At 58.0% G+C, this 136,295-nt stretch overlaps 4 protein-coding genes across 10 annotated transcripts in view; all 4 read left to right on the forward strand.

Moving 5' to 3' along the window:
- The first annotated feature begins 13,012 nt into the window (after window positions 1-13,012).
- On the forward strand, window positions 13,013-81,473 carry SCN4A (sodium voltage-gated channel alpha subunit 4). Of its 3 annotated transcripts, XM_064174671.1 has the most exons (26): window positions 13,013-13,280; window positions 15,461-15,579; window positions 17,375-17,464; window positions 18,494-18,622; window positions 18,729-18,820; window positions 22,736-22,918; window positions 23,036-23,101; window positions 26,174-26,237; window positions 27,294-27,435; window positions 29,233-29,445; window positions 32,730-32,885; window positions 33,168-33,291; window positions 35,329-35,567; window positions 39,391-39,564; window positions 41,914-42,270; window positions 52,181-52,609; window positions 63,218-63,347; window positions 64,250-64,404; window positions 66,023-66,196; window positions 67,216-67,338; window positions 68,388-68,666; window positions 70,879-70,932; window positions 73,002-73,139; window positions 75,094-75,198; window positions 76,212-76,482; window positions 79,953-81,473. In XM_064174671.1, the coding sequence occupies exons 1-26, from the start codon at window positions 13,014-13,016 to the stop codon at window positions 81,119-81,121; spliced, it is 5,442 nt and encodes a 1,813-aa protein (XP_064030741.1). In that variant the 5' UTR covers window position 13,013; the 3' UTR covers window positions 81,122-81,473. The 3 variants fall into 3 exon arrangements, with proteins under 3 accessions (XP_064030741.1, XP_064030739.1, XP_064030740.1); XM_064174669.1 differs by having other exon boundaries at window positions 17,369-17,464; window positions 22,736-23,101; XM_064174670.1 differs by having other exon boundaries at window positions 22,736-23,101.
- A 5,875-nt stretch (window positions 81,474-87,348) lies between these two features.
- On the forward strand, window positions 87,349-98,575 carry CD79B (CD79b molecule). Its single transcript, XM_064174216.1, has 6 exons — window positions 87,349-87,415; window positions 92,597-92,644; window positions 94,537-94,842; window positions 97,109-97,227; window positions 97,493-97,534; window positions 98,477-98,575. Exons 1-6 carry the CDS (start codon window positions 87,349-87,351, stop codon window positions 98,573-98,575), a joined length of 681 nt encoding a protein of 226 aa, XP_064030286.1.
- A 14,701-nt stretch (window positions 98,576-113,276) lies between these two features.
- On the forward strand, window positions 113,277-118,565 carry GH1 (growth hormone 1). The gene is made up of 4 exons (XM_064174377.1): window positions 113,277-113,360; window positions 114,320-114,436; window positions 115,035-115,196; window positions 118,365-118,565. The coding sequence occupies exons 1-4, from the start codon at window positions 113,277-113,279 to the stop codon at window positions 118,563-118,565; spliced, it is 564 nt and encodes a 187-aa protein (XP_064030447.1).
- Window positions 118,566-121,927: 3,362 nt separating this feature from the next.
- RDM1 (RAD52 motif containing 1) overlaps window positions 121,928-136,295 on the forward strand; it is a 15,955-nt gene continuing 1,587 nt past the window's right edge. The window contains exons 1-6 of one of the 5 annotated variants that reach the window (XM_064174596.1): window positions 121,928-122,062; window positions 124,422-124,601; window positions 125,380-125,502; window positions 129,214-129,376; window positions 130,653-130,751; window positions 132,752-132,840. In XM_064174596.1, the coding sequence (XP_064030666.1) occupies window positions 121,976-122,062; window positions 124,422-124,601; window positions 125,380-125,502; window positions 129,214-129,376; window positions 130,653-130,751; window positions 132,752-132,840 (741 nt within the window). In that variant the 5' untranslated portion in view covers window positions 121,928-121,975. Of the gene's footprint in view, window positions 122,063-122,911; window positions 122,948-124,421; window positions 124,602-125,379; window positions 125,503-129,213; window positions 129,377-130,652; window positions 130,752-132,751; window positions 132,841-136,295 lie in introns of those variants that run through there. The other 4 variants (XM_064174597.1, XM_064174598.1, XM_064174599.1 and 1 more) reach the window with 4 other exon arrangements.

A 136,295-nucleotide genomic window follows, 5' to 3' on the forward strand; every position in this document is an offset into this window, starting at 1 on the left:
GAGGAGAAACTTGTTTGGTGTGAGGCTGCTGGAGGCCTGGAGCAGGCTGCCCAGAGAGGTTGTGCAGTCTCCTCCTCTGCAGAGCTTCCAAACCCTCCTGGCCATTGTGCCCCTGGGCAAGCTGCTGTGGGTGCCCTGCTTTAGCAGGAGGGTTGGACTGGATGAGCTCCAGAGGTCCCTTCCAGCCCTCACCATGCTGGGATTCAGTGTCTGTGCTTCGGCTCTCCAAAGGAAGCAGTGAGAAAGGCTGAGCTGCATCTTTGCAAGGAGCTGTGTTGAGGGAGCAGCCTGGTTTGGTGCAGAGCACCCAGCCCAGAGCACCCAGCCCAGCTGGGTGCTGCTGCAAGATGCCATTAAGAGGGGACTGTGGATCACATCCTTCTCCTGCTCCGTGCAAACCCTCTGAGTCCCAGCACAGCCTTTGGCCTTGTGCCAGAGTGCAGCCCAAGGCAGGAGTTGAGGTTGGCTGCTGCCACGGAGGGGATTGGAGAGCGTTTGGAGACCTGCCCTTGGTCTGCCTGAGACAGGCAGCATCCAGCAGGCAGAAAGCAGCAGAGCACAGCACTGAGCTCAAAACCCAGCACTTGGCCCACGCAGCCCCAGCCTGGGGTGACCAGTGGGGAATGCAGGGAGTGACCTTGGGATGGCCTTGACCAACCTTGCACTGCAAGCTCCTGCAGCTGGGTCAGGGCAATCCCAAGCACTGATCCAGGCTGGGCAGTGCCAGGCTGGAGAGCAGCCCTGAGGAGAGGCACTTGGGGCTGCTGGTGGAGGAGAAGCTCAGCAGGAGCCAGCAGTGTGCAGTGGCAGCACAGAGAGCAGGCAGAGCCTGGGCTGCAGCAGCAGCAGTGTGGGCAGCAGGAACAGGGAGGGAATTTTCCCCTTCTGCTCTGCACTACTGAGAGCACTCCTGGAGTCCTGCACCCAGCTCTGGAGCCCCTGGGACAAGAGTGATGTGGAGTTGCTGGAAGGTGTCCAGAGCAGGGCCAGGAGGATGATCCTCTGATCATCCTGGAGCTGCTCTGCTGTGGGGACAGGCTAAGAGAATTGAGGCTGTTCAGTTTGGAGAGAAGGCTCCAAGGAGACCTTGTTGTGGCCTTCCAGTATCTGAAGTGAGGTGCAGGAGAGCTGGGGAGGGACTTTCAGGTAGTGATAGGACTGGGGGGAATGGAACAAAGCTGGAGGTGGGGAGAGTCAGACTGGATGTGAGGAAAAAGTTCTTCAGCATGAGGGTGGTGAGAGCCTGGCACAGGTTGCCCAGGGAGGGGGTGGAAGTCTCATCTGAGTGGAGGTGTTTCAGGCCAGGCTGGGTGTGGCTCTGAGCATCCTGATCTAGTGTGAGGTGTCCCTGCCCATAGCAGGGGGTTGGAGCTGAATGATCCTTGGGGTCCCTTCCAGCCCTGGCAGTTCTGTGGGTCTGTGTGTCTGTGAGACTCCACACAGCTCCCCACGATGCTGCCACCAGCAGATGTGGACAAAGCCTCACCCTGGCCCTCACACCCCAGTCTGGGAGGTCCACGTGGCACAGGTTGCCCAGGGAGGTGCTGGAAGCCTCATCCCTGGAGGTGTTTAAGGCCAGGCTGGATGGGCTGTGGGCAACCTCTCTAGTGTGAGCTTCCTCTGCCCATGGCAGGGGGGTTGGGGCTGGATGATCCTTGAGTTCCTCTCTAGCCCTGACAGTTCTGTGATTCATCTCCTGTTAGAAGAATGAATCTTGAGGGCAGCCTTGTGGATGGCCAAGGAGAGTGTGAGCCTCCTCTGCCCATGGCAGGGGAATTGGAACTGAATCATCCCTGGGGTCCCTTCCAGCCCTGACAATTCTGTGATTCTATGAATCTTAGACCAAAGGTTGGACCCCATTGGCCTTGAGGTCCCTTCCAACCTGGTGTTCTGTGAACCTGAGGGACCCTGATGGCACCTGAAGGGCATGAATTTGCTGTAGCATCTCAGAGCCCACCTGGTCTGGCTGGGGGGAGGCACCCAACAGTGCAGGGCTGGCCCAAGGATTGCCCTGCAGGAGCCTTCCCTTTAGGTGGGAACTGCAGGCAGCAGAGCTTCCCCCAGCTCATCAGAGTGATGGATGCAGCTTGGAAGCATCCCACATTCCTGCTGGAGCTGTTGGCTTGGGCCACATTTCAGCCAAAGGAGCAAAACACACCCAGAGGAGGGGCAAAAGCTGTGGTGGGGACAGGAGCCAGCAGGGCAGGAAGTGTCATTAGCAGGAGCCAGAGATGCTCACCAGGCTTGGAGTGCCAGAAGCTGGCACCTGAGCCACAGTGCCCATGGGGCTGCCCAGCTGAGCACTTGGAAAACTCAGGAATTCAAAGGTGGAGAATGAACTGGGAGGGGATGGAGCAACAGATGGAAGCTGCAGCACAGGAGGTTCCAGCTCAGCACAAGGGGCAACTTCTTGACTGGAAGGGTCCCAGAGCCTGGCACAGGCTGCCCAGAGAGGTTGTGGAGTCTCCTTCTGTGGAGCCTTTCCAGGCCTTTCTAGGGCAGGCTGTGGATGTAGTCTACATGGACTTCAGCAAAGCCTTTGCCACTGTCTGCCACAAGAAGCTCCTGGCCAAGCTGGCAGCTCATGGTTTGGACAGATTCACTCTGTGCTGGATCAAGAACTGGCTGGATGGCAGAGCTCAGAGAGTGGTGGTGAATGGTGCCACAGCCAGTTGGCAGCTGGCACTGGTGGTGTGCCCCAGGGATCAGTGCTGGGCACAGTCCTGTTCAATGTTTTTATTGATGACCTGGATGAGGGCATTGAGTCCAGCATCAGTAAGTTTGCAGATGACACCAAGCTAGGAGCAGGTGTTGATCTGTTGGAAGGTAGCAGAGCCCTGCAGAGGGACTTGACCAGGCTGCATGGGTGGGCAGAGGCCAAGGGGATGAGATTGAACAAGGCCAAGGGCAGGGTTCTGCACTTTGGCCACAACAACCCCAAGCAGCACTACAGGCTGGGGACAGAGTGGCTGAGAGCAGCCAGGAGGAAAGGGACCTGGGGGTACTGATAGAGAATAGCTGAAGATGAGGCAGCAGTGCCCAGGTGGGCAGCAGAGCCAATGGCATCCTGGGCTGGCTCAGGAGCAGTGTGGGCAGCAGGACAAGGGAGGTTCTTGTGCCCCTGTGCTCAGCACTGCTCAGGCCACACCTTGAGTGCTGTGTCCAGTTCTGGGCCCCTCAATTCAAGAGAGATGTTGAGGTGCTGGAAGGTGTCCAGAGAAGGGCAACAAAGCTGGTGAGGGGCCTGGAGCACAAACCCTATGAGGAGAGGCTGAGGGAGCTGGGGGTGTGCAGCCTGCAGCAGAGGAGGCTCAGGGGTGATCTTATTACTGTCTACAACTACCTGAAGGGACATTGTAGCCAGGTGGGGGTTGGGCTCTTCTGCCAGGCAACCAGCAATAGAACAAGGGGACACAGCCTCAAGTTGTGCCAGGGTAGGTCTAGGCTGGATGTTAGGAAGAAGTTCTTCCCAGAGAGAGTGATTGGCATTGGAATGGGCTGCCCAGGGAGGTGGTGGAGGCACCGTGCCTGGGGGTCTTCAAGAAAAGCCTGGATGAGGCACTCAGTGCCATGGTCTGGTTGGTTGGATAGGGCTGGGTGCTAGGTTGGACTGGATGATGTTGGAGGTCTCTTCCAACCTGCTTGATTCTATGATTCTATGATTCTATGATTCTATGATTCTATGATTCTATGATGTGTTCCTGTGTGCCCTGAGCTAGGCTTGATGGTCTGCTCTGGCAGGAGGGTTGGACTGGATGAACCCTTAGGGTCCCTTCCAACCCCTGACATCTGTCATCCTGTGATCCATGTTTCTGTGGTCCCTCTAACAGCTTTCCTAACATCCCAGGTCCCCTGTGGTCTCCACAGGTCCCACCCATCATGGCTGGTGGGATGTGGATCTGCTCCAGCCTCATGGTTTAAGCTCCTGGAGCCTTTATTCCCCACCTCTGAAGCTGAGCTGGATGATGCTGAGAGGCAGTGAGCCCAGACACAGCCACCCCAGCTGGGCAGAGCTGGCCTGAGGGAGGGGTCCCAGAATCCTGGAATGGATTGGGTTGGAAGGGACCTCAAAGCTCAGCCAGTTCCACACCAGCACAGGCCACTCAAAGCCTCATCCAGCCTGGTCCTGAGCACTTCCAGGGAGGTGGTGGAGCACAGAAGCACCCAATGTGATCTTTGATCACATTGGGTGCTTCTGTGCTCCACCACCTCCCTGGGAAACCTGTGCCAGGGTCTCAGCACTCTCAACCTGTGCCACTCTCTCCCCACCCTCCCTCTCAACAATTCCTTCCTCACCTCCACTCTCCCTCTCCCCTCTCCCAGCTCAAAGCACAGATGTGCTCTAGCAGGGAGGGTTGCACACAATGAGCTCTTTGGGTCTCTTCCAGCCCCTGGCACCCTGTGAGCCTGTGAAAAGTAGACTGAATGTTAGGAAGAAGTTCTTCAGCATCAGGGTGCTGAGAGGTTGTGGTGGAAGCCTCATCCCTGGGTGTTTTTAAGGCCAGGCTGGATGTGGCTCTGAACAACTTGATGTGATGTGAAGTGTCCCTGCCCATGGCAGAGGGGTTGGAGCTGGATGATCCTTGGGGTCCCTTCCAGCCCTGGCAATTCTCTGCTTCTGTGATTCTGACTCTGAGAATGACTTTTTATTTTCTCTTGGTCTTCTTTTTTTCTGAGTCCACCACTCTGCAAAGGGCTGGGCTGGGCAAAGGGATGGGCAAGGGGATGGGATGGGCAAAGGGATGGACTGGGCAAAGGGCTGGGCTGGGCAAAGGGATGGGCAAAGGGATGGGCTGGGCAAAGGGCTAGGCTGGGCAAAGGGATGGGCAAGGGGATGGGATGGGCAAAGGGATGGAGTGGGCAAAGGGCTGGGCTGGGCAAAGGGATGGGCAAAGGGATGGGCTGGGCAAAGGGCTAGGCTGGGCAAAGGGATGGGCAAGGGGATGGGATGGGCAAAGGGATGGACTGGGCAAAGGGATGGCATGGGCAAAGGGATGGAGTGGGCAAAGGGGTGAGCTGGGCAAAAGGATGGGATGGGCAAAGGGATGCCATGGGCAAGGGGATAGCATGGGTAAAGGGATGGGATGGGCAAAGGGTTGGGATGGGCAAAGGGATGGGATGGGCAAAAGGTGGACTGGGCAAAAGGGTGGGATGGGCAAAGGGATGGTATGGGCAAAGGGTGGACTGGGCAAAAGGGTGGGATGGGCAAAGGGATGGAGTGGGCAAAGGGATGGCATGGGCAAGGGGATGGCATGGGCAAAGGGATGGGATGGGCAAAGGGATGAGATGGGCAAAGGGCTGGGATGGGCAAAGAGATGGAGTGGGGAAAGGGATGGGCTGTGCAAAGGGATAGACTGAGCAAAGGACTGTGCAAAGGGATGGGATGTGCAAAGGGCTGGGCTGTACAAAGGGCTGGGATGTGCAAAGGGCTGGGATGTGCAAAGGGATGGGATGTGCAAAGGGCTGGGATGTGCAAAGGGCTGGGATGTGCAAAGGGATAGGATGTGCAAAGGGCTGGGATGTGCAAAGGGATGAGATGTGCAAAGGGCTGGGATGTGCAAAGGGCTGGGATGTGCAAAGGGATGAGATGTGCAAAGGGATGGGATGTGCAAAGGGCTGGGATGTGCAAAGGGATGGGATGTGCAAAGGGCTGGGATGTGCAAAGGGATGAGATGTGCAAAGGGCTGGGATGTGCAAAGGGCTGGGATGTGCAAAGGGATGAGATGTGCAAAGGGCTGGGATGTGCAAAGGGCTGAGATGTGCAAAGGGATGGGATGTGCAAAGGGATGGGATGTGCAAAGGGATGAGATGTGCAAAGGGGTAGGATGTGCAAAGGGCTGGGATGTGCAAAGGGATGAGATGTGCAAAGGGCTGGGATGTGCAAAGGGCTGAGATGTGCAAAGGGATGGGATGTGCAAAGGGCTGGGATGTGCAAAGGGATGAGATGTGCAAAGGGCTGGGATGTGCAAAGGGCTGGGATGTGCAAAGGGCTGGGATGTGCAAAGGGATGAGATGTGCAAAGGGCTGGGATGTGCAAAGGGCTGAGATGTGCAAAGGGATGGGATGTGCAAAGGGATGGGATGTGCAAAGGGATGAGATGTGCAAAGGGCTGGGATGTGCAAAGGGATGAGATGTGCAAAGGGCTGGGATGTGCAAAGGGATGAGATGTGCAAAGGGCTGGGATGTGCAAAGGGATGAGATGTGCAAAGGGCTGGGCTGGGCAAAGGGCTGGGCTGACTCTCCCTGCTTTTAATGATGTTATCCTTTTCTGATGCCAGCTTCCATCGAACCACAGAATGGTTTGGGTTGGAAAGGACCTTAAAGATCATCCAGCTCCAACCCCCCTGCCATGGGCAGGGACACCTCCAGCTAGATTATAACATCAGAGAAGCACAACCTTGGTTAGACTGGAAAAGACCTTTGAGATCTTTTAGGTTTGGGACCTTTGAGATCCTTTAGCCTGCAGCAGAGGAGGCTCAGGGCAGAGCTTGTTGCTGTCTGCAGCTGACTGCAGGGAGGCTGTAACCAGGTGGATCTGGGCAGCCAGGGACAGAACAAGCCTCAAGTTGTGCCAGGGCAGGTTGAGGCTGGATGTTAGGAGGAAGTTGTTGTCAGAGAGAGTGATTGGCATTGGAATGGGCTGCCCAGGGAGGTAGTGGAGTGGCTGTGGCTGGAGGTGTTGCAGCCAAGCCTGGCTGGGTCACTTAGTGCCATGGTCTGGTTGGTTGGGCAGGGCTGGGTGCTAGGTTGTGCTGCCTGAGCTTGGAGCTCTCTTCCAACCTGCTTCATTCTGTGATCATCCAGCCCAGCTATTGCCCCAGCACTGCCAGGGCACCACTAACCCATGGCCCTCAGCACCACATCTCCATTGTTTTGAGACCCTTCCAGGGATGGTGACTCCAGCACTGCCCTGGGCAGCCTGGGCCAGGATTTGGCTACACCTTTGGAGAAGAAATTGTTCCTCATGTCCAACCAAAGCCTCCCCTGGCACAACTTGAGGCTGTTTTCCTGTGATCTTGTCACTTGCTCCTTGGGAGAAGAGCCCAACCCCCACCTGCCCCCAGCCTCCCTTCACAGGGAGCTGTAGGGAGCAATGAGGTCTTTCCTCATCTCCAGGCTGAACCCCCCCAAGCTCCCTCAGCTGCTCCTCCCCAATCCCTTCACCAGCATCATTATCCTTCTCTGGACCCACCCCAGCCCCTCCACGTGGCCCAGAGCTGAGGCAGCACTTGAGGTGCAGGATGGATGCTTTGCAGCAGCACTTGAGATGCCTGTAACAGAGCCCAGCACTGAGCTGTGACTCATCCCCAAAGCCTTCAGGCCCAGCTGGTCCCTATTGCACCATCCTGCCCCACCCTGGGAGATAAATAAAGGAGGGATGGAGAGGGTTGGGTTGTTCTGTGTGCCTCTGGTGCTGCTTAGGGGGGGGAGTTGTGTTCCAGGAGGACTTGGGGTGCAGAGGGGTTGGCACAATGGGTTTGGGCCATAATGGGCTTGGGCTGTGGGTCACAGAGTCTGGTTCTCAGAGCTCCTGAGCTGGTAGGTGCTGCTTTATCTCTCCCACTGTGATCTTCTCATAGCTGCAAGCACATTAGGTCAGCTCTGGGCTCCTTGGGTTCTCCCAAACCTGGCTGCTCACTGCTTTTGGTCCATGAGATCTTTGTTTCTGAGTTAACCCCTACTGAAGGGAGCCCTCTTGGGCTAAGCACTGGGTTCTGCTGTACCTTGGTGAGATACCACTCTGCCTGTATCCTGTCTTGGACTTCTGTCCATATTGGTCTCTTCTGGGGTCATTCCAGAGCTTCTGGAGACACTGGCACAGGTTGCCCAGAGAGGTGGAGGAAGCTCCATCCCTGGAGGTGTTTAAGGCCAGGCTGGATGTGGCTCTGAGCAGTCTGATGTAGTGTGAGCTGCCTCTGCCCATGGCAGGGGGGTTGGAGCTGGATGTTCCTTGAGTTCCCCTCTAGCCCTGACAGTTCTGTGATTCATCTCCTGTTAGAAGAATGAATCTTGAGGGCAGCCTTGTGGATGGCTAAGGAGAGCTCCTCGAGTTGACTTTGGTCTTGCTGCAGTGCTGTAGATGTTCAGAGGGTCATAGAATCAACCAGGTTGGAAGAGACCTCCAAGATCCTCCAGTCCCACCTAGCACCCAGCCCTAGCCAGTCCAGCTGCTGTGTCTCATCTCCTGGGTACCTGCAGAGCTGGGATCTCTCAGAGCCACAGGTCCTCACCCAAGACACCTCAGTCATGCCTGTCTTTGGTACCCCAGCCCTGAGCGTGGTGGGGCAAAGGGTTCATCTCCCTGGGCTTTCCAGGCTGGGCTTAACCAAAGGGTTGGAGGACTCTGGAGGGTTTTGTAGATGTTTTGGAGGGGTAGCAGCAGAGCCCTGGGGGCTGGGGGATGAGCTGAGCCCAGTACCTGCATGGGTTGGCAGGATGGGGGAGGCCCAGAGCCACCCTGTGTCCCCTACAGGGGTGACCTCATTGCTGCCTGCAGCTGCCTGCAGGGAGGCTGTAGCCAGGTGGGGTTGGGCTCTGCTGCCAGGCAGCCAGGGACAGAAGAAGGGGACACAGCCTGAAGCTGTGCCAGGTCTGGGCTGGATGTGAGGAGGAAGTTGTTGGCAGAGAGAGTGATTGGCACTGGAATGGGCTGCCCAGGGAGGTGGTGGAGTGGCTGTGGCTGGAGGTGTTGCAGCCAAGCCTGGCTGGGGCACTTAGTGCCATGGTCTGGTTGGTTGGGCAGGGCTGGGTGCTAGGTTGGGCTGCCTGAGCTTGGAGCTCTCTTCCAACCTGCTTCATTCTATTCTATGATTCATGTTGGCACACAGCAGATGAGAAAGTCTCTTCCTCAGCCTCAGGGAAGTTATTTTCTGTGCAGGGATGAAGTTTCAGTTCTGGATGAGGTTGTTGTCCATGACAGACTCAGAGAGGATCCTGCCAACCTTCTGTCTGTCCTGGTTATGCACAACCTATTGCACAGCATCTCTGGTAGCTTCCACCCCCACCCCTGTTCTGTTGGAGGCTGATTCAGAGCAGCAAATGTCTGAGAGGGAAGGGAGTTTCCCCGAGGGAAGGCCACATGCTGCTGAGCGTGGAGCTGCTGCCAGCTGCCTGCTGATGCCAACCTGGGGGAGCTGAGATGCTGGTCCGTGGCGTGGTGTTGGGGATGTGCTTCTAAAGCACCAGCTCATGTTCCCCCTGGGAAGGAGCTGTTCATAGATTCAACTCACAGAATGGTTTGGGCTGGAAGAGACCTCAGAGATCATCCAGCAGCAACCCCCAGCCATGGGCAGGGACACCTCCCACTAGAGCAAGCTGCTCACAGCCTCATCCATCCTAGTCCTTACTTCCAGGGATGAGGCATCCAAAGCCTCTCTGAGCAACCCATCCCAGCCTCTCTGGGCCAAGGCAGCACCAAAGTATGGCACTCAGCACCACTTCTGGATAGGGCTGGGTGGATAGGTTGGACTGGATGATCTTGGAGGTCTCTTCCAACCTGGTTGATTCTATGATTCAATTCTCCAGGGCTTTGAGTGCCTTCCAGAGACGGGGACCCCACCAGGTCACCCTGGGGACCCCACCAGATCACCCTGGGGATTTCCCCTCCACCCTGGGGACTCCACCAGGTCACCCTGGGGACTCCCCTTCCACCCTTGGGACTCCACCAGGTCACCACCAACCCATAGCCCTCAGCTTCACCCTCTCTGTAAGGAACCTCTCCAGCTTAGCTGAAGTCCAAAGTTGAAGGCATCAAACAGCTTCGTGGGGCCAATTCCAGTAGCAGGAAAACAAATGGGCAGAGTTTGGACTCTAGTGGGCCCCAGGAGCTGGGGAGAGCTGGGGCAGAGCCCAGGGGTGACTCGTGCCCAGGGCAGCACATGTTGCTGTGCCCCAACTGCCTTTGCCTCCCTGGAGGTGCGAGGAGCCTGATCTGGGTTATTTATAGTGGCTGCTGCAGGCTTGCCAGGCTGTGCCCAGGCTGCCCACCCCTGTCCCTGTGGGTCACTGGTCCCAGTGTGAGCTGCTTCAGTTTGATGGTGGCACTTAGGTGTCTACTGCCATGCTGTCCCTCACACAGACTGGTGTCAGACTGGGCCCGCTGGGGAGCAGAGAGATGCTGAGCCAAGCCCCCTGCAGAGCCTGCTCTTGGCTCCTTCTCCTTTGGGAAATGCTGATGGATGGACCAGAGGTGCTGATGGCTCCTGGGCTGTGCTGTCCAGGAGCTGGACATCAAGGTTCAGGATGGATGAGGCCTTGAGCAACCTGGTTTAGTAGGAGGTGTCCCTACCATGGCAGGAGGTTTGGAACTGGATGATCTTTAAGGTCCTTTCCAACCCAAACTGTTCTATGACAGAGGCTTAAATCCTGATCCTGCTCCCTTGGTGGCCAGGAAGAGGTCAGAGCAGGACCAGATGCTGCAGAAGCCCCCAAAAAGCCACAAAGCATTTCCATACCCAGGACAAAGTCCCCTTTGAGGAACCTCTGCTTAGCCTTGAGTGCTGCTGCCAACCCCCAGCATCTCCTCATGGGACTGCAAGCTCCGTGCCTGGTGCTGCCAGGGGCTGCTCCATCAGCAGCTGGATCAGTGAGGCACAGCATGATGGCTTCAGCCCGAGGAGAGGAAGAGGAGGCACTGACAGCAAAGCTGCTGCTGCTGCTTACTCCAGCTCCCCTCCTGTGGGGGGGGAGGAATGAGCAGAGTCATGGAGCTGCAGAAACCTGAGCCCTGTGGTGATCGCTGGTGGCAGCTGGAGGCAAAGCCACCTCCACGGGGACCCAAGGCTGGGGACAAGGCATTGGTGGGGGGTTGGAGGGGCAGCACCCAGGGAGAGGCTCCAGGGAGGATGTGGACCATGCAGCATCCTGTGCACCAAAGCCTTGGAGAGCAGTGAGCTGCTGAAGGGGCTGGAGCCCTGCAGAGCATGGGCATGGGCTAGAGCTCAGGAAACCTGATTGCCAAGGACATGCATGGCACCATGGAGTGATCACCTTGGGTGCTTCTGTGCTCCACAACCTCCCTGGCAACCTGTGCCTGGGTCTCACCACCCTCAACCTGTGCCAGTCTCTCCCCACACTCCCTCTCAACAATCTCTTCCTCATCTCCATTCTCACTCTCCCCTCTCCCAGCTCAAAGCCGTTGTACCTCATCCTGCCACTCCTAGCCCTTGGCACAAGTCCCTCCCCAGCTCTCCTGCAGCCCCTTCAGGCACTGGAAGGTTTCTCTAAGGTCTCCCTGAAGCCTTCTCTTCTCCAGGCTCAACAGCCCCAACTCTCCCAGCCTGAACAAGGAGGTTCTGCAACCCTCTGAGCATCTTTGTGGCCTTCTCTGGACCCTCTCCAGCAGCTCCAGGTCTTTGTGCTGGGTTCCCCAGAGCTGGAGGCAGTGCTGCAGGTGAGGGCTGAGCAGAGCAGAGGGGCAGAATCCCCTCCCTGTGCTGCTGCTCTCCCTGCTCTGGCTGCAGCCAGCACACAGCTGGCTCTGGGCTGTGACCAGTGCTGGCTCCTGCGCACTTTGGCACCAACTGACATCCCCAAGGGCTTCTCCTCCAGACTGCTCTGGAGCTACTCCTTGCCCACCAGATTATCAAGAAGCTGAGGGAAGGTGATTCAAAGCAAGAACCCTTCTGGTCTGTAGGAAGCCTTTCTCAGGCTCATCAGCAGCCTCACTCAGGACCATGCAGCCTGCTCCTCTGCGTGCAGCCACCTGCCTGGTCCCTCCTTTGCTCCCTCCAACCCTTTTAGATGTTCAGCTGCTCAGTGGAGCCATCCTTATCTCTCCCAATGGCTCATCTATTCCTGTCTGGGGAGACATCCTGATCTCTGTAACATTAGAAAGTGCCATTATTGCCTTGCTTTTTGGTTGAAGATAAGACTTTAACCCTTTCCTCTCAGGAGCACAGCCATCCAGCACTGGCAGACTCATTCCCTACAGAGCTCTGCTGTGAAATGGCCTTTCAGCTCCTCTGGCTGAGGAATCTCTTGCACTGAGCAGCTCATGCTGCTTGCTCAAGGTGCTGGGGGAGAGCTGTCCATGCCTGGCAGCCCATTGCGACAGAGAGACAGCTGGAGAGGTGCTGCTGGTGCCAGAGGTGTTCTGGTTTGTTGACCAATGCTGTCCAGGTTGTGAAATCACACCTCTAGCAACAGCCAGCTGCTGCCAGGGACACAGCTCAGCTGGTGCTGAGCCTTACAGTGCTTTTTGATCCAAGGTTGAGTGGGAGCCTAGAAGGAGAAGGAAGACATGGGGGTGCTCTGTCTGCAAATGATCCATGCACGATGGTTGGATGCACAATTGATGGGTGGTGCTGCCAGCCCAGAGACAACCTTGTCCTAGGCTGATCCCCAGCAGTGTGGGCAGCAGGGGCAGGGAGGAGATTCTGCCCTGCTCTGCTCTGCTCTGCTGAGAGCCCTCCTGTAGAGCTGGGGCAGCTCTGGAGTGCTCAGCACAGGCAGGGAGCTGCTGCAGCAGGGCCAGAGGAGGCCACAGCAGTGCTGGCAGGGCTGGCAGGGCTCTGCTGTGAGGCCAGGCTGGGAGAGTTGGGCTTGGGCAGGCTGGAGGAGAGAAGGCTGCAGGGAGACCTTCTGGTGGCCTTGGAGTGCTGGAAGGGCCCAGCAGAGAGCTGGGGACAGAGCTGTGAGCAGGAGCTGTGAGCAGGAGCTGTTGGGCCAGGCCAAGGGGGGATGGTTGGAAGGTGAGAGAGGAGCTTGAGAGTGGAGAGAAGGGAGAAATGTTTGGCAGTGAGGGTGGGGAGAGCCTGTGCCAGGCTGCCCAGAGAGCTGGGAGCTGCCCATGGCTGGCAGCAGTGCAGGGGAGGTTGTTTGGTGCTGGATGAAGCCTTGAGCAACGTGGGCTGGTGGGAAGCATCCCACGGCCACGGCAGGAGCTGGACCAGCTCTGAGATTCCCCTTCCACCCCGAGCCAGTCTGCGCGAAGGGGCAGAGCTGGCAGCAGGTGCTGAGGGGCTGTGTCGCCAGCAGGCTGGGCAGAGGCCCCCCGGGAGCAGAATGAGAGGATGGCTGCTGGCCTGCCCTGCATCCCAGGCCCCCAGAACCTGCGCCCCTTCACGCCAGCCTCCCTGGAGGCCATCGAGCGGCGCATGGCCGAGGCCGAGGCGCTGCGCATAAAGAGGCAGCAGGTGGAGATGCCCGAGGAGGAGGAGATCAAACCCAGCAGCGACCTAGAGGCTGGCAAGAACCTGCCCCTCATCTACGGTGATCCACCCCTGGAGCTCATCGGGACCCCCCTGGAGGACCTGGACCCTTTCTACAAGGATAAGAAGGTGAGGGGCAGAGCCCAGCCCGTGGGCAGGGTGGGCGTTGGGTGCGAATGCCAAGGGGAAAAGCAAACAACCAAGCGTGGATCTTTTGTCTCTTTTGGTGGTTGTGGTGGTTTGGGGAAGTCACCTGCCCCACCCCAGACGCTGTGAAGTCACCCAGGCTGGACTCAAGCCAAACTGGAGGTTAAGGAATGAAGCTGCCTTTGCAGCTTAGCACAGCTTGCACACAATAGTCACAGCTGGATGCAAGTGAGTCGTAGAATCAAGCAGGGTGGAAGACAGCTCCAAGACCATCCAGCCCAACCTAGCACCCAGCCCTGCCCAACCAACCAGACCATGGCACTAAGTGCCCCAGCCAGGCTTGGCTGCAACACCTCCAGCCACAGCCACTCCACCACCTCTCTGGGCAGCCCATTCCAATGCCAATCACTCTCTCTGACAACAACTTCCTCCTAACATCCAGCCTAGACTTCCCCTGGCACAGCTTGAGACTGTGTCCCCTTGTTCTATTGCTGGTTGCCTGGGAGAAGAGACCAACCCCCACCTGGCTACAACCTCAAAACACAATCCCCCTCCCACAACAATCAGACTGCCAGGAGGGCTCCCAACCCACACCTCCTCCCCCCACTCCCTTTTTCACTCCCTTCAGAAATAACCACATCAGTCCCTCTGTTATCTCACCTGATAAATCTGGAGGTGAGATGTCCAAAAAGACAAGGAGGAGGTTAGAGGAGAAAAGGTTAGGTCAGATCAGAGAGTTAAGGTAGATGCAGTCACAGAGACCAGACTGCCAGAAAGCAGGAGCAGCCAGAAGTGAGAGCTGATGGAGCAGTGTGTGAGCAGTCAGTGTCCTGTCTGTGCTGCCACTGGTTGTGCTTCTCAGCAGAAGAATCAGGGGTCTAAGTTACTGGTAGTTGGGTCTTTTCTTTCTTCTCACAACTAAGGGTTTAAGTTCTCTCTGTGCAATATTCCAATTAGCCTCAAACCAGCACAGTGCTCAGCAGCAAGGAGCCAAGGAGCAGTGGACACAAACTGGAACACAGAAGGGTTTGCCTCAACATGAGGTATCAGGACCAGGGAGGTTCTGCTGCCCCTGTGCTCAGCACTGCTCAGGCCACCCCTGCAGTGCTGTGTCCAGTTCTGGGCTCCTCAATCCAAGAGAGATGTTGAGGTGCTGGGAGGTGTTGAGAGAAGGGCAGCAAGGCTGAGGAGGGGCCTGGAGCACAGCCCTGTGAGGAGAGGCTGAGGGAGCTGGGGGGGTGCAGCCTGCAGCAGAGGAGGCTCAGGGCAGAGCTGACTGCTGCCTGCAGCTGCCTGCAGGGAGGCTGTAGCCAGGTGGGGTTGGGCTCTGCTGCCAGGCAGCCAGGGCCAGAAGAAGGGGACAGAGGCTGAAGCTGTGGCAGGGCAGGTCTAGGCTGGATGTTGTTAGGAAGTTGTTGTCAGAGAGAGTGATTGGCACTGGAATGGGCTGCCCAGGGAGGTGGTGGAGTGGCTGTGGCTGGAGGTGTTGCAGCCAAGCCTGGCTGGGGCACTTAGTGCCATGGTCTGGTTGGTTGGGCAGGGCTGGGTGCTAGGTTGGGCTGTTTGAGCTTGGAGCTCTCTTCCAGCCTGCCTGATTCTATGATTTTATGAGGAGAAACTCATTTACAGTGAGGGTGGCAGTGCCCTGGAGCAGGCTGCCCAGAGATGTGGAGTCTCCTTCTCTGAAGGCTTTCCAAACCCACCTGCATGCATTCCTGTGTGAACTACCCTAGGGTGATGCTGCTTTGGCAGGGGGGGTTGGACTGGATGATCTCTGGAGGTCCCTTCCAACCCCTGAAGTTCAGTGATTCTCTGCTCCTGTGACCTCCTCCTCTTTCTGCCACGCCTCAGGGTCTCAGCTGGCCACATCGTGGTGATCTACAGCCCCAGCCTGCTGTGGCTGCTTCTCCCTCAGTGTGTTGGTTTGAGGTTAATTGGAAGATCTTAATGAGTGAAATTAGATCTTTGGCTGTGAGCAGAAGATCAGAGTGGTGTCTGCATCATCACTCAGTGGACAACTGCTCCTTGGCCAAGCCCCAAGCCTTTGGAGAGCTGAAGCACGCACAGAGGTCTCACCCCTCCCGGGAGCAGCCGACTCAGGAGGTGTCTGGGGGTGTGCAGAGGGACTTAAAACCTATCTCCCTCCTCTCTTCTCTCTGCAGACCTTCATAGTGCTCAACAAAGGCAAGGCCATCTTCCGCTTCTCGGCCACCCCTGCCCTCTACCTGCTGGGCCCCTTCCACCCCATCCGCAGAGGAGCCATCAAAGTGCTGATCCATTCATATCCTTCTGCTCACTGCTGCTGCTGCTCCACTGCCAGCCCAAGCCCTGCTGCTCAGAGTGCCAGCAGCCCTGGCAGATGGCTGAGGGATTTGTCTCATGATGGTGTGGTGAGCGAAATCTCCTGGGCTGGTCCTTGCCATGGTCAGGACTCACCGTCCTGCTGAGCAGGTGTGCTGGTCCCTTCCCAAGGAGAGGGTTCTGGAAGGCTTTGGGTAACTTGGTGCCATCAAGAGCTCAGTTTTGGTTGGAGAAGGGGAGAACTCCAAGGGATGGAGCTTCCTAGAGAGAGGTTCAAGGTCTCTGAGGTCTGGAGAGGCTTGGAAAGGAAGGAAAATGCTTACAGGAGCAGCTGTGGAGCTGTTGGACGGTAGGAGAGCCATGCAGAAGGACCTGGCCAGGCTGGATGGGTGGGCAGAGGCCAAGGGGATGAGATTGAACAAGGCCAAGGGCAGGGTTCTGCACTTTGGCCACAGCAATCCCAAGCAGCACTGCAGGCTGGGGACTGAGTGGCTGAGAGCAGGCAGGCAGAGAGGGAGCTGGGGGTGGTGGGAGAGAGGAGCTGAAGAGGAGGCAGCAGTGCCCAGGTGGGCAGCAGAGCCAATGGCATCCTGGGCTGGCTCAGGAGCAGTGTGGGCAGCAGGACAAGGGAGGTTCTTCTGCCCCTGTGCTCAGCACTGCTCAGGCCACCCCTGCAGTGCTGTGTCCAGTTCTGGGCTCCTGAATTGCAGAGAGATGTTGAGGTGCTGGAAGGTGTTTGGAGAAGGGCAGCAAGGCTGGGGAGGGGCCTGGAGCACAGCCCTGTGAGGAGAGGCTGAGGGAGCTGGGGGATGCAGCCTGCAGCAGAGGAGGCTCAGGGCAGAGCTCATTGCTGCCTGCAGCTGCCTGCAGGGAGGCTGTAGCCAGCTGGGGTTGGGCTCTGCTGCCAGGCAGCCAGGCACAGAAGAAAGGGACCCAGGCTGAAGCTGTGGCAGGGCAGGCTGAGGCTGGATGTTGTTAGGAAGTTGCTGGCAGAGAGAGTGATTGGCATTGGAATGGGCTGCCCAGGGAGGTGGTGGAGTGGCTGTGGCTGGAGGTGTTGCAGCCAAGCCTGGCTGGGGCACTTAGTGCCATGGTCTGGCTGGTTGGGCAGGGCTGGGTGCTAGGTTGGGCTGCAGGAGCTTGGAGCTCTCTGCCAACCAGGATGATTCTATGATTCCCCTTCCCCATGTGGGAAGTGGGTGAGCTGGGAAGCTCAAAGCATGCTTTGGGAGAGAGAAGGCAGAGGAATCAGGGGTTTGGAGCACAGGGAAGGAGTCAACTTGAGCTGTGCTGAGGCTTTTGATGTGAGACAAGATGGACAGGCAGAAAAGGAGCTCCAGAGCAAGAGGGATGCCAGGATGGGTGGGAGGTGTTCCCAGCAGAGCTGTGGTGGCAGCAGGGGTTGGTGGCCAGGAGGTGGGAGGGAAATGAAGAGCCGCTTGTGGCAGAGGGGTCAGACAAGTGGGGAAAGATGTGTCCCGAGTTGATGGAGAGGAAGGAGCCCAGAGGACAAGAAGGGAGGCAGAGCCAGCACCATGGGGATGAAGAGGGGAGCAGAAAAGAAGGGGAAGAGCCAGGACCATGCAAGGGAGCAGGAGGACTAATAGCAAAGTGTGAGCACAGAACTGAGCCGAGAGGGAGCTGCAGGAAGAGCAGGGCAGGGCACGGGAGCAGGGTGGGAGCCAGGACAAGAGGAGGAGAGTGCTTGGCTTCTTCAGCACGTGGAGGGGGGAGCCTGGGCAGCAGCCAGAGCATTTCTCCTTGACCAGGTTTAAATTATTCAGCATGTTCATCATGATCACCATCCTCACCAACTGCGTGTTCATGACGCTCAGCAACCCCCCAGCGTGGTCCAAGAACGTGGAGTAAGTCCCTGCCACCCCCTCCTCCCCCCCCAGCCATGGCTTCACCCCAGCCTGGCCATCCTCAGGAGGAGGAAGGACCATGCTGGAATGCAGACAACCCTCAGGTGCCATTAGGAGATGCCCTCTTGATGCCAGAAGCCATGCCCATGTTCTCCAGTAAGCACTGCAGAGAGTGGGAGGCTTTCAGAGCTGCCCAATATCTGGTGGAGGTCTCCATGACAGGACACCACTACAGAGCAGGTTGGGTTAGCTGAGTGCTGATAGTCTGGAGAAGGCTGAGCAGATCCACCAGTCCTAGGAGCGTGGAGAAGCAGCCCCAGGTGAGAAGGGGGAAAATCCAGCACTTCCTGCTGTGCTTCTGCACAACCAGGTCTCAGCAGGGTTTCACAGAGCCTGGTGGTGAGGAGACATCAGCTGGGATCAGAGGGGTGGCAGAAGTCACCAAAGGGACCTCAGGATGCCCCAGCTTGATTTACAAGGTGAGGTGGAAACCTCTCTTGGTGCTGAAGCTTGGCTCCTCCAAGCTGCAAGAAGCTAGTTTCTTATCTGGAGAAGAGAAGCCTCCCAGGAGACCTTCTTGTGGCTTTCTAGCATCTGAAAGAGGCTGCAGAAAAGCTGGGGAGGGACTTTTGAGGCTGCCAGGGAGTGGCAGGAGTGGGGGGAATAGAACCAAGCTGGGAATGAGGAGATTCAGACTGGATGTGAGGAAGAAGTTGTTCAGCACGAGGCTGGTGAGAGCCTGGTACAGGCTGCCCAGGAAGGTGGTGGAAGCCTCATCCCTGGAAGTGTTTAAGGCCAGGCTGAAGGTGGCTCTGAGCAACCTCATCTAATGTGAGGTGTCCCTGGGCATGGCAGGGGGGTTGGAACTGGCTGATCCTTTGGGGGTCCCTTCCAGTGATGCTCTGTGTCCATGAGGCTTCAAACTCAGGTCCCCACAGTGGTGCCACCAGCAGATACAGACAAAGCCTCAGCCTGAGCTGACCCTTGGACACAGCTGAGCCCAGTCCTGAGTGGCCATTCCCATTCCAGATACACCTTCACTGGGATCTACACCTTTGAGTCCCTCATCAAGGTGCTGTCAAGAGGCTTCTGCATCGACGACTTCACATTCCTGCGCGACCCGTGGAACTGGCTGGACTTCATGGTCATCTCCATGGCGTGAGTTTGGTGGGATGGGGTGGAGAGGGATCCCTGAAGGAGGCTGAGAAACAGGCTCAGGGGCTTTGGCACACCTCTTGAAGCCCTCTCTCCTCCTGCCCTGCAGCTACATCACTGAGTTCGTGGACCTGGGGAACATCTCTGCTCTCAGGACCTTCCGCGTCCTCCGCGCCTTGAAAACCATCACCGTGATACCAGGTGGGACTGGGGGGGTCTCCTCTCTGTGCCTTCCCCTGGCTTGAGCTGAGGCTTCCCCACAGTTCACAGCAATTCCCTGTGCTCTTGTCAGCTCCAGGAGAAAACAGAGGCCAAAAGGTGTTGGACACTTAGCAGTAATCTTCCACCTCCACCAGCCTTTGGATCACAGAGTCAGGGTGGGAAGGGACCACAAATCTCATCCAGTTCCAGACCCTTTGCCATGGTCAGGAACACCTCCCTCTAGACCACACTGCTCATCCAACCTGGCTTTGAACACCTCCAGGCATGGGGCTTCCTGGGCACCACCTCCCTGGGCTATCCTAGAATAGGTTGGGTTGGAAAGGATCTTAAAGCTCATCCAGTTCCAATCCCCTGCATGGGCAGGGACATCTCCCTCTAGACCACACTGCTCATCCAACCTGGCTTTGAACACCTTCAGGCATGGGGCTTCCTGGGCACCACCTCCCTGGGCTATCCTAGAATAGGTTGGGTTGGAAGGGATCTTAAAGCTCATCCAGGTGATGTTGTGATGATTTTCCATCTGGAAGTCAGCTACTCCCACCCAGTTGGGCAGGGAAAGTCCCCAAGGAGCTGGACATGATGTTTTATGGGCTCCTTGGAGATGCCTTAAATGCTCACCTTGTGTTTATGGGCTTGGTTAACACAAGCTTTGCTTGGCCCTTAGAGGTGGAGACTCAGCCTTGTCCCCACTGCTGACCTCTCTGGTGTTGGGTTGGGATGCCACAGGGTGAGTGCCTGACATCACCTCAGCTGCCCAGCCTGTGCTGTTGGGGTCACATTCCCAAGCCCCTCTGAGGGCTGTTGGCCAAACTTGGTGCCATGGAAGTTCTGGAAGAAGCATGAGACTGAACTTCAAGTGATCATTTCTGGTGGAGAACAAATTCTTGTGGCCCTGCAGTTTCCAGATCTTCTGGGTTCAGATCTTTTGAGAGAGAGAGAGAGAGAGAGTGTGTCCTTCCCTCCATCCAACAGGCTAAAAATTGCTTTTAGCTGCTGCTTTCTGGAATAAGATGACCCCAAGAGGCTCTGCAGAAATAGCAGCTGCAAAAATAAGCTGCTGTAGAAAGCTTCTCCTCAGTGGTTGCCCATCATGGACAACCTCAGGCACAAATCCAGGCTGGGTGCAGAGTGGGTTGAGAGCAGCTCTGAGGAAACAGACTTGGGGGTGTTGGGTGCTGAGCAGCTCCCCAGGAGCCAGCAGTGCCCTCATGGAGCCCAGCAGGCAGCTGTGTGCTGGGCTGCAGCCTTAGGAGTGTGGGCAGGAGAGGGGATTGTGTTCCTTGGCTCTGCTGTGCTCAGACTTCACCTCCAACCTCCAGTTCTGGTGTCCTCAGCAGAAGGGCACAGAGCTGCTGGAGAGAGACCAGAGGAAGCCACAAAGATGATCCAAAGGCTGGAACAGCTCTGCAGTGAGGACAGGCTGAAGGAGCTGGGGATGTTCAGCATGGAGAAGACTCCAGAGGGACCTTAGAGCTGCCTGCCAGTGCCTGAAGGGTCCTGCAGGAAGGCTGCAGAGAGACTTTTCCTGAGGGTGTTTAGAGAGAGGAGAAGGGAAAATGGTTTGAAGCTGAGGGAGAGCAGAGTTAGGCTGGAGCTGAGGAAGAAGTTCTTCAGTACCAGGGTGGTGAGACTCTGGAACAGGCTGCCCAGGGAGGCTGTGGCTGCTTTCTCCCTTCAGGTGTACAAGACCAGGTTGGATGAGGCCTGGAGCAGCTCAGTCTAGTTGAGAGGTGTCCCTGCCCATGGCAGGGAGGTTGCAGTAGATGAGTCCTGAGATCCCTTCCAACCTAACCCATTCCATGCTGACCAAAGGCAAGCCCTTGGAGAGCAGATGTTCACCCTAAATACTTTGGAGATGGAGAGAGCTGGGATGGTGCCAGGGCTCCAAATGGGCTGTCTCTGGAGGATGCCTCCACGTGTGGAAGCTCAGCATCAGCATCCACGGGTGGTGGGAACATCCTCTGTGTCTAAAGCCTGCCAGGGAGCTCTGGATCAGCCTCCCCTGTAGAAGAAATGCCTGTGCTGGGGGTAGCAGAGGAGTTATTCCCAGTAGCTCATGCAGATGTCACTCTGTCACCTTCACTGGGACACTTTGGGGGTGCTTCAGATTGAAGGGATCAGGCTGGAGGGACCAGCAAGGCTCTGCACCACTCGTGGGACAGCACCTTGAATGTCTCCAGGGGTGAGGTCTCAACCACCTCTGGACAGCTTGTGCCAGTGTCTCCCCACCCTCACTGTGCACAGCTTCCTCCTGCTGTCCAACCTGAATCCCCACTGCTCCAGTTTCAAACCACTGCCTTCATCCCATCCTCACAGGCCCTTCTGAATGGTCCCTCTTCAGCCTGCCTGTAGGTTCCACTCAGATCCTGAACCTCCCTAAGAAGGAAGGAGCTGGAGGCTGATCATGGAGTCACAGAATCAGGCAGGGTTGGAAGGGACCACAAGGAGCAGGCAGTTCCAACCCCCCTGCCATGCCCAGGGACACCCTACCCTAGAGCAGCCTGCACACAGCCTCAGCCAGCCTGGCCTCAAACACCTCCAGCCATGGGGCCTCAACCACCTCCCTGGGCAACCCATTCCAGCCTCTCACCACGCTCCTGCTCAACAACTTCCTCCTCACCTCCAGCCTCACTCTCCCCACCTCCACCTTTGCTCCATTCCCCCCACTCCTGCCACTCCCTCACAGCCTCAAAAGTCCCTCCCCAGCTTTTTTGGAGCCCCCTTCAGATGCTGGCAGGCCACAAGAAGGTCCCCTGGGAGCCTCCTCTGCTCCAGCCTGCACAGCCCCAACTCTTTCAGTCTGTGCTCACAGCAGAGCTGCTGCAGCCTCTCAGCATCCTCCTGGCCCTGCTCTGGACACTCTCCAGCATCTCCACAGCCCTCTTGTCCCAGGGGCTCCAGAGCTGGATGCAGCATTCCAGATGCACAGAGGTTTTTGTAGAGCTCAGAGCAGTGCCCAGCACCTTCTAGCTGGGCTGGCAAATGTCTCCTCCATGTGCCACAGCAAATGGGTCTGCTCTGGTGGCTTGGGCCAAAAAAAGGTCAGATGTGAGAAAAGGACAGGATGGCACCATCATGGGGTGGGCTCTGATTTCTAGCCTGGAGAAAAGAAGGCTTCCAGGAGACTTTGGAGTGGCCTTCCAGGATCTGAAGGGGACCTACAGGATGGCTGAGGAGGGACTGTTGGCAAGGTCTTGTCATGCCAGGACAAGGAGGAATGGCTTTAGACTGGCAGAGGGGAGATTGAAACTGGGTGTTAGGAAAGGGTTCTTGAGAGTGAGGGTGGGGAGAGACTGGCACAGGTTGAGGGAGGTGAGACACTGGCACAGGTTTCCCAGGGGGGCTGTGGAGCACAGAAGCACCCAATGTGATCAAAGATCACATTGGGTGCTTCTGTGCTCCACAACCCCCCTGGAGGTGTTCAGGACCAGGCTGGAGCTGGGAGAGGGGAGAGGGAGAGTGGAGGTGAGGAAGGGATTGTTGAGAGGGAGGGTGGGGAGAGACTGGCACAGGTTGAGGGTGCTGAGACTCTGGCACAGGTTGAGGGTGGTGAGACCCTGGCACAGGTTTCCCAGGGGGGTTGTGGAGCACAGAAGCACCCAATGTGATCAAAGATCACATTGGGTGCTTCTGTGCTCCACAACCCCCCTGGAGATGTTCAGGACCAGGCTGGATGAGGCCCTTGAGCAACCTGTTCTAGTGAGAGCTGTCCCTGCCTCTAGCAGGAGTGTTGGAACTGACTGAGCTTTGAGGTCCCTTCCAACCCAACCCCTTCTATCATTCTCATACCCAGGCTCGGGGAGGCTTGACTGACACCGCTCTAAGGGTGCCAACACCTGGGGTGAACTCCATGACCCTCCTCCCTCAGATCCAGCAGTGCCTCTTGTCCCTTAGGGCTGAAGACCATCGTGGGGGCTCTGATCCAGTCGGTGAAGAAGCTCTCTGATGTGATGATCCTCACCGTCTTCTGCCTGAGCGTCTTCGCCCTCATCGGGCTGCAGCTCTTCATGGGCAACCTGAGGCAGAAGTGTGTGAGGTGGCCTCCTTTCAACGACAGCCTGCTGGGGCTGGACAACAGCTCCTGGCCCAACACAACCTTCCTGCTGGGGCTGGGCAACGGCTCCTGGCCCAACGCAACCTCCTACGGCAGCTTCGCCGGCGGCAGCGGTGCCAACTTCACCGAGGACGTGGCAGGCAACTTCACCAGCAACTTCACCAGCAACAGCACCTTTGACTTCGAGGCCTACATCAATGATGAAGGTGAACTCTCTTAGGTCTGCTCCTCTGCTAACACCTCCCCCTGCGCTGCTCCTCGGTTTCCTTGCTCTTGCTCGCTGGCACACAGAGAGGGTTGCCTTGCGCGGACCTTCCTGCCAAGGGGCTTTGCAGGGAGGAGCAGTGAGGAGGTTGTGTCTGCTGTGGTGAGTGAGGTGTGCCCGCTGTGGTGAGTGGGGTGTGCCCGCTGTGGTGAGTGGGGTGTGCCCGCTGTGGTGAGTGGGGTGTGCCCGCTGTGGTGAGTGGGGTGTGTCTGCTGTGGTGAGTGGGGTGTGTCTGCTGTGGTGAGTGGGGTGTGCCCGCTGTGGTGAGTGAGGTGTGCCAGCTGTGGTGAGTGGGGTGTGTCTGCTGTGGTGAGTGGGGTGTGCCAGCTGTGGTGAGTGGGGTGTGTCTGCTGTGGTGAGTGGGGTGTGTCTGCTGTGGTGAGTGGGGTGTGCCCGCTGTGGTGAGTGGGGTGTGCCTGCTGTGGTGAGTGGGGTGTGCCTGCTGTGGTGAGTGGGGTGTGCCTGCTGTGGTGAGTGAGGTGTGCCCGCCGTGGTGAGTGGGGTGTGCCCGCCGTGGTGAGTGGGGTGTGCCCGCCGTGGTGAGTGGGGTGTGCCCGCTGTGGTGAGTGGGGTGTGCCCGCTGTGCTCACTGGGTTGTGCCCGCTGTGCTCACTGGGTTGTGTCTGCCGCACTCAGTAGGTTGTGCCTGCTGTGGCCACTGGGTTGTGCCTGTCGTGGTCACTGGGGTGTGCCTGCTGTGCTCACTGGGTTGTGCCTGCTCACAGGATGGAGAGATGGCATCAAATCCTCCTTGCCAGGGAAAACGCAGCCACCTGGGCAAGCTAAACTCCTCCTGAAAGGTTTCCTCATGGCAAGTCCTGGTCAAAGCTGTGTCCCCATCTCTCCCACTTGCTAGTTGGGGCACAATGTCCTCACGGTGGTGGGCACTGGCAAAGGGCTGCTTCAGCTGGATGCCCTTGAAGGTGTTCAATAAATGTATGGGCTTAGCACCTGGGGACATGGCTTAGTGGCCATGGTGGTCTTAGGCTGATAGTTGGACCTGCTGATCTTGGAGGTCTTTTCCAACCTATGATCCTAGCAGGGAGACCAAACTCTCCAGAGCTGGTGGGACTTTGGGTGGAAAACTGAAGAGGGAAAGATGCAGGAATGAAGTTTCTCACTCCCCACAGCTGTATCACAGCTGGGTCCTTCTGCCAGTACTGCTGTGAGCATTGTAGATTCAACTTCACAACAGCCAACAGGAGGGGAAGGAGGGAGAAGTGGGATCAAGCACAGGTCCTCTGACAGATCCCCATAGAATCACAGAATGAAGCAGGTTGGAAGAGAGCTCCAAGCTCAGCCAGCCCAACCTAGCACCCAGCCCTGCCCAACCAACCAGACCATGGCACTAAGTGCCCCAGCCAGGCTTGGCTGCAACACCTCCTGCCACAGCCACTCCACCACCTCCCTGGGCAGCCCATTCCAGTGCCAATCACTCTCTCTGACAACAACTTCCTAACAACATCCAGCCTAGACCTGCCCTGCCACAGCTTCAGCCTGGGTCCCCTTCTTCTGGCCCTGGCTGCCTGGCAGCAGAGCCCAACCCCACCTGGCTACAGCCTCCCTGCAGGCAGCTGCAGGCAGCAATGAGCTCTGCCCTGAGCCCCCTCTGCTGCAGGCTGCACCCCCCCAGCTCCCTCAGCCTCTCCTCACAGGGCTCTGCTCCAGGCCCTAAGTTTGCTTCTTTCCTACCTGGCTTCTTTCAAACAAGCTCAGCCCAAAGAGGCTGTTTTGTCCTTTGGTTTGGGAGTTTAAACTCCAGCAACATGCTTAAACCCTCAGACAATCTGCCTGGCAGGGCTGGCTGGTGGCTGATGCTCCTCAGGGATAGCTGCTCTCTCCTTGAGGGCTCTCAGCAGAAGGTTGGGTTTTGTCTCAACTGAGCTGCTTTGCCCAGCAGTTACTGCAGGGCTCTCAGCTGGGGATGCAAAGTCGACCTGCAGGATCTAAGCAGTGCAGAGCCAAGAGCAGCAGCACCCCGAGGCCAGGTGTTGAGGCTGACAGCTCTTGGGCCTGGGCCAGGGAGAAGGCTGCTGGAGATTCCCAAGCAGGACAAATCCTCCTAGGTTCAACCAAAGCCTGCTGGCAAAGAGCCAGGCAGAGCTGCAGGTGCTCTGGGCAAGGGCTCCTGCAAGGGCTCTGCAGCTGGCACCTGCCTGCCCCATGCTGGAGTGTCTCCAGGTGCTGATCTACGTCTCCCTGGGGGCACTTGAGATGTGGTGGCACTGGTTGGCAGCTGCTGTGGCTCTGGGGTTGTGCCCAGGAGGAGCTTTAAGGACACCTGGTCTGTGTGCAGGGTGGGTTTTCCCAGCAGGTTAGGGTTGGTTGAGGTGGAAGCAGCAGGAGGAAGATGATGGCCATGGAGCAAGAGGCTCTCTGGGGGCTCCTGCAGTCCCCATCCTTGGTATTTCCTGGGATTGCTCTGCTGGTTTGGATGTTTTCCCAACAAACCAGCCCAGCCCTGGCCACACTTTAACCACACTTGCCCAAGAGGCCTGACCCTGGCTGTTTCCAGAGGTCTTTATGGACTACAGCTGAGGGAAAGAGCACAGTGAGTGTCAGGCTCCTCTCCCAAGGAGCAAGTGACAGGACAAGAAGAAATGGCCTCAGCTTCCTCCAGGAGAGGTTGAGATTGGGCATGAGGAACAATTTCTTCCCCCAAAGGTGTAGCCCAGGCTGCTCAGGGCAGTGGTGGAGTCCCCAACCCTGGAGGAGTTTCAAAGGCACAGAGCTGTGGTTTAGTGATGCTCTGGCAGTGCTGGGTTAGTGAGTGGACAGGATGACCTGAAAGGTCTCTTCCAACCAAAACAGGTCTATGGTTCAGTACCAAAATCACTCTGGGCTGGTGCCAACCAGATCCATGCAAACAACAAAGTCAGCAGAGAGGAGGTGACCCAGTGCCCACCACTGATGCTGAGGAGCTGCTGAGGACTCAAAAAATCAATGTTGTGGTGATTGATTGGTTGATTGATTGCTGATTGATTCCTGTCTTGCTCTTTCCCCAACTGTGAAGCCAACTTCTACTTCCTGGATGGAGCTCTTGATGCCCTGCTCTGTGGGAACAGCAGTGATGCTGGGTGAGTGCAGCTCAGGCAGGTGGCTGAGGTCCCCTCTGTCTCCCTGGGACAGGGTGAGCCACCCAGTGCAGGCTGTGGGACTGTGATGGGTGAGGTGGGACCACAGTGGGGCTGGGAATGTTGCTCTGCAGGTCAGTGGTGGAAGAATCTCAGCTGTACCATGTTGGGGGGGATGGACTGGTTCAGCTGTGGGGAAGGTGGGACTGTGATGGTTGAGATGGGACCACACTGGGACTGGGAATGTGGCTCTGCAGGTGAGTGGTGGAGGAATCCCAGTTGTGTCCTGCTGGGGGGGAGGAGGGATGGATCTGGGCATCAGGACTGGTTCAGCTGTGGGGAAGGAGGGACCATGATGGTTGAGATGGGACCACACTGGGGCTGGGAGTGTGGCCCTGCAGCTGGGTGGTGGAGGAATCCCAGCTGTGTCCTGCTTGGGGGGAGGGATGGATCTCATCCTGACTGGTTCAGCTGTGGGGAAGGTGGGACCATGATGGTTGAGATGGGACCACACTGGGGCTGGGAGTGTGACCCTAAAGGTAGGTGGTGGAGGAATCCCAGCGGTGTCCTGCTTGGGGGGGGGGAGGGATGGATCTGGGCATCAGGACTGGTTCAGCTGTGGGGAAGGAGGGACCATGATGGTTGAGATGGGACCACAGTGGGGCTGGGAGTGTGGCTCTGCAGGTGAGTGGTGGAGGAATCCCAGCTGTGTCCTGCTTGGGGGGAGGAGGGATGGATCTGGACATCAGGACTGGTTCAGCTGTGGGGAAGGAGGGACTGTGATGGTTGAGATGGGACTACAGTGGGGCTGGGAGTGTGACCCTACAGGTAGGTGGTGGAGGAATCCCAGCTGTGTCCTGCTGGGGGGGAGGAGGGATGGATCTCATCCTGACTGGTTCAGCTGTGGGGAAGGTAGGACCAGTCCAGACTGCATCAGCATGGGTGGGGGAGGTTCCGCTGAGGCACCTCAGCGCCTCCAGGGCTGGGAGGTTTCAAGGTGGGTAGAGGAGGGGCAGCACCAGGGCTGATGGCAGCTGCCCCCCATGGCTCCTTTGGTAGGAAGTGCCCAGAAGGGTTCCAGTGCATGAAGGCTGGGAGGAACCCCAACTATGGCTACACCAGCTACGACACCTTCAGCTGGGCTTTCCTGGCCCTCTTCCGCCTCATGACCCAGGACTTCTGGGAGAACCTCTTCCAGCTGGTAGGCATCAAACACTCTTTCCCCCCCTGATGATGTTCCTCTTCTTCTGGTGTTGCCCCTCAACCAGGAGCTGGAAATATGTGGGTCCCTGTGCTGTGGTTTAAGGACCTAATCAAGATCAGCAGAGATGATTCCATCCACCCCCCCCCCCCCCAAAACCCAGGCAGTGCAGAGCCAGCACACCACAAAACCTCAGCTGGGCCTGGGTCCAGAGCCTGAGGAGATAAAAGATAGGTTGGACTGGATGATCTTGGAGGTCTCTTCCAACCTGGTTGATTCTATGATACAGAAAAGCTGGGGAGGGACTTTTGAGGCTGTGAGGGAGTGCCAGGACTAGGGGGGAATGGAGCAAAGCTGGAGGTGGGGAGAGTGAGGCTGGAGGTGAGGAAGAAGTTGTTGAGCAGGAGAGTGGTGAGAGGCTGGAATGGGTTGCCCAGGGAGGGGGTTGAGGCCCCATGGCTGGAGGTGTTTGAGGCCAGGCTGGCTGAGGCTGTGTGCAGGCTGCTCTAGGGTAGGGTGTCCCTGGGCATGGCAGGGGGGTTGGCACTGCCTGCTCCTTGTGGTCCCTTCCCACCCTGACTGATTCTATGATTCTATGGCTAGGGCTGGGTGCTAGGTTGGACTGGATGATCTTGGAGGTCTCTTCCAAGATGGTCAATTCTATGATTCTAAGCCTACATTTAAAGTGTCCTCTGGGAATGATGATGCCCAGATCTAGAGGTTGAAAAGGAACCATCTTGGCCCAAGGGTGAGACCTGAGAATCATAGAATGGTTTAGGTTGGAAGGGACCTCAAAGCTCAGCCAGTTCCAACACCCCTGCCATAGGCAGGGACATCTCCTGCTAGAACAGGTCGCTTAAGGCCTCATCCAGCCTGGTCCTGAACTCCTCCAGGGAGGTTGTGGAGCACAGAAGCACCCAATGTGATCACATTGGGTGCTTCTGTGCTCCACAGCCTCCCTGGGAAACCTGTGCCTGGGTCTCACCACACTCAACCTGTGCCAGGCTCTCACTCCTCTCAAGAACTTCTTCCTAACATCCACTTTCAATCTCCCCTCTCACACTTCAAACCCATTCCTCCTCCTCCTGCCATTCCCACACCTTCTCAATAGTCCCTCCCCAGCCCTCCTGCAGCCCCTTTCAGATCCTGCAAGGCCACTCCAAGCTCTCCTGGAAGCCTTCTCCTCTGCAGGCTGCAGAGCCCCAACTCTCTCAGCCTGTGCTCAGAGCAGAGCTGCTGCAGCCCTCTCAGCATCTTGGTGGCCTCCTCTGGGCTGGCTCCAACACTTCCATGTCCTACTTGTGCTGGGGGCTGCAGAACTGCACCCAGAAGTTGAGGCTAAGAGGCACCAGCCCCTGCCACACCAAAACAAGTCTGGTGAAGCATTGGTCCCATCTCCACATTTGGGTTGCCAGGTTTGGCTGGGTCTGTGGTTGGCCACTGGAATGGCCTGCTGATGGAGTGCCCATCCCTGGAGATGTTTAAGAGGAGTCTGGATGAGAGACTTAGTGCCAGGGTTTAGCTCATCAGAAGGTGATGGTGACAGGTTGGACTCGATGATCTCAAAGCTCTCGTCCAACCTGGTTTAATTCTGTGGGTCTGTGACCTCTGGCTTGTTGGCCACAAGTCCTAACCCAGTGCCATGCAGAGCAAGAACCTCAAGTGGGCAATGACCAACCCTTAGGGGAGAGGAAAACAGGAGTAAAACACTGAGCTCCTGCCACACATGGGAAGGTGCCCTGGTGGAAGACCCTTGCAAACACCTCCAAGCTGAGGTGGTGCCTCCTCTTTCCACAGACACTGCGAGCAGCAGGGAAGACCTACATGATCTTCTTCGTGGTGGTTATATTTCTTGGCTCCTTTTACCTCATCAACCTCATCCTGGCAGTGGTGGCCATGGCTTACGCAGAGCAGAACGATGCCACCATGCTGGAGGAGCAGCAGAAGGAGGAGGAGTTCCAGCAGCTCATGGAGCAGCTAAAGAAGCAGCAAGAGGAGGAAGAGAGGAGGGTTGGTGGAAAGGCTGGAGGCCAAAACAAGAGAGCTTAGAAACAGTGGGAGAAGAGGGGAGGAAGAGCCAAGCTGCCTTTGGTCAGGCATTGGCACAGGCTGCCCTGGGAGGTGGTGGAGTCACCGTCCCTGGAGGCATCCAAGGACCACGTGGACATGGCACTCAGGGAGGGGGTTTGATGGCCATGGTGGTGCTGGGTTGAGAGTTGCACTCAGTGATCTCAGAGGCAGCTTCCAGCTGAAGCAGTCCTGTGATGCTTTCAGTGTGGTGCTGCCTCTGTTTGTACAGAGGCTGAGGACCAGCTCCATTTGGTCCTTGACATGCAAAGGTAGAATCACAGAATGGGAGGGATGGGAAGGAATAATAAACTGCAGCAGGACAGGCTGGGAGGTGACTGCTGGAGAGCAGCCCCAAGGAGAGGGACCTGGGAGTGCTCATGGAGAACATCCATGGCACAGCAATGTGCCCTGGGGACCAAGAAGGCCAATGGGGTCCTGGGGTGTATGAAGCAGAGTGTGTCCAGCAGAGCAAGGGAGGTTTTCCTCCCCCTCTACTCTGCCCTCATGAGACCTCAACTTGAGTGCTGACTTCAGTTTGGGGCTCCCCAGTTTTAGAGGGACAGGGATCTGCTGGAGAGGGTCCAAGGGAGGGCTGTGAGGATGAGGAGGGGAGTGAAGCACTGCCTGCTGAGGAGAGGCTGAGGGCCCTGGGGCTGCTTAGTCTGCAGAAGAGAAGACTGAGAGGGGATTGAATCAATGTCTGTAACTCTCTGAGGGCTGGGGGTCAGCAGGGGGGGACAGGCTCTGCTCACTGCTCCCTGGGCTAGGACAAGCAGCAGTGGATGGAAGCTGCAGCACAGGAGGTTCCAGCTCAGCACAAGGGAGAACTTCTTGCCTGGAAGGGTCCCAGAGCCCTGGCACAGGCTGCCCAGAGAGGTTGTGGAGTCTCCTTGTGTGGAGCCTTCCCAGGCCTGTCTGGATGTGTTCCTGTGTGCCCTGAGCTGGATTGTGTGGTCCTGCTCTGGCAGGGGGTTGGACTGGATGAGCTCTTTGGGTCTCTTCCAACCCCTGCCACCTGTGAGCCTGTGATTTGGTTGGAAGGGAGTCTCAAAGACCATCTTGTCCACCTGCCCCTGCAGGCAGCAGGGACACCTCCAGCTAAAGCAGATTGCTCAAGGCCACAGCAAGCCTGACCTTGAATGTCTCCAGGGATGGGGCCTCCACCACCCCTCTGAGCAACCAGTCTGTGTTTCACTACCCTCCTTGAGTCACTGCTACTCATAGTTGAGTAACTATCTGAGGGAGTTACAGAGGAACCAGAGAGCTGAGATCCTATCTTGGGTGGGGGAAAGGAAGGCGATGAAAATATTCCACATCCAGCCCAGGGAGCAGTGAGAAGGAGCAGAGAAGTGAGGCACAGATGTGTGGTGTGGGGAGTGAGGTGAGAAACAAGGTGTAGAAGGCTCCAGAACAAGCAAAACAGCTCCTTGGGAGCAGGAAACCTGGCAGAGAGCCCTCAGGAGCAGGTTGTGATGAGGGTACCAAAGAAGCACAGAGCAGTGGCACAAAGCTCCATGCACCAGCAAAGCATCTGCCTTTGGTCAGGACTGGAGACAGAAAAGAGGGCTTGAGAGACCTGCATCTCACCCAGGGGAGCCCTTGCAGGAGCTGAAAGATGATGCCTGAGGAGTGGAAGAGTGGTGGGACACTGGGAACAGGCTGCACAGGGAGGTGGTGGAGTTGGCCACAACAACCCCATGCAGAGATACAGGCTGGGGTCAGAGTGGCTGAGAGCAGCCAAACAGAGAGGGATCTGGGGGTGCTGATTGGTACCCACCTGAACATGAGCCAGCAGTGTGCCCAGGTGGCCAAGAGAGCCAGTGGCATCCTGGCCTGCATCAGCAATGGTGTGGCCAGCAGGAGCAGGGAGGTCATTCTGCCCCTGTACTCTGCACTGCTTAGACCACACCTTGAGTACTGTGTTCAGTTCTGGGCCCCCCAGTTTAGGAGGGACATTGAGATGCTTGAGCGTGTCCAGAGAAGGGCAACGAGGCTGGGGAGAGGCCTTGAGCACAGCCCTACGAGGAGAGGCTGAGGGAGCTGGGATTGGTTAGCCTGGAGAAGAGGAGGCTCAGGGCAGACCTCATTGCTGTCTGCAACTACCTGAGGGGAGGTTGTGGCCAGGAGGAGGTTGCTCTCTTCTCTCAGGTGGCCAGCACCAGAAGGAGAGGACACAGCCTCAGGCTGTGCCAGGGGAGATTTAGGCTGGAGGTGAGGAGAAAGTTCTTCCCTGAGAGAGTCATTGGACACTGGAATGGGCTGCCCGGGGAGGTGGTGGAGTCGCCGTCCCTGGAGCTGTTCAAGGCAGGACTGGACGTGGCACTTGGTGCCATGGTCTGGCCTTGAGCTCTGTGCTAAAGGGTTGGACTTGATGAGCTGTGAGGTCTCTTCCAACCCTGCTGATACTGTGATGCTGTGAAACCTGTAGGCATGGTACTTGGGGGCAGGGTGGTGGCAGTGTTGGGTTGACAGTTGGACTTGATGGTTTCAAGGTCATTTTCCAACCTTAATGACCCTGAGAGTCTCTGGCTGTGGGGGTCTGGCCCCAGTGCTGGCCCCAGCAGACCTGCAGAGAGCCTGCAGCTGTGCCTGGTGGGCTCAGGAGCTGCCTGATCTCCTTGCCTCAAACCAAGGAATGGCTTCAGCAGGTTTGCAGATGACAGCAAGCTGAGTGACACACCTGAGGGGTGGGATCCACCCAGAGGGAGCTGGGCAGGCTGGAGAAGTGAGGCCATGGCAACCTCATGAGGTCCAACGAGGCCAAGTCCAAGGTTCTGCAACTGGGTTGGGACAATCCCTGGTACCTACCCAGGCTGTGGGGGTGAAGAGCTGGAGAGCAGCCTTGTGGAGAAGGACTTGGGGGGGTTCTGGGTGGGGAAAAGCTGGACATGAGCTGGCACCAAACACTGCCAGCCTAGAGCCAGCTCTGTCCTGGGCTGGTCCTTAGCAGGGTGGGCAGCAGGGCAGGGAGAGCTTCACACCATGTGGTGGGAGTGAGAAGGAGAGGTTGGCAACTTCTGCTTAGCTGCTGCAAGCTTATCCCTCACTGTAGCTCATGAGGGTCTCAGTTTGCTGCCCAGGCCCTACAGCAGCTGATTTTGGGGCTCACAAGTCCTGCTCAGGAGGTGCTGGGGCTTGACTCACCCCCTCCATAGCCTGGTGCCCTGCAGTGGCTGTGGGAAGCTGCCGACGGCTGCGGCTGATGGGGCTGGGGCTTGCTGCAGTTGCAGGAGAGGACATCCAGCAGCAGTTCCCTGCCCAGCAGTGTGGCTGAGAAGGAGCACGACTCAGACCCCAGCAGTGACCAGGACAAGGCAAAGGACTGCAACGGGCAGGTGATCCCCAAGATCAAGCTGGAGAGGTCTGCTACAGTGGTTGATGTAAGTGCTCAGCTCTGGCTCTGCTGTCCCTTGAGGGTGCCCACCCCAATAAACCCTGCTGCAGACACAGGCTTGTGCCCACCTTGTCCTAAAGGCTTTCTGCAGCCTCTCAGTAGTTCCCATGTTGTACCTCAAGGTCTCTCCAGACCATGTCCTTGCCCTGTGTCTGAGTGCACTGAAGCACCTGCAGCACTCTGCACTTGTCCCCTGTGGTCTCCAGCTGGACCTGATCATCCTGAAGGTCTCTTCCAAGCAAAATGATTCTGATTCCTCTCCCTCTAGTTCAACCCAACCTATGAGCCAGAGAAATCAGACCACAACCACCTCGCTGTGGGCAACCAAGATGGACCAGGCCTTGAGAAGAGGGTGGGAAGTGCCATCAGTGTCATCTCCAACGCTGTGGAAGGTAGGTCCTGCCCTGGCCTGGGTGAGGGTCACGTTGGAGCTGGCTGGTTGAGCCCAAGGGCTGTGTGTTGGTGAGATGCTCAGCACACATCAGTGGTAACAGCTGTCCCACACCTCCAGCCCCATGCAAGGGATGACTCTGGGCTGGGGTCTCCACAAAGGGTCAGTGCAGAGATGTTCAAGAAAGGCTTTGCACCCCCAGCTCACTGGGATGGTGCCTGGAGGCAGCAACTCACCATCTGAAGGCAACAGATGGGATTGCAACCAACTGGAGCAGGCTCCAGAGGCAACAGAGAGCTGCTGAGCAGCAGCTGCTGCCTCAGCTTCATCAGGAAGTACTCTAGACTCAGCATTAGGTGAGAGATGCCTGGAAGCTTGTCTGGGGCCCTGAGCAACCTGCTCCAGTTGGAGCTGTCCCTGCTGACTGCAAGGGGGTTGGACTGCAAGGGAGCTGGACTGGATGGGCTGCAAGGAGGTTGGACTGGATGAGCCCAAGAGGGTTGGACTGCAAGGGAGTTGGACTGGATGGGCTGCAAGGGGGTTGGACTGGATGGGCCCAAGAGGGTTGGACTGCAAGGGAGTTGGACTGGATGGGCCCAAGAGGGTTGGACTGCAAGGGAGTTGGACTGGATGAGCCCAAGAGGGTTGGACTGCAAGGGAGTTGGACTGGATGAGCCCAAGAGGGTTGGACTGCAAGGGAGTTGGACTGGATGAGCCCAAGAGGGTTGGACTGCAAGAGAGCTGGACTGGATGAGCCCAAGAAGGTTGGACTGCAAGGGAGCTGGACTGGATGAGCCCAAGAGGGTTGGACTGCAAGGGAGCTGGACTGGATGAGCCCGAGAGGGTTGGACTGGATGGGCCCAAGAGGGTTGGACTGCAAGGGAGTTGGACTGGATGAGCCCAAGAAGGTTGGACTGCAAGGGAGTTGGACTGGATGAGCCCAAGAGGGTTGGACTGCAAGGGAGCTGGACTGGATGAGCCCAAGAGGGTTGGACTGCAAGGGAGCTGGACTGGATGAGGCCAAGAGGGTTGGACTGGATGGGCCCAAGAGGGTTGGACTGCAAGGGAGCTGGACTGGATGAGCCCAAGAGGGTTGGACTGCAAGGGAGCTGGACTGGATGAGGCCAAGAGGGTTGGACTGGATGGGCCCAAGAGGGTTGGACTGCAAGGGAGCTGGACTGGATGAGCCCAAGAGGGTTGGACTGCAAGAGAGTTGGACTGGATGGGCTGCAAGGGGGTTGGACTGGATGGGCCCTTCCAACCCAAACCACTCCATGATGCTCATCCCTGTCCTCCCTGAGAACAGGCACCAAACCCTTTGGCCACCCCAGAGCAATGCCCTTGGATGTCCCTGCAGTCTCAGCACCCCAAATCCTGCCCAGGTGCTGAGAGTAGGATTGGACCCCCAGTTCCATGGCTGATCTGCTTTGGAGGGTAAGGTCTGCAATGTGCCTGTGCTTGGCCATGAGAAGGCTTCTTCTAGCCCCTGTGTTGAACTCATTGATGGCCTGGGGCTGGTACAGGACTTGAGGAGAGGTCTCTTCAGGAGCCTTCTTTTCTCCAGCCTGAGACAGTTGTGGCTGTTCAGTCTGCAGAGGAGAAGGCTCTGAGGAGACCTTCTTGTGGCCTTCCAGTATCTGAAGGGGGCTACAAGAAAGCTGAGGAGGGACTTTTTAGGCTGTCAGGGAGTGACAGGACTGGAGGGGGTGGAACCAAGCTGGAAATGGGGAGATTCAGACTGGATGTTAGGGAGAAGTTGTTCAGCATGAGGGTGGTGAGAGCCTGGCACAGGTTGCCCAGGGAGGTGGTGGAAGCCTCATCCCTGGAGGTGTTTAAGGCCAGACTGGATGTGGCTCTGAGCAACCTGCTCTGGTGTGAGGTGTCCCTGCCCAGGGCAGGGGATTTGGAACTGGATGAGATCCTTCCCAGCCCTGACAGTTGTGTGATCCCATGATCCTCCTAGCCAGGTAGCACTTGGCCCAGCCAGGGAGGGAGAGGATAAGCCTCCCCTGATGGCATTTTTCTTTCCTGCCCTCAGAGCTGGAGGAAGCTCACCAGAAGTGCCCACCCTGGTGGTACAAATTTGCCCACACCTTCCTGGTCTGGAATTGCTGTCCCCCGTGGGTTAAGCTGAAAGAGTTTGTCAAGATGGTGGTGATGGATCCCTTTGTGGACCTGGGCATCACCATCTGCATCGTGCTCAACACAGTCTTCATGGCCATGGAGCACTACCCCATGACGGAGGAGTTCGAGAACGTGCTGACTGTGGGCAACCTGGTAGGCAGCTATGGGCATCCCATCCTCCCCCCTTGGCATCCCATCCTCCCCCCTTGCCATCCCATCCTCCCCCCTTGCCACCCCATCCTCTCCCCCCTTGCCACCCCATCCTCTCCCCCTTTGCCACCCCACCCTCCCCCCCTTGCCACCCCACCCTCCCCCCCTTGCCACCCCATCCTCTCCCCCTTGCCACCCCATCCTCTCCCCCTTGCCATCCCATCCTCTCCCCCTTGGCATCCCATCCTCTCCCCCTTGCCATCCCATCCTTTCCCCCCTTGCCATCCCATCCTCTCCCCCCTTGGCCATCCCATCCTCTCCCCCCTTGGCCATCCCATCCTCTCCCCCCTTGGCATCCCATCCTCTCCCCCCTTGCCATCCCATCCTTTCCCCCCTTGCCATCCCATCCTCTCCCCCCTTGGCCATCCCATCCTCTCCCCCCTTGGCCATCCCATCCTCTCCCCCCTTGCCATCCCATCCTCTCCCCCTTGCCATCCCATCCTCTCCCCCTTGCCATCCCATCCTCTCCCCCCTTGCCATCCCATCCTCTCCCCCCTTGCCATCCCATCCTCTCCCCCTTGCCATCCCATCCTCCCCCCCCCCTTGCCATCCCATCCTCCCCCCCCCCTTGCCCTCCCATCCTCCCCCCCCCTTGCCATCCCATCCTCCCCCCCCCCTTGCCATCCCACCCTTCCCCCCTTGCCACCCCACCCTCCCCCCCTTGCCATCCCATCCTTGCCCACCCAGAGCCATACTAGCCACCCTGCTGGGCAGGTCTCCCCTGCTGCCACCCTGCACCCCAGCAGCATGCATGTGTGCCTGCAAACAGCTCCCAGCTGCTGAGAACCTGCTGCAGGGGTCTGATCACAGCATCCCTGGCACAGCTCAGACTCCAGAGGTCTGGAGGTGGCATCTGGAAGTGGGATCCACCATCTCTTGCTCCCCTTCTGCTGCACCTTCTGTCTTACTTGGTGCACCTTGGCCACGCCAGCATGGGCATGACCTTGCAGAGCTGTCCTGAGCCATCCTCACCATCACAAGCCAGGGTCAGGTGTGGGCTGCTGCCAGCCTTGACTGACACCACAGTGTCCTCATGGTGCTGGCAGGGGGGCACAGGGCAGAGCAGGGCCCAGTTCAGATGCTGGGAGCAAAGAGGTCCTCTTGGAACAGGAGACAACAGCACTGGCAGCATCTCATAATCACCATCATCATCATCATCATCATCATCTTTCCCAGGGAAATCCCAGCACATCTGTCCTGACTTCGTGGCTGTCTTGCAACCAGCCATGGCTGCTCCTTCTTGGAGCTCAGGGTAGATAGGTGCCAGCTGCATGGCATCTGCTGATGGGGCAAGTCCAGGAGGCTCCTGATAGCTCTGGGAAGTGTGATGGGAGAGCTCAGTGGCTCCTCTCCTACCACCCAGCCCAGCTCCAGCACCTGCTGGGGCTCTCTGTGTGCAGGCATTGAGTGATACTGGGGCAGTGGTGCTGAGCACAGGGCTCAGCACATGGTTGCTGTGTCTCTGATTTCCCTCGGGGGTTCATCAGCTGCTGCTGGGAGTGAGGTCACTCTGCAGCCAGCTCCAGCTTCTCCTGCAGCCAGCAGTGGCTTCTGGCTGTGTAGAGCCCAATGCCCATGGGCATGGGGGTGAGTTGGGGCCAGGCTCTTCTCAAAGGTGCCCAGTGACAGGCCAAGGGGCAATGGGCATAAACTGCAACCCAGGAGGTTCCATCTGAACAGGAGGAGAAACTTGTTTGGTGTGAGGCTGCTGAGGGGCACCTGAGCAGTGCTCAGCAAGAGCTAAAGGCTGGGGGCAAGAGGCTGGGGCCAGACTCTGCTCAGTGGTGCCCCAGGAACAGGACAAGGGGCAATAGGCACAGAGTGGACCCCAGGAGGTTCCATCTGAACAGGAGGAGAAACTTGTTTGGTGTGAGGCTGCTGGAGGCCTGGAGCAGGCTGCCCAGAGAGGTTGTGGAGTCTCCTCCTCTGCAGAGCTTCCAAACCCTCCTGGCCATTGTGCCCCTGGGCAAGCTGCTGTGGGTGCCCTGCTTTAGCAGGAGGGTTGGACTGGATGAGCTCCAGAGGTCCCTTCCAGCCCTCACCATGCTGGGATTCAGTGTCTGTGCTTTGGCTCTCCAAAGGCAGCAGTGAGAAAGGCTCAGCTGCATCTTTGCAAGGAGCTGTGTTGAGGGAGCAGCCTGGTTTGGTGCAGAGCACCCAGCCCAGCTGGGTGATGGTACAGAGGAGTGTCCCTGTCCTGCCCTGCTGGGACTGGCTGGGGAAAGAGCAGGGAGAGGTGGATGGAAGGACGAGAAACAGCTCCCACTGATCCATGGCCACATCCCCTACCCGTGTCAGAGCTGGAAGCTGCTGTGCTTGCTGCAGGCAGAAAGATGTTAACGAGAGGGCAGGAGTCGATGGGCCCCAGAGGTCCCTCCCAACCCCCACCGGGCTTGGAGTCTGCGTCTGGGGCTGTAGAGAGCTGGGATCAGGTAGCAGGAGCAGAGAAGGGGACAGTGGTGGGCTGGAATGTAAAGTGCCACGCTGAGGAGCATGCCCTTGGCTGCCGCTGGTGCAGCAGTGTCCCTGCAGCCTCTCCTCCCTGCGGGGTGGAGGTGTGGACCTGTGCATCCCAGCAGGATCCACACCCAGGGCAAGATCTGTCAGCAGGGAATGGCATCAGGGATGTTAATTGTCACATTGCTGAGCCGGTGCCAGGCTAATGTGACAACACTGAGCTGTTGTAGTCCCAGGGCAGGAGCAATGTGTCAGAGCTGGATCAGCTTCCCCAGGGCTCAGGCAGGGCCAGGGGCTCCCCAGTAGCAGCCCAGTTCCCAGAGCTGGGAATCTCTGCCATCCAGCAGCCCTCCAAAGAGGGTTCCCTTTGCCAACACAGCTTGGTTTTAGTTTCCCTCTGCCAGCACTCACCCCTGTGTCCCTCCAGAAGCAATCAGTCATCAGCACTCCCAGCCTGGCATCACAAACCACACTGGGCAGCAGCTGCAGAGCTTGTTCCTAACTGAGCCTGGCCCTGATGGGATAAAACTCCTTGGGAATACCTCACAGGACAGGTGGGAGCCAGCCCAGAGCCCAGCACTGCCTTACAGGGGGAGGGCAACGATGCTGAAGGGTGTGGAGAGCAGGGCTGGGCAGGAGCAGCTGAGGGACTTGGAGCTGCTCAGTCTGGAGAAGATGTCAGCTGCAGCCCAGAGGAGCCAGGACACTAAAGCACCTCTGGCACAGCCCAGGATGCCTCATCTTGTGTCCTAACTCACCTGCCTCCTCCAGCTGCCCTCCATGGACCTGCCCAGGGCCTGCCTGCCTCACCAAGCAGGACATTGAGAGGTTGGAGCAGGGCCAGAGAAGGGCAAGAAAGGTGGGGAAGGGTCTGGAGAAGAGGAGCAGCTGAGGGAGCTGGGGAGGTGCAGCCTGGAGGAGAGGAGGCTGAGGGAGACCTCATTGCTCTCTGCAGCTGTCTGAGGGGAGGCTGCAGTGAGGTGGGGGTTGGGCTCTGCTCCCTAGGATCAGGTGATGGAAGGAGAGGAAATGTCCTGAGGTTGTGCCAGGGGAGGCTTAGGTTGGAGCTGAGGAACAATTTCTTTGCTACAGGAGCGGTGAGGGCTTGGCAGAGGCTGCCCAGGGAGATGATGCAGTCCCCCCCATGGCTGGAAGTGTTCAAGCAACCTATGGCCACGACCCCTGGGGCCATGGTTTGGTGGCCATGGTGGGGTTGGGCTGCTGGGCTGGGCTGGCTGAGCTGGAAGGGCTTTTCCAAGCAGCACAACTCTACCCCTCCACAGCAGTGACGAGATGCTGTCTCCCACAGGTCTTCACAGGCATCTTCACAGCAGAGATGGTCCTGAAGCTCATTGCTCTGGATCCCTACGAGTACTTCCAGCAGGGCTGGAATGTCTTTGACAGCATCATCGTCACCCTGAGCCTGGTGGAGCTGGGCCTGGCCAACGTGCAGGGGCTCTCCGTGCTCCGCTCCTTCCGCCTGGTAGGTGCCCTGGGCAGGAGGGGAGCCTGGCTGGGCATGCAGGTGCCAGCAGGGTGGAGAGTGGCTTGTGCCACCTCCTGTGTGGTGGTCACCATCTTGGCCCCTGTTGAGGATGCCACTGACAGACCAGCTAAGCACTATAGGGAGGGAGCTGTTGGCAGAGAGAGTGATTGGCACTGGAATGGGCTGCCCAGGGAGGTGGTGGAGTGGTTGTGGCTGGAGGTGTTGCAGCCAAGCCTGGCTGGGGCACTGAGTGCCATGGTCTGGTTGGTTGGGCAGGGCTGGGTGCTAGGTTGGGCTGGCTGAGCTTGGAGCTCTCTTCCAGCCTGCTTGATTCCGTGGGGATCTGTCAGAGGACCTGTGCTTGATCCCACTTCTCCCTCCTGAAGGGAGGCTGTAGCCAGCAGGGGTTGGGCTCTGCTGCCAGGCAAGCAGCAGCAGAATAAGGGGACACAACCTCAAGCTGTGCCAGGGCAGGTTCAGGCTGGATGTGAGGAGGAAGTTGTTGTCAGAGAGAGTGATTGGCACTGGAATGGGCTGCCCAGGGAGGTGGTGGAGTGGCTGTGGCTAGAGGTGTTGCAGCCAAGCCTGGCTGGGGCACTTAGTGCCATGGTCTGGTTGGTTGGGCAGGGCTGGGTGCTAGGTTGGGCTGGATGAGTTTGGAGCTCTCTTCCAACCAGATTCTATGATTCTGTCTTTGGGGTGAGGAGCAGGGAGGTGATGGTTGCTCTATAGCCCAGTAGTGAGGCCACACCTTGGGTGTTGTGCTCCGTTCTGGGCACCTCAATCCATCGAGGGGCTGGAGCAGGGCAGAAAAGCTGGCGAAGGGTCTGGAGAACAAGGCTGGGGAGGAGCAGCTGAGGGACCTGGGGGTGTTTAGTTTGAAGAAATGGAGGCTGAGACCTCATTGCTCTCTGCAGCTCCCTGAAAGGAGCTTGCAGCAAGGTGGAATTGGTCTCCTCTGCCAAGGAACAAGTGATAGGATGAGGAATGACCTCAAGCTGCTCCAGGGGAGGCTTAAGCTGGCCATTGGATAAAAATAGCTTCACTTTGGAAAGGTTGTCAGGTTGTGAAGTTCTGGAGCCCCCAACACGAGAAGGACATTGAATCACAGAATGAACCAGCTTGGAAGAGACCTCCAAGATCATCCAGTCCAACCTAGCACCCAGCCCTAGCCACTCAGACATGGAAGTGTTGAAGCCAGTGCAGAGGAGGCCACCAAGATGCTGAGAGGGCTGCAGCAGCTCTGCTCTGAGCACAGGCTGAGAGAGTTGGGGCTGTGCAGCCTGCAGAGGAGAAGGCTTCCAGAAGAGCTTGGAGTGGCCTTGCAGGATCTGAAGGGGGCTGCAGGAGGGCTGGGGAGGGACTATTGAGAAGGTCTGGGAATGGCAAGAGGAGGAGGAATGGGTTTGGAGTGGCAGAGAGGAGACTGAAAGTGGATGTGAGGAGGAGGAGTGAGGGTGGTGAGAGACTGGCACAGGTTTTCCAGGGAGGTTGTGGAGCACAGAAGCACCCAATGTGATGTGGATGTGTTCCTGTGTGACCTGCTCCAGGTGCTGCTGCTCTGGCAGGGGGTTTGGACTGTCAGAGCTTTGTAGCTCCCTTCCAGCCTCTGACAGACTCTGGTTCTGTGACTATGACCTCCCTGGAGGGAGGTTGTGACCAGCTGGGCTTGGTCTCTTCTCCATCCCCTCACCTGCATCTTCCCACCCCCTGAAACCCTCTGGTCCATCTATGGGGGTTCACATGGATGGTTCCTCATCCCTGAGCCTCCTGCTGTGGAGCAAGTGGGAGAGGGGGCAAGGGTCGTGGTGAGGGGGGAGATTTAGGCTGTCAGAGCTTTGTAGCTCCCTTCCAGCCTCTGACAGTCTCTGGCTCTGGGCTTCTATGACACCCTCTGGTCCATCTATTTGGGTTCACATGGATGGTTCCTCATCTCAGAGCCTCCTGCTGTGGAGCAAGTGGGAGAGGGGGGCAGTGAGGGGCAGCGTGGGGGGGGAGAGGGGGGTTAGACTGTCAGAGCTTTGTAGCTCCTTTCCAGCCTCTGATATTCTCTGGCTCTGGGATTCTATGACCTCCTTGGAGGGAGGTTGTGACCAGCTGGGCTTGGTCTCTTCTCCATCCCCTCACCTGCAGCTCCCAACCTTCTGAAACCCTCTGGTCCATCTATTGGGGTTCACATGGATGGTTCCTCATCCCAGAGCCTCCTGCTGTGGAGCAAGTGGGAGAGGGGGCAAGGGTGGTGGGGGGCGGAATTGGACTGTCAGAGCTTTGTAGCTCCCTTCCAACCCCCCCTAACATTCTGTGACGCTCTGAAACCAACTCCTCCTCCTCTCTTTGCTCCTCCAGCTGAGGGTTTTCAAGCTGGCCAAGTCCTGGCCCACCCTCAACATGCTGATCAAGATCATTGGCAACTCGGTGGGCGCTCTGGGCAACCTGACGCTGGTGCTGGCCATCATCGTCTTCATCTTCGCCGTGGTGGGGATGCAGCTCTTTGGCAAGAGCTACCTGGACTGTGTCTGCAAGATCTCCCTGGACTGCACCCTGCCTCGCTGGCACATGAATGACTTCTTCCACTCCTTCCTCATCGTCTTCCGCATCCTCTGCGGGGAGTGGATCGAGACCATGTGGGACTGCATGGAGGTGGCCGGGCAGACCATGTGCCTCATCGTCTTCATGATGGTCATGGTCATTGGCAACCTGGTGGTGAGCCTTGGGGGGGGCCCTGCAGGGATTGGGGGTGGGAGAGTTGCTTGGTGGAAAGGGAGCTGGGGGGTGTCGGGGACAGGCGGATGAGTGGGAGCCAGCAGTGTGCCCTGGCAGCTGAGTGGGAGCCAGCAGTGTGCCCTGGCAGCTGAGTGGGAGCCAGCAGTGTGCCCTGGCAGCTGAAAGGGAGCCAGCAGTGTGCCCTGGCAGCTGAGTGGGAGCCAGCAGTGTGCCCTGGCAGCTGAGTGGGAGCCAGCAGTGTGCCCTGGCAGCTGAGTGGGAGCCAGCAGTGTGCCCTGGCAGCTGAACGGGAGCCAGCAGTGTGCCCTGGCAGCTAAATAGGAGCCAGCAGTGTGCCCTGGCAGCTGAGTGGGAGCCAGTAGTGTGCCCTGGCAGCTGAATGGGAGCCAGCAGTGTGCCCTGGCAGCTGAACGGGAGCCAGCAGTGTGCCCAGGCAGCTGAGTGGGAGCCAGTAGTGTGCCCTGGCAGCTGAATGGGAGCCAGCAGTGTGCCCTGGCAGCTGAGTGGGAGCCAGCAGTGTGCCCTGGCAGCTGAACAGGAGTCACAAATGTGCCCAGGCAGCCAATGCCAATGGCACTCTGGCTTTGCTTCAAAATGCTGTGGCCAGCAGCAGCAGGAGGTGTTTGTGCCCTTGGGCTCAGCTCTGGTGAGGCCACAGCTCGAGTGCTGGGTTCCGTTTTGGGCACTGCAGTACAAGAGAGCTGTGGAGGTGCTGGAGCAGGTCCAGAGGAGGGCAAGGAAACTGTGAAGGGCCTGGAGAATAAATCTGCTGAGGAGTGACTGAGGGAGCTGGGGATGGGTAGTGTGAGGAAGAGGAGGCTGAGGGCAGAGCTCATTGCTGCCTGCAGCTACCTGGAGGGACACTGTGGAGAGGCTGCTGCTGGGCTCTGCTCACAGGTGAGTGGAGACAGACCAAGGGGGAATGGCCTCAGGCTGAGGCTGGGGAGGTTTAGACTGGACATCAGAAGAGAGTGGTCAGGGACTGGAATGAGCTGCCCAGGGAGGTGCTGGAGTGCCCCAGCCTGGCTGTGTGTCAGGGTGGTTTGGCTGTGGTGCTTGGGGCTATGGTTTAAGGTGAACCTTGCAGAGCAGGGCTCTAGGTTGCACTTGGTTGCTCCTGAGGGGCTGTGCCAGCCTGGAGGTTTCTGTGTGACCCTCAGGGCAAGGTGATGAGGACAGAGGGTGTCGTGGTTGGGGGCACAGATCTGCCCCCTTGGTTTCTGGCCAGTGCCATCCAGCTCAGCTCATCTCCAGCACTGTGCCTGTGGGCATAGTCTGGGACCTCGAGGAGCACAACAAAAGGCTCAACCTCCCTCCCAGAGACCTGTGCTGGGTAAAGCAGGGTAAGAAGCAACTCCTGAGGGGCCTTCAGTTGAAATGAGACAGAAGAGGAGACTGAGGAAAGGAAAACTGAACAGTGAGCTTTGGACAGATGCAGGAGCAGCTCTGGGACAAAAGAAGTTCATCTTCAAGGTGTCCTTTCTCCTCCACATAGCTTTGTAGGCTTTCCTCCCACTTTCCATACCCTTCTGCAAGGAGAGGTGGAAGCAGTGCTCAGCCCAAGTGCTTTGGGACCAACTCTTACCCCAGGGCTGCCCCAAGTGCTTTGGGACCAACTCTTACCCCAGGGCTGCTCCAAGTGCTTTGGGACCAACTCTCACCCCAAGGCTGCTCCAAGTGCTTTTGGGACCAACCCTCACCCCAGGGCTGCTCCAAGTGCTTTTGGGACCAACCCTCACCCGAGGGCTGCTCCAAGTGCTTTGGGACCAACCCTCACCCCAAGGCTGCTCCAAGTGCTTTGGGACCAACCCTCACCTCAGGGCTGCTCCAAGTGCTTTGGGACCAACTCTCACCCCAAGGCTGCTCCAAGTGCTTTGGGACCAACCCTCACCCCAGGGCTGCTCCAAGTGCTTTTGGGACCAACCCTCACCCGAGGGCTGCTCCAAGTGCTTTGGGACCAACCCTCACCCCAGGGCTGCTCCAAGTGCTTTTGGGACCAACCCTCACCCGAGGGCTGCTCCAAGTGCTTTGGGACCAACCCTCACCCCAGGGCTGCTCCAAGTGCTTTTGGGACCAACCCTCACCCCAGGGCTGCTCCAAGTGCTTTTGGGACCAACCCTCACCCCAGGGCTGCTCCAAGTGCTTTTGGGACCAACTCTTACCCCAGGGCTGCTCCAAGTGCTTTGGGACCAACCCTCACCCCAGGGCTGCCCCAAGTGCTTTGGGACCAACTCTTACCCCAGGGCTGCTCCAAGTGCTTTGGGACCAACCCTCACCCCAGGGCTGCTCCAAGTGCTTTGGGACCAACCCTCACCCCAAGGCTGCTCCAAGTGCTTTGGGACCAACCCTCACCTCAGGGCTGCTCCAAGTGCTTTGGGACCAACATCCCCAAGGCTGCTCCAAGTGCTTTGGGACCAACTCTCACCCCAGGGCTGCTCCAAGTGCTTTGGGACCAACTCTTACCCCAGGGCTGCTCCAAGTGCTTTGGGACCAACCCTCACCCCAGGGCTGCTCCAAGTGCTTTGGGACCAACCCTCACCCCAAGGCTGCTCCAAGTGCTTTGGGACCAACCCTCACCTCAGGGCTGCTCCAAGTGCTTTGGGACCAACATCCCCAAGGCTGCTCCAAGTGCTTTGGGACCAACTCTCACCCCAGGGCTGCTCCAAGTGCTTTGGGACCAACTCTTACCCCAGGGCTGCCCCAAGTGCTTTTGGGACCAACCCTCACCCCAAGGCTGCTCCAAGTGCTTTTGGGACCAACTCTTACCCCAGGGCTGCTCCAAGTGCTTTTGGGACCAACCTCCTTATCCCAAGAAGGCTTCTGCACTTCCCCAGCATTCACAATCCTCACAGTGGTCCATGTGGCATCTTGGCAGTGCATGATCCCTCTACAACCCTTTCCCCTGGGTCCTGGTGAACTGTGTTCAGTTTTGGGGCCCTCACTGCAGGAAGGACATTGAGATGCTGAAGTGTGTCCAGAGAAGGGCATTGAAGATACTGAAGGATCTGGAGAACAGGGCTGGGGAGGAGCAGCTGAGAGTGTGCAGTGTGGAGGAGGCTGAGGGAAGACCTCATTGCTCTCTACAGCTCCCTGAAAGGAGGCTGGAGCCAGCTGGGGGGTTGGGCTCTTCTCCCAGGAAAGAAGAGTTAGAATGGGAGGACCTGGCCTTGAGTTGCACCAGGCAAAGTTTAGGTTGGACCTGAAGACCAATTTCTTCCCAGGGCTGCTGGCACAGGCTACCAGGGCAGTGGTGGAGTCCCCATCCCTGGAGGGGTCTAAAAGACATAGAATCATAGAATCAAGCAGGTTGGAAGAGACCTCCAAGATCATCCACTCCAACCTGTCCCCCAGCCCTAGCCAAGCACCCAGACCATGGCACTAAGTGCCCCAGCCAGGCTTGGCTTCAACACCTCCAGCCACAGCCACTCCACCACCTCCCTGGGCAGCCCATTCCAATGCCAATCACTCTCTCTGACAACAACTTCCTCCTCACATCCAGCCTAGACCTGCCCTGCCACAGCTTGAGACTGTGTCCCCTTGTTCTGTTGCTGGGTACCTGGCAGCAGAGCCCAACCCCACCTGGCTACAGCCTCCCTGCAGGCAGCTGCAGGCAGCAATGAGCTCTGCCCTGAGCCTCCTCTGCTGCAGGCTGCACCCCCCCAGCTCCCTCAGCCTCTCCTCACAGGGCTGTGCTCCAGGCCCCTCACCAGCTTTGTCACCCTTCTCTGGACACCTTCCAGCACCTCAACATCTTTCCTGAATTGAGGAGCCCAGAACTGGACACAGCACTCAAGGTGTGGCCTGACCAGCGCTGAGCACAGGGGCAGAAGAACCTCCCTTGTCCTGCTGCCCACACTGCTCCTGATGCAGTTGTGTGCAGGCAGATGTTGGGCTCTGGCAGGACTTGAGAAGCTGAAGGTCTTTTCCAAGCAGGCTGCTGTGTGATTCTGTGAGCCCCTGGGGTGCCAGCCCCCTCCCCACTCCCCCCAGCTGCCCGCTGCAGGTCTGAGCGTTCCAGGCGAGCCTGGAGTCCTTTCTAAACTTGGTAAGCCCTTGGCTGAGGGCTCTGGAGCTTGTTTTGCACCCAGCCTGAGCCCTGCTTTCCTTTCTCGAGGAGCCAGGAGGGGAGGGAGGCAGGCAGCTCTCCCAGATCGCTCCTGTCCCTTGCAGGGGTTGTGTAAGCTCTTTGGAATGTGCTTTGAAAACCTATCTGCTGCCGGAGCTGCTGATGCCCTCCCTCCCCACCGAGGGTGGCTGCTCCAGCCCTGGGCTGCCATAGCCCTTCAGAGGGGTGAAAACAACCTCCACAGAAACCCAGAGCACCCCACAGCTTGTGCCAGGGGTAGGGCAGCTTGGAGAGACCCAATCCTTCTATGATCAGGTGACTGCTTGGTGGCTGTGGGGAGCCTGTGGATGTGGGGAGGCTGTGGATATGCTCTGTCTGGACTTCAGCAAGGCTTTGACACTGTCCCCCACAGCAAACTGCTGGCTAAGCTGTCAGCCCATGGCTTGGATGGCAACACTCTGTGCTGGGTTAGGAACTGGCTGCAGGGCTGAGCCCAGAGAGTGGTGGTGAATGGTGCCACATCCAGCTGGCAGCTGTCACTAGTGGTGTCCCTCAGGGATCAGTGCTGGGCCCCATCCTCTTTAACATCTTCATAGATGAACTGGATGAGGGCATGGAGTCAGTCACCAGCAAGTGTGCAGATGACACCAAGCTGGGGGCAGATGTGGCTGGGTTAGAGGGCAGAAGAGCTCTGCAGCAGGACCTTGACCCCCTGGACAGATGGGCAGAGTCCAAGGGGATGGAGTTCAATAGCTCCAAGTGCAGGGTGCTGCACTTTGGCCACAACAACCCCATGCAGAGATACAGGCTGGGGTCAGAGTGGCTGAGAGCAGCCAGACAGAGAGGGATCTGGGGGTGCTGATTGGTACCCACCTGAACATGAGGCAGCAGTGTGCCCAGGTGGCCAAGAGAGCCAGTGGCATACTGGCCTGCATCAGCAATGGTGTGGCCAGCAGGAGCAGGGAGGTCATTCTGCCCCTGTACTCTGCACTGCTCAGACCACACCTTGAGTGCTGTGTTCAGTTCTGGGCCCCCCAGTTTAGGAGGGACATTGAGATGCTTGAGCGTGTCCAGAGAAGGGCAACGAGGCTGGGGAGAGGCCTTGAGCACAGCCCTACGAGGAGAGGCTGAGGGAGCTGGGATTGGTTAGCCTGGAGAAGAGGAGGCTCAGGGCAGACCTCATTGCTGTCTGCAACTACCTGAGGGGAGGTTGTGGCCAGGAGGAGGTTGCTCTCTTCTCTCAGGTGGCCAGCACCAGAAGGAGAGGACACAGCCTCAGGCTGTGCCAGGGGAGATTTAGGCTGGAGGTGAGGAGAAAGTTCTTCCCTGAGAGAGTCATTGGACACTGGAATGGGCTGCCCGGGGAGGTGGTGGAGTCGCCGTCCCTGGAGCTGTTCAAGGCAGGACTGGACGTGGCACTTGGTGCCATGGTCTGGCCTTGAGCTCTGTGCTAAAGGGTTGGACTTGATGATCTGTGAGGTCTCTTCCAACCTTGGTGATGCTGTGATACTGTGGTGCTGTGATGCTGTAATCTGAAGGCACAGAGTTGGGATTTGGGTGCTGCTTGGGTTCCTTGGTTCACAGAAGAGGTTTGAACTGGTGCCAGTAGCAGCATGGAGAGCTGTGATCTGCTCCAGGTGATCCTGCTCTGGATGAGCTTATGAGGTCCCTGCCAGCCCCTGATGTTCTGTGCACCATGGGGAGGTCCTGGGGAGTCTGTACTGGGTGATGCTGAGCAGATGTCCATGCATCACATCATGGTGGGCAGCAGCTCAGTGTTCCCCCTGGGCTGCCCAACGTCCAGCAATGCTTTGTGATGCTGTCTTCCCTGGGGGAACCTCTCGTTTGAGCTGCTGAGGATCACCCTGAAGCCCCTGGAGCATCTCCAGGGCACTCTGCAGAGGCTGCAGGAGCTTAGAGACTGCAAATCACAGTTGGGGCTCCCTGGAGACTGTCCCCAAAAGAAGCTCTGCAAACCTCTCCTCTTCTAGAGGCAACATTTGCTGGGGTACAGCCCATTCACCCCTCCAGGAGATGCATGCAGAAGACATGGGGGCAGCACAATTTTCAGCTGGCAGGGACAGAGCCAGCCCTGCCTCAGGTGTTAACCTCGCAGAGGTGCTGCCCACACTGAGATGTTGCCCTCCTGGCTGTGTTGTCCTCCCAGAGGTGCTGCCCACACTGAGGTGTTGCCCTCCCAGCTGTGTGCTGCCCACCCAGAGGTGCTGCCCACACTGAGATGTTGCCCTCCCAGCTGTGTGCTGCCCTCCCAGAGGTGCTGCCCACACTGAGATGTTGCACTCCCAGCTGTGTTGCCCTCTCAGATGTGCTGCCCACACTGAGATGTTGCCCTCCCAGCTGTGTGCTGCCCTCTCAGATGTGCTGCCCACACTGAGATGTTGCCCCCCCCCAGCTGTGTGCTGCCCACCCAGAGGTGTTGCCCACACTGAGATGTTGCCCCCCCCAGCTGTGTGCTGCCCTCCCAGGGCTGCTGCCCACACTGAGATGTTGCCCTCCTGGCTGTGTTGCCCACACTGAAGTGTCCCCCTCTTGGAGTTGTCCCCCTCCTGGGAGTGTTGCCCTCCCAGAGACGTTCCCCTCCCCAAGGTGTTTCCCTCCCGAAGGCGTTGCCCTCCTCGAGGTTCGCATCCCGACCTTCAGGGCAAGCTTTGCAGCTCCTGCTGCACCCTGAGCTGTTGCAACCGGTGCCCTGAAAGCTAAGTGGAGAAACTCAGCACCCAACCACCTACAGATCCATCTCTGCCTTCTTCATCCTCCCTGCCAAGCTCTCCCGGCCACGTCTCCGGTATTTCCGAGCCCTGGAGCGTGTCCCACCGAGCTGCTGAGCATCCTGCCCGCGGGGGGGGTTGTGTTTCTCCCCACTCGCCCTGCAGAGGAGCAAGGCGACGGCCAATTGTCCTTTGGTCCCGGTGACACTTGGAGCATTTCCTTGGGGGTTATTAAGGGAAAAGGGAGGAAGTCTGTCGGGTGAGGAGGTAACAGACTCCTCTCCGCAGCAGCCGGAGCCAACGGCGGCTGTTAGCTGTAATCGGTGCTTAACGTGCGTGCGGAGCCGGCGGGAGAGAGGGGGGTGGGGGGGAGGGATTTATTTCAGGAGGAGGCTTCAGGCAGATGGCATGAGCCGTGTGGCAACAGCAGTGACCTTGGATAGCAGCTAATTCCCGTCTCAGATGCGCTGCTGGCACCCAGAGGCACAAACACCGACAGCTGAGGGCTGCAGCGGGCAGCCCCCGGGCGCTGCCCACGCTCCCGGAGCCCGCGGGCAGCCTGCTCCTGCTGCCCTGCTCCTGAGCTGCTCCAGGTTTCTGGCATGCAGAGAGTCCATCCGTGCCAGGAGAGAGGCTGTGGTGGAGTCCTGTCACCTTCTGGGCAGGCTGAAGTCGGAGAATCGGAGAATCAGAGAATCAAGCAGGTTGGAAGAGAGCTCCAAGCTCATCCAGTCCAACCTATCCCCCAGCCCTATCCAGTCAACCAGACCATGGCACCAAGTGCCTCATCCAGGTTTTGCTTGAACACCTCCAGGCATGGTGTCTCCACCACCTCCCTGGGCAGCCCATTCCAATGCCAATCACTCTCTCTGTGAAGAACTTCTTCCTACCATCCAGCCTATACCTACCCTGGCACAACTTGAGACTGTGTCCCCTTGTTCTATTGCTGGTTACCTGGCAGAAGAGGCCACCCCCCACCTGGCTACAATGCCCCTTCAGGTAGGAGGCTGTGCCAGGAGCTATGCTGAGATGTGCATCCCGCGAGGAGAAGGGCTGGGAAATCATAGAATCATCCAGGTTGGAAGAGAGCTCCAAGCTCATCCAGCCCAACCTAGCACCCAGTCCTATCCAGTCAACTAGACCATGGCACTAAGTCAGCTTCTGCCCAGCAGAAGAGCTCTGGGAGACAGGGATGAGGTTAGCAGGGAATCACAGCCCTGCCAGGGCTGGAAGGGACCTCAAGGATCAGCCAGTTCCAACCCTCCTGCCGTGAGCAGGGACACCTCAGGTTGCTCAGAGCCTCATCCAGCCTGGCCTTAAACACCTCCAGGGATGAGGTATCCATCACCTCCCTGGGCAACCTGTGCCAGGCTCTCACCCCCTTCATGCTGAAGAACTTCTTCCTAATGCTTAATCCCAGTCTCCCCTCCTCTAGCTTGGTTCCATTCCCCCCAGTCCTGTCGCTCCCTGACAGCCTAAAAAGTCCCTCCCCAGCTTTCTTGTAGCCCCCTTCAGATACTGCAAGGCCACAATAAGGTCTCCTCAGAGCCTTCTCCTCTCCAGACTGCACAGCCCCAACTCTCTGAGCCTGTACTCATAGCAGAGCAGCTCCAGCCCTCTGATCATCCTCTTGGCCCTTCTTTGGCCTCATTCCAGCACATTATGGCTGTGGCTCAGGCTCCTACCTGGCTCCAGGGTGTTGGACATGCTCAGGAACTCCCTGAGTGTCTGAGCTACCAGAGGCAGCAAAGAGGAAGGGAAGAGTTGTAGCTGGGAGGACAATGAGCAGGCCTGACCCTGGGAAGAGAATGGGCAGAGCTGAGATCATCCCTGGGGCTGGTGGGAAGAAGCAACCCTATGGGTGGCTTAGGGAGTTCCCCATGGGGGACCAGCCAAGCCAAGAGCTGCAAGGGAGTGAAGGGAAGGACACACTGATGGACCCAGAGGGAAGGTGGCTGGGGAAGGTCCAAAGTGATGATTTGCATCACTCACAGATGGACCAGCAGGACCCCAGCAGCCAGGAGTCACATTGAGGGCATGAGAGGAGGAACAAGTTGAAGCTGGACCATGTCCTCCAGGAGATGAGGCTGACAGTTCCAGTCTGGGCAAGAGCAGGAGGGAGCCCCAAGACATATTCATCATAAGGACCTTCCCCACAGCCCTAACTGGCCCTTGTCACTGCAGTCTGTGGGGACAATGCTGGAAGGACATGGAAGTGTTGGAGCCAGCCCAGAGGAGGCCACCAAGATGCTGAGAGGGCTGCAGCAGCTCTGCTCTGAGCACAGGCTGAGAGAGTTGGGGCTGTGCAGCCTGCAGAGGAGAAGGCTTCCAGGAGAGCTTGGAGTGGCCTTGCAGGATCTGAAGGGGGCTGCAGGAGGGCTGGGGAGGGACTATTGAGAAGGTGTGGGACTGGCAGGAGGAGGAGGAATGGGTTTGGAGTGGCAGAGGGGAGATTGGAAGTGGATGTTAGGAGGAGGAGTGAGGGTGGTGAGAGACTGGCACAGGTTGAGGGTGGTGAGACCCAGGCACAGGTTGCCCAGGGAGGTTGTGGAGCACAGAAGCACCCAATGTGATCAGATCACATTGGGTGCTTCTGTGCTCCACAACCTCCCTGAAGGTAATCAGGACCAGGCTGGATGATGCCTTGAGCAACCTGTTCTAGCATGAGCTGTCCTTACCCACAGCCTGGATGAGCTTTCAGGTCCCTTCCAACCTAACCCACTCCATGATTCTACGATGCTGGCTCTGATTAAGGGCACAGGTTGAAGGTGGGGAGACACTGGCACAGGTTGAGGATGGGGACACCCTGGCACAGGTTGAGGGTGCTGAAACACTGGCACAGGTTTGCCAGGGAGGTTGTGGAGCACAGAAGCACCCAATGTGATCTTTGATCACATTGGGTGCTTCTGTGCTCCACAACCTCCCTGGGGGTGCCCAGAACCAGGCTGGACGATGCCTTAAGCGACCTGTTGTAGCCATTGCTGTCCCTTCCCACAGCCTGGCTGAGCTTTCAGGTCCCTTCCAACCTAACCCACTCCATCATCCTACAGTGCTGGCCCTCAGCACTGAGGACTCACTTCAGCTCCCCCTCCAGGTGCTGAACCTATTCCTCGCCCTGCTGCTGAGCTCCTTCAGCGCCGACAGCCTGGCGGCTTCCGACGACGACGGGGAGCTGAACAACCTGCAGATCGCCATCGGCAGGATCACCAGGGGCATCGACTTCGCCAAGGCTTCCCTCCTCTCCCTCCTCCACGGGCTGTGGAAAGGCAAGAAAGTGGCCCCAGAGGACGAGCAGGAGCCCAGCAAGGCAGACAACTCCGTGCTCAACCACGTCGACAGCAGCCAGGAGCCCAAGGCAGAGTACCTGGACGGAGTGGCAGGCAAGGAGCACTTCTTCACCGACGAGCTGGACCACATGAACTTCATCAACAACCCCAGCCTGACCCTGCAGGTGCCCATTGCCTCGGAGGAGTCAGACCTCTACGAGGAGACCAGCACCCAGTCCGACACCGAGGATGCCAAGGTAGGGCAGGCAGGGGGCAGGGAGTCAGAACCCCAGGCTGGGGTGGACCTTCTGCTTGGGGGGGACCCATTCTTGGCCTGCTGAGCAGAGAATGATGCTGTCTTGGGGGGGTCCCTTCGGGTTCCTTTGGGCTCTTTTGGCTGGCTTTAATCCTGTTTGGGTTACTTTCATCCTTTTTTGGGTTACTTGAATCCTTTTTGGGTTACTTTCATCCTTTTTGGGTTACTTTCATCCTTTTTGGGTCACTTCAATCTTTTTTGGGTTAATTCTGGCCCTTTTGGGTTACTTTCATCCTTTGTGGGTTAATTCTGGCCCTTTTTGGGTTACTTTCATCCTTTTTGGGTTACTTCTGGTCCTTTTGGCTTATTTTAATGCCTTTTGGGTTAATTCTGGTCCTTTTTGGGTTAATTCTGGCCCTTTTGGGTTACTTGAATCCTTTTTGGGTTACTTTCATCCTTTTTGGGTCACTTCTGGTCCTTTTGGGCTCCTTGAATCCTTTTTGGGTTACTTCAATCCTTCGTGGGTTAATTCTGGCCCTTTTGGCTTACTTTAATCCTTTGTGGGTTAATTCTGGCCCTTTTTGGGTTACTTTCATCCTTTTTGGGTTACTTCTGGCCCTTTTGGGTTGCTTGAATCCTTTTTAGGTTACTTCAATCCTTTTTGGGTTACTTCTGGTCCTTTTGGGTTACTTTAATCCTTTTGGGGTTACTTTCATCCTTTTTGGGTTACTTCTGGCCCTTCTGGCTTATTTTAATGCCTTTTGGGTTAATTCTGGTCCTTTTTGGGTTAATTCTGGCCCTTTTGGGTTACTTGAATCCTTTTTGGGTCACTTCTGGTCCTTTTGGGTTGCTTGAATCCTTTTTTGGTTACTTCAATCCTTTCTGGGTTAATTCTGGCCCTTTTGGCTTACTTTAATCCTTTGTGGGTTAATTCTGGCCCTTTTTGGGTTACTTTCATCCTTTTGGGGTTACTTCTGGTCCTTTTGGGTTACTTTCATCCTTTTGGGGTTACTTCTGGTCCTTTTGGGTTACTTTCATCCTTTTTGGGTTACTTCTGGCCCTTCTGGGTTGCTTGAATTCTTTTTGGGTTACTTCAATCCTTTTTGGGTTAATTCTGGCCCTTTTGGGCTACTTGAATCCTTTTTGGGTTACTTCTGGCCCTTTTGGCTTATTTTAATCCTTTCTGGGTTACTTCTCTCCCCTTTAGCTTACTTCAATCCTTTCTGGGTTAATTCTGGCCCTTTTGGCTTATTTTAATGCCTTTTGGGTTAATTCTGGCCCTTTTGGGTTACTTTCATCCTTTTTTGGTTACTTCTGGTTCTTTTGGCTTACTTTAATCCTTTTGGGGTTGCTTTAATCCTTTTTGGGTTACTTCTGGCCCTTTTGGCTTATTTCAATCATTTTTGGGTTACTTCCAGCCCTTCTGGCTTACTTTAATGCCTTTTGGATTAATTCTGGCCCTTTTTGGGTTACTTTAATCCTTTTTGGGTTACTTCAATCCTTTCTGGGTTAATTCTGGCCCTTTTGGCTTGCTTTAATCCTTTGTGGGTTAATTATGGCCCCTTTTGGGTTACTTTAATCCTTTTGGAGTTACTTTTATCCTTTTTGGGTTACTTCTGGTCCTTTTGGGTTGCTTGAATCCTTTTTCAGTTACTTGAATCCTTTTTGGGTTACTTCAATCCTTTCTGGGTTAATTCTGGCCCTTTTGGCTTACTTTCATCCTTTTTGGCTTACTTTAATCCTTTTTGGGTTACCTCTGGCCTTTTTTGACTTATTTTATTCCTTTTTGGGTTACTTCTGGCCCTTTTGGCTTATTTTAATCCTTTTTGGGCTACTTCTGGAGAGCAGGCAGGCAGAGAGGGACCTGGGGGTGCTAGTAGGGAGTAGCTGAAGAGGAGGCAGCAGTGCCCAGGTGGGCAGCAGAGCCAATGGCATCCTGGGCTGGCTCAGGAGCAGTGTGGGCAGCAGGACAAGGGAGGTTCTTCTGCCCCTGTGCTCCCTTGGGCCCTTTTGGGTTACTTCTGGACCATTTGGTTTCCTCTGGGGACATTTGGGAGTATTTGGGTCCTTTCAGGTGCCTTCTGGACCATTTGGGTTCCTTTGGGTCCTTTCAGGTGCCTTCTGGACCATTTGGGTTCCTTTGGGGACGTTTGGGAGTATTTGGGTCCTTTCAGGTTCCTTCTGCACCATTTGGGTTCCTTTGGGTCCTTTCAGGTTCCTTCTGCACCATTTGGGTTCCTTTGAGCCCGTTTGGGTTCCTCTGGGCTCTTTTGGGTCACTTCTGGCCCTTTTCAGTTTCTTTTGGCTGGCCTGAGTTCCTCTTAGCCCATTTGGGTTCCTTTTGGCCCTTTTGGATTACTTCTGGATGATTTGGGCTACTTTTGACCATTTTGGGTTTCTTCTGGACCATTTGGGTTCCTTTGGGCCCTTTTGGATTACTTCTGGATGATCTGGGTTGCTTTTGACCCTTTTGGGTGTCTTCTGGACCATTTGGGTTCCTCTTAGCCCATTTGGGTTCCTTTGGGCCCTTTTGGATTACTTCTGGACCATTTGGGTTGCTTTTGACCCTTTCAGGTTTCTTCTGGACCATTTGGGTTCCTCTTAGCCCATCTGGGTTCCTGTGAGCCTATTTGGGCTCCTTTGGGCCCATTTCTGGCGTGGCAGGGTCTGAGCAGGGGTCTGGGCTGGTTCTGGGTCAGGCTGTGGGGTTGCTGATGCCAGCAGGACCTGCTGCCCCACGGGGCTGGCACAAGGGCCAAGGTGATCTGTTTTGGGGTTAAAGATGTCCAAGAGGAATTTGATGCCAGGGAAATGTGCTGATGGCACCAACATTGGATCCACTGCTAATGCCTCAGAGAGCATCATTGGGGGAGGGGATGAAACCAGGTGGAGGAGCTTAGCACAAGTGAGCATTCAGTGATGCCTTTTGGATCCAAAGCTGAGGAGACAGCTGAAGGGTCGAGGCACAGAGAGCACTGTGCAGGCTCATGGGACACCACCACCCACCCTGGGGCTCTGGGAAGATGATAGGGAGATGTGGGACAGGAAAGTCAGGGAGACCAGTTCTGGGCCCCTCAATTCAAGAGAGATGTTGAGGTGCTGGAAGGTGTCCAGAGAAGGGCAGCAAGGCTGGGGAGGGGCCTGGGACACAAACCCTATGAGGAGAGGCTGAGGGAGCTGGGGGGGTGCAGCCTGCAGCAGAGGAGGCTCAGGGCAGAGCTCACTGTAGCCAGGTGGGGTTGGGCTCTGCTGCCAGGCAGCCAGCAACAGAAGAAGGGGACAGAGGCTGAAGCTGTGCCAGGACAGGTCTAGGCTGGATGTTGTTAGGAAGTTGTTGTCAGAGAGAGTGATTGGCATTGGAATGGGCTGCCCAGGGAGGTGGTGGAGTGGCTGTGGCTGGAGGTGTTGCAGCCAAGCCTGGATGGGGCACTTAGTGCCATGGTCTGGTTGGTTGGGCAGGGCTGGGTGCTAGGTTGGGCTGGATGAGCTTGGAGCTCTCTTCCACCCTGCTTGATTCTGTGATTCTATGATCCTATGACCTAAGTGGAGACAGAAAGGAGGCAGATGGTCTGGTGGGAACACCAAGGGCCTGGGCTTGGCAGTACAGAGCCACAGAACCACAGAGATGTGGTGCTGAGGGCCATGGGTTGGTGGTGCCATGGCAGTTGGTCTCTCCTCCCAAGGAGCACGTTGTAGGATAAGAGAAATGGCCTCAAGCTGCCCCAGGGCAGGTTTAGATTGGACATTAGAAGAAGCTTCTTCACTGAAAGGGTTCTCAAAGCCTGGCACAGGCTGCCCAGGGAGGTGGCTGGATGCCCATCCATGAGCAGTTCACAAGCCACAGAGATGTGGTGCTGAGGGCCAGGGCTTGGCACCAGCCTTGGCAGAGCGAGAGCAGGGTTGGACTTGATGACCTCAAAGGTCTTTTCCACCCAACCCCATCCTCTGCTTCTCTCCCATGCTCTGCTGCCTCCTTCAGCAGCCTCCCAGGGCAGGTTTCACAGGAACATGCCAGTGGGAAGAGCCCCCCAGGAGCACCAAGCCCAAGCCACAGCCCTGCTCTGCAAGGCTCACCCCAAGCCATAGCCCCAAGCACCACATCCAAACGACTTTGGTGACTCCAGCACCTCCCTGGGCAGCTCATTCCAGTGCCTGACCACTCTTGCTGGGGCAAAGGCTTCCTGCTGTCCAGTCTGAGCCTCCCCAGTGGCAGCTTGAGGCCATTCCCTCTTGTTCTGACCCTGATTGCCTGTGAGCAGAGCCCAGCACCAACCTCTCCACAACCTCCTTTCAGCAGCAGACAGTGCTGAGGTCTGCCCTCAGCCTCCTCTTCCTCACTCTACCCAACCCCAGCTCCCTCAGTTGCTCCCCATCAAATCTACTCTCCAGGCCCTTGCCAGCTTCCCTGCCCTCCTCTGCCCTGTCTCCAGCAGCTGTGGGCAGTGTGAGTGCCCAGCGTGCCCAGCCTGGCTGCCCTGGGCATTGGTGTGGCTGGATGGGGCAGGGAGTAGGAGAATCAGCAGCTCTCAGCTGGCAACCCCTTGCCCAGGGTGCTGCAGGCAGGTTGGTCCCTGCTGAGCACAAGCAGCAGCACCTCTGGGGGGGTCCCTGCCAGCCACCTCCTTTCCTGCCACCTCCCTGCTGCAGCCTGGGGGCTGCAAGGGCTCCATTTCCCCAGCTGGCAACTCTCTTACATCCACAGCCAGGATTGTCCTCTCTTCTTGGGAGGTTTAGGTTGGACCCAAGTGGAGTCCAGCCCCAGGAGGGCTGCAGCTGTGATGTTCAGAGCCTGACTGGAGGTCCCTTGCTAGCTCAGCATTGGGTCTCACCTCTGTGTCCTGGGCTGATCCCCAGCAGTGAGGGCATCAGAGGCATGGAAGAGATTCTGCCTCTCTGCTCTGCTCTCTGAGCTCTCCCCTGCAGTGCTGGAGGTGGCTCTGGAGTCCTCAGCACAGGAGGGACATCAGAGCCACAGAGCACTGGAACAGGCTCTGCAGAGAGGTTGTGGAGTCTCCTTCTCTGGAGCCTTCCCAGGCCTGTCTGGGTGCATTCCTCTGTGACCTGAGCTAGATGGGATGCTCCTGCTCTGGCAGGGGGGGTTGGACTGGATGAGCTCTTTGGGTCCCTTCCAGCCCCTGACATCTGTGAGCCTGTGGTATGGGGGAACACCTCCAGCCTGGCCAGGGGGTCCCCGCGGACCTCCCTTCCCCCATGTGGTGTGGGAAAAGCTCAGTGTGCAGCTGTGGGACAAGTGCTGGAGTGGCTCTGGCATTCTGGAGCTGTGTTCAGCTGACATCTAGTGGCACCTGCTCCAGTGCCACCCACGGAGAGTGCCCACAGAAGGGCAACCACGCTGGTGAAGGGGCTGGAGCACAGAAGCTGTGAGGAGCAGCTGAGGGAGCTGAGGTTGTTCTGCCTGCAGAAAAAGAGCCTGAGAGAGACCTCATTGCTCTCTACAGCTCCTTGAAAGGAGGTTGGAGTGAGGTGGGGTTGGGCTCTTCTCCCAAGGAACAAGCAACAGGACATAGAAACAGCCTCAAGTAGCACCAGGGGAGGTTTAGGTTGGACATGAGGAACAATTTCTCCCCAAAAAGGGTTATCAAGGCTTGGGCCAGGCTGCTCAGGGCAGTGATGGAGTCCCCATGCCTGAAGGGATCTCAAAGCCCTGGAGATGTGGTGCTGAGGGCCATGGTTTGGTGCTGCCCTGGCACTGCTGAGGTAAGGGTTGGACTCCATGACCTTAAAAGCCTCTTCCACCCAAACCCATCCTGTGATTCCATGGAGCTCACATTGTAAGAGCCACCTATGGCTGCTCAGCACATGCAGGGTGCAGGCAGAACCTCCCACCCATGAAACACCAGTTCAGCTCAGCAGCTCTGCTGGGTCTGGTGGCTAATTTCAGCCAAACATGGACCAAGGTGCAAAGCAGGGGGGGTGCATCACAGGATCCCAGGCTCACAGGTGGCAGGGGTTGGAAGGGACCCATGGACATCATCCAGTCCAAGCCCCTGCCAGAGCAGCACCACACAATCCAGCTCAGGGCACACAGGAACACATCCAGACAGGCCTGGGAAGGCTCCACACAAGGAGACTCCACAACCTCTCTGGGCAGCCTGTGCCAGGCTCTGGGACCCTTCCAGGCAAGAAGTTCCCCCTTGTGCTGAGCTGGAACCTCCTGTGCTGCAGCTTCCATCCACTGCTGCTTGTCCTGTCCCAGGGAGCAGTGAGCAGAGCCTGTCCCCCCCTCCTGACCCACAACCTCAGATAGTTACAGACATTGATTCAATTCCCTCTCAGCCTTCTCTTCTGCAGACTAAGCAGCCCCAGGGCCCTCAGCCTCTCCCCATAAGTCCCCTCAGAATTAACACATTAACAACTCAACCCCTGCCCAAGCAGCAGGGTGGTGGGCAGCAGGCTGGCAGTCAGCCTGGGAAACGATGGTTGGAACCTGGGTGCTAATTGGTAGGATCCCTCAGCTGGTTCCTGGGGAAGAGTGGGAGCCTTGGTGGGCAACAGAATGCCCACAAGCCAGGAGAGTGATTGGCATTAGAATGGGCTGCCCAGGGAGGTGGTGCAGTGCCCATGGCTGGAGGTGTTGCAGCCAAGCCTGGCTGGGGCACTTAGTGCCATGGTCTGGTTGGTTGGGCAGGGCTGGGTGCTAGGTTGGGCTGCAGGAGCTTGGAGCTCTCTTCCACCCTGCTTGATTCTATGATTCTATGATTCTCTGACCAGATTGAGGACCTGCTGGTTCCATCCATTCCTCAGAGGTCCCACTGGATAATGAAGGATGGAAGTGGTCCAGCTGATCCCCAGCCACCAAGCTGTCTCTGGACATCCCTTTACAGCCATCCTCTGAGTAGGCCCAAGCCAACAGACCCTGGCACAAGATAGATGTGAGGCCACCTCATGCCACCAGGCTGAATGAGGGGCTGGGGCTGTGTCTCTCTCCTCCCTGGTGTTGAGCTCCCCTTGGCTCCATATTACCTGGTTGTGATGCTGCAACCAAGCAGTCAGATTCTGGCCCTGGGGTCTGAAGGGGACCTGCAGGCAGGCTGGGGAGGGAACCATTCAGAAGGGCTGGATGTGAGGAGGAAGTTATTGGCAGAGAGAGTGATTGGCATTGGAATGGGCTGCCCAGGGAGGTGTGGTGGAGTCACCATCCCTGAAGGTGTTGCAGCCAAGCCTTGCTGGGGCACTTAGTGCCATGGTCTGGTTGGTTGGGCAGGGCTGGGTGCTAGGTTGGGCTGGAGGAGCTTGGAGCTCTCTTCCAGCCTGGTTGGTTCTATGACAAGGGCAAGGGCATCCTGGGGTGCCTCAAGGAGACTGTGGTCAGAGGTTGACTGAAGTTCTCCCCCTCTACTCTGCCCTGGTAAGGCCTCATCTGGGGTCCTGGATCCAGTTCTGGGCTTCCCAGTTCAAGAACAGGGAACTGCTGGAGAAGGCATAGCAAAGGGCTGTGAAGAGGATGAGGAGGAGTGGACATCTCTTATGGAGGAAGGCTGAGGAGCTTGGAGCTTTTTAGTCCAGAGGGCAGCCTGAGGGGGACCTCAGCAGTGCTGATCTGGACTTCCAGGGTGGGTGGCAGGAGGATGGGGCCAGGCTTTGTTCAGTGGTGCCCTGGACAGGACAATGGGCACAAACTGGAGCATAGGCAGTTCCACCTGGACATGAGGAGGAGCTTCTTCAGGCTAAGGCTGATGGAGCCCTGGAGCAGGCTGTCCAGATGGGTGGTGGAGTCTCCATCTCTGGAGTCATTCAAAGCCCATCTGGACACCACCCTGTGCAGCCTGCCCCAGGTGACCCTGCTCTGGCAGGGGGGTTGGGCTGGATGATCTCCAGAGGTCTCTTCCAGCCTCTCCCATTCTGTGACTGCTGCCAGCTCAGGGTGCTCACATGCCCTGGACCGGCTCCAGAGGGAGCCAAAGCCTGGCACACCACTTGGTGCTGGGGACAGTGGCCACCAGCGGCAGCTCGAACTGGGTGGTTTGCTCTGCTGGGATTGCTCATCAAGCACTGCTGAATGCTCTCCTCCTGCCCCAGGCAAAGGCATTTTCACCAGGGTGAAGTGAGAGGTGAGAGTGGCAGGGTGATGGCAGCAGACCTTCGAGGTCTCTTATGTCTTCTGGGGTTGGACTTGATGCTCTTAGAGGTCTCTTACAACATCTTATGGGGTTGGACTTGATGCTCTTAGAGGTCTCTTGCAATGTCTTATGGGGTTGGACTTGATGGTCTGAGAGGTCTCTTATGTCTTATGGGGTTGGACTTGATGGTCTGAGAGGTCTCTTGCAATGTCTTATGGGGTTGGACTTGATGCTCTTAGAGGTCTCCTATGTCTTACAGGGTTGGACTTGATGCTCTTAGAGGTCTCCTATGTCTTACAGGATTGGACTTGATGCTCTTAGAGGTCTCCTATGTCTTACAGGGTTGGACTTGATGCTCTTGTCTCTTACAACATCTTATGGGGGTGGACTTGATGGTCTGAGAGGTCTCTTATGACTTAAGGGGTTGGACTTGGTGCTCTTAGAAGTCTCTTCCAACCTTAACCTCTGATCTGTGTGGCACAGCAGCAAGGGGGTGACAAGAAGAGCATGATTGGTGTGTGGCTGGATAGACAGAGGTGGTGCTGGGGCTCAGGGCTCTTCCTGGAGCTTTCTGCCACAGCCCCCCCATGCTGCCAGGAAGTGCCATATGTCCTGAGATGCTCTGAGCTGTGCTGCACCACAGGAGGGGCGTCAAGTGAGGAGCATCATGGGGAGCACAGGGTGAGGCTGGGTGTTGGTGAATGGTGCCACATCCAGCTGGCAGCTGGCACTGGTGGTGTGCCCCAGGGATCAGTGCTGGGCACAGTCCTGTTCAATATCTTTATTGATGATCTGGAGCAGGGCATTGAGTCCAGCATCAGTGAGTGTGCAGATGACACCAAGCTAGGAGCAGCTGTGGAGCTGTGGGAGGGTGGCAGAGCCCTGCAGAGGGACCTGGCCAGGCTGGATGGGTGGGCAGAGGCCAAGGGGGTGAGACTGAACAAGGCCAAGGGCAGGGTTCTGCACTTTGGCCACAACAACCCCAAGCAGCACTGCAGGCTGGGGACAGAGTGGCTGAAAGCAGCCAGGCAGAGAGGGAGCTGGGGGTGCTGGCAGAGAGGAGCTGCAGAGGAGGCAGCAGTGCCCAGGTGGGCAGCAGAGCCAATGGCATCCTGGGCTGGCTCAGGAGCAGTGTGGGCAGCAGGACAAGGGAGGTTCTTGTGCCCCTGTGCTCAGCACTGCTCAGGCCACCCCTGCAGTGCTGTGTCCAGCTCTGGGCTCCTCCATTGCAGAGAGTTGTTGAGGTGCTGGAAGGTGTTGAGAGAAGGGCAGCAAGGCTGGGGAGGGGGCTGGGACACAAACCCTATGAGGAGAGGCTGAGGGAGCTGGGGGGGTGCAGCCTGCAGCAGAGGAGGCTCAGGGCAGAGCTGATTGCTGTCTGCAGCTGCCTGCAGGGAGGCTGTAGCCAGGTGGGGTTGGGCTCTGCTGCCAGGCAGCCAGGGACAGAAGAAGGGGACCCAGCCTGGAGCTGTGCCAGGGCAGGTTGAGGCTGGATGTTGTTAGGAAGTTCCTGGCAGAGAGAGTGATTGGCATTGGAATGGGCTGCCCAGGGAGGTGGTGGAGTGGCTGTGGCTGGAGGTGTTGCAGCCAAGCCTGGCTGGGGCACTGAGTGCCATGGTCTGGTTGGTTGGGCAGGGCTGGGTGCTAGGTTGGGCTGGCTGAGCTTGGAGCTCTCTTCCACCCTGCCTGATTCTATGACTCTATGACTGAAGCAGGATTGTTCAATCTGGGGAAAAGAAGCTGAGAGGAGACCTTCTGACCCTCTACAGCTCCCTGGAAGGAGGTTGGAGCCAGGTGGGGGTTGGGCTTTTCTTCCAGGAACAAGTGACTGGACAGGAGGCAATGGCCCCAGGCTGCACCAGGGGAAGTTCAGGTTGGCCATGAGGAAACCTTCTCAATGCTTGTAAATATCTAAAGAGTGGAGGTCGTGAGGATGGGGCTGGGCTCTACTGTGGTGGTGCCCAGCAACAGGAAAAGGGGCACAGGGCACAAACTGCCACCCAGAAGGTTCCACCTGAACAGAAGGAGAAACTTGTTTGGTGTGAGGCTGCTGGAGGCCTGGAGCAGGCTGCTCAGAGAGGTTGTGGAGTCTCCTTCTCTGCAGAGCTTCCAAACCCCCCCTGGGCACTTTGACCCTAGGCAAGCTGCTGTGGGTACCCTGCTTTGTCAGGGGGGGTTGATGATCTCCAGAGGTCCCTTCCAGCCCCATGATGCTGGGATTCTGCATGACCCCGTGCCAAGGAGGCTGCTTGAGGGTCAGAGGATCTTTTGCTCCTCTAAACCTGGCTGCAAGCAAAGTCTGTGCATGCTCAGGTAGCAGCAACCCTGCAGGGTCTGCAGCCCTGCAGGACTCAGCAGCTTCACTCTGGGCTGCGTCTTCTAGCAGAGGGACTCAGAGCAGCCTCCAACAAGGGAGTGCCACCAGCTGGATCTGCCAGCACTGCCTGGTGTCTGTGGGCACAGGAGGAGCTGGAGGATGGGCAGAGGCTGCAGGGCAGCCCAGCCTGACCCCTCCTCTGCCTTTGCAGAATCCCCTCTCCAGTGACAACGCCTCCTCCCTGTGCAGCACCGTGGACTACAAACCCCCACAGCCCGAGGAGGAGGAGGTGGCAGAGGAGGCTGAGGAGAGCAACGAGCCTGAGGAGTGCTTCACTGAAGGTGAGGGAGCCAGAGGGGCAGGGGACCCTGCAGACAGGGGCAGGGGGGGTATGGAAGGGGCATTGCCAGTCAGCCCCAGCAGGGTGAGGACTCCCAAGGTCACTTAGCTCAGCCCAGACTCCAGATCCTCCTGAGGTGTGGCTAAAGGTGGAGAGAAGGGATCCTGCCCCTCTGCTCTGCTCTGCTCTGCTCTGCTCTGGGGAGACCTCACCTGCAGTGCTGGAGCCAGCTCTGGAGTCCTCAACACAAGAAAGACCTGGACCTGATGGAGAGGGGCCAGAGGGGACCAAGAAGATGATCAGGGGGTTGGAGAACCTCTGCAAGGGGGACAGGCTGAGAGAGTTGGGACTGTTCAGCCTGGAGAAGGCTCCAGGAAGAACTTAGAGCAGCCTGCCAGGACCTGAAGGGGACCTCCAGGCAGACTGGGGAGGGACTGTTCAGAAGGGCCTGTGGGAGCAGGATGAGGGAAATGGTTTGGAACTGGAACAGGGCAAAGTGAGGTTGGACAGGAGGAGGAAGTGCTGCACCATGAGGGTGGGGAGACACTGGAACAGGTTGCACAGGGAGGTGGTGGAGGCTCCATCCCTGGAGACATTCAAGGTCAAACTCGATGGGACCCTGAGCAACCTGCTTTGGTTGGAGATGTCTCTGCAGGGCAGGTTGGAGAAGATGACCTTGGAGGGTTCCTTCCAACCCAATCCATTCTATGATTCTCCCAGCAGGGAGGTGACCCCAGTGAGGCTTCCCTCCTCTGTGCACACCCTCAAACCCAGCAGGATCCTCCTCCAGCCTCTACCTGGGAGGCTTCGAAGAGGCACTAAAAGCCCAAATAGCACCGCTCAGAGGGGGAAGGCCCTGGGCAGGAGACCACCCCCACAGCTCTTTGTTCCCCCCCCACCCAGGCTGTGTGAAGAGGTTCCCCTGCCTCTACGTGGACATCAGCAGCGAGAGGGGGAGGCTGTGGTGGAACCTGCGTCGGACCTGCTTCCGCATCGTGGAGCACGACTGGTTTGAGACCTTCATCGTCTTCATGATCCTCCTCAGCAGTGGAGCCCTGGTAGGTCCCTCCTCACCCCCTCCCTCTCCCACTTGCTCCACAGCAGGAGGCTCTGGGATGAGGAACCATCCATGTGAACCCCAATAGATGGACCAGAGGGTTTCAGGAGGTTGTGAGCTGCAGGTGAGGGGATGGAGAAGAGACCAAGCCCAGCTGGTCACAACCTCCCTCCAGGGAGGTCATAGTCACAGAACCAGAGACTGTCAGAGGCTGGAAGGGAGCTACAAAGCTCAGCCAGTCCAGCTCCCCCCACCACCACCCTTGCCCCCTCTCCCACTTGCTCCACAGCAGGAGGCCATGGGATGAGGAACCATCCATGTGAACCCCAATAGATGGACCAGAGGGTTTCAGGAGGCTGTGAGCTGCAGGTGAGGGGATGGAGAAGAGACCAAGCCCAGTTGGTCACAACCTCCCTTCAGGGAGGTCATAGAAACTCAGAATCAGAGACTGTCAGAGGCTGGAAGGCAGCTCCAAAGCTCAGCCAGTCCAAGCCCTGCCAGAACAGCAGCACCTGGAGCAGGTCACACAGGAACACAGCCAGAAGGGTTTGGGATATCTCCACAGAGGGAGACTCCACAGCCCTCCTGGGCAGCCTGTGCCAGGCTCTGCCACCCTCACAGGGACAAAATTCCTCCTCATGTTTCTTCCTCTGCCTCAGCTTCCACCACTGTCCCTGTGCTGGCATGGGATAGCTGCAGGCAGCAATCAGCTCTGCCCTGAGCCTCCTCTGCTGCAGGCTGCACCCCCCCAGCTCCCTCAGCCTCTCCTCACAGGGCTGTGCTCCAGGCCCCTCCCCAGCCTTGCTGCCCTTCTCTCACCACCTTCCAGCACCTCAGCATCTCTCTGCAATTCAGGAGCCCAGCACTGGACACAGCACTCCAGGGGTGGCCTGAGCAGTGCTGAGCACAGGGGCACAAGAACCTCCCTGGTGTCTGCTGGATGAGCCATAAGAGCAGGATGCCATTGGCCCTGCTGCAGGGCAAAGCTCTGCACAGCCAACACCAGGTCCCAGGGCTCAGGCCTCACCTTGCTCAGGGAGAGGGGAGAAGGGGAGAGGAGAGGAGAGGAGAGGAGAGGAGAGGAGAGGAGAGGAGAGGAGAGGAGAGGAGAGGAGAGGAGAGGAGAGGAGAGGAGAGGAGAGGAGAGGAGAGGAGAGGAGAGGAGAGGAGAGGAGAGGAGAGGAGAGGAGAGGAGAGGAGAGGAGAGGAGAGGAGAGGAGAGGAGAGGAGAGGAGAGGAGAGGAGAGGAGAGGAGAGGAGAGGAGAGGAGAGGAGAGGAGAGGAGAGGGAAAAGGAGAGGAGAAGGAAAAGGAGAGGAGAAAGAAAAGGAGAGGAGAAGGAAAAGGAGAGGAGAAAGAAAAGGAGAGGAGAAGGAAAAGGAGAGGAGAAGGAAAAGGAGAGGAGAAGGAAAAGGAGAGGAGAAGGAAAAGGAGAGGAGAGGGAAAAGGAGAGGAGAAGGAAAAAGGAGAGGAGAGCCTTGCAGCCAGGCTCTCAACTCCTCAAGCTGCCCCCTTGCCCCAGGAAAGCAGGGAGCAGGCAGATGTGGTGGTGGCCACCCCCGGGCCATGCAGGGGGGGTGCTGGGAGGATGACTGTCACACAGCTCCACGCCTCCCCCAGGCTTTTGAGGACATCTACATCGAGCAGCAGAAGGTGATCCGCACCATCCTGGAGTACGCCGACAAGGTCTTCTCCTACATCTTCGTCCTGGAGATGCTGCTCAAGTGGGTGGCCTATGGCTTCAAGGTCTACTTCACCAACGCCTGGTGCTGGCTGGACTTCCTCATTGTGGATGTGAGTGGTGGCTGAGGAGCACCTCCAGAGCCAGAGGTAGCTCAGGGAGGGTAGGAGCAGGAAGGGAATCGTCGCAGGCTGCTGGAAGCGAACTTCCTGCTGCGGGGCCATGGGGTGAGGGGCTTAGGGTAGTGGTGCTCTTCTTCCACTGCTTGCAGGATGCCTTTCAAACCCTTCCCGTGGCATGTTCAAGCCAAGAATGAGCTCTTGGTGACCTACAGGAGCCCCAGAAGAGATGGGAATGGGTTGGGTTGGTAGATAGAATGGGTTGGGTTGGAAGGGACCTCAAAGTTCAGCCAGTTCCAAACAGCTCTCGCTAGAAGAGGTTGCTCAAGGGCATCATCCAGCCTGGTCCTGAACACCTCCAGGGAGGTTGTGGAGCACAGAAGCACCCAATGTGATCTTTGATCACATTGGGTGCTTCTGTGCTCCACAACCTCCCTGGCAAACCTGTGCCTGGGTCTCAGCACCCTCAACCTGTGCCAGGCTCTCACCACCCTCAACCTGTGCCAGGCTCTCACCACCCTCAACCTGTGCCAGTCTCTCACCACCTTCCTCCTGTCCTTCCCAGACCTTCTCAATAGTCCCTCCCCAGCCTTCCTGTAGTCCACTTCAGATCCTGGAAGGCCACTCCAAGGTCTCCTCAAAGCCTTCTCTTCTCCAGGCTGCACAGCCCCAACCCTCTCAGCCTGTGCTCAGAGCAGAGCTGCTGCAGCCCTCTGAGCCTTCTCTTCTCCTGTGAAGGGCCCCAGGGTCTCCCAAATGCTGTTTGGGCAGCTCCTTCCTCCCATTCATCCTCATCACCATCTCCTCCCTCACACTCAGAAGCAGAGACACCTTTGGGTGCTTGGCCAGCAGGAACCTGAGGGCTCAGTGCCAGTCCCTGCGACCCAAGAGGAGGTGATGCCCACCAGCCTGAGGGAGTGCTGGGGAGAGGGGGAAGGGCAGGAGCTGCAGGAGCATGATTCAGTCGTGCTCCCACCTGAGATGCTGCTAATGCCTTGGGCTGCTCCTTGCAGGTCTCCCTGGTCAGCCTGACAGCCAACTGGTTGGGATACTCGGAGCTGGGAGCCATCAAGTCCCTGCGGACGCTGCGGGCCCTGAGACCCCTGCGTGCCCTCTCCAGATTTGAAGGCATGAGGGTAAGGACCCCCAGCGGCTGCTGCTGGGGCATGCAAGGTGCCACCACGCAGCACTCACCTCCATCAGCTGGCAGAGCAGCAGCGGTGAGATTGTGAGCTGCAGGGGCAGCAGCGGTGAGATTGTGAGCTCCAGGGGCAGCAGTTAGAGATTGTGAGCTCCAGGGGCAGCAGTGCTGAGATTGTGAGCTGCAGGGGTAGCAGTGCTGAGATTGTGAGCTGCAGGGGTAGCAGTGCTGAGATTGTGAGCTGCAGGGGTAGCAGGTGGTGAGATTGTAAACTCTAAGAACAGCAGAGGTGAGATTGTAAACTCTAAGAACAGCAGAGGTGAGATTGTGAGCTCTAAGAACAGCAGTGGTGAGATTGTGAGCTCTAAGAACAGCAGTGGTGAGATTGTGAGCTCTAAGAACAGCAGTGGTGAGATTGTAAGCTCTAAGAACAGCAGTGGTGAGACTGTGAGCTCTAAGAACAGCAGTGGTGAGATTGTGAGCTCTAAGAACAGCAGTGGTGAGACTGTGAGCTGCAGGGGCAGCAGAGGTGAGATTGTGAGCTCTAAGAACAGCAGTGGTGAGACTGTGAGCTCTAAGAACAGCAGTGGTGAGACTGTGAGCTCTAAGAACAGCAGTGGTGAGATTGTGAGCTCCAGGGGCAGCAGTGGTGAGATTGTGAGCTCTAAGAACAGCAGAGGTGAGATTGTGAGCTCTAAGAACAGCAGTGGTGAGACTGTGAGCTGCAGGGGCAGCAGAGGTGAGATTGTGAGCTCTAAGAACAGCAGAGGTGAGATTGTGAGCTCTAAGAACAGCAGAGGTGAGATTGTGAGCTCCAGGGGCAGCAGTGGTGAGATTGTGAGCTCCAGGAATAAGGAAAGTGAGAGGAGAGAGGAGAGGAAAGAGAGAAAAGGAGAAGAGAGGAGAGGAGAGGAGATAGGAGAGGGAACAGGAGAGGAACTGAGGATCCCAAGACTGAAGCCGCCACTCCAGGCAGGGGTCCAATGACCTCAAGCCTGTTTCCCCAGCCAGGTCTCTCTCCAAGGTCTCTTCCTCCACCTGCAGGTGGTGGTGAACGCCCTGCTGGGTGCCATCCCCTCCATCATGAACGTGCTGCTGGTGTGCCTGATCTTCTGGCTGATCTTCAGCATCATGGGCGTGAACCTGTTCGCGGGGAAGTACTATCGCTGCGTCAACACCACCACCGGGGAGCTCTTCGACATCAGCCTGGTGAACAACAAGAGCGACTGCATGGCCTTGCTGCACACCAACGAGGTCAGGTGGCTCAATGTCAAGGTCAACTTCGACAACGTGGGCTTGGGATACCTCTCCTTGCTGCAGGTGGTAGGTACCCTGCACCCACTGCTCACAGTATCACAGTGTCACAGTATCACAGCATCACAGTGTCACAGCATCACAGTGTCACAGCGTCACAGTGTCACAGTGTCACAGTGTCACAGCATCACAGTGTCACAGCGTCACAGCATCACAGCATCACAGTATCACAGTGTCACAGCATCACAGTATCACAGTATCACAGTATCACAGCATCACAGTGTCACAGCATCACAGCATCACAGCGTCACAGCATCACAGTATCACAGTATCACAGTATCACAGTGTCACAGCATCATAGTGTCACAGCATCACAGCGTCACAGTATCACAGTGTCACAGCATCAGTGTCACAGCATCACAGCATCACAGTATCACAACATCAGAGTACCACAGTGTCACAGTGTCACAGTATCACAGTGTCACAGTATCACCAAGGTTGGAAGAGACCTCACAGCTCATCAAGTCCAACCCTTTAGCACAGAGCTCAAGGCCAGACCATGGCACCAAGTGCCACGTCCAGTCCTGCCTTGAACAGCTCCAGGGACGGCGACTCCACCACCTCCCCGGGCAGCCCATTCCAGTGGCCAGTGACTCTCTCAGGGAAGAACTTTCTCCTCACCTCCAGCCTAAATCTCCCCTGGCACAGCCTGAGGCTGTGTCCTCTCCTTCTGGTGCTGGCCACCTGAGAGAAGAGAGCAACCTCCTCCTGGCCACAACCTCCCCTCAGGTAGTTGCAGACAGCAATAAGGTCTGCCCTGAGCCTCCTCTTCTCCAGGCTAACCAATCCCAGCTCCCTCAGCCTCTCCTCGTAGGGCTGTGCTCAAGGCCTCTCCCCAGCCTCGTTGCCCTTCTCTGGACACGCTCAAGCATCTCAATGTCCCTCCTAAACTGGGGGGCCCAGAACTGAACACAGCACTCAAGGTGTGGCCTAAGCAGTGCAGAGTACAGGGGCAGAATGACCTCCCTGCTCCTGCTGGCCACACCATTGCTGATGCAGGCCAGGATGCCACTGGCTCTCTTGGCCACCTGGGCACACTGCTGGCTCATGTTCAGGTGGGTACCAATCAGCACCCCCAGATCCCTTTCTGTTTGCCTGCTCTCAGCCACTCCAACCCCAGCCTGCAGCTCTGCATGGGGTCGTTGTGTGCTCTCTACAGCTACCTGAAGGGAGGCTGCAGCCAGCAGGGGTTGGGTTCTGCTGCCAGGTGAGCAGAGATGGAACAGGAGGACACAGCCTGAAGCTGTGCCAGGGCAGGGTCAGGCTGGGTGTTAGGAGGAATCTCTCCACAGCAAGAGAGATTGGCACTGGAATGGGCTGCCCAGGGAGGTGGTGGAGTGGCCATGGCTGGAGGTGTTGCAGCCAAGCCTGGCTGGGGCACTGAGTGCCATGGTCTGGTTGGTTGGGCAGGGCTGGGTGCTAGGTTGGGCTGGAGGAGCTTGGAGCTCTCTTCCAACCTGCTTCATTCTGTGATTCTATTGCTGTACCTCCAAAGCCACTACCTATCAATCCACATCCTTTGGGTGGAGTCATGGATCTTTACACATCAACTCAGATGAATATCTTAGGGCCTGGAGCAGCTCTGAGAGGAGCAAAGGCTAAGCCCTGGGGCTGAGAGCCTGCAGAAGAGCAGCCCCAGAGGGCAGCTGAGCAGTGCTTAGCAAGAGCTAAAGCCTGGGGGCAAGAGGCTGGGGCCAGACTCTGTTCAGTGGTGCCCAGGGACAGGACAAGAGGCAATGGGCACAGAGTGGACCCCAGGAGGTTCCATATGAGCAGGAGGAGACACTTGTTTGGTGTGAGGCTGCTGGAGGCCTGGAGCAGGCTGCCCAGAGAGGTTGTGGAGTCTCCTCCTCTGCAGAGCTTCCAAACCCCCCTGGGCATTGTGCTGCTGGGCAAGCTGCTGTGGGTGCCCTGCTGCATGACCTCCTTTCCAGCCCCAGCCAGGCAGGGATTCTGGGGTGCTGTGGAATGCCTGGAGAGCCCAGGCACAGGGCAGAGCCTGTGCTGCACACTGCTGTGCCCATGCCAACCACAACCTCTTCACTCCATGGTGTTGCTCTCATGGCCCCAGCTCATGGTCTCCCTCCTGCCACCCCCACTGAGGAGCTGTAACTCCAGACATGGTCAGAGTTAAAGCCCCAAAACAACTCCATCATCCTCCACTCCCTCCCTGGCCCCAAATGCATCCTGCCTAATCTCTTCCTCTACTCTGTCCCCACAGGCAACCTTCAAAGGCTGGATGGACATCATGTACGCAGCTGTGGACTCACGGGAGGTGAGGAGGCCAGCAGGGATGTCTCACACCCGGCCCCAGGCAGTGCCCATCCTGCTGCTTAGTCCCCCTGACAGGCTGGCAGCAGAGTCCTGGGGCCAAGGAGGAGCTCAGAGTGGGCTGAGGATAAACCTCCTGGATGCAGCACCCCCCAGGCAGCAGAGGAGGCTCAGGGCAGAGCTGATTGCTGCCTGCAGCTGCCTGCAGGGAGGCTGCAGACAGGTGGGGTTGGGCTCTGCTGCCAGGCAGCCAGGGACAGAAGAAGGGGACCCAGCCTGAAGCTGTGCCAGGGCAGGCTGAGGCTGGATGTTGTTAGGAAGTTGTTGTCAGAGAGAGTGATTGGCACTGGAATGGGCTGCCCAGGGAGGTGGTGGAGTGGCTGTGGCTGGAGGTGTTGCAGCCAAGCCTGGCTGGGGCACTTAGTGCCATGGTCTGGTTGGTTGGGCAGGGCTGGGTGCTAGGTTGGGCTGGCTGAGCTTGGAGCTCTCTTCCACCCTGGCTGATTCTATGATTCTCTGGTGGGGCTGCCTGCATCCCACCCAGGGCTTTGGCTGGGACATGAGCTAAGGAGAGGAGAAATGCTCCAAGCTGCTGAGGTGCACAGCCTCAGCTCTGTCCCTTCTGGTGCAAGGTTCTGCACATGGATCCATGCAACTCTGCCATCAATCCAGGCTGCAGATGAAGGGATGGAGAGCAGCCCAGTGGAGAAGGACTTAGAGGTGCTGGTGAGGGAAAAGCTGGACATGAGCTGGCACCCAGCACTGCCAGGCCAGAGCTAACCCTGTCCTGGGCTGATCCCCAGCAGTGTGGGCAGCAGGGACAGGGAGAGGCTTCTGCTCCTCTGCAGTGCTCTGCTGAGACCCCACCCTGAGGTCCAGAGGAGGCCACAAAGATGCTCAGAGGGTTGGAAAACTTCCCCTGTGGGGACAGGCTGGGAGAGTTGGGGCTGTTGAGCCTGGAGAAGAGAAGGCTCCAGGGAGACCTTAGAGCAACCTTTTAGTGTCTGAAGGGGACTACAGGAGAGCTGGGGAGGGACTTTGGACAAGGGCTGGGAGTGGCAGGATGAGAGACTGACACAGGTTGAGGGTGGTGAGAGTCTGGCACAGGTTGAGGATGCTGAGACCCTGGCACAGGTTGCCCAGGGAGGTTGTGGAGCACAGAAGCACCCAATGTGATCAAAGATCACATTGGGTGCTTCTGTGCTCCACAACCTCCCTGGAGGTGTTCAGAACCAGGCTGGATGAGTCCTTGAGCAACCCTGGGCTAGTGGGAGGTGTCTTTGGTTTGGTTACCTTTTGAGGGTTGTTGCCTTTTGGGTTTCATTCTTTTTTTTTAGCCTCAGGAAGAGCTTCTCTGCTCACCCTGCCTGCAGCTGCTCCCAGCTGGCTCTGAAAGTGGCTTCAAGCTCCTGCCTCCCCATGGCAGGAGGCAAAGCTGCTCTGGGAGCTGCTCTCTCTCTTCTGCAAAAAGAGTTTCCCTTCAAAGTGGAGGAAGCTGATGGAGACTCCTAGGGATGTCCCCAGCCAAGTGTAGAGCAGGATCAAGTGAAGCTCCTTGAGCTCAGGGCTGCTTTCTCAGGCTGTGCCACCCCCACATGTTGGTGTGGCAACAACTCAACCACTTTCCCAGAGAGGTTATGGAGGCTTCTTCTCTGGAGACATCCAAAACCCACCTGGATGTGTCCCTGTGTGACCTGACCTAGGTGACCCTGCTCTGAAAGGGGGTTTCACTCAATGACCTTTTTGAGGTCCCTTCCAACCCTGTGATTCTGCTTCCATGATTCTCCTCTTGGCTGGATTTGACCTTTGGAAAGCTGATGGGAAAGGAACACAGCTGCTCTTGATGGGGCTGCCCTTGGGCATCCTTTTCTATCCCCCAGGCCATGCCAGGGGACTGGGGGTCACCAGCTGGTGTCAGTGAATGTCCCTTCCCTGCCTGCTGCCATTCAGGGACCACTCAGTATCTGCCAAACGGTTTGGAGCAGCTACCCCACAGCACTGCCTGGGTAGAGTGAGCTGGGGACAGGCCTTCTGGAGGGGCTTAACCTGCTGTTTCCCATCTCTCCTGCTCAGATTGAGGAGCAGCCTTCGTATGAGATCAACCTCTACATGTACATCTACTTCGTCGTCTTCATCATCTTCGGCGCCTTCTTCACCTTGAACCTCTTCATCGGTGTCATCATCGACAACTTCAACCAGCAGAAGAAAAAGATGAGTACCTGCAGGGGCCTGCAGCCACTCCTGTGTCCTGGGGCACTGCTCCAGGATGCAGGGCAGCAGTGCTCGGGGCAGGGAGCCTGAGCCCACTCTGCCTGGGTGATGCTCAGGGTCCCTCTGCCCCACTGCTGCCCCTGAGCGGCTTCCTGCAGGGGGAAGCAGGAGAGCTGCACAAGCATCACCTGGGGGTTGGTGTCCTGCCCACAGCACTGTCATAGCAGCAGGCTTGGAGGAGATAGATAATGGTTGGACTTGATGATGCTGAAGGTCTTTTCCCAGCAAAACAATTCTAGGATTCAGTTCTGGGTGCAGAAGGAGGAGGAAAGCAGGTCCAGGAGGTTCTCCTCCCACTCTACTCTGCCCTAGGAAGGTTACATCTGGAGGCCTGGGTCCAGTTCTGGGTGCAGAAGGAGGAGGAAAGCAGGTCCAGGAGGTTCTCCTCCCACTCTACTCTGCCCTAGGAAGGCTACATCTGGAGGCTTGGGTCCAGTTCTGGGTGCAGAAGGAGGAGGAAAGCAGGTCCAAGAGGTTCTCCTCCCACTCTACTCTGCCCTAGGAAGGCTACATCTGGAGGCCTGGGTCCAGTTCTGGGCTCTCCAGTTCAAGGGAGGCAGGGAAGTATTGGAGAGAGAGTCCAGGAGAGGCTACAAAGGTGCTGAGGGGCCTGGAGCAGCTCTGTGAGGAGCAAAGGCTGAGCCCTGGGGCTGAGAGCCTGCAGAAGAGCAGCCCCAGAGGGCAGCTGAGCAGTGCTCAGCAACAGCTAAAGGCTGAGATCAAGAGGCTGGGGCCAGACTCTGCTCAGTGGTGCCCAGGGACAGGACAAGAGGCAATGGGCACAGAGTGGACCCCAGGAGGTTCCATCTGAAGATGAGGAGAAGCTTCCTTGGTGTGAGGCTGCTGGAGGCCTGGAGCAGGCTGCCCAGAGAGGTTGTGGAGTCTCCTCCTCTGCAGAGCTTCCAACCCCGCCCCGGGCATTGTGCTGCTGGGCAAGCTGCTGTGGGTGCCCTGCTTAGGCAGGGAGTTGAACTGGATGAGCTCCAGAGGTCCCTTCCAGCCCAGGCACCAGGCTGGGATTTGGGTACTCCCTGTGATTCTGTCTATTTCCTCTGGGCTGTGCCACAGCAGGGATGGCAAAGCCCTGACACCTCTGCCATCACTTTTACTTCTCCCACCCCATGACCCTTTCTCCTCACTTTTCCTTGCATCAAGAAGAGCCCCAACCTGTGCTCTCAAGCAAGGAGCACAGGCCTAAGGACCTGGGCAAGTGAGGAGTGGGTGGATAACAGGGAACATGCTGACTGTGCCAAGCAAGCTCTGGAGCATTCTGAGATGCTGCCTTGGTGCCAGCAGGATCTGCCCAGCAAGGAGGGGGTGAGCCCCAGCAGGACATGAGGTGCCCCTCTCATTGCAGCAGGCTGAGGGGCAGCATCTCAGCTCTGCAGGAGGAAACTCCACTGCTGGGGTGAGCACCAGTGGGTGAGGTGGGCTAAGGGAGGCAGCTTAGGAAGGAGGAAGCAGGATGTGGTGAGGCTGGTGTTGGCCTCTGCTGGCAGGTAACTAATGACAGGACAGGAGGAAATGGCCTGAAATTGTGCCAGGGGAGGGTTAGGTTGGAGAGGAGGAAAAATGTCTTTGCTGCAAGAGTGCTCAGGGCCTGGCACAGGCTGTCCAGGGAGGAGGTGGAGTGCCCAGCCCTGGAGGTGTTCAGGAAGCCTGTGGCCATGGCACTTGGGGCAGTGGTTTAGTGGCCATGGTGGGGTTGGGTTGCTGGTTGAGCTGAGTGATCTTGGAGACCTTTTCCATCCTCAATGATCCTCTGAGTCACTGAGTCAGTGCAGTGACCTGTGGCTGGTAGGAGCTTGGCTGTAGACTCTCAGTGGACCACGGTCAAGAGATGCTTAGTGAGAAGAGGTGCCCCCAAGACTAACAGTGGTGATTCTCTTTATACTTTGGAGGCAAAGACATCTTCATGACAGAAGAGCAGAAGAAATACTACAATGCCATGAAGAAGCTTGGCTCCAAGAAACCCCAGAAGCCCATCCCCAGGCCGTCGGTAGGTTGGGTTCATCGCCCTGCAGGGAGGGACACTTCCAGCCACCAACTGCCCCAGAGTGAACAAGAGGGGTCTAGGGAAGATCAGTATCACACTATCACAGCATCACCAGGGTTGGGAGAGACCTCTGAGCTCATCCAGTCCAACCCTTTAGCACAGAGCTCAAGGCCAGACCATGGCACCAAGTGCCACGTCCAGTCCTGCCTTGAACAGCTCCAGGGACGGCGACTCCACCACCTCCCCGGGCAGCCCATTCCAGTGGCCAATGACTCTCTCAGGGAAGAACTTTCTCCTCACCTCCAGCCTAAATCTCCCCTGGCACAGCCTGAGGCTGTGTCCTCTCCTTCTGGTGCTGGCCACCTGAGAGAAGAGAGCAACCTCCTCCTGGCCACAACCTCCCCTCAGGTAGTTGTAGACAGCAATAAGGTCTCCCCTGAGCCTCCTCTTCTCCAGGATGCCAGGGCTAGGAGCCAAACCCTGGCTCCCCTTTGCTGCTCCTCAGACAGGACCCTGTTAAGAGCTGGAGCTTCAGAAGACCATCAGCTCAAGCAGCCTCTTTGGCTTTGCTCTTCAGCCCTGATCTGCTTGGTGGGGGGGTCCCTTCTACAGGGGTTTCTCCTAGCTCAGCTCCCAGCTCAGAGTGATTTGGGCTTAGAAGCAGCTCAGCTTCCAGCACTCCAGACAGAGGCATGGATGCAGGCAGCACACTTGGGTGTGGGTTTGACAGCCCTGCTCAGGTGAGGCCTTTCCCACCTGAGGCATCATCAGCTCTGGATGCAAGTAGAGAACTTTCCCCTTTGCCCACACCTCCTGGCCGTGGCTTCACCAGCTGGGCTCCATCCTGCAAGGTGCTGGGCTCCATCCTCCCATAACATTTAGGGCCACGGGAGCTGTGCACTGGCCACAGGCCTGAGGCTTCCTACACCCTTTCCAATATGGTTCCTCCTTCTTCTCTCTGTTGTGTCTGTTGTTTGTGTGGTGTCCCAACCTCCCCTCTGCCTCTCCGCCTGCAGAACAAGGTGCAAGGGATGGTGTTTGACTTTGTCACCAAGCAAGTGTTTGACATAACCATCATGATCCTCATCTGTCTCAACATGGTGACCATGATGGTGGAAACAGATGACCAGAGTGAGGTGAAAACCTCTGTCCTCTACAAGATCAACCTGGTCTTCATCGTCATCTTCACCGGGGAGTGCCTGCTCAAGATGTTCGCCCTGCGCTACTACTTCTTCACCATCGGCTGGAACATCTTTGACTTCGTGGTGGTCATCCTCTCCATCTTAGGTGAGCCATGGAACCACGGGGTCAGAGAAGCACAGAGGCACAGAAACACAGAGGCACAGAATCAGAATCAAAGAGTCACAGAGTCACAGAGACACAGAGACACAGAATCACAGAATCACAGAATCAGAATTGAAGTGTCACAGAGTCACAGAATCAGAGTGACAGAGTCACAGAATCACAGAATCAGAGTGACAGAGTCACAGAATCAGAGTGACAGAATCACAGAATCAGAGTGATAGAACCACAGAATCAGAGTCACAGAATCACAGAATCAGAGTGACAGAGTCACAGAATCAGAGTGATAGAACCACAGAATCAGAGTCACAGAGTCATAGAACCACAGAATCAGAGTGAGAGTCACAGAATCACAGAATCAGAGTGACAGAACCACAGAATCAGAGTCACATAGTCATAGAATCAGAATCAGAGTGACAGAATCACAGAATCAGAGTCACAGAGTCATAGAATCAGCATCACAGTCACAGAGTCATAGAATCAGTGTCACAGAATCACAGAATCAGAGTCACAGAGTCATAGAATCACAGAATCAGAGTGACAGAATCACAGAATCAGTCACAGAGTCATAGAATCAGAATCACAGTCACAGAGTGATAGAATCAGTCACAGAATCACAGAATCAGAGTCACAGAGTCACAGAATCAGTCACAGAATCACAGAATCAGTCACAGAATCAGAGTGACAGAATCAGAATCAAAGAGTCACAGAGTCACAGAATCAGAGTCACAGAATCAGAATCAGAGTCAGAGAGTCACAGAATCAGTCACAGAGTCACAGAATCAGAATCAAAGAGTCACAGAATCAGAGTCAAAGAATCACAGAATCAGAGTCATACAATCACAGAATCAGAATCACAGTCAGAGTCACAGAGTCACAGAATCAGAGTCACAGAGTCATAGAATCAAAGAATCATAGAATCAAAGAATCTCAGACTCATCGATTCACAGAATCATAGTATCATAGAAGGGTCCAGGCTGGAAGTGACCTCCAAAGGTCATCTAATCCAATCCCCACCCTGCAGTCAGCAGGGATGTCCTCAAATAGACCAAGGGCAGGGTTCTGCACTTTGGCCACAACAACCCCAAGCAGCACTGCAGGCTGGGGACTGAGTGGCTGAGAGCAGGCAGGAGGAAAGGGACCTGGGAGTGCTGGCAGAGAGGAGCTGCAGAGGAGGCAGCAGTGCCCAGGTGGGCAGCAGAGCCAATGGCATCCTGGGCTGGCTCAGGAGCACTGTGGGCAGCAGGACAAGGGAGGTTCTTCTGCCCCTGTGCTCAGCACTGCTCAGGCCACCCCTGGAGTGCTGTGTCCAGTTCTGGGCTCCTCCATTGCAGAGAGCTGTTGAGGTGCTGGAAGGTGTTGAGAGAAGGGCAGCAAGGCTGGGGAGGGGCCTGGAGCACAGCCCTGTGAGGAGAGGCTGAGGGAGCTGGGGGGGTGCAGCCTGCAGCAGAGGAGGCTCAGGGCAGAGCTCATTGATGTCTGCAGCTGCCTGCAGGGAGCCTGTAGCCAGGTGGGGTTGGGCTCTGCTGCCAGGCAGCCAGGGACAGAACAAGGGGACAGAGGCTGAAGCTGTGGCAGGGCAGGTTGAGGCTGGATGTTGTTAGGAAGTTGTTGTCAGAGAGAGTGATTGGCACTGGAATGGGCTGCCCAGGGAGGTGGTGGAGTGGCTGTGGATGGAGGTGTTGTAGCCAAGCCTGGCTGGGGCACTTAGTGCCATGGTCTGGTTGGTTGGGCAGGGCTGGGGGCTAGGTTGGGCTGGAGGAGCTTGGAGCTCTCTTCCAACCTGCTTCATTCTATGATTCTATGATTCTCTGACCAGATTGAGGACCTGCTGGTTCCATCCATTCCTCAGAGGTCCCACTGGATAATGAAGGATGGAAGTGGTCCAGCTGATCCCCAGCCACCAAGCTGTCTCTGGACATCCCTTTACAGCCATCCTCTGAGTAGGCCCAAGCCAACAGACCCTGGCACAAGATAGATGTGAGGCCACCTCATGCCACCAGGCTGAATGAGGGGCTGGGGCTGTGTCTCTCTCCTCCCTGGTGTTGAGCTCCCCTTGGCTCCATATTGCCTGGTTGTGATGCTGCAACCAAGCAGTCAGATTCTGGCCCTGGGGTCTGAAGGGCACCTGCAGGCAGGCTGGGGAGGGAACCATTCAGAAGGGCCTGTGGAGGTAGGACAAAGGACAATGGTTTGAATCTGGAGCAGGGCAGACACCAGGAAGAAGTTCTAGACAATGAGGGTGAGGGGCACTGGAGCAGACTGCCTGGAGGTGTGGTTGAGAGACATTCAGGATCAGGCTTGCTGTGGCCCAGGGCAGCCTGCTCTAGATGGAGGTGTCCCTGCTGCCTGCAGGGGGTGGACAAGATGACCTCTGAGGGTCCCTTCCAACCTGATGCCATCTGTGCATCTGCACCAACAAGGGTGGTCTCATCTCTGTACCTGCCCAGCTCTGGCACTCCACAGGCTCACAGATGTCAGGGGTTGGAAGGGACCCAATTTGCTCATCCAGTCCAACCCCCCTGCCAGAGCAGCACCACACAATCCAGCTCAGGGCACACAGGAACACATCCAGACAGGCCTGGAGAGGCTCCACACAAGGAGACTCCACAACCTCTCTGGGCAGCCTGTGCCAGGCTCTGGGACCCTTCCAGGCAAGAAGTTCCCCCTTGTGCTGAGCTGGAACCTCCTGTGCTGCAGCTTCCATCCACTGCTGCTTGTCCTAGCCCAGGGAGCAGTGAGCAGAGCCTGTCCCCCGCTGCTGACCCCCAACCTCAGAGAGTTACAGACATTGATTCAATCCCCTCTCAGTCTTCTCTTCTGCAGACTAAGCAGCCCCAGGGCCCTCAGCCTCTCCTCAGCAGGCAGTGCTCCACTCCCCTCCTCATCCTCACAGCCCTCCCTTGGACCCTCTCCAGCAGATCCCTGTCCCTCTCCAGCTGCACTCTCTCCAGCAGTTCCCTATCCCTCTCCAGCTGGACTCTCTCCAGCAGTTCCCTATCCCTCTCCAGCTGGACTCTCTCCAGCAGATCCCTGTCCCTCTCCAGCTGGACCCTCTCCAGCAGATCCCTATCCCTCTCCAGCTGGACTCTCTCCAGCAGATCCCTGTCTCCAGCTGGACCCTCTCCAGCAGATCCCTATCCCTCTCCAGCTGGACTCTCTCCAGCAGATCCCTATCCCTCTCCAGCTGGACCCTCTCCAGCAGATCCCTGTCTCCAGCTGGACTCTCTCCAGCAGATCCCTGTCTCCAGCTGGACTCTCTCCAGCAGATCCCTATCCCTCTCCAGCTGCACTCTCTCCAGCATGTCCCTGTTCCTCTCCAGCTGGACTCTCTCCAGCAGTTCCCTATCCCTCTCCAGCCGGCCCCTCTGCAGGGGAGCAGCACAGCTGCACCTCCGCTCCCCGAGGGGCCAACTGCTCTCTCCTCCCCCCCCCCCCCACCCCCTCCCCCGCAGGCATTGTGCTGTCAGACATCATCGAGAAGTACTTCGTGTCCCCGACGCTGTTCCGGGTGATCAGGCTGGCCAGGATCGGCCGCGTCCTGCGCCTGATCCGGGGGGCCAAGGGCATCCGGACGCTGCTCTTCGCCCTGATGATGTCCCTGCCTGCCCTCTTCAACATCGGCCTCCTGCTCTTCCTCGTCATGTTCATCTACTCCATCTTCGGCATGTCCAACTTCGCCTACGTCAAGAAGGAGGCAGGCATCGACGACATCTTCAACTTCGAGACCTTTGGCAACAGCATCATCTGCCTCTTCCAGATCACCACCTCGGCGGGCTGGGATGGGCTGCTCAGCCCCATCCTCAACAGCGGCCCCCCGGACTGCGACCCCGACCTGGAGAACCCTGGCAGCTCGGTCAAAGGGGACTGCGGCAACCCTTCCATCGGCATCTTCTTCTTCTGCAGCTACATCATCATCTCCTTCCTCATCGTGGTCAACATGTACATCGCCATCATCCTGGAGAACTTCAACGTGGCCACCGAGGAGAGCAGCGAGCCGCTCTGCGAGGACGACTTCGAGATGTTCTACGAGACCTGGGAGAAGTTCGACCCCGATGCCACCCAGTTCATCGCCTACAGCACCTTGTCTGACTTCGTGGACACCTTACAGGAGCCCCTCAAAATCCCCAAGCCCAACAAGATCAAGCTGATCACCATGGACCTCCCCATGGTGGCCGGGGACAAAATCCACTGCTTGGATATCCTCTTCGCCTTGACTAAGGAAGTGCTGGGAGACTCGGGAGAGATGGACGCCTTGAAGGCCACCATGGAGGAGAAGTTCATGGCTGCAAACCCTTCCAAGGTCTCTTATGAACCCATCACCACCACTCTGAAGAGGAAGCACGAGGAGGTCTGCGCCACCAAGATCCAGAGGGCCTTCCGCAGGTACCTGCTGCGGCGCTCGGTGAAGCAGGCGTCCCACATGTACCGGCACGGCCAGACCCAGGATGCCCCGGAGCAGGAGGGGCTGCTGGCCACCAAAATGCAGCAGATGTATGGGAACAGTGGGACAGAGGTGGAGGCAGCCCCTGCCCTGGGGCTCGCCCCCATCCCCGGCTCAGAGACACCAGAGGCTGGCGGAGCTCAGGATAAGGAGCGCCTGGTGAAGGAGTCGCTGGTGTAAGGGGCACAGGCGCTGCCCGGGGGGGGGCTGCAGCTGCGCCTCCTCCTGAACAGCTCTTCCCTGCTCAGGCCCTTAGAGCTTAGGTATTGAGCTACCCTCGGCTGATGCTGGCAGACTCCTTCCCGCTCCTGCAGCAGGATCTGGGGTTGGGAGCTCCCTGCAGGTGAATGTTTTGTCTTAGGAGAACTCAATGTGAAATCTGAAGGGGAGGGAGAGGGGGGGAGAGGGAGCGGTGAAAGGGCAAACCTCTCCCTCCTGAGGCGACCTCACGGCGGTGCCAACCTCCTCCAGCCACCAACCAGGGCAGGTGGCTGCCCTCTGACTTCCAAAGTAATTCATCCTTGCTGTTATTTCACGATGCAGAGAAGGGTCTGGGGGGTGGGGGTGGAGGGGTGGGGATTGGTTTAGCTCTTTTCCTTGCCTGTCTTTCTTCCAGAGGTGCAACCAGGGCAAGGTGAGCCAAGTGAAATAATCCTTAAGGATAATTACCAAAGGTTTGGTGAACACCAAACACCTCCAAAGTCTTAAGCTTAGCACTTTTCTTTGGGATGAGCTCTTAGGGATTCGTTGTTGATTTCATCCTCAGCCTTTTGGTTGTCTACAGAGAAAAGTGCAACCATGTCTTAAAAGCCAAAGCAAAGAGTCCAACAGGTTTCTGTTCTCAGGGTTTAAACAGCAGCTTTCAAGGTCGCCCAGTAAGTGTTGACATCCCAAATCCTTCAGGGCTGCAGGTTGTGGGTGGGAAAAAAAACATCCCCCCCCCTCCAAAAAAAAAAAACAACAAACAAAAGAGGATTTTCAGTCCTGCTGCTTCTCCTTTGTCCTCTTTTCAGCTGGAGTTTGGGGGCTTGGGCAAAGGGAGGGGGTTGGAAAAGCTCCAAGAGTCAGGGATGCTCCATCCCTGGTCAAGGGCAGGTTGTTGAGGAGCTCCAGCTGCAGGTGTCTCTGCAGGCTGCAGGGTGCTTGTGCTGGAGGAGCTTTAATGTTCCTCCATAGAGTCACAGAATCAGCAGGCTGGAAGAGAGCTCCAAGCTCCTCCAGCCCAACCTAGCACCCAGCCCTGCCCAACCAACCACACCATGGCACTCAGTGCCCCAGCCAGGCTTGGCTGCAACACCTCCTGCCACAGCCACTCCACCACCTCCCTGGGCAGCCCATTCCAATGCCAATCACTCTCTCTGAAAACAACTTCCTAACAACATCCAGCCTCAGCCTGCCCTGGCACAGCTTCAGGCTGGGTCCCCTTGCTCTGTCCCTGGCTGCCTGGCAGCAGAGCCCAACCCCACCTGGCTACAGCCTCCCTGCAGGCAGCTGCAGGCAGCAATCAGCTCTGCCCTGAGCCTCCTCTGCTGCAGGCTGCACCCCCCCAGCTCCCTCAGCCTCTCCTCACAGGGCTCTGCTCCAGGCCCCTCCCCAGCCTTGCTGCCCTTCTCCCAACACCTTCCAGCACCTCAACATCTCTCTGCAATGGAGGAGCCCAGAACTGGACACAGGTCACACTTCCAACCCAAGCCAGTCAGGGAGCCAATGAGGAGTCCTCAGTGCCTGCACCAAAACCCTCTTGAGGTTCTTCCAGCCCCAGGGCAGGAGGAAATGTCCCACTGCAGCTCGGGAGAGGCATCCCAAGGGGCTGGAGTGGGGGTTTGAAGGGTCCTTGCAATGAGCTGCTTCAGTGGAGGCCAAGTGGCCACCAAGCACCTTAGTGCAGGGAGTGCCTCCACCCCAAAACACCATGGCACAGCACCCCTGCCCTGCCTGGGGCTCTGGAGAGGACACAGAGCCATGGGCTGGGCTCTCTGGAGAGGAGACATTGGCATGGGCTTGGCTCTCTGGAGAGGTCTCAGTGCCACCACTGGGCTCTCTGGAGGGGACCCAGTGGCACAGGCTGGGCTCACTGGAGAGCACCCAGTGGCATGGGCTGAGCTCTGGAGAGGACCCAGTGGCACAGGCTGGGCTCACTGGAGAGCACCCAGTGGCATGGGCTGAGCTCTGGAGAGGACCCAGTGGCACAGGCTGGACTCTCTAGAGAGGAGACATTGGCATGGCCTGAGCTCTTTGCAGAGGCTCCAGTGCCAGGGGCAGGGCTCTAGGGAGGACACACTGGCGTGGCCCAGGCTCTTTGCAGAGGTCCCAGTGCCATGGGCTGAGCTCTCTGGAGAACACCCAGTGGCATGGACTGGGCTCACTGGAGAGGACCCAGTGGCACAGGCTGGACTCTCTAGGGAGGAGACATTGGCATGGCCCAGGCTCTTTGCAGAGGCCCCAGTGCCAGGGAAGGGCTCTAGGGAGGAGACATTGGCATGGCCCAGGCTCTTTGCAGAGGCCCCAGTGCCAGGGAAGGGCTCTAGGGAGGAGACATTGGCATGGCCCAGGCTCTTTGCAGAGGCCCCAGTGCCAGGGGAGGGCTCTAGGGAGGAGACATTGGCATGGCCCAGGCTCTTTGAAGATGCTCCAATGCCAGGGAAGGGCTCTAGGGAGAGCACATTGGCATGGCCCAGGCTCTTTGCAGAGGTCCCAGTGCCATGGACTGGGCTCACTGGAGAGCACCCAGTGGCACAGGCTGGACTCTCTAGAGAGGAGACATTGGCATGGCCCAGGCTCTTTGCAGAGGCCCCAGTGCCAGGGGCAGGGCTCTCTGCAGAGCCAGCTGAGGCCAGGCAGGTCCTCACCAGGACAGCTACCAGCAGAGCAACATCTGCCCAGGGTGGAAGCTGTTTGCTGCCCCTTGCAGGGGTCACATCAGTGAGCCTGGGATCCTGTGAAGTGCCAGGGCTGGGCAGGTACAGAGATGAGCCCACCCTTGTTGGTGCAGATGCACAGATGGCATCGGGTTGGAAGGGACCCTCAGAGGTCATCTTGTCCCCCCCCTGCAGGCAGCAGGGACACCTTCAACTAGAGCAGGCTGCCCTGGGCCACAGCAAGCCTGATCCTGAATGTCTCTCAACCACACCTCCAGGCAATGAGATTGGAGGAGACCCTCAGAGGTCATCTTGTCCATCCCCCTGCAAGCACTGCTGTGATCCTGTGATGCTGTGACCCTCATCCTGTCCTAAATGTTCCCTCCCTTTGCTCCAGGGCAGCTCTGGAGAGTCCCTACACATGGCCTTGGCTGGACCTGCCATCCTCAGCAGGACCTGGTGGTGCCACCCTGCACAAACCCAGCCCTAGACTGCCTCACTCTGGCACCACCGAGCCAGCCCAGGCACCCAGAGCTTCTGCTCTGCTCAGCAGCAAGCCCCTGGAGCTCTTTGTGCCCCACAGCAACCAGCCCAAGCTACAGGAGCTGCTGCTGCAGGTTCAGCCAAGGACAGAGGTGGTCTCGGGGGCGGTGCAGCCCCCCCTGAGCTGCCAAGTGCCAGAGCTGCCCCAGCAGCAGCTCTGCATCACGGGCAGAAGGCAGCAGAGGGCACAGGAGGTCTCTGCGTCAGTGTGGAGCTGCAGGAGGGAGCAGCCTGGGGAGCTGCTGACGTCCCCCAGGGCCCGGCTGGGTGTTTGTGCTCCAGCTGGAACAGTTCGTCCCAGGGCTGAGCACCCTGGGCCCACGCAGGCAGGGGCTGGAGGGAGGAGGTGGCACCAGCCCTGTGCTCCCGCCGCAGGGGAAAGGGCAGCGCTGAAACCCAAACCCTGCTGAATAGGAATGGGCTGGGGAAGGCTGCAGCTGCCTGGCAGCAGCCACGGGGCATGGGCTGGGGAGCCCTGAGTGGCCCAGGGGACAGGGGACCCTCCCCATGAGGCCACCAAATCTCCCTACATCCCCACAGGGGACTCGGAGGGGAGATGGAGCTCCTCTGGTGCAGGTCTGTGCCAGTCTGTGGGTGCTGAGCAGCCCACGGGCAGGGCAGGAGGCAGTTTGGCCACTGCCACAGCAAAGCCTCTGCCACTGGTGCCCTGCTCCAGGATCTGCCTTCCAAGGCACCTCCATCAGCCCTGCCTTGCTCACTGCAGCTGCCACCTCCAACCCCCTCCAGTGCCCACCCAGCACAGGGGCACCCCAACCCCATATGGTTTCTGCTAGGGGCAGAGGTGGTGGTGGCAGCAGGGACTCAGCAGCACCACCCCAGTGCCCAGCACCATGCAGAGCACAGCCTGCACCTGCTGCAGCAGCAGAGGGCACCTCTGCCACCAGCTCCTTCCCTCCTGGCACAGGTCTGCCTCTGGAAACCTTCTTGCTCCACATCCCCTGGCACACAGGGAGAGGCTTGGATGGTTCCCAGCAGCCAGCAGAGACTCAGAACCAGCCACAAAAACACCAACCCTGCAGAAGGTGAAGGGCTGGGGAGCCCCCAGGCTCTGGGGACCAAGGCGGCTGGCACAGTGCCCCAGGGTGCTTGTCACACAGAGTCACAGCTCAGTGCCCACCCTGGAACACAGCATGGAGAGGAACCAAATGCCTGTGCCAGAGCAAAGCAGCACAGAGCTCCCCCTGGGCTGGCACCTTCTGCTCCCTCAGGCTGTCTCCAGAGGACCCCATGGGGAAGGGTTTGCTGGGATGAAGGAGTGGGCACAGCTGGCACCTTCTGCTCCCTCAGGCTGTCTCCAGAGGACTCCATGGGGAAGGGGTTTGGTGGGATGAAGGAGTGGGCACAGCTGGCACCTTCTGCTCCCTCAGGCTGTCTCCAGAGGACCCCATGGGGAAGGGTTTGGTGAGATGAAGGAGTGGGCACAGCTGGCACCTTCTGCTCCCTCAGGCTGTCTCCAGAGGACCCCATGGGGAAGGGTTTGCTGGGATGAAGGAGTGGGCACAGCTGGCACCTTCTGCTCCCTCAGGCTGTCTCCAGAGGACTCCATGGGGAAGGGGTTTGGTGGGATGAAGGAGTGGGCACAGCTGGCACCTTCTGCTCCCTCAGGCTGTCTCCAGAGGACCCCATGGGGAAGGGTTTGGTGGGATGAAGGAGTGGGCACAGCTGGCACCTTCTGCTCCCTCAGGCTGTCTCCAGAGGACCCCATGGGGAAGGGTTTGGTGAGATGAAGGAGTGGGCACAGCTGGCACCTTCTGCTCCCTCAGGCTGTCTCCAGAGGACCCCATGGGGAAGGGTTTGGTGGGATGAAGGAGTGGGCACAGCTGGCACCTTCTGCTCCCCCAGGCTGTCTCCAGAGGACCCCATGGGGAAGGGTTTGCTGGGATGAAGGAGTGGGCACAGCTGGCACCTTCTGCTCCCCCAGGCTGTCTCCAGAGGACCCCATGGGGAAGGGTTTTGGTGGGATGAAGGAGTGGGCACAGCTGGCACCCAGCGAGGTGACACCCCCTCCCTTGGGCCACCCCTGGATTCCAGCCTTCCCTGCCAGGGTGGCTGTGGGGACCCTCTGGGGTGCTGGGGAGAGGAGCTGGGAGACTGAGCCCACTGCACCCCACAGTGAGCAGGGAGAAGGAGAAACTCCACAGCCAGCCCTCTCTGCCCACCCCAGTCCTGCTCCAGCTCCTGCACCTGGGCCAGCATCAGCCTCAGCCTCAGCCCCTCGCCCACAGGGCTTCACCCAGGGGGCTCTGCCCACACTGCTGGGGCACAATCCTGGGGGTCACCCCCATGCCAGGGGAGGGGGTCACATCCCACTGGCTGGGCACATCCTCTGCTGGGGTTCTGCATCCCTCCCCAGGTGCTTTGCAGAGGGACTCAGCCCCAGCTGTGGTGGTCACAGCAGCGCCAGGAGGAGCTGGGGGCAGCAGGAGGCTGGATGGTGCCCAGGGGCAGCAGGAGGTAGGGTGGTGCCCAGGGGCAGCAGGAGGCTGGGTGGTGCCATGGGGCAGCAGGAGGCTGGGTGGTGCCCAGGGACAGCAGGAGGCTGGGTGGTGCCATGGGGCAGCAGGAGGCTGGGTGGTGCCATGGGGCAGCAGGAGGCTGGGTGGTGCCCAGGGGCAGCAGGAGGCTGGGTGGTGCCCAGGGGCAGCAGGAGGCAGGGTGGTGCCATGGGGCAGCAGGAGGCTGGGTGGTGCCCAGGGACAGCAGGAGGCTGGGTGGTGCCATGGGGCAGCAGGAGGCTGGGTGGTGCCATGGGGCAGCAGGAGGCTGGGTGGTGCCATGGGGCAGCCGCCCCAGCGTCTGCAGCGCATTCAAAACCATCCCCCGGGGGGAAAGTCCCCGGGGAGGAGGATTTACATGAGCAGGAAAGGGCTGTCTCGGGCCCTGGTGGCTTTGGGTAGGAGGCCTGGGCAGAGGCAGCTGCCCCCGGGGCTTGGCAGCAGCGAGGGGCTGGCAGCTGCGTGCCCCCCACGCTGCCCACCCGGGAAGATGGCAGAGCTCTGCGGGAGGCTCTGGCTGCTCCAGAGGAACCTCTGCCTCCTGGCTCTGCTCACAGGTAGGCAGCAAGCGTGGGCTTGGGTACCAGAGAGGGGCAATGGGGATGGAGAAGAGAGCTGGGGAGGGCAGCTGGGTGGGGGGGGCTCAGCCTGGAGAGGAGGAGGCTGAGGAAGACCTCATTGCTCTCTGCAGCTCCCTGCAAGGAGGCTGGAGCCAGGTGGGGGTTGGGCTCTGCTGCCAAGGGACAGGATAAGAAGAAGAAATGGCCCCAAGGTGCCCCCCAGGGGAGGTTTAGGTTGGACATTAGAAGAAGCTCCTGCACCAAAAGGGACCCAAAGCCTGGCACAGCCTGCCCAGGGCCTTCACCATCCCTGTAGGTGCTGCAGAGAGGCAGAGATGTGGTGCTGAGGGCTGTGGTTTGGCAGCAGCCTTGGCAGGGCTAGGGAATGGTTGGCCTGGGTGACCAAAGCAGTTCCATCAACCCCTGAGACCTGCCCCAGGGCATGTCCCTTTGCCAGCCAGAGCTCAGCTGTGCAGCCACCACCTGCAGCCCTGCTTCATGCCACAGCCCAGCCCTGCCCCCAGCAGGGCCAGGGAGGACCCATGGAGGCTCAGGGCTTGGCACCTGCCCTGGGGTTTGGGTGAGGTTTGCTTTCCATGCCCGGTGGGACACAGCCACTTTGTCCCCAGCCCTGGAGCTTCCTCAGCCCAGCAGCTGGCCTGGGCAGCAGCCAGTGCCAAGCCTGCCCAGCTCTGCTGGCAGGTGGCAGGAAAGAGGAGGCTTAGGACATCTTTACCTCCCCATGGCTCTCAGAGGCCACCACCAAGCCACATCCTTGTGCTCCCTGGGGCTCAGTGCCTGGGAGCAGAGGGCAGATGGCAGGAAAGAGGATTTGGGGGGGGGATTGGTGGGCCCTGCGTGGGCATCCCTGAGCTGCTCCCTCTGCATCCTCACGCAGAAGCAGCAGCAGCTGGAGCCAGGACACAGCTCTTGGCTCCTTCCCACCCCTCACCCTTGGTGCAGGGACAGCCTCAGAGCCTGCAGCAGATGGCACCCTGGGGGAGAAAGGGCTTCAGAAGAGCTTCCTGCTGTTGAGTGGGCACCCACAGCCAGCATGGGTTCAGGTCATGGTGCTCCCCCCTGGCGCTGGTGGTGGCGACAAGGGAAGCTCAGCCCAGCCCTGGCTGCAATGGAGACCTTGGCTGAGAGGGGGGTGAGGGCTTGGAGGGGCATGAGGGCATTGAGGGGGGCAAAAGAACTGGGGGGGTGAGGGCTTTGAGGGGCATGAGGGCATTGAGGGGTGCAAAAGAACTGGGGGGGTGAGGGCTTTGAGGGGCATGAAGGCTCTGAGGGGTATGAGAGCTTTGAGGGGTGTAAGAGCACTGAAGGGCATGAAGGCTTTGAGGGGTGTGAGAGCTTCAAGGGGCATGAGGGCATTGAGGGGTGTGAGGGTGTGAGGGGTGTGAGGGTGTGAGGGGTGTGAGGGCACTGATGGGTGTGAGGGCACTGAGGAGTGTGAGGGCACTGAGGGGTGTGAGGGCACTGAGGGGTGTGAGGGCACTGAGGAGTGTGAGGGCACTGAGGGATGTGAGGGGTGTGAGGGCACTGAGGGGTGTGAGGGCACTGAGGAGGAGTGTGAGGGCACTGAGGGGTGTGAGGGCATTGAGGGGTGTGAGGGCACTGAGGGGTGTGAGGGCACTGAGGAGTGTGAGGGCACTGAGGGATGTGAGGGGTGTGAGGGCACTGAGGGGTGTGAGGGCACTGAGGAGGAGTGTGAGGGCACTGAGGGGTGTGAGGGCATTGAGGGGTGTGAGGGCACTGAGGGGTATGGGGGCATTGAGGTGTGTGAGGGCATTGAGGGGTGTGAGGGCACTCAGGGTGAGGGCATTGAGGGGTGTGAGGGCACTGAGGAGTGTGAGGGCACTGCGAGTGAGGGCACTGAGAGTGAGGGCACTGAGGGGTGTGAGGGCACTGCGAGTGAGGGCACTGAGAGTGAGGGCATTGAGGGGTGTGAGGGCATTGAGGGGTGTGAGGGCACTGAGGAGTGTGAGGGCACTGAGGGGTGTGAGGGCATTGAGGGGTGTGAGGGCACTGAGGAGTGTGAGGGCACTGAGGAGTGTGAGGGCACTGAGGGTGAGGGCATTGAGGGGTGTGAGGGCACTGAGGAGTGTGAGGGCACTGAGGGTGAGGGCATTGAGGGGTGTGAGGGCATTGAGGGGTGTGAGGGCACTGAGGGGTGTGAGGGCACTGAGGAGGAGTGTGAGGGCACTGAGGGGTGTGGGCACTGAGGAGGAGTGTGAGGGCACTGAGGAGTGTGAGGGCACTGAGGGGTGTGAGGGCACTGAGGAGGGGCGTGAGGGCATTGAGGTGTGTGAGGGCATTGAGGTGTGAGAGGGCACTGAGGGGTGTGAGGGCACTGATGAGTGTGAGGGCACTGAGGGTGAGGGCACTGAGGGGTGTGAGGGCACTGAGGAGGGGTGTGAGGGCATTGAGGGGTGTGAGGGCACTGAGGGTGAGGGCACTGAGGGGTGTGAGGGCACTGAGGGTGAGGGCCCAGCCTGGTGCCTTTAGGAGCACCAGCCAACATGGAAAGCAAAGGCCTTGGTGCCAGCTGGCTGGCAGGGGCACAGGTGGCAGGGCCGTGGCACCCAGCACCTCCTCATCTCAGAAGGGAAATGGGGCTGCAGGGCAGAGGTCTCCCTGCAGAGCTGGAGCTGAGCAGGACAGCATGGGCCTGGAAAAGGCTCTGGCACAGTGTGCCCAGGTGGCCAAGAAGGGCACCAGCAGCCTGGCATGGCTCAGCGATGCTGTGGGCAGCAGGAGCACAGCAGGGCTCAGCCCCTGGTACCTCACACCCTGGGCTCAGTTCTGAGCCACTCACTCCAGGAAGGACACTGAGAGGCTGCAGCAGAGCCAGGGGAGGGCAAGAGAGCTGGGGAAGGGTCTGGAGAAGAGGCTGGGGAGGGGCAGCTGAGGGGGTGCAGCCTGGAGGAGGCTGGGGGAGACCTCAGTGCCCTCTGCAGCTGCCCGAGAGGAGGCTGCAGCCAGGTGGGGGTTGGGCTCTGCTCACAAAGAAGCCAGAAGACAACAGGAAATGGCCTCAAGATGCCCCAGGGGAGGTTCAGGTTGGGCATGAGGAACAATTTCATCCCCTTGAGGGTTGCCAAGGCCTGGCCCAGGCTGCCCAGGGGTGGGAATGGAGTCCCCATGCCTGGAGGGGTCTCAAAGCCCTGGGGCCTGGCACTGCTGAGGGCCATGGGCTGGTGGTGCCCTGGCAGTGCTGGGCTCAGGGCTGGGACTCGATGAGCTGAAAGCTCTCTTCCACCTGAACGGTTCCCTGAGGGTCCAAGGCTGGGCCAGGAGGGCTGTGCAGGGCTGAGTTCAGGGCAGGAAGGTCTGCAGCAGGGTGGCAAAGCTTGGACCAAAGCTCAAGGTGGGGAACTGCATCTTCTTCTTCCTCCTCCTCCTCCTCCTCCTCCTCCTTCTTCTTCTTCCTCTCCTCCTCCTTCTTACTCTCCTTCTCCTTCTTCTTCTTCTCCTTCTTCTCCCTCTCCTCCTCCTTCTTCTCCTTCTTCTTCTTCCTCTCCTCCTCCTTTTTCTTCTTCTTCTCCCTCTCCTTCTCCTCCTCCTCCTCCTCCTCCTCCTCCTCCTCCTCCTCCTCCTCCTCCTCCTTCTCCTTCTCCTTCTCCTTCCTCTCCTCCTCCTTCTTCTCCTTTTTCTTCTTCCTCTCCTCCTCCTTTTTCTTCTTCCTCTCCTCCTCCTTTTTCTTCTTCTCCTTCTCCTTCCTCTCCTCCTCCTTCTTCTCCTTTTTCTTCTTCCTCTCCTCCTCCTTTTTCTTCTTCTCCTCCCTCTCCTCCTTCTTCTCCCTCTCCTCCTCCTCCTCCTCCTCCTCCTCCTCCTCCTCCTCCTCCTCCTCCTCCTCCTCCTCCTCCTCCTTCTCCTCCTCCTCCTCCTTCTTCTCTCTCTCCTTCTTCTCCCTCTCCTCCTCCTCCTCCTTCTCCCTCTCCTCCTCCTCTTCCTCCTTCTCCTTCTTCTCCTTCTCCTCCTTCTCCTTCTCCTTCTCCTTCTCCTTCTCCTTCTCCTTCTCCTTCTCCTTCTCCTTCTCCTTCTCCTTCTCCTTCTTCTTCCTCTCCTCCTCCTTCTTCTCCTTCTTCTTCTTCATCTCCTCCTCCTTTTTCTTCTTCCTCTCCTCCTCCTTTTTCTTCTTCTTCTCCTCCCTCTCCTCCTTCTTCTCCCTCTCCTCCTCCTCCTTCTCCCTCTCCTCCTCCTCCTCCTCCCTCTCCTCTTCCTCCTCCTCCTCCTCCTCCTCCTCCTCCTCCTCCTCCTCCTCCTCCTCCTCCTCCTCCTCCTCCTCCTCCTCCTTCTTCTCCTTCTTCTCCTTTTTCTTCTTCTTCTTGGTGGTGTTTTGCAGCTGTCCCAACGTGCTGGGTGGTGGTGCAGCCCCCACCTCCATGCCAGCTTCCTCCTGGTGGGGTTTGGCCAATGCTGATCGAGCAGGGCACTGGAGCGGGGCAGTAAACAGGGCTGGGGCTTCCTGCCCAGCTGCAGCAAGAGGAACCGAGGCACAGGGGCACTGGAGCTGTGGGCATGGGCACCCATGGGTGCTGGGAGGGTCCCTGCCTCACCCCACTTCCTGCACAGCTCCCATAGCTCCATCCAGTCCTTGTCCCAGGGTGGGCTGCATGGTCCCAGGGGCTGGGAGCCAACCCTGACCATCGAGGGGCTCCAGGCTCAGGAGGCTCAGGCAGGGAAAATGCTACTGCTTGATCCAGAAAGTGGGAAGTGGAAATGAGGACCTTTCTGGGGGGTGCCAGCCTGGGGGTGCCAGCAGTGAAGCTTGGTCCCACCAGGATGCCCACCAGAAAGCAGCTTAGAGAAGATTCAGGGGATGGGATGGAAATAGGAGGGCTTGGACCCAGACCTGCACTGCTCTGAGTCCTCTGAGTGGGGGCCTGGCTGATGCCCCCCAAACACTCCATCAACACAGGGTGGGCACAGAGTGCCCATCATGGTCCGTGCCAGCCCATGGTGCCATCAGAGCCCTGGAGGGGGCTGCTCAGAGAGGTTGTGGAGCCTTCTTCTCTGGAGACTTTCAAGCCCTGCCTGGATGTGTTGCTGTGTGCCCTGCCCTGGGTGCCCCTGCTCTGGCAGGGGTTGGACTGGATGACTCCAGAGGTCCCTCCCAGCCCCTCAGCTTCTGTGTTTCTGTGACCCCAGGACCCTTCTCCTGTCTTGCAGGTGGGATCTCAGCAGACACCAGGAACAGCACAGGTAACCTCTCAGACCTATGCATGTCCCCAGGGCCCCCCCAGGCCCTGCTGGCTATGCCATGAGGGTGCCAGTGCCCTGTAGAGCTGTAGATGTCCCATCACAGCCATCTGATGGCTCCAGGCTCTGCTGCTCCATCACAGCAGCTGCCAGGCTGTGTCCTCCTCTGTGGTGTCTCCCCAGCCCTGCTCCTTGCTCCTCCTCTGCAAAGCCAGCCCTGTTCTGTCTCCTGGGCACACACATGGAGCCTTCCTCTGTGTTTGCAGAGCTGGTTGGGACCAGGCTCTGGGACCATGCACATGGTCCTTGTGCCATTCCCACCCACAGGGACCTCTGCAACCCCCAAGATGCTCCCAGACTCACCCAAACATAGCCCAAGATACAAAACACAGCACCTGGGCTGCAGCCAGAGCAGGGAGAGCAGCAGCACAGGGAGGGGATTCTGCCCCTCCAACCTGCTCTGCTCAGCCCTCACCTGCAGCACTGCCTCCAGCTCTGGGGAACACAGCACAAGGACCTGGAGCTGCTGGAGAGGGTCCAGAGGAGGCCACAATGATGCTCAGAGGGTTGAAGAAGCTCTCCTGTGGGGACAGGCTGGGACAGTTGGGGCTGTTGAGCCTGGAGAAGAGAAGGCTCCAGGGAGACTTTAGAGCAACCTTCCTGTGCCTGAAGGGACTGCAGGAGAGCTGGGGAGGGACTATGGGACAAGGGCTGGGAGTGGCAGGATGAGGGCAAATGGCTTTGAGCTGGGAGAGGGGAGAGTGAGAGTGGAGGTGAGGAAGAGATTGTTGAGAGGGAGGGTGGGGAGAGACTGGCACAGATTGAGGGTGGTGAGAGCCTGGCACAGGTTGCCCAGGGAGGTGTTCAGGACCAGGCTGGATGAGACCTTGAGCATCCTGAGAGCTGGGACCAACAGGATGTGAGTGGGAAGGGCTGGGAGCAGTGTGACAGTGAAGCCATTCCCATGGGAAGTTGGAGTTCCCATGGCAAGCATCTTTCATGCCCCAGCTCAGCTTCTACCCCCAGGTGGTGATGATGGTGATGAGGAGGAGGATGAAGGTGATGGTGATGGTGAAGGTGGTGATGATAGTGGTGATGATGATGATAGTGGTGGAGGTGAAGATGATGGTGGTGATGGTGATAGTGGTGGTGAAGGTGATGGTGCTGATGGTGAAGATGATGGTGACAATGAGGGTGATGGTGATGATAGCGGTGATGATGATGATGATGATGGTGGTGGTGGTGATGACGTTGATGGTGAAAGTGATAATAATAGTGGTGGTGATGATGATGATGGTGAAGAAGGTGAGGGTAATGATGATGATGGTGAAGGTGATAATAATAGTGGTGATGATGATGATGATGATGATGATGATGATGGTGGAGGCGAAGGTGATGGCAATGATGGCAGTGATGGTGATAGTGGTGGTGAAGGTGATGGTGCTGATGGTGAAGATGATGGTGCCATTGAGGATGATGGTGGTGATGGTGATGATGATGAAGGTGAAGGTGATGGTGATGATGGTGAAGAAGGTGATGGTGACGATGATTTTGGTGAAGGTGATGGTGGTGATGATGTTGGTGATGATGGTGAAGGTGAAGGTGATGATGATGGTGAAGAAGGTGATGGTGATGATGGTGAAGATGGTGATGATGATGATGGGGATGGCATTGACAGTGATGATGGTGGTGCTGCTGTGAAGGTGGTGCTGATAACGATGGCGGTGATGATGCTGATGATGAAGATGGTGGTGATGATGACAGCGGTGCCATCTCACCAGCCCAAAGCTGACAGCTCAGGAGCAGCACAGCCCGTGAGGGGGGGGGTCAGCCTTGTGGGGAGCAGCTGGCACTCCCAACGCCCTCCTCTCAGCCCTGTGCCCACCTCTCCCCGCTGGCAGAGAGCAGCGGGTGCCCGCCGGTGCAGCAGCAGCCGCGCTACCTGGCGGCCAAGAAGAACACTCCTGTCTACTTCATCTGCTCCACCCAGCAGCCCCACAGCATGCAGTGGTACAAGACCAGCCAAGGCAGCAGGGAGGTGCAGGAGCTGGACCACAACACCTCCCGTTACAGCTTGGAGCGCAGCAACAGCTCCATCAACTTCACCATCTTCAGCATCCGCTACGAGGACAACGGAGTCTACACCTGCGACAGCAGGAACCTGACAGCTCAGGGCAGGAGGCCACACCTCTGTGGCACAGAGCTCAGGGTGATGGGTGAGTGGCAGGGTGCCAGCTTCTGGGCACAACCCTTACCCCACCCCCACCCCCCAGCAGATGCTTTCTCTCTTCTTCTGTCCGCATAGAACGGTTTGGGTTGGAAGGGATCTTGTAGTACATGGGCAGGGATAGCTCCTGCTAGAACAGGGCACTCAGGGGCTCATCCAGCCTGGTCCTGAACACCTCCAGGGAGGTTGTGGAGCACAGAAGCACCCAATGTGATCTTTGATCACATTGGGTGCTTCTGTGCTCCACAACCTCCCTGGGAAACCTGTGCCAGGCTCTCAGCACCTTCAACCTGTGCCAAGGTCTCACCACCCTCAATCTGTGCCAGTCTCTCACCACCCTCACTCCTCCTCCTAACATCCACTTTCAATCTCCCCTCTGCCACTCCAAACCCATTCCTCCTCCTCCTGCCATTCCCAGACCTTCTCAATAGTCCCTCCCCAGCCTTCCTGCAGCCCCCTGCAGATCCTGCAAGGCCACTCCAAGCTCTCCTGGAAGCCTTCTCCTCTGCAGGCTGCACAGCCCCAACTCTCTCAGCCTGTGCTCAGAGCAGAGCTCCTGCAGCCCTCTCAGCATCTTGGTGGCCTCCTCTGGGCTGGCTCTAACACTTCCATGTCCTGCTTGAGGAGCTCCTCTGTGTCCCAGTCTGACCTCTTGCCCCCTTAGATACAGCTGGGGCTGCTCCAGGACACTGCAGAGCTCTGCTCACTGCCAGCCACCAGGCACAGCATGGGAGAATCACAGAATCATCAGGGCTGGAAGGGACCTCAAGGATCAGCCAGTTCCAACCCCCCTGCCATGGGCAGGGACACCTCACATTAGATCAGGTTGCTCAGAGCCACATCCAGCCTGGCCTTAAACACCTCCAGGAATGAAGCTTGCACCACCTCCCTGGGCAACCTGTGCCAGGCTCTCACCACCCTCATGCTGAACAACTTCTCCCTAACCTCCAGTCTGGATCTGCTCACTTCTAGTTGTGCTCCATTCCCCCCCAGGCCTATCACCACCTGACATCCAGGCTGCTTTGGGTGGGAAGGGACCCCAAAAGGTCATCCAGGCCAACCCCCTGCAGCCAGCAGGGACATCCCCACCCAGGGCAGGCTGCTCACAGCCCCACACAGCCTCCCCTGCACTGCTGCCAGCCATGGGCAGCTCCCAGCTCTCTGGGCAGCCTGGCACAGGCTCTCCTCACCCTCACTGCCAAACATTTCTCCCTTCTCTCCACTCTCAAGCTCCTCTCTCACCTTCCAACCATCCCCCCTTGGCCTGGCCCAACAGCTCCTGCTCACAGCTCTGTCCCCAGCTCTCTGCTGGGCCCTTCCAGCACTCCAAGGCCACCACAAGGTCTCCCTGCAGCCTTCTCTCCTGCAGCCTGCCCAAGCCCAACTCTCCCAGCCTGGCCTCACAGCAGAGCCCTGCCAGCCCTGCCAGCACTGCTGTGGCCTCCCCTGGCCCTGCTGCAGCAGCTCCCTGTCTGTGCTGTGCTGAGCAGTGCCACACAACAGCACAAGCTCCCAGTTTGCCCTGGCACATCCATCCCAGGGACTGCATTCCCCTCAGAAATCAGATTCCTCCTGGTCCTGCTGGGTCCTACCCCAGGTGGCTCATCCCAGAGCTGGTTCGTGGTGCCAGCCCCTGGAGCAGTTTGCACTGCTCTGGCCTCTCCTGGGGGGGAGGTGATGGCACCCTGGGCACCCTGCTCTGCCCCTCTGCTCTCACTGAGACACAAACCTGTGGCCATACCAAGCTCATCCCTGTTCCCTGGGAGCCTGGCACAGAGCTGGGCCCTGACTCTCCTTGCCTGGCACAGAGCTGGGACCTGAGTCTCTCCCTGCCTGGCACAGAGCTGGGCCCTGAGTCTCTCCCTGCCTGGCACAGAGCTGGGCCCTGAGTCTCTCCCTGCCTGGCACAGAGGTGGGACCTGAGTCTCTCCCTGCCTGGCACAGAGCTGGGACCTGACTCTCTCCCTGCCTGGCACAGAGCTGGACCCTGAGTCTCTCCCTGCCTGGCACAGAGCTGGGACCCGAATCTCTCCTTGCCTGGCACAGAGCTGGGCCCTGAGTCTCCCCCTGCCTGGCACAGAGCTGGGCCCTGAGTCTCTCCCTGCCTGGCACAGAGCTGGGCCCTGAGTCTCTCCTTGCCTGGCACAGAGCTGGACCCTGAGTCTCTCCTTGCCTGGCACAGAGGTGGGACCTGAGTCTCTCCCTGCCTGGCACAGAGGTGGGCCCTGAGTCTCTCCCTGTGCTGCTGCCCCCAGGTCACAGCAGTGCCCAGCAGCTCCGGAACAGGAACACCCTGAAGGATGCCATCATCATCATCCAGTCCATCCTGCTGGTCATCTTCATCAGCGTCCCTGTGCTCCTCTTGCTGGATAAAGTAAGTGGCAGTGCCCCCAGCAGTGGGCACGGCCCCAGCTTTGCTGCTGAGATGCCCACAGCAGTGCCCTGCACCCCAGGGATGGGGCTGCTGGGTTTGGGGGGGGGGGGGGGTGGAAGTGGGAAATGAAATGGGGGGTGGGGAGCTGTGGACCAGTGTAGCCTGTGGGAGTGGTGGGACCTGTCCTGACGAAGGGATGAGACCAGGCAGAGGGCAGAGAGGATCCTGGTGGCTGCTGACATCCAACCTGTGACTGCTCTCACAGGGTGAAGCCAAGGAAAGCCCAGAGGAGGACCACACCTACGAGGTACTGCTGCAGGAATTCCAGAGGCAGGGAACCATTCTGCTTCCAGATCACCCAGTCCAGCCCTAACCCCTGCACTGCCAGGGCACCACTGACCCATGGCCCTCAGCACTACATCCCCAGGGCTGCCTCCAGGGGCAGGGACACCACCACTGCCCAGGGGCAGCCTGGGCCAGGCCTTGATAACCCTTTTGGGCAAGGAATTGTTCCTCTTGGCCAACCTAAACCTCCCTTGGGGCAGCTTGAGGCCATTTGCTCTTGTCCTGCCACTTGTTCCTGGGAGCAGAGCCCAACCCCCACCTGGCTCCAGCCTCCTCTCAGGCAGCTGCAGAGAGCAATGAGGTCTCCCTCAGCCTCCTTCTCTCCAGGCTGAACAACCTCAGGTCCCCAAGCTGCATCTCCCCAGCCCTGTTCTGCAGATGTCCACCAGAAGCAAACTAACCCCCACTAAAGGAGGTGCATCCTCTGCAGGCAGGGTCCTTGGCTGCCCTGAGCTGCTCTGCTGCTCTGGAGGCACAAATCACCCATCTGGCTCCAGCCTCCTCAGGGAGCTGTAGAGAGCAGTGAGGTCTCCCCTCAGCCTCCTCCTCTCCAGGCTGAACAACCTCAGCTCCCTCAACTACTCCTCACAAGCTGCTCCAGACCCCTCACCTCTCTAACACCAACCTGAGCCTTACAGTTGCTGCCTGTGCCCTTGCTGGGTGCCTGCCAGGTGCCAGCAGCCCTTGCAGGTCCATCAGGGCATCTTCTTGCCAAGGGCACATCAACTCTAAGGAGCTGCTCACGAAACCCAGCCAAGCTCTGAGCATATCCACACACCTCTGCCCTTCTTCTCTCCTCTCAGAAGCTGTCTCCTGGAGAGAGGTCCCCAGCTGTGGGTGTCCCAGGGAGGGCACTGGGGGTGGGTGCCCCTTCCATGTCTCAGCCTCCTTGCTCTTGGTGCAGGGCCTGGAGGTGGAGCAGATGGCTACCTACGAGGACATTACTCCTTTCCGGGACATGAAGGTCAAGTGGACAGTTGGGGAGCACCCAGGTGAAGAGTGAGGGGTCCTGTGCCCATCACCAGGCTGGCAGCAGCAGCAGCACAGCTCCTTGCTCCTGCCCTGGACCATGGCTCTGGTGGGTACCTGGATGACAGGCAGCAAAGCACCTCCAGCAGCCTCGCACGGAGCTGAGACCCTCCCTGCTGCCCTTGGCACTTGCTTTGGCACATCCAGGCTGTGCCCACCATGGCTGCCCTGACCTGGTGGTTGCTGTCACCTCCCTGCTGCAGAACCCCCCCCATGTAGAAGTTAGGAGCCACCTGCAACCCCTCCCAGTAGCCAACTGGCCCCAGAGCCTGGGCAGCCCTCATGCCATGGTGCTGAGCTCCTGCAGGGTTAGTGCCATGGAGGTGCCAGAGTGGGTGCTGGCTCTCCTCCAGCACCACCACCCCAGCCATGATCACTCTCCATGCTACAAGGACCCTGCTGGGCCACAAGGCCCCACTGCAGCCCTGGCAGAGGAGCTGAGGTGAGCAGCACCATTTGAGAAGCCCATTGGAGGCCACTCTCCACCTTCCAAGCCATGGATGTGTCCAGCAGGCCAAGGGGACTGAGACCAAGGACCCTCCCAAAGCATCTCCTCCTCCTCCTCCTCCTCCTCCTCCTCAAAGAGGGCAGGCAAAGCTGTGGGGACAGCTCTGAGCCAGAGGGTCCTGTGCAAGTCCCAAGCCATGAGCAGGTCATGGTGAGGAACATGTCCAACCTGAGGAGCTGTCAGTGCAGGCCAGGGGGACACCAACCCCCAGCAGCTCCCTCAGCTCCTAATAAAGGCAAAGGCTAAATCCAGACCTGGCTCCGTCCTGCTGTCACTGCTCCAAGGGTGTCCCACACCCCTGCTGCCAGGGTGGGATGCCCTGGGGATAAGGAGCAGCTCTTCATGGATCCAGCTGGGCCAGAAACCAAAGTTATCACAGTATTATTATCAGGGTTGGGAGAGACCTCTGAGCTCATCCAGTCCAACCCTTTAGCACAGAGCTCAAGGCCAGACCATGGCACCAAGTGCCACGTCCAGTCCTGCCTTGAACAGCTCCAGGGACGGCGACTCCACCACCTCCCCGGGCAGCCCATTCCAGTGGCCAATGACTCTCTCAGGGAAGAACTTTCTCCTCACCTCCAGCCTAAATCTCCCCTGGCACAGCCTGAGGCTGTGTCCTCTCCTTCTGGTGCTGGCCACCTGAGAGAAGAGAGCAACCTCCTCCTGGCCACAACCTCCCCTCAGGTAGTTGCAGACAGCAATGAGGTCTGCCCTGAGCCTCCTCTTCTCCAGGCTAACCAATCCCAGCTCCCTCAGCCTCTCCTCCTAGGGCTGTGCTCAAGGCCTCTCCCCAGCCTCGTTGCCCTTCTCTGGACACACTCAAGCATCTCAATGTCCCTCCTAAACTGGGGGGCCCAGAACTGAACACAGCACTCAAGGTGTGGTCTAAGCAGTGCAGAGTACAGGGGCAGAATGACCTCCCTGCTCCTGCTGGCCACACCATTGCTGATGCAGGCCAGGATGCCACTGGCTCTCTTGGCCACCTGGGCACACTGCTGGCTCATGTTCAGGTGGGTACCAATCAACACCCCCAGATCCCTCTCTGTTTGGCTGCTCTCAGCCACTCTGACCCCAGCCTGTATCTCTGCATGGGGTTGCTGTGGCCAAAGTGCAGCAGCAGCACTTGGAGCTATTGAACTCCATCCCCTTGGACTCTGCCCATCTGTGCAGGCAGTCAAGGTCCTGCTGCAGAGCCCTTCTGCCCTCCAACCCAGCCACATCTGCCCCCAGCTTGGTGTCATCTGCACACTTGCTGATGACTGACTCCATGCCCTCATCCAGATCACCTGTGAAGATGTTAAAGAGGATGGGGCCCAGCACTGAATGAAGATGTTAAAGAGGATGGGGCCCAGCACTGAATGAAGATGTTAAAGAGGATGGGGCCCAGCACTGAATGAAGATGTTAAAGAGGAGGGCCATGAGAAGAGGCAGGGAGGTAAAGCCAAGAGTAGCTGCGGAGCTCTCCTGCAACCTCCACAGCCCCAAGACATCAGCTGGGGGTGAGAGACAAAAACCATGGCCAGGAGCTGAAGCAGGAGAGTCACAGGGTTGGTTGGGTTGGAAAAGCCCTCAGAGCTCATCCAGCCCAACCACCAACCCAACCTCACCATGGCCCCCAGTGCCATGGCCACAGCTTTCCTACACACCTCCAGACTTGAGGACTCCACCACCTCCCTGGGCAGCCTCTGCCAATCCCTGACCACTCTTGGAGCAAAGAAATTCTTCCTCATCTCCAACCTAACCTTCCCCAGAGCTGGGCTCAGAACCAAGAGCTCCACTCCCAGCTACATCTGGACTTGTAAGAGTAGCTAAAGAGCATCTGGTGAGGAGCAGAGCAGCACTGATTGCTTTGGGACATGAAACCCACCTTGGCATGGCAGCAGCTGGGGGCTGCTGGGGCTTGGGGCTGGTTGGGCACCCCCACACCAGGGGTTTGGTTGGGTGAGGCAGGACAAGGAGGTGATGAGGACTGGGGAGGGAGATGAACTTCTCTCCCCTCAGGGAGCCTACAGCCTCTTTGGCTTGTGCCATTTAGGACTTCAAGGAGAAGAAGTGAGGATTGCTCTTGCTTCCCAAACCAGCCAGCAGCAAAGGGAGGGCAGAGCAGAGGCTTTCCAGTAGGGAACAGGCTGCTGCTTGTCTGCCTGGGAGCCACCTCCATGGAGAGCTGGAATTCAACCCAGACAGCACAAAAAGAGCATTTTAAGGCTGAGTTAAAAGTGTCCCCAAAAGTGTGGCATGCACAGGGGTGTAAAGCTCTCAGAGCTGTCAGCTGCAGGAAGGAGCAGCCACAAGGCAGAGCCCCAAAAAGGCTGCTCTCAGGATCCTCCTCTGCCAAGGTTTTGGGGCTCATCTTTCATTTTCAGTGATGAAATCACAGAATGGGCTTGGGTTGGAAGGGATCTTAAAGCTCAGCCAGTTCCAATCCCTCTGCCACGGGCAGGGACAGCTCTCACCAGCACAGGGTTGCTCAAGGACTCATCCAGCCTGGTCCTGAACACCTCCAGGGAGGTTGTGGAGCACAGAAGCACCCAATGTGATCTTTGATCATCATCACCATCATCATCACCACTATCATCATCACCATCACCATCATCATCACCATCACGTTCCTCGCCATCATCACCATCAACATCAACTTCACCATCATCACCACCATCACCTTCACCATCAGCATCATCACTATCAAAGTCATCATCATCACCACCACTATCATCATCACCATCAGCATCATCACTATCAAAGTCATCATCATCACCACCACTATCATCATCACCATCATCAACACCATCATCCTCATTGTCACCATCATCTTCACCATCAGCACCATCACCTTCACCATCACTATCACCATCACCACCATCATCTTCACCTCCACCACTATCATCATCATCACCACTATCATCACCACCTTCACCATCACCATCACCTTCATCCTCCTCCTCATCACCATCATCACCACCTGGGGGTAGAAGCTGAGCTGGGGCATGAAAGATGCTTGCCATGGGAACTCCAACTTCCCATGGGAATGGCTTCACTGTCACACTGCTCCCAGCCCTTCCCACTCACATCCTGTTGGTCCCAGCTCTCAGGGTGCTCAAGGCCTCATCTAGCCTGGTCCTGAACACCTCCAGGGAGGTTGTGGAGCACAGAAGCACCCAATGTGATCAAAGATCACCATCATCATCACCACTATCATCATCACCATCATCATCACCATCACCTTCTTCACCATCATCACCTTCACCATCATCACCATCACCTTCTTCACCATCATCACCATCACCTACACCATCAACATCATCACCACCATTACTTTCTCCATCATCACCACCATCACCTTCACCATCAGCATCATCACTATCAAAGTCATCATCATCATCACCACCACTATCATCATCATCATCACCTTCATCAACACCATCATCCTCATTGTCACCATCATCTTTATCATCAGCACCATCACCTTCACCATCACCATCACCACCATCATCTTCAACTCCACCACTACCATCATCATCACCACTATCATCACCAACTTCACCATCACCATCATTATCACCATCACCTTCATCCTCATCCTCATCACCATCATCACCACCTGGGGGTAGAAGCTGAGCTGGGGCATGAAAGATGCTTGCCATGGGAACTCCAACTTCCCATGGGAATGGCTTCACTGTCACACTGCTCCCAGCCCTTCCCACTCACATCCTGTTGGTCCCAGCTCTCAGGGTGCTCAAGGTCTCATCCAGCCTGGTCCTGAACACCTCCAGGGAGGTTGGGGAGCACAGAAGCACCCAATGTGATCAAAGATCACATTGGGTGCTTCTGTGCTCCCCAACCTCCCTGGGCAACCTGTGCCAGGCTCTCAGCACCCTCAACCTGTGCCAGTCTCTTATCCTGCCACTCCCAGCCCTTGTCCCAGAGTCCCTCCCCAGCTCTCCTGCAGCCCATTCAGGCACTGCAAGGTTGCTCTAAAGTCTCCCTGGAGCCTTCTCTTCTCCAGGTTCAGGCTGTCCCCACAGGAGAGGTTCTTCAGACTTCTGAGCATCTTCACAGCCTCCTCTGGACCCTCTCCAGCAGTTCCAGATCTTTGTGCTGGCTTGCCCAGAGCTGGAGGCAGTGCTGCAGGTGAGGGCTGAGCAGAGCAGGTTGGAGGGGCAGAATCCTCTCCCTGTGCTGCTGCTCACACTTCTCCTGATGCAATGGAAAGAGGAAATGGCAGAGGGGGGAGAACTTTTTTGGCCTTCCACTTCCCAAGCCCTTTCTCAGCTGAGCACAAACACCTCCCTCAACTGAAACCAGGAGGAGCTGCAGCCTGCACCTGCAGAGGAAGCTTTTTGACCCATGTCAACAGCAACTTTCATGCCCCAGTTCTGCTCTTTGGCTTCCTGTCAAGGACCAGAAGGACACAAACATTTCCACAGGCTCTGTGGTTTCCTTTAGGTGTTTGGTTTGTAGGGAGCCTGGAGATGGAGGCTGCTGGCAGCCTGTGCTCAGCCACAGGATCACACAATGCCAGGGGCTGCAAGGGACCTCCAAAGATCATAGAGTCACAGAATCAGAGGATCAAGCAGGTTGGGAGAGAGCTCCAAGCTCATACAGCCCAACCCAGCACCCAGCCCTGGCCAAGCAGCCAGAGGAGACTCCACAATCTCTCTGAGCAGCCTGCTCCAGGACTCTGCCACCCTCAAAGTACAGAAGCTCCTCCCCGTGTTCAGATGGAGCTTCCTGTGTTCTGGTTGTCACCAACTGCCTCTTGTCCTGTCTCTGGGCACCACTGGGAAGACTCTGGCACCATCCTCCTGACACCCTCCCTGAGAGATTTACAAGCATTGATCAGAGCCTCTCAGCTTCCTCCTCTCCAGGCTAACCAGCCCCAGCTCCCTCAGCCTCTCCTCTCCAGGCTAACCAGCCCCAGCTCCCTCAGCCTCTCCTCTCCAGGCTAACCAGCCCCAGCTCCCTCAGCCTCTCCTCTCCAGACTAACCAGCCCCAGCTCCCTCAGCTTCCTCCTCTCCAGACTAACCAGCCCCAGCTCCCTCAGCCTCTCCTCTCCAGACTAACCAGCCCCAGCTCCCTCAGCCTCTCCTCTCCAGACTAACCAGCCCCAGCTCCCTCAGCTTCCTCCTATCCAGACTAACCAGCCCCAGCTCCCTCAGCCTCTCCTCTCCAGACTAACCAGCCCCAGCTCCCTCAGCCTCTCCTCTCCAGGCTAACCAGCCCCAGCTCCCTCAGCCTCTCCTCTCCAGGCTAACCAGCCCCAGCTCCCTCAGCCTCTCCTCTCCAGACTAACCAGCCCCAGCTCCCTCAGCCTCTCCTCTCCAGACTAACCAGCCCCAGCTCCCTCAGCCTCTCCTCTCCAGACTAACCAGCCCCAGCTCCCTCAGCTTCCTCCTATCCAGACTAACCAGCCCCAGCTCCCTCAGCTTCCTCCTCTCCAGGCTAACCAGCCCCAGCTCCCTCAGCCTCCTCCTCTCCAGGCTAACCAGCCCCAGCTCCCTCAGCTTCCTCCTATCCAGACTAACCAGCCCCAGCTCCCTCAGCTTCCTCCTATCCAGACTAACCAGCCCCAGCTCCCTCAGCCTCTCCTCTCCAGACTAACCAGCCCCAGCTCCCTCAGCCTCTCCTCTCCAGACTAACCAGCCCCAGCTCCCTCAGCCTCCTCCTCTCCAGGCTAACCAGCCCCAGCTCCCTCAGCCTCTCCTCTCCAGGCTATCCAGCCCCAGCTCCCTCAGCCTCCTCCTCTCCAGGCTATCCAGCCCCAGCTCCCTCAGCCTCTCCTCTCCAGGCTAACCAGCCCCAGCTCCCTCAGCTTCCTCCTCTCCAGACTAACCAGCCCCAGCTCCCTCAGCCTCCTCCTCTCCAGACTAACCAGCCCCAGCTCCCTCAGCCTCTCCTCTCCAGACTAACCAGCCCCAGCTCCCTCAGCTTCCTCCTATCCAGACTAACCAGCCCCAGCTCCCTCAGCCTCTCCTCTCCAGACTAACAAGCCCCAGCTCCCTCAGCCTCTCCTCTCCAGACTAACCAGCCCCAGCTCCCTCAGCCTCTCCTCTCCAGGCTATCCAGCCCCAGCTCCCTCAGCCTCTCCTCATCTCAGAGCTGTTCCAGTCCCCTCAGTATCTCAGTGGCTCTGTGCTGGACTCTCCAGCAGTTCTTTGTCCCTCCTGAGCTGGGCTGCCCAGAACTGGACACAATGCTCCAGGTGGAGCCTCACCAGCACAGAGCAGAGGAGGGGGAGATGCTTTAGCAGATCTGGCCAGGCTGAGAGCTGGGGGAAGCAAAACTCATGAAGTTCAGTGAGGACAAGGTCAGGGTCCTCCATCTGGGGAGGAATAACAACAGGCAGCAGTAGAGGAAAGCAGCTCCATGGAGAGAGGCCTTGGAGTGCTGGTGGGCAGCAAGCTCTACATGGCCAGCAATGTGCCCTTGTGGGCAGGAGAGCAGATGGCATCCTGGGGGACATCAGGAAACTGGTGGCCAGCAGGGCCAGGGAGGTTCTCACTTTCTACTCCGCCCTGCTGAGACCACAGCTGCAATCCTGTGTCCAGTTTGGGGCTCCCCAGTTGAGGAGAGACAGAGACCTGCTGGGGAGAGCCCAGCAGAGAGCCACGAGGATGAGTGGGGGAGTTGAGCATCAACCTGTGGAGAGAGCCCTGAGAGCCCTGGGGGTGTTCAGTCTGGAGAAGAGAAGGCTGAGAGGAGATCTGAGCAATGTGTACAAATATCTGAGGGGTTGGGGGGCTGGGGCCAGGCTCTTTTTGGTGCTCAGCAGCAATAAGCCAAGGAGCAATGGACACAAACTGGAACAGAGAAGGTTTCAGCTCAGCAGGAGGAGAAACTCCTTTGCAGTGAGGGTGCAGAGCCCTGGAGCAGCCTGCCCAGAGGGGTTGTGGAGTCTCCTTCTCTGCAGACTTTAAATCCCACCTGGATGCATCCCTGTGTGGACTGCCCTGGGTGATGCTGCCTTGGCAGGGGGCTTGGACTGGCTGAGCTCTGGAGGCCCCTTCCAGCCTCTACAGTTCAGTGATTCTCTGCTACTTCAGGACACAAACAGGCATCTGAAAGCTGGTATCTGAGAGCTGCTTATGCAACTGCACTGCTCACAGCACACAGGGACATCTCCACGAGGCTTCTGCCTCATTGGATGCCCAGAGATGATTGGGAACAAACTCAGCCTCAGGGGGACAGCACAGTCTGGGTCATCCTAGCATCCTCCTGCTTGGGTGCAGCATCAGAACGGTGCATTTAGCACCATGAATTCCTAACTCCCAGAGCTGGAGAAGCAGCAGTGCTGAGCAGGACTCACTGCACCAGCCCAGCTGCAGTGGATGAGCACAGAGGCAGAGAATCCTCAGGGAATCACAGCATGGGTTAGGCTGGAGAACACCTTTAGGATCAAGCCTAACCATTACCCAGCTCTACCATGCCCACTGCTAACCCACAGCCCACAGCACCACACCCCCATGGCTTTGAAACCCCTCCAGGCATAGAGACTCCATCCCTGCCCTGAGCAGCCTGGGCCAGGCCTTGACAACCCTCAAAGGGAAAAAATTGTTCCTCTTGGCCAACCTAAACCTCCCCTGGGGCAGCTTGAGGCTGTTTCTTCTCATTCACTCTCTTGTTCCTTGGGAGGTGAGCCCAGCCCCCACCTGGCTGCAGCCTCCTCTCAGGCAGCTGCAGAGAGCAATGAGGTCTCCCTCAGCCTCCTCTCCTCCAGGCTGCACCCCCACACCTCCCTCAGCTGCATCTCCCCAGCCCTCTGCTCCAGATGCCCACCAGAAGCAAACTAACCCCCACTAAAGGAAATGCATCCTCTGCAGGCAGGGTCCTTGGCTGCCCTGAGCTGCTCTGCTGCTCTGGGGGCACAAATCACCCATCTGGCTCCAACCTCCTCAGGCTGCTCCTCCCCAGCCCTCTTCTCCAGACCCTTCCCCACCTTTCTTGCCCTTCTCTGCCTCTGCCCCAGCCTCTCAATGTCCTTGCAGTGAGCAGCCCCAAACTGACCTCAGCATTTGAGGTGCAGCCTCCCCAGTGCCCAGCACAGGGGCACAATCCCTGCCCTGCTTCCCCTGGCCACAGCATTGCTGATCCATGCCAGGCTGCTGGTGCCCTCCTTGCCCACCTGGGCACCCCCTGGGCCACCCTTTTAGCCACCACTGCTCAGCATCCCCAGATCTTTTTCCACCAGGCAGTTTCCAACCACTCTGCCCCCCAACCTGGAGCATTCCTGGGGCTGTTGTAACCCAGGAGCAAGACCTGGCACTTGGCCTTACTGAACCTCATCCCATTGGCCTTTGCCCACGGATCCAGCCTGGGCAGCTCCCTCCTCACATCCTCCTGACCCACCAGCAGACCAAGACTCCTACCCAACTTGGTGCCATCTGCCAACTCACTGAGGGTGCCCTGATGCCCTCACCCAGGCAGCTACCAAAGGTCCCAGCACCAGCAGCAGCAGGCAGCAGCATTGGGGCTGGGCTGGCTGCTGGCTGCGCTGCTGCTCTCTGCCTGCTATTGACATATTTAAACACGACCTGGAGCAGAAAAACACCCCCAGATGTTGCTGGCTCTTGGGTGACAGGACACCTGATAGCTGCAGGCCCCACTGTTCCCTCTTCTCTAGGGCCTGACATTTGCTGGGCCCTGGCAGCACATCCCCAGCGAGCACACGGGCAGGGGTTCTCGGAACAGCCCCCGCTGTGCCCACCATGGTTATTAACCAGCTCTGCTCCAGCTGCCCCTGCCATGAACCCACAGCCACGCAAAGCTGGGGCCCAGGGAGCCAAAGCGCCCCCCCCTGGCCAGGGAGCAGCCCCCAGAGCCCAGACAGAGGGCCAGGGCAGGGTGGTCTGGGGAGTGAAAGTTCCTTAAGCCCCTCCTGAAGTTGCCCATCCCAGATCTGGTCTTGTTTTGCTCAAAAGCAGGGATAGGAGCTGTGACCTCTCCCCTTTCCCATCTCCCCTTTCCCAGCTCCCCTTTCCCATCTCCCCTTTTCCATCTCCCCTTTCCCATCTCCCCTTCCTCAGCTCCTTTTCTTCATCTCCTCTTCTTCATCTCCCCTTTCCCATCTCCTCTTCCTGAGCTCCTTTTCTTCATCTCCCATTTCCCATCTCCACTTTCCCATCTATCTCCTCTTCCTCATCTCCTCTTCTGCATCTTCTCTTCATCTCCTTTTCCTTATCTCCTCTTCCTCATCTCCTCTTTCCCATTTCTTTCCCATCTCTTTCCCATCTCCTCTTTCCCATCTCCTCTTCCTCATCTCCTCTTCCTCATCTCCTCTTTCCCATCTCTTTCCCATCTCCTTTTCCTCATCTCCTCTTTCCCATCTCCTCTTCCTCATCTCCTCTTTCCCATCTCTTTCCCAACTCTTTCCCATCTCCTCTTTCCCATCTCCTTTTCCTCATCTCCTCTTTCCCATCTCTTTCCCATCTCCTCTTTCCCATCTCCTCTCCCTCATCTCCTCTCTCCCATCTCCTTTCCCTCTGCCCCATCTCCTCTCTCTCCTTTCCACACCACATTTCTGTGCCATGCAGAGCCAGGTCACACTTATATCTCTGTCCAGAGCAGCAAGAGGCTCCTAACCAGATCATCTCACAGCCCTGCCCAGCAGAGAAAGCTGCCAGAGCTCTGGCACACGGATTTGCAGTGGGCAGGCTGGTGCCCAAGGAAGCATCCAGAGAGAGCAGCTCTTGGGCAAACCAAAGCAGCTCAGCAGAGCTATTGCTGAACCCCTGACAGCTGGGGAGAAATGGAAATAAATCCCTTGGCAGAAATAGGGCTCCTCTGAGCACACCCACCCAGCTCTGCCTCTGCTCACAGCAAAGGGGGAAACACCCAGGCTGCTGAGCATGAGCCAGAGGGTGCCCAGGTGGGCAGGAAGGGCACCAGCAGCCTGGCATGGATCAGCAATGCTGTGGCCAGCAGGAGCAGGGCAGGGATTGTGCCCCTGTGCTGGGCACTGGGGAGGCTGCACATGGAATCTTGAGGCCTTACTCCCAGAGGATATTGAGGGGTTGGAGCAGAGGCAGAGAAGGGCAAGAAAGGTGGGGAAGGGTCTGGAGAAGAGGGCTGGGGAGGAGCAGCCTGAGGAGGCTGGAGCCAGATGGGTGATTTGTGCCTCCAGAGCAGCAGAGCAGCTCAGGGCAGCCAAGGACCCTGCCTGCAGAGGATGCACCTCCTTTAGTGGGGGTTAGTTTGCTTCTGGTGGGCATCTGGAGCAGAGGGCTGGGGAGGTGCAGCTGAGGGAGGTGTAGGGGTGCAGCCTGGAGGAGAGGAGGCTGAGGGAGACCTCATTGCTGGTCTCACCTCCCAAGGAACAAGAGAGAGAATGAGAAGAAACAGCCACAAGTGGCCTCCAGTTCATAGCCACTGCTGCCTGGGCAGGGGTAGAGTCCTGTTCCTGGGGAGGAACAACCTCCTGCACCTCTCCAGCTGAGGGGGGAGCTGCTGGAAAGCAGCTCCAAGAAGGTCCTGAGAGTGCTGGTGGAGAAGCAGCTCAGCATGAGCCAGCAAGGTGCTCCCACTGGCCCAGAGGGGCAAGGGGCTCCTGGGGTGCCTTCAGAAGAGTGGAGCCAGCAGGTTGAGGGAGGTTCTCCTCCCTCTCTGCTCTGCACTAGGGAGGCTGCATCTGGACTCCTGGGTTACACCCAGGTGGCTTTGCAAAGGCTCCAGAGAAGGAGACTCCACAACCTCTCTGGGCAGCCTGCTCCAGGCCTCCAGCACCCTCACACCAAACAACTTGCTCCTCATCTGCAGCTGGAACCTCCTGGGCCCCAGTGCATGGCCACTGCTGCCTGCCCTGCCACAGGGCACCACTCAGCAGTGCCTGGCACCTTCCTCTTGCCCCTCACATCTTTGTAACCATTGCTCAAGTGCCCTCGGGGGCTGCTCTTCTCCAGGCTCCCCAGCCCCAGGGCTCTCAGCCTCTGCTCCTCACAGAGCTGTTCCCAGTCCCTCCAGCATCCTCATAGCCTCCACTGGACTCTCTCCACTACTTCCCTGTCTCCCCTGGACTGCAGAGCCCAGCACTGCACCCAGCACTCCAGATGTGGGCTCACCATACATCATGGCTGGTCTTGATCTCCAGAGCTCTTTTCCAACCATGGTGACTCCATGTGAGTGTGGTTAGAGCTTTGTGCACTGGGAGTGTGGGAGAAGAGAGAATTCTCTGCCTGGTTCCCCCTTTTCTTGCCTACAGAGGGACCCTGCAATGTTCCCCTTGTTTTAAGACCTCAGTGCAGCCATAGCCCCAAGCCCCTTCTCACCTCCTGGGCTCCAGTTCATGGCCACTGCTGCTTGCCCTGTCACAGGGCACCACTGAACAGAGCCTGGCACCTTCCTCTTGCCCCTCCACCCTTCACATCTTTGTAACCATTGCTCAGGTGCCCTCTGGAGCTGCTCTTCTCCAAGCTCAGCATCCCCATCAAGAAGCTGAAGAACCTTTTCTCTGCACTACACAGCAGCCCATGGCAGAACCATTCCAGGGTGCCACCACCCCCAGGCAAACAACCTCCAGCTCCATCTACAAATGGCTGCAGGGAGGCAGCACCGTGGTGAAGCTCTCTGCATTTATGCAGGCAGAGGACAAGAGAGCTGTTGCTGTGATCATGACCACCTCCATCCATGTTAAACAGCCCCCTGCTATAAAAGGGCTGCCTCAGCACTCACCTTGCCCAGCCTCGATGAAAGGAGGAGACACTCACTGCCAAGGCACACCTGAGAACAGCAGTGGGCACAGATGGCTCCAGGTACTTCAGCTTCAAAGGGTGGGCAGTGCTGGGGGGTGACTGGGGCATGGTCAGGGGTGATGGTTTGAAACTAAGAGGAGAGAAGATGTAGACTAGATGCAAGGATGACATCTTTTAGGCTGAAGGTGGTGAGACACTGGCCCAGATTGTCCAGAGAGGTGGCAAATGCCACCAGGTTGGATTGTTTAGGGCTCTGAGCCACCTGCTCTAGTGGAAGATGTCCCTGTGGGAAGGTTGGAAAGCCAAAGGGATCCTGGGGTGTGTTAGGCAGAGTGTGTCCAGCAGATCCAGGGAGGTTCTCCTCCCCCTCTGCTCTGCCCTGCTGAGAGCTCATCTTCAGTACTGTGCTTAGTTTTGGGCTCCCCAGTTGCAGAGGGACAGGGATCTGCTGGAGAGGGTCCAAGGGAGGGCTGTGAGGATGATGAGGGGAGTGGAGCACTGCCTGATGAGGAGAGGCTGAGGGCCCTGGGGCTGCTTAGTCTGCAGAAGAGAAGACTGAGAGGGGATTGAATCCATGTCTGAAACTGTCTGAGGTTGGGGGTCAGGAGGGGGGGACAGGCTCTGCTCACTGCTCCCTGGGCTAGGACAAGCAGCAGTGGATGGAAGCTGCAGCACAGGAGGTTCCAGCTCAGCACAAGGGGGAACTTCTTGCCTGGAAGGGTCCCAGAGCCTGACACAGGCTGCCCAGAGAGGTTGTGGAGACTTCTGTGAAGGCTTTCAAGGCCTGTCTGGATGTGTCCCTCTGTGATCTGTGATAGGATTGTCCTGCTCTGGCAGGGGAATTGGACTCAATGATCTCCTTGGGTCCCTTCCAACCCCTAACATCCTGTGAGCTGTGACTAGATGACCTTTAAAGGTCCCTTCCAACCTAAAACATTCTATTACTGTGTGCAGTTCTGCAGCCCCCAGCACAAGCAGGACATGGAAGTGTTGGAGCCAGCCCAGAGGAGGCCACCAAGATGCTGAGAGGGCTGCAGCAGCTCTGCTCTGAGCACAGGCTGAGAGAGTTGGGGCTGTGCAGTCTGCAGAGGAGAAGGCTTCCAGGAGAGCTTGGAGTGGCCTTGCAGGATCTGAAGTGGGCTGCAGGAGGGCTGGGGAGGGAGTATTGAGAAGGTGTGGGAATGGCAGGAGGAGGAGGAATGGGTTTGGAGTGTGAGAGGGGAGATTGAAAGTGGATGTTAGGAAGAAGTTCTTGGGAGTGAGGGTGGTGAGAGAGTGGCATAGGTTGAGGGTGATGAGACCCTGGCACAGGTTGAGGGTGGTGAGACCCAGGCACAGGTTTCCCAGGGAAGTTGTGGAGCACAGAAGCACCCAATGTGATCTTGCTCCTGAGAAGGCAGGCAGCCAAATCAAGCCCGCAGCATGGCATGAGTTCTGCAGACAGTTATGGAGTCTCTGATACAATTGGGATCTGGAGGGGCTGGAAGGTGTCCAGAGCAGGGCCACGAGGATGAGCAGAGGGCTGGAGCTGCTCTGATGTGAGGAGAGACTGAGGGAGTTGGGGCTGTGCAGTCTGGAGAGGAGAAGGCTCCAAGGAGACCTTCTTGTGGCCTTCCAGTATCTGAAAGGAGCTTCAAAGAAAGCTGGGGAGGGACTTTCTAGGTTGTCAAGGAGTGATAGGATTGGGGGGAATGGAACAAAGCTGGAAATGGGGAGATTCAGACTGGATGTGAGGAAGAAGTTCTTCAGCATGAGTGGTGAGAGCCTGGCACAGGTTGCCCAGGGAGGGGGTGGAAGCCTCATCCCTGGAGGTGTTTGAGGCCAGGCTGGATGAGGCTGTGGCCAGCCTGCTCTAGTGTGAGGTGTCCCTGGGCATGGCAGGGGAGCTGGAACTGGCTCATCCTTGTGGTCCCTTCCAACCCTGCCTGATTCTATGCCTCTATGGTTCTGTGGTTCTATGAAGTGAGGAACTGCCAGAGCCTCCTCTGGTGCCCACCATCTCCTGCTTGACCACACAGTGAGGAGGGCACTCTGCTCTTCTCAAGAGGCCAAGGCCAATGGGAAAACCTGAGGATGAGAGGGGAAAACCTGAGGATGAGAGGGAAAAAGCACAGGGACACACTCTGCTTTCCATGGACAGTGACTCTTCAGCCAGGGAGACCTTGGAGCACCACCAGGAGGACAAGCCCCAAGGGCAGGTCCGATGGAAGGGGATGGGGGTTCAGTTGATTTGGGGGTTCAGTTGATTCTGGGGAGGGTTGACCTTGCCCACAGAGTGCACCAAGACATCAGGGAAGGTGAGCATGGGCTGCAGAGGCTGAGAGTTGCTTGCCAGGTGCCAGCCCCTCCTCAGCAGGGTGGCTAAAGGGCTGCCCACACCTTGCCTCTCCGCTCTGCTGCAGGGTCGCGCTTCTCTCCCCTCCTCCTTGCTGTGATGGCTCTGGGGCTGCAGTGGCCACGGGAAGCTGCCACCTTCCCAGCCATGCCCCTCTCCAACCTGTTTGCCAACGCTGTCCTGAGAGCTCAGCACCTTCACCTCCTGGCTGCTGAGACATACAAAGAGTTCGTAAGTGCCACAGCCTCTGGGCATCTGCCTTAGCTTGATGGGTTCAGGACCCTGTGCCTGCCAGGCACAGACATCTTCCAGCTGTTGGTGTCATCTCTGTTGGCTCCAGATGAGGAGAAAGGGTCTTAAGAGGACAAGTCTGGGGGAGGAGCAGCTGAGGGAGCTGGGGTTGTTCTGCCTGGAGAAAAGGAGGCTGAAGGAGACCTCATTGCTCTCGACAGCTCCCTGAAAGGAGGCTGGAGTGGGGTGGGGGTTGGTCTTTCTCCCTGGAACAAGTGACAGGACAAGAGGAACTGTCCTCAAGCTGCCCCAGGGGTGGGTTAGGTTGGACATAAGAAACAATTTCTTCCCCCAAAAGGGTTATCAAGGCCTGGCCCAGGCTGCCCAGGGCAGTGGTGGAGTCCCTATCCCTGGAGGGCTGTCAAAGCCCTGGAGATGGGGTGCTGAGGGCCATAGGTCAGTGGTGTCCTGGCACTGCTGACCTTAAAGGTCTCTACCAACCAAAACAATTCAGTGATTCTATGTCCCACCAGCCTGGACCCTTTGTCTCAGCTCTCTGTGCCACCTCTGATCCTGCAGAGTCCCCTCCTCAGGCCCACTGCTGCCCGTGCCCAAAGTCAGCTGCCTCAAAGTGACACCAGTGGGAGATGGCAGAGATGCTCCACAGGACTTCCCTCCCACAGCCCCTGGGTGGCTTTGAGCACTTACCCAGCGTCTGCTATTGCCAGAAGCTGGCATGAGCTGTCCCTCTGGGAAGAGCTGTCCCTGAGGGTCCTTGGGAGAAGCCATCCCAAGCACGGTTGGCACCACAGCTGGCGTGGAAGACCTCGAGGTGCCAACGTGTGAACTGCTGTTCCCACCTGCCAACCAACCTCCTATTTTGGGACAGCTGGGAAAGCCTCTGGGGGCTTCTCCCAGGGCAGAGGGCAGAGAGCTGAGTGCCTGGGCTGTCTCCACAGGAACGCACCTACATCCCAGAGGACCAAAGGCACACCAACAAAAACTCCCAGGCAGCCTTCTGCTACTCAGAGACCATCCCTGCTCCCACGGGCAAGGATGATGCCCAGCAGAAATCAGTAAGTTCTCCCCCTGGGCCGAGCCCAGAGCTGTGTGCAGAGCCCAGATGGGCTCCAGCTCAGGGCCAGAGGCTTTCTGGGAGCACTTTGCTCCTCCTCTTCCTTCCACACCGTTTAAACCTTGCATAACTAGAAGTGGGGAGAGCAAAACTAGAAGTGGGGAGGTTCAGATTGGATGCCAGGAAAAAGTTCTCCACCACGAGGGTGCTGAGATACTGGCACAGGTTGCCCAGGGAGGTGGTGGAAGCCTCATCTCTGGAGGTCTTTAAGACCAGGCTGGATGTGGCTCTGACTTTACCTAATGTGAGGTGTCCCTGCCCATGGCAGGGGGGTTGGAGCTGGATGATCTCTGAGGTCCCTTCCCATCCTGACAATGCTGTTACTCTGCATGAAGACTCTTCTGGGATGCTCTCTAAGTCAAATTCCCACCCCAAGGGTGTGCAGGACATGGCTGGGAGGTGCTCCTCAGCTTGCCAGCTTCTCAGTGTCTGCTGAAGCTGTAGGAGCAGGGGCACAACCTGGGCCAAGGGCAGCAGGACACAGAGGGAACTCTCCCAGACACTTCACACCTTTGACTCTTGCTTTTTCTTCCTCTCAGGACATGGAGCTCCTTCGTTTCTCCCTGGTTCTCATCCAGTCCTGGCTGACTCCAGTGCAGTACCTAAGCAAGGTCTTCACCAACAACCTGGTTTTTGGCACCTCAGACAGAGTGTATGAGAAACTAAAGGACCTGGAAGAAGGGATCCAAGCTCTGATGAGGGTAAGTCAGAGCACGTAGGACAGCCAGAGGACAGCACAGACCCCCTAGACGCAGGGCACTCAGCTCTCAGGGGCTTCCAGGGGATCCAAAGGCCATGAGACATCTCCACACCTTCCACTCTGAAGGCCACTGGCAGGCTGTGGGTTTTGCTCACCTGAAGAGAAGGAGATGCTGATGCCCAACAGCACCATTGCCTCACTGGGGAGCATGAGAGGACACAAAGGAAACGTTGATAGCTCTGCCATAGCCCCCGGGAGCAGAACGCAGCAGGGAGGTCACAAACACCACACCCAAAGTATTCCCTAACCCAACAGCACAGAACATTGAGCTCCTTAAAACCTGCTGGACAAAAGGCAACAGGAGATCTGCTCCAGCTCCACACCAGCAGTGAGGGCAGGGGTAGAGTCCTGTTCCTGGGGAGGAACAACCTCCTGCACCTCTCCAGCTGAGGGGGGAGCTGCTGGAAAGCAGCTCCAAGAAGGTCCTGAGAGTGCTGGTGGAGAAGCAGCTCAGCATGAGCCAGCAAGGTGCTCCCACTGGCCCAGAGGGGCAAGGGGCTCCTGGGGTGCCTTCAGAAGAGTGGAGCCAGCAGGTTGAGGGAGGTTCTCCTCCCTCTCTGCTCTGCACTAGGGAGGCTGCATCTGGGCTCCTGGGTTACACCCAGGTGGCTTTGCAAAGGCTCCAGAGAAGGAGACTCCACAACCTCTCTTAGGCAGCCTGCTCCAGGCCTCCAGCACCCTCACACCAAACAACTTGCTCCTCATCTGCAGCTGGAACCTCCTGGGCTCCAGTGCATGGCCACTGCTGCCTGCCCTGCCACAGGGCACCACTCAGCAGTGCCTGGCACCTTCCTCTTGCCCCTCACCCCTCACATCTTTGTAACCATTGCTCAGCTGCCCTCGGGGGCTGCTCTTCTCCAGGCTCACCAGCCCCAGGGCTCTCAGCCTCTGCTCCTCACAGAGCTGTTCCCAGTCCCTCCAGCATCCTCACAGCCTCCACTGGACTCTCTCCACTACTTCCCTGTCTCCCCTGGACTGCAGAGCCCAGCACTGCACCCAGCACTCCAGATGTGGGCTCACCATACATCATGGTTGGTCTTCATCTCCAGAGCTCTTTTCCCACCATGGTGACTCCATGTGAGTGTGGTTAGAGCTTTGTGCACTGGGAGTGTGGGAGAAGAGAGAATTCTCTGCCTGGTTCCCCCTTTTCTTGGCTACAGAGGGACCCTGCAATGTTCCCCTTGTATTAAGACCTAACTGTGCTCCCTGCACATGGCCCCAAGCCCCTTCTCACTGGCAGCAACCTGTGTACACAAAAATACATCTGAAATATGGTTAAGGGTGGGGAGAAGCCCCTCAAGGTCCTCTAAAGCTAGTGAGGGGAGTCTCAGAAATGAGTGCCTTGGAGGATGCTCATCCCCAGACTCCCCCTCCCAGAATCACAGAATGGTTTGGGTTGGAAGGGACCTGCAAAGCTCTTCCAGCCCAACCCCCTCTGCACTCAGCAGGGACATCCTCCACTAGAGCAGCTTGCTCAGAGCCCTTCCAAGCCTCACCTTGAATATCTCCAGGGATGGGGCCACAACCACCTCTCTGGGCAACCTATTGCAGTGTTCCAGCAACTTCCCGGTGCAGAACTTGTTCCTCACATCCAATCTAAAGCTGCTCTGCTCTCATTTCAAACCACTGCTCCTCATCCTGTCCCTGCAGGCTGCTGCAAACAGTCCCTCTGCAGCCTTCCTGGAGCCCCCTTCAGGTACTGCTATGAGGTCTCCCCAGAGCCTTCTCTTCTCCAGGGTGGTGAGACCCTGACACAGGCTGCCCAGGGAGGTTGTGGAGCACAGAAGCACCCAATGTGATCTTTGATCACATTGGGTGCTTCTGTGCTCCACAACCTCCCTGCAGGTGTTCAGCACCAGGCTGGATGAAGCTTTGAGTGACCTGTTCTAGCAGGAGCTGTCCCTGCCTATGGCAGGAGGGTTGGAACTGGCTGAGCTTTGAGATCCCTTCCAACCTAAACCATTCTCTGATTCCAGGCTGCACACCCCCAGCACCCTCAGCCTGTCCCCACAGCAGAGCTGCTCCTGACCATCTCCATGACCTCCTCTGCACCTGCTCCAGCAGCTCCATGTCCTTCCTGTGCTGAGGGCTCCACACCTGGATGCAGCTCTGCTTCCCTGGGTGGACCTCAGCTCAGGGGGGATCCTGTGGTGGGGATGGTCAAGCACAAAGCCCTGGAGGAGGTTTTCCTGCTCTGCAATCCTGAATCATAGAATCATAGAATTAGTCAGGTTGGAAGAGACCTCCAAGCTCATTGAGTCCAACCTAGCACCTAACACCTTCTAATCAACTAACCCCTGGCAGTAAGTGCCTCATGCAGCCTCCTTTTAAACACCTTCAGGAATGGGGACTCCACCACCTCCCTGGGCAGCCCATTCCAATGCCAATCACTCTCTCTGACAACAACTTCCTCCTAACATCCACCCTCAACCTGCCCTGGCACAGCTTCAGGCTGGGTCCCCTTCTTCTGGCCCTGGCTGCCTGGCAGCAGAGCCCAACCCCACCTGGCTACAGCCTCCCTGCAGGCAGCTGCAGACAGCAATGAGCTCTGCCCTGAGCCTCCTCTGCTGCAGGCTGCACCCCCCCAGCTCCCTCAGCCTCTCCTCACAGGGCTGTGCTCCAGGCCCCTCCCCAGCCTTGCTGCCCTTCTCTCAACACCTTCCAGCACCTCAGCATCTCTCTGCAATGGAGGAGCCCAGACCTGGACACAGCACTGCAGGGGTGGCCTGAGCAGTGCTGAGCACAGGGGCAGAAGAACCTCCCTTGTCCTGCTGCCCACACTGCTCCTGAGCCAGCCCAGGATGCCATTGGCTCTGCTGCCCACCTGGGCACTGCTGCCTCCTCTGCAGCTCCTCTCTCCCAGCACCCCCAGCTCCCTCTCTGCCTGGCTGCTCTCAGCCACTCTGGCCCCAGCCTGCAGTGCTGCTTGGGCTTGTTGTGGCCAAAGTGCAGAGCCCTGCCCTTGGCATTGCTAAAACCAAAGCACAGGACTGTGCCGTGCTGGAGGCTGCTGCTGAGGGCTGCGGTGCGCTGGGGCACATCCCGCAGCCACCTCCAGGGAGGGTCCAGCAGGCTCAGGGCGCATCCCTTGTCCCCCCCTGCCTGGCAGGAGCTGGAGGACAGGAGCCCGCGGGGTCTGCAGATCCTCAAGCCCACCTACGACAAGTTCGACATCCACCTGCGCAGCGAGGACGCGCTGCTGAAGAACTACAGCCTGCTCTCCTGCTTCAAGAAGGACCTGCACAAGGTGGAGACCTACCTGAAGGTGATGAAGTGCCGGCGCTACGGGGAGGGCAACTGCACCGCCTGACGCGGGCCACGGCTGCCCGGCAAGCCCAGCCCCGCACCGCCCGCGGCTGCCCTGCGCCTCCCGAAGCGAAGGGGACAATAAACCTGCTGCCTGCCCACCTGCCTCTGCCTGCTGGGGGGGCGGGGGGCGAAGGGCAGAGCTGCTGCATGGGCTGGTGTGGGGCAGAAGGGCAAAGCTGCTGCCTGGGCTGGTGTGGGGCAGGGAGGGCAAAGCTGCTGCCTGGGCTGGTGTGGGGTAGGGAGGGCAAAGCTGTTGCCTGGGCTGCTGTGGGGCAGGGAGGGCAAAGCTGCTGCCTGGGCTGGTGTGGGGCAGGGAGGGCAAAGCTGCTGCCTGGGCTGGTGTGGGGCAGGGAGGGCAAAGCTGCTGCCTGGGCTGGTGAGGGGCAGAAGGGCAAAGCTGCTGCCTGGGCTGGTGTGGGGCAGGGAGGGCAAAGCTGTTGCCTGGGTTGGTGTGGGGCAGGGAGAGCAAAGCTGCTGCCTGGGCTGGTGTGGGGCAGGGAGGGCAAAGCTGTTGCCTGGGTTGGTGTAGGGCAGGGAGGGCAAAGCTGCTGCCTGGACTGGTGTGGGGCAGGGAGGGCAAAGAGTTTTGGGGTAAATTTGGGAGTTGGGGGTGGGGTTTGGAGCTGTAGAGAGGATTTGGGAAGCAGATTTGGGTATATTTGGGAACTCGAAGTGGATTTGGAGGTGGATTTGAAGATGTGGAGTGGATTTGGGCAGCAGGCTTGGGGTTAGGGGCAAATTTGGGAGCTGGGGGTGGATTTGGGGGCAAATTTGGAGCTGTGGGGGGATTTGGGCAGCAGATTTGGGGTTTGGGGTGAATCTGGGAGCTGGGGGTGGATTTGGGGGCAGATTTGGAGCTGTGGAGGGGATTTGGGCAACAGATTTGGGGTGAATCTGGGAGCTGGGGGTGGATTTGGGGGCAAATTTGGAGCTGTGGAGGGGATCTGGGAAGCAGATTTGGGGTTTGGGGTGAATCTGGGATCTGGGGGTGGATTTGGGGGCAGATTTGGAGCTGTGGAAGGGATTTGGGCAGCAGATTTGGGGTTTGGGGTGGATCTGGGAGCTGGATTTGGGGGCAAATTTGGAGATGTGGAAAGGATTTGGGCAGCAGATTTGGGGTTTGGGGTGAATCTGGGAGCTGGGGGTGGATTTGGGGGCAGATTTGGAGCTGTGGAGGGGATCTGGGGAACAGATTTGGGCTTTGGGGTGAATCTGGGAGCTGGGGGTGGATTTGGGGGCAGATTTGGAGCTCTGGAGGGGATCTGGGGAACAGATTTGGGGTTGGGGTAAATGTGAGGTCCGGGGCTGGATCTTGGGAGTGGATTTGGGCTTGGGGAGACTTTGGGGCCTGAGGAGTGGACATGGGAAATTAATTTGGGGCTGGGGGTGGATGTGGTGAGCAGAATGGGGTTCGGGTAGCTTTGGGGTGACAGTTTGGGGCTGGGGCTGTCAGGGGTGGGTCTGATGAGCGGATTTGCAGCTGCAGAGCAGACCTGGGGAGCAGATTTGGGGCTGAGGGATGAATTTAGGGCTCCAAGTGGCTTTGGTGAATGGATTTGGGACTGGGATGGATTTGGGGCATCAATTTGGGGCTGCAAGGTGGATCCAGAGGGTTGATCTGGAGGCTGTAGAGCGGATTTGGGTCTGGGGTGAATTGGGGAGGGTTGATTCAGGGTTGGGAGGTGGATTCGGGGTGCAGATTCGGCACTCCAATGGATTTGGGGCTGAGGAGTGCACTTGTAGGGTCGATGTGGGGGCACGGGAGTGAACCGGGAGCTTTGGGGGTGGATTCTCCGGGGCTGCGGAGTGGATTTGGCTCGGGTAGGGGTGGATTTGGGGAGGAGATTTCGGGTTGGGGTGAGTTTGGAGGCTGGGGGGGGGGGGGGGGTTGACTTTGGGGCATCGATGCGGGGCAAAGGGGTGGAGGTGCGGCGAGGAAGCACATCTGGAATGCGAATGGGGACAGAAGTGGGTCCGGAGCATCCTCTGCCTCACGCAGGGCCGGCTGGAGCGGGGAGCGCGGCCGGGCAGAGGCGGCACCGGGCGGAGGCGGGAAGCGGGGCTGGGTTGAGACGGGACCGGGCAGAGATGGGAAGCGGGGCTGGGATGAGACGGGACCGGGCGGAGGCGGGAAGCGGGGCTGGGTTGAGACGGGACCGGGCGGAGGCGGTAAGCGGGGCTGGGTTGAGACGGGACCGGGCGGAGGCGGGAAGCGGGGCTGGGTTAGGACGGGACCGGGCCGAGGCGGGAAGCGGGGCTGGGTTGAGACGGGACCGGGCGGAGATGGGAAGCGGGGCTGGGTTGAGACGGGACCGGGCGGAGGCGAGAAGCGGGGCTGGGTTGAGACGGGACCGGGCGGAGGCGGGAAGCGGGGCTGGGTTGAGACGGGACCGGGCGGAGGCGGGAAGCGGGGCTGGGTTGAGACGGGACCGGGCGGAGATGGGAAGCGGGGCTGGGTTAGGACGGGACCGGGCGGAGGCGGGAAGCGGGGCTGGGTTAGGACGGGACCGGGCGGAGGCGGGAAGCGGGGCTGGGTTAGGACGGGACCGGGCGGAGGCGGGGAGCGGGGCCGGGTTAGGACGGGACCGGGCGGAGGCGGGAAGCGGGGCTGGGTTAGGACGGGACCGGGCGGAGGCGGGAAGCGGGGCTGGGTTAGGACGGGACCGGGCGGAGGCGGGAAGCGGGGCTGGGTTAGGACGGGACCGGGCGGAGGCGGGAAGCGGGGCTGGGTTAGGACGGGACCGGGCGGAGGCGGGGAGCGGGGCTGGGTTAGGACGGGACCGGGCGGAGGCGGGGAGCGGGGCCGGGTTGAGACGGGACCGGGCGGAGGCGGGGAGCGGGGCCGGGTTAGGACGGGACCGGGCGGAGGCGGGGAGCGGGGCCGGGTTAGGACGGGACCGGGCGGAGGCGGGGAGCGGGGCCGGGTTAGGACGGGACCGGGCGGAGGCGGGGAGCGGGGCCGGGTTAGGACGGGACCGGGCGGAGGCGGGGAGCGGGGCCGGGTTAGGACGGGACCGGGCGGAGGCGGGGAGCGGGGCCGGGTTAGGACGGGACCGGGCGGAGGCGGGAAGCGGGGCCGGGTTGAGGCGGGAAGCGGGGCGGGGCCTGGCTAAGGCGGGGCCTGGCTAAGGCGGGGCCGGGCGGGGGCGGGGCCCGGTTAAGGCGGGCGGTGGGGCCGGGCGGAGGCGAGGAGCGGGGCCGGGCGGAGGGGCCGGGCGGAGGGGCCGGGCGGAGGGGCCGGGCGGAGGGGCCGGGCGGAGGGGCCGGGCGGAGGGGCCGGGCGGAGGGGCCGGGCGGAGGGGCCGGGCGGAGGGGCCGGGCGGAGGCGAGGAGCGGGGCCGGGCGGAGGCAGGGCCTGGCTAAGGCGGGCGGAGGGGCAGGGCGGAGGCGGGAAGCTGGCCTTGGCCGGGCATGGCGGAGCTGGTGGAGTTCCGGGTGCCCACCGGTAGCGCCCGGACGCTGCTGGTTTGGGGGCTGGAGCCGGACCCGAGCCTAGAGGTGAGGAGAAGCCTCGGATCGAGCACCAGAGCTACTCAAGGCCAGAGGAGCGGGACCCGGGAGCCTCCCGGCACTGAGCAGCGGGACCCGGGAGCCTCCCGGCACTGAGCAGCGGGACCCGGGAGCCTCCCGGCACTAAGGAGCGGGACCCGGGAGCCTCCTAACAATAAGGAGCGGGACCCGGGAGCCTCCCGGCACTAAGGAATGGGACCCGGGAGCCTCCCGGCACGGAGCAACGGGACCCGGGACCCCCATGCTACACCCCCTCAAGGCTGAGGGCTGGGGCCTGGCACCCCCAGGAGCTGGGTAGCAGAGCCTGAGGTTTCCCACGCAGACACTGAGCACCGGGAACTGGGACACTCACCCCCGGCCCAAAGGATCCTCAGGAGCTGGGAAGTGGGACCCAAGATGCCCCCGGGGCTGGAGCTGCCTCTCCGCCACTGAGGAGCAGGGACCTGGACTCCACCGCAGGGCTGAGCAGTGGAACCCTGAATCCCTCTGGGAATGGGGAGCAGGAACAGGGACCCACTAGGACCAAAGGAGCAGCTTCCAGGACCCTCTCAGGCCTGAGGATCCTCAGGGACCCCCCCAGGAGCTGTCCCCTTCAGACACAAATGGGTCCCAGGACCTCCCCACCCCTAGGTCCAAGAAGTGATGCCTTGAAAGGGTTGAATATCAAGGGCTGGGATCCCACCACCATCCCTGGAGCTAAGCTCCCAGTTCCCACTAGCTGTGCTCAAGGCTTCCTCTGTGTGCTAATAATATTCTTCTGAATCCCTCTTTTAGTTTTCTTTTGGCTTAATATTATTTCACATTGGATGCTTCTGTGCTCCACAACCTCCCTAGAGGTGTTGAGGACCAAGCATGGTCAGGATCTGCTGTGTGGTGAGACACTGGCACAGGTTGAGGGTGGTGAGAGCCTGGCACAGGTTGCCCAGGGAGGTTGGGGAGCACAGAAGCACCCAATGTGATCAAAGATCAAAGATCACATTGGGTGCTTCTGTGCTCCCCAACCTCCCTGGATGTGTTCAGGACCAGGCTGGATGAGACCTTGAGCATCCTGAGAGCTGGGACCAACAGGATGTGAGTGGGAAGGGCTGGGAGCAGTGTGACAGTGAAGCCATTCCCATGGGAAGTTGGAGTTCCCATGGCAAGCATCTTTCATGCCCCAGCTCAGCTTCTACTCCCAGGTGGTGATGATGGTGATGAGGAGGAGGATGAAGGTGATGGTGATAATGATGGTGATGGTGAAGTTGGTGATGATAGTGGTGATGATGATGGTAGTGGTGAAGGTGAAGATGATGGTGGTGATGGTGATAGTGGTGGTGAAGGTGATGGTGCTGATCATGAAGATGATGGTGGCAATGAGGATGATGGTGTTGATGAAGGTGATGGTGATGATAGTGGTGGTGATGATGATGATGACTTTGATAGTGATGATGCTGATGGTGAAGGTGATGGTGGTGATGATGGAGAAAGTAATGGTGGTGATGATGGTGAAGGTAATGGCGGTGATGATGTTGATGGTGTAGGTGATGGTGATGATGGTAAAGAAGGTGATGGTGATGATGATAGTGGTGATGATGATGGTGATGGTGATCAAAGATCACATTGGGTGCTTCTGTGCTCCACAACCTCCCTGGAGATGTTCAGGACCAGGCTGGATGAGGCTTTGAGTGACCTGTTCTAGCAGGAGGTGTCCTCTGCCTATGGCAGGAGGGTTGGAACTGGCTGAGCTTTGAGCTCCCTTCCAACCCAACCCATTCTGTGATGCTGTGCTGGTAATGGCTGCTTGGTCTGAGTCAGGCTGCTGCTGTCCCTGGCTCATCCACCCATCTGCTCTGCAGGAAAGCAAACTGAATGCAGTGGAAACTTCAATTGAGGAGGCAGAAATCTCTGGAGAGGATGGAATAGATTGGTGCTCTCTGTGAGATGGCAAGTGGGAAGCCCTGGGAAACATCTGAATCCAGAGGACCACCTCATAACTACCTGAAGAGCAGGCTCAGGACAGAGCTCATTGCTGTCTGCAACTACCTGAAGGGAGGCTGTAGCCAGCCGAGGTTGGGCTCTGCTGCCAGGCACCCAGGGACAGAAGAAGAGGACACAGCCTCAAGCTCTGCCAGGGCAGGTCCAGGCTGGATGTTAGGAAGTTCTCCACAGCTAAAGAGATTGGCATTGGGATGTGCTGCCCAGGGAGGTGGTGGAGTCTCCATCCCAGGAGGCTGCATGAGACACTTAGTGCCAGGAGTTTAGTTGGTTGGAACGTGTTGGGTGATAGGTTGCTCTCAATGACCTCAAAGGACTTTTCCAACCTGGTTAGTTCTGTGACTGTGTTTTCCCTCTTGTTTTTTCCCTGCAGCATTCCCTCTTCTCAGTGTTTTCCTCCTTTGGGCTGCTCTACTCACTGCGGGCACACCAGAACGCCGCCGTGGCAGGGCCTGGCTTTTATGCTGTGGTCAAGTTTTACTCAGCTGGGGATGCCAGCAGAGCCCAGCGTGCCTGCAATGGGCAAAGGCTGTTCCAGAAGTCCCCCATGAAGGTGAGCATGGCAGCCCCAGTGGGCAACCACATGGGATTATTCCCTAGGGAGGTTCTCACAGTGTCACAGCATCACAGCATCACAGTATCACCAAGGTTGGAAGAGACCTCACAGACCATCAAGTCCAACCCTTTAGCACAGAGCTCAAGGCCAGACCATGGCACCAAGTGCCACGTCCAGTCCTGCCTTGAACAGCTCCAGGGACGGCGACTCCACCACCTCCCCGGGCAGCCCATTCCAGTGGCCAATGACTCCCTCAGGGAAGAACTTTCTCCTCACCTCCTGTCAAGGTTGTTTAGCCTGGAGAAGAGGAGGCTCAGAGGTGATCTTATTACTGTCTACAACTACCTGAAGGGACATTGTAGCTAGGTGGGGGTTGGCCTCTTCTGCCAGGCAGCCAGCAATAGAACAAGGGGACACAGTCTCAAGTTGTGCTAGGGTAGGTCTAGGGTGGATGTGAGGAGGAAGTTGTTGTCAGAGAGAGTGATTGGCACTGGAATGGGCTGCCCAGGGAGGTGGTGGAGTGACTGTGGCTGGAGGTCTTCAAGAAAAGCCTGGCTGGGGCACTTAGTGCCATGGTCTGGTTGACTGGCTAGGGCTGGGTGCTAGGTTGGACTGGAGGATCTTGGAGGTCTCTTCCAACCTGCTTGATTCTATGATTCTATGTTTCCGTGATTCAGCAGCTGGAAGTGACTCTCCCAGAGCCATGAGTGCTGCACCTGCAGTGGGAACCTTGCAAACAAAGCTTGGCTAAGCAGAGCTCTTCTCTCCTGGCCAGGTCTGTGTCTGCACCAAGCAGCAAGGGTTTGAGCAGCAAGTGCAGGCTCTCAGCAGCACCAAGTGTCAGGAGCTGGCCAACCACTACCTGGGATTCAACGGCTGGTCCAGTCGCATCATCACGGTAGGGGGCACTCCAGATTCCTCCATCCTTCCATTCAGCCTCTCCCCACCCCATCTTCTCCATTAGACCTGTTGGTAAAATGAGGATTGTGCTCAAATCAGCAAATAAGAGAGGTAAAGGAGATGCTTTTTGGTATCACAGTATCATCAGGGTTGGAAGAGACCTCACAGATCACCAAGTCCAACCCTTTAGCACAGAGCTCAAGGCCAGACCATGGCACCAAGTGCCACGTCCAGTCCTGCCTTGAACAGCTCCAGGGACGGCGACTCCACCACCTCCCCGGGCAGCCCATTCCAGTGGCCAATGACTCTCTCAGGGAAGAACTTTCTCCTCACCTCCAGCCTAAATCTCCCCTGGCACAGCCTGAGGCTGTGTCCTCTCCTTCTGGTGCTGGCCACCTGAGAGAAGAGAGCAACCTCCTCCTGGCCACAACCTCCCCTCAGGTAGTTGTAGACAGCAATGAGGTCTGCCCTGAGCCTCCTCTTCTCCAGGATAACCAATCCCAGCTCCCTCAGCCTCTCCTCGTAGGGCTGTGCTCAAGGCCTCTCCCCAGCCTCGTTGCCCTTCTCTGGACACGCTCAAGCATCTCAATGTCCCTCCTAAACTGGGGGGCCCAGAACTGAACACAGCACTCAAGGTGAGGTCTAAGCAGTGCAGAGTACAGGGGCAGAATGACCTCCCTGCTCCTGCTGGCCACACCATTGCTGATGCAGGCCAGGATGCCACTGGCTCTCTTGGCCACCTGGGCACACTGGTGCCACAGCCCTGGAGCAGGTTGCCCAGAATGGTTCTGGAGTCTCATTCTCTGCAGAGATTCCAACCCTCCCTGGCCATTGTGCTCTTGGGTGCCCTGCTTCAGCAGGCTGTGGTGGTTTGGGTGTTCCCCACCCCCACACACACACTTTGGAGAATCACCCAGACTAGACTCAGTGGCTCTGGAAACTGAATGAAGCTTTGTATCTACAGCTCAGCACAAGGCAGGAGCAGAGATTTACAACACACACAGAAACAGACAAGCTAAAAAGTAACACAGAAACACAACCTGAGTCCCCAGGAGAGGCTCTCAACCACCCTTCCACCTTCCTCCCACCCCTCCACCTTACCCCAGCTCTTGCCTTATATTCAAGGTAGTTTGGAGGGTCAGCCAGGGGGGTTAAGAAGCAGATGGATTAGTCACACAGACCACAGGTTAGGTTAGAGAGGTTCAGCCCAAGGCCCAGAGAGAGCCAGAGAGCAACTCTGTTATCTATGTTGCTGTTCTTAGCCATCTCAGCAAGCCTCTGAGTGCAGCAGGCATCACCACTGGTTCCTTTTCACAGCCTAGCATCTAATTCTTCTCACCAAAACGTTCTGGCTAGCTTTAAACTAGCACACAGCAGGGGTTGGACTGGATGATCTCCAGAGGTCCCTCCCAGCCCTCACCACACTGCAATTTTGGGCCACACATGAGGTATTTTGAAAGCTTAGAGGGAGAAGATCACTGTGGGTTGGGCTTCTGCTTCTACAACTGAGAGCAGCTGTAACTAACAGTGCCAGGACTTGACAGGTGTCTTTGTGGGCTGAAAGGGGCTGAGGTGACAGATGTGGAGGATGTGGACTGGGAAGTATTTCTAAGCTAGGGTCAGGACAATAAAGATCCCTGCCCTGTCTCCACCATGTGCTACCTGCTGTGCAGAGGTCTGTGTCCACAGGAAACACAGAGTGGGACAGGTTGGAAGGGACCTCTGAAGATTCATAGATGCACAGAATGGGTTGGGTTGGAAGGGACCTCAAAGCTCAGCCAGTTCCAATCCCTCTGCCATAGGCAGAGACACCTCCCATCAGCACAGGGTGCTCAAGGCCTCATCCAGCCTGGTCCTGAACACCTTCAGGGAGGTTGTGGAGCACAGAAGCACCCAATGTGATCTTTGATCACATTGGGTGCTTCTGTGCTCCACAACCTCCCTGGGAAACCTGTCCCAGTGTCTCACCACCCTCAACATGTGCCAGGCTCTCACCACTCTCAACCTGTGCCAGTCTCTCACCACCCTCTTAATTTCTTCCTCATCTCTACTCTCAGCTTCCCCTCTCCCACCTCAAAGCTACTTCCCTCCTCCTGGCACTCCCAGCCCTTGTCACAAGTCCCTCCCCAGCTCTCCTGGAGCCCCTTCAGGCACTGGAAGGTTGCTCTAAGGTCTCCCCCCAGAGCTCTTCTTCAGGCTCAACAGCCCCAACTGTCCCAGCCTGTTCTCCACAGGGGAGATTCTGCATCCCTATGAGCATCTTTGTGGCCTCCTCTGGACCCTCAAGGTTATCAAGTGCAACCCCCCTGCCAGAGCAGGGTCACCTAAAGCAGGTCACACAGGAACACAGAACCACAGAACTGTTGATGTTGGAAGAGACTTCTGAGATCAAGTCCAACTGCTGACCCATAGCTCACAGTCCCACCACTGCAAGCCACTGCCACTGAACCACCTCCCTCAGCACCACATCCAGGGGGCTTTGAAACACCTGCAGGGATGGGGACTCCACCACCTCCCTGGACAGCCTGAGCCAGTGCCTGAGAACCCCTGCTGGGAAGTCATTTTTCCTCCTATCCAACCTGAACCTGCCCTGCTATAACTCGAGGCATGAGGCCTTTTCCTCTTGTCCTATCCCTTGCTGCATCTGCAGTCACTTTGATGCATTTTGCATCTAGAACCAAAACACATCCAGGCAGGTCTTGAATGTCTCCAGAGGCTCAGCCTCCACCACCTCTCTGGGCAGCCTGCTCCAGGGCTCTGCCACCCTCAAAGTACAGAAGTTGAGCCAGCAGTGTGCCCAGGTGGCCAAGACAGCCAGTGGCATCCTGGCCTGCATCAGCAATGGTGTGGCCAGCAGGAGCAGGGAGGTCATTCTGCCCCTGTACTCTGCACTGCTTAGACCACACCTTGAGTGCTGTGTTCAGTTCTGGGCCCCCCAGTTTAGGAGGGACATTGAGATGCTTGAGCGTGTCCAGAGAAGGGCAACGAGGCTGGGGAGAGGCCTTGAGCACAGCCCTACAAGGAGAGGCTGAGGGAGCTGGGATTGGTTAGCCTGGAGAAGAGGAGGCTCAGGGCAGACCTTATTGCTGTCTACAACTACCTGAGGGGAGGTTGTGGCCAGGAGGAGGTTGCTCTCTTCTCTCAGGTGGCCAGCACCAGAAGGAGAGGACACAGCCTCAGGCTGTGCCAGGGGAGATTTAGGCTGGAGGTGAGGAGAAAGTTCTTCCCTGAGAGAGTCATTGGCCACTGGAATGGGCTGCCCGGGGAGGTGGTGGAGTCGCCGTCCCTGGAGCTGTTCAAGGCAGGACTGGACGTGGCACTTGGTGCCATGGTCTGGCCTTGAGCTCTGTGCTAAAGGGTTGGACCTGATGATCTGTGAGGTCTCTTCCAACCCTGATGATACTGTGAGACTGTGATACTGTGAAGTTGCTCCTACAGTGGAGTCTGTGCCCATCACCTCTTGTGCTGTTGCTGTGCCACTCACTCCCAGAAGGACATTGAGAGGCTGGAACAGGTCCACAGAAGGGCAACAAAGTTGGGGAAGGGTCTGGAGAAGAGGGCTGGGGAGGAGCAGCTGAGGGAGCTGGGGGGGTGCAGTGTGGAGGAGAGGAGGCTGAGGGAGACCTCATTGCTCTCTGCAGCTCCTCCTGATCAGGGCTCAGATCTAACCAAACTCATCAAAGTTAAGGATTTCTGATCTTCCCAACAGCTGCAGAATGTATCTGGCTTGGATGGGGAGAACAAGGAGCTGGGGAAGACATCTGAGAGGCCATCAGTCAAATTCCTGTGTGCCATGGAGGTGACAGTGCCCAGCCATGGGGTGTGCTCCAGGGGAGTTGCCCTCGGGGAGGCAGAGGTGGAGGGCAGTGAAGGTAGGTGCTGGGTGCAGCTGGCAGCCTCTCATAGCAGCCAAGCCCTGAGCTTCCCTCTGCACAGTGTGTGGGGCTGGGAGAGGATCTGAGTGTATCCTGAGGGCCCTGTGAGCTGTGCAGTGAGCCCCTGAGCCTGCCTCTGCCTCCCAGCTTCACACCAGTGGCACTTTCTGACCCTCTGCCCTCTCCTTCTCGCCTGCAGCGTTCTGCATTGCCCAGCAGGGCCGCTCCTGGTGTGAGCAGGCAGTGTGAGCATGGCCATGGCATAGCTCGGGTGCCAGCAGGGCTCCTCACTGCCTGCTGCCCCGGGAGGGCCTGCCACAGGGCCAGGGATCCTCTGCTGCTGTGGGTTGGCACAGGGAGCCCCTCTGGGCACTGCCATGCTGCTGCCACCTCCTGAAACAGAAGCAGCCTGCAGCAGATCTGTGAAGCTGTGCTTGGCTGCGTTCCCTGTGCAGTGCTGCTGTGAGCTTCACCTGCAGAGTGGCTTCTCACAGAGCCAGACAAGGCCTTCCAGATCACCCACTCCAGCCCTTACCCCAGCACTGCCAGGGCAGCACCAAACCATGGCCCTCAGCACCACATCTCCACAGCTTTCAGACCCCTCCAGGCATGGGGACTCCCCCACTGCCCTGGGTAGCCTGGGCCAAGCCTTCACAACCCTTTGGGGGAAGAAATTGTTCCTCTTAGCCAACTTAATCCTGCCCTGGGGCAACTTGATGACATTTCCTTTTTGTCCTACCACTTGTTCCTTTGGAGCAGAGTCCAACCCCCCCCCTCACTGCAGCCTCCTCTTTGGGAGCTATAGAGAGCAATGAGGTCTCCCTCAGCCTCCTCTCCTCCACGCTGCACCCCCCCAGCTCCCTCAGCTGCTCCTCCCCAGCCCTCTTCTCCAGACCCTTCCCCACCTTTCTTGCCCTTCTGTGGACCTGTTCCAGCCTCTCAATGTCCCTCTGGGAGTGAGGGGCCCAGAACTGATCCCAGTACATGAGATGTGGCCTGGCCATTGCCCAATACAGAGGGATGAACCCTGCCCCTCTCCTGCTGGCCACACTGTTGCAGATCCAGGCCAGGCTGCTGGTGCCCTCCTTGCCCTCTTGGGCACACCCTGGCTCATCTTCACTTGCTGTCATCTAACCCCCCCAGGGCCTTTTCCACCAGGCAGTTTTCAGCCACCCTGTCCCCAGCCTGGAGCAATCGTGGGGTGGTTGTGACCCAAGGGCAGGGCCCAGCCCTTGGTGACTGATGGTAGTAACACTCTGCTGCTTGTGTCCAGGTCCTCTTGAGTTCCTCACAGCCACAAGAAGAGCTCAGAAGCTGGCAGTTGGGAAAGCTTTGTCCAGCTCCTTTCAGAAGATTCTGCTGGTGGTCCTGGGTAAGGCCTGGTTTGGGCTCTGAACTCTGGGCTAATGGCATCAGATCTTCAGGAATTCTTTTACTCCTGAACCTTTCTTAGCCTTCATTATGGCTTTGGACATAACTAACCTTGTGTTGTGCTCAGGGATGGTTTCACAGAGTGGTTCCACCCTGGGAGCTGTGAGCAGGAAAGAAAAGATCTGACCTGCTGATGGCTGCCCCTGAGAAATGAGCCACTGAAACTCCAAACCCCAGGGGTGGAACTGCTGGCAGGAGGAGCTGATCAGGCTACCTGCCTGGTGAGTGTGGGGCAGGCTGTGGATGGAGTCTACCTGGACTGCAGCAAAGCCTTTGCCACTGTCTGCCACAAGAAGCTCCTGGCCAAGCTGGCAGCTCATGGTTTGGACAGGTTCATTCTGTGCTGGATCAAGAACTGTTTGGATGGCAGAGCCCAGAGAGTGGTAGTGAATGGTGCCACAGCCAGCTGGCAGCTGGCACTGGTGGTGTGCCCCAGGGGTCAGTGCTGGGCACAGTCCTGCTCAGTGTCTTTATTGATGATCTGGAGCAGGGGATTGAGTCCAGCAGCAGTGAGTTTGCAGATGGCACCAAGCTAGGAGCAGCTGTGGAGCTGTTGGAGGGGAGCAGAGCCCTGCAGAGGGACCTGGCCAGGCTGCATGGGTGGGCAGAGGCCATGGGGATGAGATTGAACAAGGCCAAGTGCAGGGTTCTGCACTTTGGCCACAACAAGCCCAAGCAGCACTGCAGGCTGGGGCCAGAGTGGCTGAGAGCAGGCAGGAGGAAAGGGACCTGGGGGTACTGGTAGATAGTAGGCTGAAAAGGAGGCAGCAGTGCCCAGGTGGGCAGCAGAGCCAATGGCATCCTGGGCTGGCTCAGGAGCAGTGTGGGCAGCAGGACAAGGGAGGTTCTTGTGCCCCTGTGCTCAGCACTGCTCAGGCCACCCCTGGAGTGCTGTGTCCAGTTCTGGGCTCCTCCATTGCAGAGAGATGTTGAGGTGCTGGAAGGTGTTGAGAGAAGGGCAGCAAGGCTGGGGAGGGGCCTGGAGCAGAGCCCTGTGAGGAGAGGCTGAGGGAGCTGGGGGGGTGCAGCCTGCAGCAGAGGAGGCTCAGGGCAGAGCTGATTGCTGCCTGCAGCTGCCTGCAGGGAGGCTGTAGCCAGGTGGGGTTGGGCTCTGCTGCCAGGCAGCCAGGGACAGAGCAAGAGGACACAGCCTGAAGCTGTGCCAGGGCAGGTTGAGGCTGGATGTTGTTAGGAAGTTGTCAGAGAGAGTGATTGGCATTGGAATGGGCTGCCCAGGGAGGTGGTGGAGTGGCTGTGGCTGGAGGTGTTGCAGCCAAGCCTGGCTGGGGCACTTAGTGCCATGGTCTGGTTGGTTGGGCAGGGCTGGGTGCTAGGTTGGGCTGCAGGAGCTTGGAGCTCTCTTCCAACCTGCCTGATTCTATGATTCTATGGTTCAGATGTTTCCCAGGGCTTCCCACTTCCCATCTCACAGAGAGCACCAATCTATTCCATCCTCTCCAGAGATTTCTGCCTCCTCAATTGATGTTTCCACTGCATTCAGTTTGCTTTCCTGCAGAGCAGATGGGTGGATGAGCCAGGGACAGCAGCAGCCTGACTCAGACCAAGCAGCCACTACCAGCACAGCATCACAGAATGGGTTGGGTTGGAAGGGAGCTCAAAGCTCAGCCAGTTCCAACCCTCCTGCCATAGGCAGAGGACACCTCCTGCTAGAACAGGTCACTCAAAGCCTCATCCAGCCTGGTCCTGAACACCTCCAGGGAGGTTGTGGAGCACAGAAGCACCCAATGTGATCTTTGATCACATTGGGTGCTTCTGTGCTCCACAACCTCCCTGGGCAACCTGTGCCAGTGTCTCACCACCCTCAACCTCTGCCAGTGTCTCACCACCCTCATCCTGTGCCAGTGTCTCACCACCCTCAACCTGTGCCAGTCTCTCACCACACAGCAGATCCTAACCATGCCTCTGACTTTTCTCTTTCAGAGAGTGGGAAGGTGGCTGTGGAGTACAATTCCTGGCAGGAGGAGCCCACAGACCTCTTAACTGAAGAGGAACTGAAAGGACTCATCGAGGTAAAAGCAATTTAGCTTTAGCACAGACCCTGGGCCACAGCTGTCAGCTCTGCCACTTTCTGGCACCTTCTTTTTCCACAGCACTGCTGAGATCCCAGAAGTAATTAACATCTGGGAATGGTTCAGCAGGCTGAGGTCTGAAAACTCCTGCTTTTGGAGTAGCTTTCTGCAGAAATGTGGCTTTGGGGCAGCAAGCAGGACAGAGGTATCACAGTATCACACAGTATCACAGTATCATCAGGGCTGGAAGAGACCTCACAGCTCATCAAGTCCAACCCTTTAGCACAGAGCTCAAGGCCAGACCATGGCACCAAGTGCCACGTCCAGTCCTGCCTTGAACAGCTCCAGGGACGGCGACTCCACCACCTCCCCGGGCAGCCCATTCCAGTGGCCAATGACTCTCTCAGGGAAGAACTTTCTCCTCACCTCCAGCCTAAATCTCCCCTGGCACAGCCTGAGGCTGTGTCCTCTCCTTCTGGTGCTGGCCACCTGAGAGAAGAGAGCAACCTCCTCCTGGCCACAACCTCCCCTCAGGTAGTTGCAGACAGCAATGAGGTCTGCCCTGAGCCTCCTCTTCTCCAGGCTAACCAATCCCAGCTCCCTCAGCCTCTCCTCCTAGGGCTGTGCTCAAGGCCTCTCCCCAGCCTCGTTGCCCTTCTCTGGACACGCTCAAGCATCTCAATGTCCCTCCTAAACTGGGGGGCCCAGAACTGAACACAGCACTCAAGGTGTGGTCTAAGCAGTGCAGAGTACAGGGGCAGAATGACCTCCCTGCTCCTGCTGGCCACACCATTGCTGATGCAGGCCAGGATGCCACTGGCTCTCTTGGCCACCTGGGCACACTGCTGGCTCATGTTCATGTGGGTACCAATCAGCACCCCCAGATCCCTCTCTGTCTGGCTGCTCTCAGCCACTCTGACCCCAGCCTGTATCTCTGCATGGGGTTGCTGTGGCCAAAGTGCAGCACCCTGCACTTGGAGCTATTGAACTCCATCCCCTTGGACTCTGCCCATCTGTGCAGGCAGTCAAGGTCCTGCTGCAGAGCCCTTCTGCCCTCCAACCCAGCCACATCTGCCCCAGCTTAGTGTCATCTAAGGTGGTGCACCTTGAGCCATCTCACAGCTGACAGTGGCCAAGGGCTGCTCTTGAGTGGGACAATGTTGGTAAAGCCACAGCAGGAGATGACTTTTGAAGGAGTTCTTCTAGAAAATCAAAACTCCCCATCCAGAACAGCACTGCCTGAGCTCATCCTTCCCAGGAGGAATGGCTCTGAAAAGCTTTGGTGAAACCCCTGCAGGTGCCTGTGGGATCATAGAATGGTAGGAGTTGGAAAGGACCTCTGGAGATCATCCAGCCCAACCCCCTTGTCCAGAGCAGGGTCACCCAGGGCAGGCCACACAGGAGCACATCCAGGTGGGTTTGAAAGTCTCCAGAGGAGGAGACTCCACAATCACTCTGGGCAGGCTGCTCCAGGCCTCCAGCAGCCTCACAGCAGAGAAGTTTCTCCTCATGTTGAGGTGGAACTTTCTGGGTTCCAGCTTGTACCCAGTGTTCCTTGTCCTATCATTGGGCACCACCAAACAGAGCCTGGCACCTTCATCCTGACCCCCATCCCTCAGGTCTTTACAGGCATTGCTCAGATGCCCTCTCAGCCTTCTCCTCTCCAGACTCAACAGCCCCAGGACTCAGCCCTTCCTACTCACACAGATGTTCCAGTCCCTTCAGTGTCCTCATAGCCTCTGGTAGACTCTCCAGCAGATCAGTCACAGAATCAGGCAGGGTTGGAAGGGACCACAAGGAGCAGGCAGTGCCAACTCCCCTGCCATGCCCAGGGACACCCTACCCTAGAGCAGGCTGCACACAGCCTCAGCCAGCCTGGCCTCAAACACCTCCAGCCATGGGGCCTCAACCCCCTCCCTGGGCAACCCATTCCAGCCTCTCACCACTCTCCTGCTCAACAACTTCCTCCTCACCTCCAGATCTCCTGATCTGGGGAGCCCCAAACTGGACACACTACTTACAGGTGTGGTCTCAGCAGGGCAGAGCAGCCCTGCTGGGCACACAAGATCTGCTGGCCTGCACTGACCAGAACCCCCCCAGCTGCACCAGTGTCACTTGGATCTCGGTGCTGGGGGGCTGAGCTCTGCATGCCAGCCCTTGGCACAGCCACTGGTGAGCTGAGGATTTCCACTTCACTGGGTCTGAACCCTGCTGCTGAGCAGGGAGATCTGAGCTGTGGTATTTTGAGGACAAGCATCACCCTCAGCTGTTCACCAGCACGATGCAGCAGCAGCCTGTGTGGAAGAAGTGTCTCAAGTCCCCTGTGACACAGTGTTCCAGCTGATGACCCTGAGTCACCCACTGCCTTCAGGCAGGATTCTTCCTTTCTTACTGAAGAGCAAACAGGACTCTGGGGGTGAGAAGTAGCCAGCAGCCATCAGAGGGGGTTAGCAAGTTGAGAAGATGAAACTTCATTGAATCATGGAATGCCTTAGGTTGGAAGAGGCCCCAAAAGCTCATCCAGGCCAACCCTCTGCAGCCAGCAGGGACATCCCCAGCCAGAGCAGGATGCTCACAGCCACAAACAGCCTCCCCTGCACTGCTGCCAGCCATGGGCAGCTCCCAGCTCTCTGGGCAGCCTGGCACAGGCTCTCCCCACCCTCACTGCCAAACATTTCTCCCTTCTCTCCACTCTCAAGCTCCTCTCTCACCTTCCAACCATCCCCCCTTGGCCTGGCCCAGCAGCTCCTGCTCACAGCTCTGTCCCCAGCTCTCTGCTGGGCCCTTCCAGCACTCCAAGGCCACCAGAAGGTCTCCCTGCAGCCTTCTCTCCTGCAGCCTGCCCAAGCCCAACTCTCCCAGCCTGGCCTCACAGCAGAGCCCTGCCAGCCCTGCCAGCACTGCTGTGGCCTCCTCTGGCCCTGCTGCAGCAGCTCCCTGCCTGTGCTGTGCTGAGCACTCCAGAGCTGCCCCAGCACTGCAGGGAGGTCTCACCAGAGCAGAGGGCAGAATCCCCTCCCTCCACTGCTGCTCACAGATCTCTGCTGGATTATTCTGTGCATTTTTCTCTGCACAACCTCTTCCATCTGACCTCTCTCAACCCCACAGAGAGCTGACCTAACATGTAGTGACCATGAGAGAAGTGAGCAGTGAAGTCAGACACAAAGTCCTCTGCTTCTGAAAGCAGCAGACACATCCCTGCCCTCCCCTGCTGCCTCACATCCCTTGTGATAGTGTGGGAGGCAATTCTGTGCTTGCTCTCTGCAAGGCACCTTCCAGCCTGATGGGAAGAGGAACAAACAGGAATTGGGAAGGATTTGCTTGGGAGGATTGCTGCTGGCTGCCCTTTGGGTTCATTGCCTTGTGATGTTGGGTCAGGCTCTCCAGAGCTGAAATGTTCCTGAGCTGGGAAATTCCTGTGCTGCTGAGGCCTCACCAGGAGTACTGTGCCCAGT

The sequence above is a fragment of the Pogoniulus pusillus genome, chromosome 40, assembly GCF_015220805.1.
Source record: "Pogoniulus pusillus isolate bPogPus1 chromosome 40, bPogPus1.pri, whole genome shotgun sequence".
Taxonomy (NCBI): Eukaryota; Metazoa; Chordata; class Aves; order Piciformes; family Lybiidae; genus Pogoniulus; species Pogoniulus pusillus.

Bases quoted from the DNA above. Each gene is read 5' to 3' on its own strand.
- GH1 (XM_064174377.1), top strand. From the start codon at position 113,277: ATGCCCCTCTCCAACCTGTTTGCCAACGCTGTCCTGAGAGCTCAGCAC. The intron at 113,361-114,319 runs GTAAGTGCCACA...CTGTCTCCACAG, and splicing joins CTGAGACATACAAAGAGTTC to GAACGCACCTACATCCCAGA. The intron at 115,197-118,364 runs GTAAGTCAGAGC...CCTGCCTGGCAG, and splicing joins GGATCCAAGCTCTGATGAGG to GAGCTGGAGGACAGGAGCCC.
- CD79B (XM_064174216.1), top strand. From the start codon at position 87,349: ATGGCAGAGCTCTGCGGGAGGCTCTGGCTGCTCCAGAGGAACCTCTGC. The intron at 87,416-92,596 runs GTAGGCAGCAAG...CCTGTCTTGCAG, and splicing joins CCTCCTGGCTCTGCTCACAG to GTGGGATCTCAGCAGACACC. The intron at 97,228-97,492 runs GTAAGTGGCAGT...CTGCTCTCACAG, and splicing joins TGCTCCTCTTGCTGGATAAA to GGTGAAGCCAAGGAAAGCCC.
- SCN4A (XM_064174669.1), top strand. From the start codon at position 13,014: ATGGCTGCTGGCCTGCCCTGCATCCCAGGCCCCCAGAACCTGCGCCCC. The intron at 27,436-29,232 runs GTAGGCATCAAA...CTCTTTCCACAG, and splicing joins GGGAGAACCTCTTCCAGCTG to ACACTGCGAGCAGCAGGGAA. The intron at 73,140-75,093 runs ATGAGTACCTGC...TTCTCTTTATAC, and splicing joins TCAACCAGCAGAAGAAAAAG to TTTGGAGGCAAAGACATCTT.